This window comes from Mus caroli, unplaced genomic scaffold, assembly GCF_978045245.1.
Source record: "Mus caroli unplaced genomic scaffold, Mus_caroli_1 scaffold_12, whole genome shotgun sequence".
Taxonomy (NCBI): Eukaryota; Metazoa; Chordata; class Mammalia; order Rodentia; family Muridae; genus Mus; species Mus caroli.
Genome location: NW_028227267.1, coordinates 67,760,982 through 67,905,160, shown reverse-complemented (window position 1 = coordinate 67,905,160; position 144,179 = coordinate 67,760,982).

Here is a 144,179-nt window from a genome sequence, read left to right as displayed (position 1 = left end):
ATCCAATGTATACTCCATTGCAGGATGTCCTAGTGCCCCAATCACAATGACAAATGGTCAAAGGAGTCCCTGCTCAAGGCTTCCTGCTCCTAATGAGAAAAGGGAGGGCTCAGTGGGCTAGGTCTAAAGTCACCAAGGGCCATCTCCCTCCCAACTGTCTGCCTGTCACAGCACCCCAAACCCACCAAGCCTTCCTGCTGCAGCCCAGAATTACCTGTGGCCAAACAGCAGCAAGAAAGGGGAACCTGGGATGCTGTGTGTGTGTGTGTGTTTGTGTGTGTGTGTGAGACAGAGAGACAGAGAGAGAGATACAGAGAGACAGAGACACAGACAGAGAAGCAGAGAGAGAAGCAGACAGAAAGAGAGACATGGAAAGAGAGAGTAAGTAAATAGCAAGGAAAAGAAAAAATTCATAAAAAAATTTCTATGTTCTGCACATTATAAAGAGGGGAAGTTGCATAAACATAGATTTATTACAATATCATGCACACATGTATATCTATACACACAGAGGCATGGTTTTCCTTGCTAATGTAGCTCTGGGGGCAGGAGAAAAATGCCTTCTTCCTCCTTAAGTCCCAGCTGATCACACTCCATTTCCTAGCTTCTATTCTCTAAAACCAGCACAATTGCCGTTTTTCTCTCAAGTCAAATGAAATCCATGTAATTGAAAATGACTTTCTAAGTAAGTACCAAGAAGGGAAACTCACGTGTACCCACATACACAGGACCTGGAGTTCAGCTGCCAAAGCCACCATGCTTTGTTTTGTTTGGGAGGGGCTTAGGGGACCTGGGGATGAGGTCTATTTTTTTCCCTGGAGGAAAATGTCCCTGTTTCCTCCCACTGTTTGCTTTGGCAAGAAAGAGAGAGAATTATCTGGATGGAGTCTCGGCAGGGAGCTGCCTTCTGTCTGCTTTGCATGCTGCGAGATGTGAATTGATATTGTACTGATAATTTGGGGGAGGGAGGGGTGTGTGTGGGGAGAGAGGAGCCTGCATTGTGAGCATCTGTGAAAACCACTTTGCTAAGAAATGATCTTTTTCCTGCACACAATGACAAGATGCTGCCCTCCGAATCTTCTCCTGGCAGTGGCATTGGTGCCAGAGTGAGCATAATTTCCCCTGTCTCCATTGAGGTAGTTATTTATACGATTCCACATTGGAGTCAAAGTCTTTTTCTTTTTCTTCTTCTTCTTTTTTTTTTTTTTTTTAAAAAAAAACTTTGCGGGCTGTGGCTTTTACAACAAAATAATTACTTTTGTGCCAAGTACTTAGGTAACAAGATAAACAAGAGGGAGCATAAACAGAATGTAAATATGGAACAAGCGTTTATAAGGGAAAGGCAGCAGAGGGGTGGGAAGATGCTACAGTGGCTTGCTACTTCTAGCAATGTGCCTCCCCCAAGGAGGCACTCACTCAAGTTTCTCTCTGTGCCTCCCCATGATAGTGTGATTTATTAGAGGAGGGGCTGATGTTACATAGCAGAGCCATGGGCATCACTGTCATATATTAGGAATAGTGAGTGGCAGAAGTTGGAGGTGTCCAGGAAACATTAACTCAGTCCATGCTGTACACAACTGCATACACTAAGGCCCTTGTGAGAGAAAGAATGCAATACTGTAGATGAACCCTGGAAGTTTTATGTCTGTGTCCCAGCCCTGGAACAAATCTCTAAGTGAACTTGAAGAAGTTACCTCTCCTCTTTGGATTTCTGTGTACTCATTTCTAAAGGTAGGGCAGAATGTGAGGAGATACTGCATATCTCACCTGTACATGATTTCCAGTAGTCATTAGTAAACAAGAGTAGAATTCACCAGTCTGGGCTGGAACAGAAGGGGAATGGGGTAGTCATTTATAAGTTTCCATCTTTTCCCAGCTAGGCAGTATTCATAAGATTACACCATCAGTGACATCCCTCAGCCATTAACAAAAGGTATGTTTTGGGGACTGGGCATTTATTTGAAGAGAGTCTTTCTAGATGTCATTGTGTTACTGGTATTGAGAAGAAACTATCCAGGTGGCTATCAAAGTTGAGCACCTGATTCTTAGTTGGTGGTGCTGTTTGGGGAGGTTGAGGAGGTGGAGCCTTGCTGGAGGAAGGATGTAACTGGTGGTGGCTTTGATGGTTTAAAGCCTTGTACCATTTCCAGTTTGCTCTCTCTGCTTTGTACCTGTTATTGAAGACATGAGCACTGGACTTTCTGTTCTGGCCACAATGCTTATTTGCTGCTGTGCCTTGTTCTGAAATTGTAAACCAAATAAACTCTCCCTGCTATAAGTTGTCTTGGTTGTGGTATTTTATCACAGCAACAACAACAACAACAAAAACCAAAGAATGCAACATATTTTTCTTTCTTTTTTTCTTTTTTTTTTTGAGTTTCCATTTTATTTATTATTTTTAATTTTTAATATTTTTATTACATATTTTCCTCAATTACATTTCCAATGCTATCCCAAAAGTCCCCCATAGCGCCCCCCACTTCCCTACCCACCCATTCCCATTCTTTTGGCCCTGGCATTCCCCTATATTGGGGCATATAAAGTTTGCAAGTCCAATGGGCCTCTCTTTCCATTGATGGCCGACTAGGTCATCTTTCGATACATATGCAGCTAGAGACAAGAGCTCCGGGGTTCTGGTTAGTACATCATGTTGTTCCAACAATAGGGTTGCAGATCCCTTTAGCTCCTTGGGTACTTTCTCTAGCTTCTCCATTGGGAGCCCTGTGATACATCCAATAGCTGACTGTGAACATCCACTCCTGTGTTTGCTGGCCCCAGCATCGTCTCACAAGAGACAGCTATATTTGGGTCCTTTCAGCAAAATCTTGCTAGTGTATGCAATGGTGTCAGCATTTAGAAGCTGCTTATGGGATGGATCCCTGGATACGGCAGTCTCTAAATGGTCCATCCTTTCATCACAGCTACGAACTTTGTCTCTGTAACTCCTTCCCTGGGTGTTTTGTTCCCAATTCTAAGAAGGTGCACAGTGTCCACACTTTGGTCTTCATTCTTCTTGAGTTTCATGCGTTTAGCAAATTGTATCTTATATCTTGGGTATCCTAAGTTTTGGGCTAATATCCACTTATCAGTGAATACATATTGTGTGAGTTCTTTTGTGATTGTGTTACTTCACTCAAGATGATGCCCTCCAGGTCCATCCATTTGGCTAGGAATTTCATAAATTCATTCTTTTTAATAGCTGAGTAGTACTCCATTGTGTAAATGTACCATAATTTCTGTATCCATTCCTCTGTTGAGGGACATCTGGGTTCTTTCCAGCTTCTGGCTATTATAAATAGGGCTGCTATGAACATAGTGGAGCATGTGTCCTTTTTACCGGTTGGGACATCTTCTGGATATATGCCCAGGAGAGGTATTGCTGGATCCTCCGGTAGTACTATGTCCAATTTTCTGAGGAACCGCCAGACTGATTTCCAGAGTGGTTGTACAAGCTTGCAATCCCACCAACAATGGAGGAGTGTTCCTCTTTCTCCACATCCTCGCCAGCATCTGCTGTCACCTGAATTTTTGATCTTAGCCATTCTGACTGGTGTGAGGTGGAATCTCAGGGTTGTTTTGATTTGCATTTCCCTGATGATTAAGGATGTTGAACATTTTTTCAGGTGCTTCTCTGCCATTCGGTATTCCTCAGGTGAGAATTCTTTGTTCAGTTCTGAGCCCCATTTTTTAATGGGGTTATTTGACTTTCTGGAGTCCACCTTCTTGAGTTCTTTATATATATTGGATATTAGTCCCTTATCTGATTTAGGATAGATGAAGATCCTTTCCCAATCTGATGGTGGTTTTTTTGTCTTATTGATGGTGTCTTTAGCCTTGCAGAAGCTTTGTAGTTTCATGAGGTCCCACTTGTCAATTCTCGATCTTACAGCACAAGCCATTACTGTTCTATTCAGGAATTTTTCCCCTGTGCCCATATCTTCAAGGCTTTTCCCCACTTTCTCCTCTATAAGTTTCAGTGTCTCTGGTTTTATGTGAAGTTCCTTGATCCACTTAGACTTGACCTTAGTACAAGGGGATAGGAATGGATCGATTCGCATTCTTCTACATGTTAACAACCAGTTGTGCCAGCACCATTTGTTGAAAATGCTGTCTTTCTTCCACTGGATGGTTTTAGCTCCCTTGTCGAAGATCAAGTGACTGTAGGTGTGTGGGTTCATTTCTGGGTCTTCAATTCTATTCCATTGGTCTATTTGTCTGTCACTATACCAGTACCATGCAGTTTTTATCACAATTGCTCTGTAGTAGAGCTTTAGGTCCGGCATGGTGATTCCACCAGAGGTTCTTTTATCCTTGAGAAGAGTTTTTGCTATCCTAGGTTTTTTGTTATTCCAGATGAATTTGCAGATTGCACTTTCTAATTCGTTGAAGAATTGATTTGGAATTTTGATGGGGATTGCATTGAATCTGTAGATTGCTTTTGGCAAGATAGCCATTTTTACAATGTTGATCCTGCCAATCCATGAGCATGGGAGATCTTTTCATCTTCTGAGAACTTCTATACTTTCTTTCTTCAGAGACTTGAAGTTTTTATTATACAGATCTTTCACTTCCTTAGTTAGAGTCATGCCAAGATATTTTATATTATTTGTGACTATTGAGAAGGGTGTTGTTTCCCTAATTTCTTTCTCAGCCTGTTTATTCTTTGTGTAGAGAAAGGCCATTGATTTGTTTGAGTTAATTTTATATCCAGCTACTTCACCGAAGCTGTTTATCAGGCTTAGGAGTTCTCTGGTGGAATTTTTAGGGTCACTTATATATACTATCATATCATCTGCAAAAAGTGATATTTTGACTTCATCTTTTCCAATTTGTATCCCTTTGATCTCCTTTTGTTGTCGAATTGCTCTGGCTAGGACTTCAAGTACAATGTTGAATAGGTATGGAGAAAGTAGACAGCCTTGTCTAGTCCCTGATTTTAGAGGGATTGCTTCAAGCTTCTCACCATTTACTTTGATGTTGGCTACTGGTTTGCTGTAGATTGCTTTTATCATGTTTAGGTATGGGCCTTGAATTCCTGATCTTTCCAAGACTTTTATCATGAATGGGTGTTGGATCTTGTCAAATGCTTTTTCCTCATCTAAGGAGATGACCATGTGGTTTTTGTCTTTGAGTTTGTTTATATACTGGATTACGTTGATGGATTTCCGTATATTGAACCATCCCTGCATCCCTGGGATGAAACCTACATGGTCAGGATGGATGATTGTTTTGATGTGTTCTTGGATTCAGTTAGCAAGAACTTTATTGAGGATTTTTGCATCAATATTCATAAGGGATATTGGTCTGAAGTTTTCTATCTTTGTTGGGTCTTTTTGTGGTTTAGGTATCAGAGTAATTGTGGCTTCATAGAATGAGTTGGGTAGAGTACCTTCTGTTTCTATTTTGTGGAATAGTTTGTGAAGAACTGGGATTAGATCTTCTTTGAAGGTCTGATAGAACTCTGCAGTAAACCCATCTGGTCCTGGGCTTTTTTTAGTTGGGAAACTATTAATGACTGCTTCTATTTCTTTGGGGGATATAGGGCTGTTTAGATCATTAACCTGATCTTGATTCAACTTTGGTACCTGGTATCTGTCTAGGAACTTCTCCATTTCATCCAGGTTCTCCAGTTTTGTTGAGTATAGCCTTTGGTAGAAGGATCTGATGGTGTTTTGGATGTCTTCAGGATCTGTTGTTATGTCTCCTTTTTCATTTCTGATTTTGTTAATTAGGATGCTTTCCCTGTGCCCTCTAGTGAGTCTGGCTAAGGGTTTATCTATCTTGTTGATTTTCTCAAAGAACCAGCTCCTTGATTGGTTGATTCTTTGAATAGTTCTTCTTGTTTCCACTTGGTTGATTTCGCCCCTGAGTTTGATTATTTCCTGCCGTCTACTCCTCTTGGGTGAATTTGCTTCCTTTTGTTCTAGTGCTTTTAGGTATGTTGTCAAGCTGCTAATGTGTGCTCTCTCTAGTTTCCTTTTGGAGGCACTCAGAGCTATGAGTTTTCCTCTTAGAAATGCTTTCATTGCGTCCAATAAGTTTGGGTATGTTGTGGCTTCATTTTCATTGAACTCTAAAAAGTCCTTAATTTCTTTCTTTATTCCTTCCTTGACCAAGGTATCATTGAGAAGAGTGTTGTTCAGTTTCCACGTGAATGTTGGCTTTCTATTATTTATTTTGTTATTGAAGATCAGCCTTAGTCCATGGTGATCTGATAGGATGCATGGGACAATTTCAATATTTTTGTATCTGTTGAGGCCTGTTTTATGACCAATTATGTGGTCAATTTTGGAGAAGGTACCATGAGGTGCTGATTAGAAGGTATATCCTTTTGTTTTAGGATAGAATGTTCTGTAGATATCTGCCAGATCCATTTGATTCATAATTTCTGTTAGTTTCTCTGTGTCCCTGTTTAGTTTCTGTTTCCATGATCTGTCCATTGGTGAAAGTGGTGTGTTGAAGTCTCCCACTATTATTGTATGAGGTGCAATGTGTGCTTTGAGATTTACTAAAGTTTCTTTAATGAATGTGGCTGCCTTTGTATTTGGAGCATAGATATTCAGGATTGATAGTTCCTCTTGGAGGATTTTACCTTTGATGAGTATGAAGTGTCCCTCCCTGTCTTTTTTAATGACTTTTGGTTGGAAGTCAATCTTATCAGATATTAGAATGGCTACTCCAGCTTGTTTCTTCATACCATTTGCTTGGAAAATTGTTTTCCAGCCTTTCATTCTGAGGTAGTGTCTATCTTTTTCTCTGAGATGAGTTTCCTGTAAGCAGCAAAATGTTGGGTCTTGTTTGTGTAGCCAGTTTGTTAGTCCATGTCTTTTTATCGGGGAGTTGAGTCCATTTATATTAAGAGATATTAAGGAAAAGTAATTGTTGTTTCCTGTTATTTTTGTTGTTAAAGTTGGCATTCTGTTCTTGTGGCTGTCTTCTTTTAGGTTTGTTGAGGGATTACCTTCTTGTTGTTTCTAGGGCATGGTTCCTGTCCTTGTATTGGTTTTTTTCTGTTATTATCCTTTGAAGGGCTGGATTCGTGAAGAGATAATGTGTGAATTTGGTTTTGTTGTGGAATACTTTGGTTTCTCCATCTATGTTAATTGAGAGTTTGGCTGGGTATAGTAGCCTGGGCTGGAATTTGTGTTCTTTTAGTGTCTGTATAACATCCGTCCAGGATCTTCTGGATTTTATAGTCTCTGGTGAAAAATCTGGTGTAATTCTGATAGGCTTGCCTTTATATGTTACTTGGCCTTTTTCTTTTACTGCTTTTAGTATTCTATCTTTATTTAGAGCATTTGTTGTTCTGATTATTATGTGTCAGGAGGTATTTCTTTTCTGGTCCAGTCTATTTGAAGTTCTGTATGCTTCTTGTATGTTCATGGGCATCTCTTTCTTTAGATTTGGGAAGTTTTCTTCTATAATTTTGTTGAAGATGTTTGCTGGTCCTTTGAGTTGAAAATCTTCATTCTCATCCACTCCTATTATCCGTAGGTTTGGTCTTCTCATTGTGTCCTGTATTTCTTGGATGTTTTGAGTTAGGATCTTTTTGCATTTTACATTTTCCTTGATTGTTGTGCCAATGTTCTCTATGGAATCTTCTGCACCTGAGATTCTCTCTTCCATCTCTTGTATTCTGTTGCTGATGCTGGTATCTATGGTTTCAGATTTCTCTCCTAGGGTTTCTATCTCCAGTGTTGCCTCATTTTGGGTTTTCTTTATTGTGTCTACTTCCCTTTTTAGGTCTAGTATGGTTTTGTTCGTTTCCATCATCTGTTTGGATGTGTTTTCCTGTTTTTCATTAAGGACTTCTACATGTTTGATTAGGTTATCCTGTTTTTCTTTAAGGATTTGAAACTCTTTGGCTGTGTTCTCCTGCAATTCTTTAAGGGATTTTTGTGCTTCCTCTTTACTGTCTTCTACCTGTTTACCAGTGTTCCTTTGTATTTCTTTAAGTGTGTTATTAAAGTCCTTCTTGAAGTCCTCTACCATCATCATGAGATATGCTTTTAGATCCGTGTCTAGCTTTTCCGGTGTGTTGGGGTGCCCTGGACTGGGCGAAGTGGGAGTGCTGGGTTCTGATGATGGTGAGTGGTCTTGGTTTCTGTTAGTAAGATTATTACATTTACCTTTCGCCATCTGGTAATCTCTGGGGTTAGTTGTTGTTGTTGTCACTGTTTAAAGATTGGAGCAGAAGCTGTGTTCCACTCACCAGCAGTCTCAAAATCCTGTGGCGGGGGTCGTGGGTAGCTGGCAGTACTCCAGTGCTGGTCCAGCCGGAAGAGGCCTGTGGTCCTACTCAGGCCGGTTTTCTGCTTCCCTAACTAATGCAGTCTCAGGTCCCGCGCAATTGGATTGGAGCAGAAGCTGTGCTCCACTCACCAGAAGTCTTAAGATCCTGTGGCAGGTGTTGTGGGTAGCTGGCGAGTGTCAGCCGACCCTGTGCCCTAGCTACCCCGGTGCTTTTCTGACCGGAAGAGGCTTGTGGCCCTATGTAGGTCGAGTTTCTCCCTCCCCAACCAAAGCAGTCTCAGGTCCCGCGTGATTGGACTGGAGCAGAAGCTGTGTTCCACTCACCAGCAGTCTCAAAATCCTGTGGCGGGGGTCGTGGGTAGCTGGCGGGTGTCAGCCGACCCTGCGCTCTAGCTACCCCGGTGCTGATCCGGCCGGATGAGGCCTGTGGCCCTACTCTGGCCGGTTTCTGCTTCCCTAACTAATGCAGTCTCAGGTCCCGCGCGCAATTGGATTGGAGCAGAAGCTGTGTTCCACTCACCAGAAGTCTTAAGATCCTGTGGCGGGTGTTGTGGGTAGCTGGTGAGTGTCAGCCGACCCTGCGCCCTTGCTACCCCGGTGCTTTTCTCGCAACATATTTTTCAACCACCTGAATAACATAATGTCCCTCAAGCCTGATATAATAGATCTCTGTGTTTGGGCTTTAAGATTTGTTGACTGGGTATGAAAGGGAAGATCCTGTCTCAACAAAGAAGGAACAATAACAAAATACTAGTTTAGCATTGGTAATAATGGTGGCTATCACAGCGTGAGTTCAGCAGCTACAACGTTACACCACACTTGCCCAGGAGCTTTCTTTCATAGCACTTCTTTTTCCAAGAGGCTCCTCCTACTGCACAAGTATCTGTCTTACAATTCTATTCTTCGTTATTTCCAAAAAGATCCTTGGACATAGAGAATTGCCTCTATACTTATATGTGGTTTGCACACACAGGCCAGCAGTAAGTCTAGCCCTCTCTATTGTAGCCCCCTTTTAAGTTTGACCTGGGATATAACCCTTCACTTTCCTGAACTTCAAATTTCCTACAGGTCAAGTGAAGTCACTTCACCTCCTAGACAGTGGGTTCCAACCAAAGACTTCACAATGATTTTAAAAACTAATATCACCCAAACAGCAGAACCTATCTGCACTAATAGTTGAAAGCACTGACACAAAAGAAGAATGAGGCAAACACACTTCATAGGGAGGTTTTTAGTATACAAGTGACCACATGTTTATACCAGACTGACAACCTATCTACAGGATAGAGAAGGCAGAGTCTTCAGGACTTTTTGACTAAAGGCTCAAGTAGTATGTCTATCCTGACCTTAGGAAGACTTCTCTACACAGGACAGGGATTCTAACACCCCTGCCTCCTCTGTGAATGCCAGCACCCTACACTCAGTCTTGGCAGAGATGATACTTCTGACTCTATGAAAGTGTCAGGTCCCCTGGAACTAGAGTGACAGACAGATGTGAGCTGCCATGTGGGTGCTGGGAATCGATCCCACATCCTTCAGAAAAGCAGCCAATGCTCCTAACCACTGAGGCGTCTCTACAGCCCGCCCCCCCATAAAGATTTCTGGGATCACACTCTACTCTGCCCCACCCTGAAGCCAGAGAAGAGCTGAGATTCTGGCTGCCTAAGCGAGATGTGGGATTCTCTGAGGACCTGGATCAAACTCCTCTTTTTCTTGCCCTTATTCCATTCTGTCTTCAATGTTCTCACACTTCCTTCATGCTCTTCACCCCTCTTCCCTATATCCCTCTTCTTCCAAACACTTTTTAAACCCTAGCCTATGGACCAGGTGGTTTTGTGCTCTTTCTTCTCAGAGATTCAAGTTTAGGACTGAATGTTTTAGAAGGGCTCTGTCCCCGGTAAGACTCAACAAAAATGGGACCTGTTACCAGTTCTTTTTGTTTGTTTGCTTGTTTGTTTGTTTGTTTTTAGATGAAGACTTTGTTTGTGAGTCTTAGATATTAGAACCATTTCAACTACTATTTACACTGAGATGGTACAGTGATTATTCCCTTAGAAAAAAGTTCACTGAAGTTGAATAATTAGCTGAATAGTAAGAGCCTCTGCTGGACCCTCACAAGGCCCTAGGTTCAAAGCCCAGTGCTCCCAAAAGTTAAAAAAAAAGTCTAATAAAACCATAGCTTAGATGCAAGAGTTGCTACAGAAAGTGGTGCTAGCCCCTCCTCTCCCCAGGAGCAAACAGCCACAGCTGGATCTGGGGTCATCAGAGGTTATGTGTTAAGGGGAACATGTCAGCACCCTGATCTTCCACACAGGGCTGTGTCTGTAAGACCTCTCAGCATATTTAGTGGCATTTAGTAAGCAATGAAGATCAGTTAGAGCAGTGTTCTATGAATTACAGTGTTTAATAATGTTCAAAACAGAATGCACATAACCTAAGTTTGACTCAATGCGAAAGAATGTAGCATGGGCATATTTGACCTGGAACAAAAAAGTGAGTCACCCACGTTGGAATGAGGCAGCCTGTGGCCTGCAGTAACAGGCCCTGTGGGCAGTCTGCAAACTGTCCAAAGTAGGGAGGTTGAAGCTCTGGTGTTTTTAGTCTGGCCTACCTTGGTGTGAGTCCAGTCTGGCCTTTATTGCAGCCTGAGAACACAGGTAAGCATTTTCCTCAATTTAATAAAGTAAGGATCATTTTACTGACCTTCTGTGATTTCTGGGCAAAAGATGGGCCAGTTCACACAGGAGCCTGGTGACAATTTTCAAATGCCACAGATATGTTGAAACTTTTAATTCTGCTCTCCCACCCAAACTATATGCCAAGGAAGTAAGTACTGGTAGCAGTCTTACCTGACAGTCCTCACCTAGAACTTGGCCACAGAGCCCAGATTTGCCTGGGAGAAGAGAGCAGATGACAGAATCCCCAGATACTTTCTGCCTGGCCTAGGTTCACACCACACAGTCACAGAGTCACACTGGATGGAATCTGGCTTGCAGCAGAAAGGCCATCTTTCTCTAGATCCGAATCTGTTCTTAGAAGAAGCTGGGGAGAACTGAGTGATGTCTTAGGAAGTTCCTTATGACTAAAACCATCCAAAGCCATAGTGCATCCACACCATGGCCTTGCAAGAGTAAAGGAATCACACAGGTAGCCTCTATTGATTTTCTTTAAAAAAATTACAGTACTTAGGCACATGGTCTTCCTGAGCCCAGAGTGGATCATGTGATTTCCTGTCTTAAGGGTGTCCATCACCCAGGACACCAAACCCAGACAACCGCAGAAGGTGGTATAGTGGTCAAACCCCTGACCTCTACCCACCTCTAAATGCAAGGGCCCAAAGGAGTGTCCTAAACTTTAATGACACATGCTAGAATGTGGCTAACACTGTTCCTTGCCACACCCTAGGGACATGGGCTTCCTTAGCCTCTCTGTCTCTGAATTTGCTCTGACTCATTTCCTCTTCCTTGTTGTTTTCTGTCACCAAGCAGATCTGTATCAGGTACCAGCATAGGTATCATGCTCACCCCAGCAGCCACCTTCAGAGCCAGGCTGTTCTGTCAACCAGGATCTTAATTATCTATAATTCTTTCTTATCTCATCTGCTAGGATGCTTACTCTGCCCGCTGAACTTCCTTGATCTGCCCTCCATGTCACTGTATTTTTCTTCTCTTCCATTTTGTTTCTCTGCTGTATTCTGGTTGTCTTTAGATATGTCTACGAGCATATGACTGAGTATAATACACTTTTGCTTCTGGTTATGGCTGCATTGTGTACAGGTGTATGGACATGTATGTTTACCCATGACTGCATGCACAGAGGTCAGAGGTTATTGTCAGATGTCTTCTTCTATCACTCTCCATCTTACTTTTCAACTCAGGGTCTCGCAATAAACCTGAGGCTCACTGATTCCGCTGGACTAGCCACCCAGTGAGCCTCTGAGGTCTGCCTGTCCCTGCGTCCCCCACCCTAGTGTTGGGGTTACAGATGCACAATACAGAGCCCAGCCTTGCATGCGTGCTACAGATCTGAACTCAGGTCCTCATGAATATATCGCAAGCTCTTTGCCAATGGAACCTTCTCTGTACTTATTAAGTAGGATTTTTTAAAGTTCCTAAACGTTTTGGTTCTTCTGTGAAACCTAGATAATTTCAATAGCCTGATGTTTCAGAGTGATGAATTCATACTTCTCGATACCCCTTGAAATGTGTCCCATAATAGGCCTTCTGCATCTGAGGATCCTGCACAGGTGGATTTAACCACGTATCAACTGTAATTATTTTTAGAAGTATGTATCTTTACTGAACGTATAGAGACTTTTTTTTCCATTGCTCCCTAAACCATGCAGTATAGCAATCATTTACACAGCATTTGTCTGTCTTGGGTATTTTAAGTCATTGAGGTGATTGAAAGCATATGGCAAGCTGTGCACAAGTGGTAGGCAAATCTCAGAATATCTTACATTAGGCACTCAAACATTGAGATTTGGGTATCACTGGGTCCTGCTAGCAACCCTTCATGGATACCACGGGACAACTACATTAGTTTACTAGGGTCACAGTGACAAAATGCCATAGCCCCAATGGCTTAAATAATAGGAATTAATTTTCTCCCAGTACCAGGGGTTAAGGATCTAAGATCAACACATCTTCATAATGATGATGTCTCTTTTTCTTGCTTATAGATGGCAGCTTTCTGACCGTGCCTTCACATTGTCTACCCACCATAGACAGGCCTCTCCATGCTGTCTCAATGCCTCCTGTGATTGTGTACCTGTTAAGACAGCCTTAAAACCCACCTGACAGGGCCCTTCCACCTTTATCACTCCCTGAAAGGCCCTTTCCTACAAAGAGTCACACTCTGAAGCTTCAACATGGTAATTTTGAGGGACACAATTCACAGTATGACACATGTTATATTTCCTATTTCAGTTTCTTACAACTATAACTATTTTTCTCTGCTTGTCTGACTCTATGGTTTATTTCTGCAGGCTCTTGCTTGTTGTCATGTGAAATGAGTGATTTTCAGTCAGGAGAATATGTTTTTTGGAACTTACATGTGGGGACTCTTGATGGCCCATATTTAGTGTGTACACCTCTGGAGAGAAGCTGCCTCGGTTCCTGACAGGCTCCCTGGGTACTTCTAACTCATGACCACTTGTAAACTAAGCCTTGAGTTTTGGTTTTTATAGTTCTTGGTGTGAAGATAGCCAAAAGAGACTGCAGTACATGAAAGGTGTATGAATTTCTGCCTTAGCTCATAAGAAGGAAGGTTTGTGGCCTCTGAAACTTTTCTCTGGAAAAAACAAAAAACCTGTCCAGGCTGTCCACCCAGATACAAAGGCAAGAATGTCCTTTCCCCAACATGCTGTCATTTCCGGGTAGCAGCTTTCTTCCCAGAAGGTTCTTCTCCCTTCCTCTACAAGTTTCCCAGAGATGCAGCACTGATTTATGACAAGCAAGAACAGAAATATGTTCTCTTCTCATAGTTCTGGGTCCCAGACACCTGACATCAAATTGACAAGGCTATGTTTTCTCGAGAATCACCTGTCCCTTCTATCTTCTGATGGCCCCACATCCTTGACTTATGGATCCCAGTCTCTGCTGCTATCTCCACATGACCTCCTTCTGCATGCCTCTCTGTGTTTCCTCTCTTTGTAGAGGAATATCAGTCTTTGGACATATCCTCTGCAGCAAATCCAGGATATTTATTCTTGATGCTGTTACCTAATTATATCTGTGAAGAGTATTTCTGAGATTCTATGTGGGACATAAAGTTTTAGAAGTGTTCATTGATCCACCATATATATACATACATACATACACACACACACACACACACATATATATATATGTATATATATATATGTATATATACACACACATACACACATATATATGTATATATATACACACATAAACATACACATAAACAAACACACACACACACACACACACACACACACACATATATATATATATATATATATATATATATATATATATACACACATATATGGAGCACCAACTTACCTATGTGACTGTCTTTCAATAATGGGATATTGCAGGTACAGGCAGAACCTTGAAGAAGTTCATGGGTATTTGTTCTTGTTGTTCTTGCCTTCTGCTATTACTGTAAGATGGACACAACACTGGTTCTAACTTAGTGCATAGCCAGGTCACTTTCAATTATGTCAGTAGGTCCCACTAAGATCAGCAGAACTGCCAGTATTCCATGCCAGAGGTAAGGACAATAAACCAGGACAGGATAGTGTTAAGTTGTGGTTGTCTCTTGTATCTCAGTGCTATGACTATAGATAAAATGCTGTGTACTAATAAGTAATAAAAATCCTCTGAGTAGGTATCCCTTTGAGGTCATGAAATGTCCCCTGACTGACTTCTCACAGGTCAGCATACCCATCTACAGTCTCTTCTCCCTCTGATTTTGCAGTGATCATTGAAATAATGTCATAGGGGACTGAATATACTTTTTGAGGAGAGGTGAGCTTCAGGGAAGGGAAGATCTATTTTAAGAAGGAGGAAGAGAAATGAGAGGAGAAAGAGCAGGAAGAAGAGAAAACTGAGGAGGAGGAGGAATAAAAAAGAGGAGGAAGAAGAGAAAGGGAGGAAGAAGAGGAGAAAAGAGGAGTTGAAGTCAAGTTAGTAGGGAGGTAAAGAGTTGAAGGAGAATCTTTAGGGAGTTGGAGGAAGGGAGAATGTGATCAAAACACACTGTCTGAGCCAGGTGTGGTGGCGCATGCCTTTTATCCCAGCACTAGGGAGGCAGAGGCAGGCGGATTTCTGAGTTCGAGGCCAGCCTAGTCTACAAAGTGAGTTCTAGGACAGCCAGGGCTACACAGAGAAACCCTGTCTCAAAAAACAAAACAAAACAACAACAACAAACAACAACAAACAACAACACACTGTCTGAAATTCTCAAAGAATAAATAAAATATTATTGTTTTAAAATATGCATCTAATAAGTTGATTTCCAGAGCCAAAATTCCAAGGCAGAAGTTTACATTAGCATAGTCAAGTTTCAGCAGTCATTAAATCACTAGAGTAATATAAGTTTTTTTTCCCAGATTCTTCATCATTTATTCCTATAAAATACATAGCTTGACATTGCAATGGGCCATATGGATATAAGACTGACCGTCTAGAGTATGAAACACACTGTATCCTTGGTAAAGTAAGAATATTATTTCGAGTAAAAATTTCTTCATGCTTTTTGTATGAATAAGTAGGAGCAGGAAAATTAGCTATATGCTTTGACTTCTCTTAAATAAAATTAAATACTGTCTTTTTTATAAAGCTAGGAAATTTAAACCCCACCAAAAGGAATGCAATGGTTAAATTAATTAAAATGGAATGAGGTCAAATGGGGAAAGAATTCAACAATTTTTTTAACCCAAAGAACGCTGTACAAAAAGATTCCCATTACATAGAATTATAGTAGTCATAATCAGGTCTGTTATCTTATTTTCATTTAGTAATATCTAAAGTATAGGTGAATATATCATATATTTATATGCCCATAAATATAATTCTAAGCAACCTTTTTTTTTATTATTGGGTATTTATTTCATTTACATTTCCAATACTATCCCAAAAGTCCCCCACACCCTCCCACACCCACTTCCTCACCCACCCACTCCCATTTCTTGGCCCTGGCGTTCCCCTGTACTGAGGCATATAAAGTCTGCATGAACAATGGGCCTCTCTTTCCACTGATGGCCGACCAGGCCATCTTCTGATACATATGCAGCTAGAGACACGAGCTCCAGGGGGGTACTGGTTAGTTCATAATGTTGTTCCACCTATAGGGTTGCAGATCCCCCCAGCTCCCTGGGTACTTCCTCCAGCTCCTCCATTGGGGGCCTTGTGATCCATCCAATAGCTGACTGCGAGCATCCACTTCTGTGTTTGCTAAGCCTGGGCATAGTCTCACAGGAGATAGCTATGTCAGGGTCCTACTCAGTTATTAAAAAGAATGAATTTATGAAATTCCTAGGCAAATGGATGGACCTGGAGGGCATCATCCTGAGTGAGGTAACTAAATCACAAAAGAACTCACATGATATGTACTCATTGACAAGTGGCTATTAGCCCAGAAACTTAGAATACCCAAGATATAAGATACAATTTTCGAAACACATGAAGCTCGGGAAGAATGAAGACCAAGGTGTGGATACTTTGCCCCTTCTTGGAATTGGGAGCAAGGCACCCATGGAAGGAGCTACAGAGACAGACTTTGGAGCTGAGATGAAAGGATGGACCATCTAGAGGCTACCATGCCTGGGGATCTATCCCATAATCAGCCTCCAAATGCTGACACCATTGCATACACTAGCAAGATTTTGCTGAGTAATATGTTTTAAAAATGTACCCTCATAAAGGTAACTGCCCCTGAAGTGGCACCTTCTAGTTCACCTTCATGTAGAGCCATATCAGTGATGGCTCATAATCAGAACAAACAAGTGAATCAAAGGGACAGTAACAGAAAGCTAGGCTCTAATGTGCTTGTCCTTCTTCAGATTGATTAGTTAGGAAGATGGGTGGTTGGTTGAGTTTCCTACGTCCACCTTAGAATGAGAAACTACTGTGGAGAATTTCCTGTCTTTGGTAGAACTGCTAATGCATCTCCTTGACTTTGGCTATCTCTTCTTCTTGACTTATAACTGTCCAGTATTCTTATGTCTCAGTAGAACTCTTAATAATCCTGCTAGATTTTGGCAATCTGTTCTTCTTGATTTATAACTGACAAGTTTTCTTCCAACCAACATGCTTTCTCTTCAGATATGTCCAGGATTCCAGTTGTTGGAACAATCATTAAACTGTCTTCATGATAAAGCTCTCTCTTTCCTTAAGTCCAACACTACCTCTTTATCAGTCCTTTGTAGACATGCCAGATTCTGCTCTGTAGAAAATCTCTACAACATCCTCACAAGATAGTTCCTCAAAAAATCAGAGGCTTGCTTTGTCTGAGGGTGTATGTGCAAATGTGTAAGTTGTGAGTTGGATGAGCAAACATGTCAAGAGGGAAGACACAGAGTGGGAAGCCTGGTGCAGGCTGCTCTGCTCTGTGGAGACTATGATTCTTTACAAAAGACTCCAACTGACAGGGCTACATTGGCACTCCAATATCAATATTTTGTGGTCAATGTTTCTCAATACTCATGACATTCTGGGCTCTTTGTAATGCTATCCCCTTAGAGCACTTTGGATATATTGTTTGTTATCCAACATCAACATGGCATATAAATTTGAATACAACCAAGACCAAAAATATGCTGGTGACTAAAGTGACATTGGCTTTTACTTCTTCTTTTTTCATATTTTAAAGATCTTCATCAATTCTTTGTGAATTTCATGGAATGTAGTTTAGACATGTGCACTCCCCTCCAATCTTCCCCTAGTCATCTTCCAAACTCTCCCATCCCTTCCCACTCAACTCTGACGCTTTGAGATTCCTCTATTTTTCTGCCTTTTATTCTTCATTGAGTTCAGTTGGCCAACTAGTCTTGGCTTTGGGGCTTGCTCTGATATGTGGTCAGCCTACCAGGGGGTCATATCATTAAAGAAAGCTGGCATTCCTTCTCCAACTAGCTATCAGATGCTGATAGCATCTCAGCTCACAGTAAGATTCTACATATAACTTCCCTCATTGGCTTTTAACCATCTCAACAACATCCTTTTGTCCAATGTTGAGCTTACAATCCACAAAAGACTTCAGATTGATTTTTTTTTCTTTTAAAAGCATGGGTCACATCCATCCTTCTAAATCTCATACTAGATACAGTCCATCCATTAATTGCTGATAAATTTGGCATGCAGACATCAGTCATCAGTGTCAGAGGCTGAGGACAGATGAGTGGTATGAATCCATCTGTCACATGCTGCTCCGTGCCCTGCTTTTAAGTTCCTGGGCAGATTGATAACCTTCTCTCAAGACTTTTGAAGATTACAAGGTAACAATGAGGGAGAAGGCAAAGCAACTCAGATTTGGATATGCTTCCTGCATCTCACAGATTGCACTCCTATCTGCAGCACCTTGCACAGATGAGTAATAAAAATTAATGGGATAAGTTTTATTTATTCTTTGACAGTTCTACATATGTAAGTTGTCTCTCTTGATAGTATCCATTCTCAACTCCCTTTTCTACTCCCCAGAAGCAGTGAGAACAAGCCTATACCTCTCTATGTCTTCCTTTGTTTGTTTATTTGTTTGTTTGTCTGTTTTTGGAACCCACTGACTCTAATTGGTGCTGCCTGTTGGGATGCTGACTGAGCTTGCTGTTGAGCTTGTGCTATTGAGTGGGTTCAGAGTGTAGTACCATGTCATGTGAGCAAACAGCATTCCATAGCATTCATTTTACCCTCTGGCTCTTACATTACATTTGTCCCTTCTTCCTAGATGTTCTCTGTGCCATGGAGGAGGGGGAGCCTCATTTAGGGGCAAGCACTCAAAGCCATTTATTTCCAGCCCTTTGACCATTAATGAGTCTCAGCACTAACTGCTGACCACTGTAAAGGGACGCTTACATGGCTGAGAACAGCACTAATCTATATGTATAAACATAAATATTTAGAAAGAAGCTTGACAACATGTCCACTTAGCAAAACGATGATAGTAGACTATTCTGGAGCTTATGAACTCCAGAGCCATGGGCCTTTGATCAGGTTCACAGTACTAGGCATGAATTTCCTCCTGTAGAGCAAGTCTGGCTCTATTTGGCTACCCTTATAACCTTCATATCACTATTATCAACTGGTACACTTTGCCCAACAGATCAGTGTTATAGTTACCAGGGTTTACCAGTGGGTAATAACATTGGTGACCTTCTTCCCTCTAGTAGCCTTTGTAGTACCTTCTGGAATAATGAAGCTAGTCTCTAGGGTGGAAATTATTAGATCAATTTCAGCTTGACATCTCTATGTTCTGTAACCAAAGTGAATTGTGTCTTCAGCATTAAGGCTGTATCATGTATACAGTTGTGGTAGGGAACAAGATGAATGACAATGTGGCATCGTTTGGGGCACTCTGGGATGTCCTTGACCAACAACCCATAGAGATGAATTACATGCTAGTATTGTATTTTAACTCTGACATAAGTAACTTCCTATCATTGTTCAGTGAATGAACTGTAAAAGCTGAGACTTAATCTCAGTATTTTTTCCTCTTAAATGTTAATCATTTTAAACTAAAAACCCAAACAAAAAGTTTCTAAACTCATTTTGTAAAATGTCAAGGCCAGGTTATCTCTGGAAAACCTGGAGTCCTTGTTCAATAAATGGCTAATATTCTGGCATGGAGTGGGAAGGACTCATGTGCCCTGATCACTACGAGAGGACTTATGGACAGTTTATGGCTTCTAAAGAGGAAAACTCAGTTTTCTCTTAGGATATATCCCCTGGTAGGTGTTGATTCTCCAGTGGATGTACTAACATTCCAAAATATATGAGCAGCACAAATTGAATCCAATGGGTTATTAAAAATAGAGACCATAAAGTTGGAGGGACTAGGGAGGTGAGATAGATGTAGAAGAAGTTACAGGGAGGAGCAGAGAACAGATATGATTAAAATACATCATATGAAATTCTCAATGTGTAATAGAATATTTTTTAAATAAGTAAGTAATGTCCCTAAGAATTGTGAGGTTATATAAGTTTCCTTGTGGGAGAATGAAATAACAACAAGAGCTAATGAATTTGAGAAAAGATAGTTTCCAAACTCCACAATGCATGTCCCATTGCTTGCCTATGAACTCTCTTAGGCTTATCGTGAGTACCAGTTTGTTTGTTTACTTTTTACATATTTATAATGTATTTTGGTTTTATTACCTTTCCACTATCCTTTCTTATCCCACTCTTATTCCCTGTGGACCCACACTACTTCTTCTTCTTCTTCTTCTTCTTCTTCTTCTTCTTCTTCTTCTTCTTCTTCTTCTTCTTCTTCTTCTTCTTCTTCTTCTTCTTCTTCTTCTTCTTCTTCGGTTTTTGGAGACAGGGCTTCTCTGTATAGCCCTGGCTGACCTGGAACTACTTTGTAGACCAGGCTGGCCTCGAACTCAGAAATCTGCCTGCCTCTGCCTCCTGAGTGCTGGGATTAAAGGCGTGTGCCACCACACCCAGCGGAACCCACACTTCTTATTCTTCTCTCTATATATTGCTATAGTTAGACTTACACCTATATCAGTCCTCCTGGTTCTAGAGGACCTAGCCAGATAACAGTGTGTACATATTGATACTTTGTTTATTACCCTTTCCTATCTAAGTAGTTCACAGCAAAGTGGAACATTTAATTTGGAATCCCATAGACCACCAAACATAATTCTATTATTTTGGAAATGAAGACACTGTAGGCCATGAAGTTCAGCATTTCTCCGAAGAATACTGTCTTGCATCTCTTCCATAAGGAAAACCACCCATTACATCACACAATGTTCTTTTAAATTCAAATGACAATGTGAAGCTTTCCAATCAGGTTATCAATGGGAATACCCTTTGCTTTTCTTAATGTCCCCTGAGATTGGAGACTTTGACCATAGAGTCTTCTGAAAGGTCTTATTTTAATGGAAGTAGCACCCCAGGCTTATTCTTAGTCCTAGCCTTTCTCTTACCTAGCCTGTGTGCAGTACTCCATGCAAGACAGAAATCAATAACCCCTTTATTAATTAAATGACACTTTATAAAAGCTCTCCTCCAGGGGCTCTGAGAAAGCCAGCTTTGGCTAGCTGTAAAGTTTTAGGTAATCATTTAAGAAAAAAAAATGTTATTCATCATCTTTATGGCAGATCACGGCCGACACATTCTCCCCAGGAGTTCAATCCATCAAGATCTTCAATGCAAGGACGGCTAACAAGGTCCCTGTCACTTTGGGTGAAATATACAGGTACCACCAGAAGCTCCAGAGTTCAACCAGGAGCAAAGTTGTAGCCAGCTCCTAGTCCTGCATTCTCCATGTGTGAAGTCTGCAAGAGTTTTCATGCTTGCTTGCTTTCATGGCAGAATAGTGAGGGAGAATAAAGGACTTGTTAGGTACCCTCGCTTTCGAAGGATGGATAGAGGGCAAGAAGTTAGATTCTATGTGTGAGTTATTCGGGAGTTCCAACAAGCCTGAAGTCACTTGGGAATGTCAAATTCTAACTTCAACGTTCTACATTTATACCACACCCAGTGATGACTGAATTCATGGTGTTCTGAAAATGGTGTAAATTGTGCCACCTTGCTTGTTCTTTTTCTCTCATGCTGTGTAAGTTAGATGGTGAGGGGTACATTGTCACTCTCATCTTGCAGACAAGGAAACTGAGTCACAGATGGCTTACCTGGGTTAAGAATTTAAGCTCACACCTAGCTCAGGCAGCATGCATCCATTTTCAATTATTATATACTTATGATTCACACCTTGATCTTCCTTGTTTCTTTTCACTGCATGGAGCAAATGGAGTTTGTACTAAGTTGTTTTGTAGTCATTTCTGCTTTCCAGGGTTGGGAACACCTCCCCTTAAGTATAATTGCCTGGAACAAGACAATGTTTCAGTAATGGAGTGGCCAGAAGATTCCACGTTCTAGTCCAGGGACGTATATGCAGTACTCCAAGAATGGCAGCAAACTTTCTTGCTTTTGAGTTCCACATTCCTGAGCACAGCACAATCCTTTCTCTGACTTCTGGAAACCAAGAAAGGGATTGGGTCATCATCTCAGCCACTAAATGGGAGCTGGGGACTGGGTAGATACTGTAGTTAGTAAAGTGCTTGCCAAACAAGCATAAGGATCTAAGTTCCAACCTCCAGAACCCATGATAAAAATTCAGGAACAATGATACATATTAATAATTCTAGACCAGGAGAGGTGGGAGCAGTGAACTCTTAGAGGCTAACCAGCCAGTCTTACCAAATTGATGAGCTCTAGGTTCAGGGAAAGATCATATCAAAATAAATGATTGATGATGGATAATTATGACAACAATGACCATAATAATGATAAATGTGGAAAAATTTTCTCAGTGACTGAGAAAGAAATCAAACAAACGTTGACCTTTGATCTCCATGCATACAATCACACATGTACATGTATATCAACACACAGATACCAACACAGGAGCAGGTATATGTGTGCACACCTGCATGCGCAAGCACGCGCACACACACACACACACACACAATATATATATATATATATATATATATAATATATTATATATATGTATATGTATACATATTATAATGAATAAAAGGGGTTTGAGGCAGATTTGAACTGAATCCAGGACATTCCCAGTGTTTCCTCTCCTTCCCTGACTCCCTCCATCCCCTCTGTTTCTGAATGTGTATGCCTGCAGTAAGTTGGTGGAACACATGCAGATTCAATTGGCATTTATTATGCTCATTGTGCTCAGTGCTTGTGCACGGATTGCTTTGTTTAATTCTAATTTCCTGAAGTGGATATTACTGTCTCTATTCTTCAGACAAAGGACAGAGACTCAGAGCAGCTAAGTGAGTTTACATTCAATGCTGCATGTGTTTTTCATTCTCCCCAGCATAAGTGCTGCAGAGCCCCATGTGATGTTGAGTATGCTCTCTTCTTGGATGAATGCATACCTTCTCCGTTGGACACAGCTCAAAGCCTCATGGCCCAATTCTCTTGCTACAAGGAACTCTACCATTGACTTGCTGAGCATAGATAGGACTCTGAGGCAGAATGGAATCTACTCACTGCTCCAGGGTGGTAAGAAAGGCTGATACCCTGCTCAAGAAGGGCTCTGGCATCTTTAGCTCCTGGCTACTAATCCAGAGACACAAAGATGGACTCGAATTGAGGATCAGTGGCCTCCTGATCTATTCTGCCTGATTTACCTGCTCCCTTGGGACTGAAAGCAGATGCCATGGAAATTGTCCCTGATAACTACAGGGGATAAGGGTTAAATTGTAAGAACATATGCTTTTTTGGAATGATGCTGAGCAGAAAGGGTGTATTCTTCTACAATGTTGCTTGGGAGGTGAGGAGGAGAGAAGAGAAGAAGGCTATGAAGAGAAAAGAAAAGCAAGGGCTTCAAGTAGCAATAGACCAGGGAAACTAAAGAAGAATGAGAACATGAAGAAGAAATTCTGGAGAAACACATTTTCCTTAGATTTGTATAGCCCCCCCCCCTAAACTCACCTCCCTGTTCCTGGAGATATCTTGTGTGACACCAATAAGAGATTCACAGAGGCCATTCAGTACCCATGCCCTTTTAATCTACCAAATACCTTTCTTCTCATTTAAGTGGGGAAGAGACTCCAAGAGAATATGTGATACACAGATGAAGGAAGGAAGAAAGGAAGGAAGGAAGGAAGGAAGATAGAGATAAGAAGATAGACAGAGATAGATAGATAGATAGATAGATAGATAGATAGATAGATAGATAGATAGATGATAGAGATAATAGCAGGCTGATGATAGGAATTATTCATGTCAATACATAAAACTAAGTTTAATGTAATGAAGATAATATTGCTGAGGAGTATTGACTACAAAACCTTGCTCCTAGAAACTACAGGAATACAGCCTAATAGAAAATATGTTGTGAAGTGAGCAAAGGAGAGATTTCAGAGCCCATCTATGGGAATAAGGCTACACAGGGAACAGACAGGTCTATGAGACAAAAATCAGCCACAGGTTCATATGGAAAGCAACCAATCCCTGACAGTGTACTATGCTGCCAAACTCCGAATTGTTATAGGTTAGAGGTACTGAATCTATTTTCTACTCATGATATTTTCTGTTTGTGATCTGTTTAACAGAATGTGAGTCTACTGTAAGCTGAAGTAACAGCGGGGCTGCAACTGACCTACAACTGAACTTCTAAATCCTCTTCTAGGCCAAGCATCAGGTTGTGCTAATGAGAGCCACAGACTGCTCTACAGGATGAAGTTTTGCTGGTCTGTCTGGCAGTATTGAGCCACTTCTACAGTGGAAGACCATCCTCATGAGAGCCTTGAATAGCATGTAACTGTATTGTTGACAAGACCAGCTTTGAAAAACAAATAAACAACAAATAGCTGGAATCATTAGTGTTTAGTTTCCTTGTCCTCATTAAACCAGCACAAGGAAAGTGTATCCCGTGTCACCTCTGACTTTCGACTTTGGATGTTGCGGCTATAAAAGGATGAAGGTTGGTAATTGGCTGTCTCTAAGGAAGTGTATGAAGGTCATGTTCTCATAGGAAAACTGCCTTCACTGCCATCATGGCAGGTAGCCCAGCCCCAGCAGTGACCCTTCTGGCCCGACATCCCTAGTCTCTAGTTGACGTAGGACCCCTCCTTTGCACAGCATATCCAGGGCTGTGCGTGCTGAGCTGAGAAAAATATCAGGGGAAACAGAGCCATTAGCTCCTCTGAAGAGCACTCTCTTGATCAAATACACTAACCGTGCTGTTTACTATGTAAACTTTGGACAGAGCAGCCTCACAAAGGGGCTTCGTAATAAGCACTCTTAATATTTATGTCTGATTTTGGAGGCTCCTCATTCTATCTTAAAGATCTCATCACACCCTAAATTGCTGTGACATTCTAAAAGAAGCCAAGAGCATTCCAACGCACTTAGGGGGTTGGATCGGTAAGGCTTACCTGTGCTTGGCCCAAAGCCTTCCTGACCTAGATCACACTATGGATGTAGGCCATGGAAGTGCCTACTGGCATCTACTATATACCTGTCTTTGGACTGGAGGCTGTGGAGCAGAGGGTGTACAAATGCTAGACATTGTGGGAGGTAGAGGTTACATCGTAAATGACTGCCGGGTGAGGAGACTCTCTTACCAGCTGAATTGCCTGAAAAAGGCTCTCCTACTTGTCAGCTCCCTGCAAAGTGGCGCAAAGAGCTCCAGGCTACAGCTTTAAGGGTTCTCCCCCATGTCAGGATTGGAATTTTTGGTGATATGCTCCCCCCATTGAGTTGGGCCTAATTCTATAAGCAATCCCTCACTCAGACTCCTATAAACATTTCCAATAAACTCATTGTTTGGCTAAGATGGACTTCAGCAGCATTGTTTATTTGATCTGTTGTTGGTGACTATTTGAGATGAAAAGTTTGTTTACATCTTTCTGGAAGTCACATAACTGTGTTTTCTGTGAGTAAAGGGCCACAGTGAATGAATTGCTCTCTCTGCATGAACCACACGCACGAAGGTGCCCAGAGTATTTCCAAGCCTTCACTAATCCAAAGTGGATTCTCTCCTCTTGCTATTGACCTGCTTCACTGGCCAGTGACTATGTGATATTGGGCAAGAAGCTTCCTTTCTCCAAATCTGGTTGCATAGCTACGCAAGAAGGCTCTCAAGCCAGATGGAAGTCATGACCATATTCAGTTACTTATTCTCACTGGCTGGATAATGACAAACCTAAGGTATCCATATTCATGGGTGTAGCAAGGAAGGTGGTAGAGATGTAAGTCAAGTGAAGCCCCATGATGGGCTTCTGAGACTCCAGAAACTTTCAGAGTGCAAGCTATAGTTTACGTGTGTACATCACATCCATCAGATTCAATGTGATCTAAAGTACTTCAGAACTATGTATACTCCAATCTATTAATATCCTCTGAGGTCTCTTCAACTCCTCTTATAACTCCCCAAGGTGAGCAATAAACAGAGATGCCCAGGTCTCTCTGAGTATTGTGGGCAGCATTGTGAGGTAGAGATATCATGGGACTCGCACCTTTGATGTGTGCCCACTTATGTAAGAATGAGGGATTGGCATTTAGAGTTAAATAGTGAAGAGTGATATCACACTTCACCCACCTTGATCCAGAAGTCTGTTTCCATTTTACAAAACTGACAGGACAATGCACGAAGACTCTGTGTCTTCAAACATTGTCCCATGCATACTAATTCTATTCATAAATAATACAGTAGCCATGTTCTATGATAAGAGTGCCTAAATATAGTACTTGTGTTGTATGGCTACTGTGTGGGAGCATCTACACCAAAGAATGCTTTGGGGATTCACATGTGATGGCGAATATAATTTCTCTGGTTCTATCTATGTACCAGCAATATTATTGTTGATGGTGAACATAGATATCAACTCTGTGCTTTGGTCTGTATCCTAAGGTATGTTTTCTTTCTGTATGGGGTTATAGTGACTGCAGGCTCATCCTTCAATTCCCTGAAAGTAAGAATTTCAGTGAAATTCTTTGTCCCAGGTCTTCACCAAGAGCAAATAGAGCAGTAGAAGATGGGATTCAGACAAGCATCTGGAGGCTCCAAGGACCCTGCAAGGATGGCAGACATGCCATTCAAAGAAGAATATTACAGGTCCAGCAGGATTGAGAGAGAGATCCAGGGTTGCTGCCTAACTTACTACTAGCAAAGAGGGGTTGGAGAGCAGTGGGTATCTGCTGATCATTTTTTGCTACAGGTTCCCTGGTGCCTTGATTACCTCTCAACAGGGAGGGGTAGACATAAAGAAAGCAAGAAGATAAGTGAATGGATAGCTGGACATGCTCCAAGAGGAGGCCTGACCCTCCCTCCACAAAGCAGAGCCTGCCAGTGCCTCTCCTTTCTCATTCTTTAATTAAAACTCCAGCCCTGTCAGGGAGGGGAATAGTTGCTGTTGGGCAGAGATGCTTAGAGAAGCTAGAAGGTCTCTCTTGGGTTCTCTGAATGAGAACTGGATGTCAAGGGACTGGGGATAAAGTGGAGTTTGGAATAAGGGGAGGTTGATGGATGGAGAGGATGAAAAAAAATCTATTAGCAATGTTGAGTCCCTTAGAGAATGGTTCTTGAAGAAGCCCGAGTAAACAGCTTCCTGATCCTCAAGATTTGTTAATTAAGCATTTGGAACAGGCTCTGGGGTAGGAAGGCAGACAATAGAATCAAGTTCTAAGAGTCTTCCAGGCTTCAAAGAGGGCAGGATATGTTAAGGGCACTGGCCTGCGTGAGGTATAATTCAGATTCTGAAAGAGAGACAGGGCCCTGTCTCCCATGTACTACAGAAGGTCTTGTTAATAGTAAGACCAGCTAGAGAGAGACAGAGACAGTAAGAAAATCTTATGAGCAAAAGCAAAAGCCTTTTAACAAATTGCGTTAAAGACAACAGAAATCACGCAACAAAGGGATCTCCTTACTGGCATGAACTGTACACAGTGTAAGCAAACAATTCATTGTTATTGCTTTGTGCTACCGTGATGCTGGCTTTTCTTTTAATTCATATCAGCACATAGTCTAGCCTAACTGAGATACACTGTTGTATCAGATTTGACAGAAGCATTCTCTGTTGATAGATGCTGTGCTCCTTAGCTTTGTCAACTTTGTACAAACTAAAATCACCTGGGAAGAGGGACTGAAAAAGGTGCCTTCATCAAATTGGCCTGTAGGAATTTTCTTGATTAATGATTGATGTGAATGTGTAAACTACGCTACCACCCGCCAGGATAGGTTAGCCATGTAAAAAAGCAAGCTGAGCAAGCCGTGAGGAACAAGCCAATAAGCAGTGTTCCTCCAAGGGTTTTGTTATACCATCTTCCTCCAGGTTCTTGACTTGATTTTCTGTCCCAATTTCCCTCAGTGATGGAAAGAGACCAGGGAATTATAAGATGAAATAAGCCCTTTCCTTCTCTAAGGTTGTTTTGGTCAGTGTTTTACCACAGCAACAGAGAAATAAACTAGATATCTATGTCACTTCTAGTATTTTCCAGCTTAAAAAAAATAAGGAACTCCCATAAATACTCCTTTGCATAGTTTTACACCTTGGTCTTCTTTAAGTACTGAGTAATAAATTATGGAAGGAAACATAGCAGGTTCAAAAGGGTTGCATGACTTTTCGAAGATTGCACCTGGGGATTGTGAGTATGGAAGAAGTGGGAGAAAGTAGAAAGAAACAAAACAAGACAAATTCATAAACAGTTCACATGAAACATTATGAATGAAATAATCATATTTATGCAAATCCATGAAAGTCTAAATATATATCTAGGTTTATACAATCACATTTTCATCTGAATATTACAAAATTTTAAAAACGTACCATTATTTAATTTTTTTAAGAAAATGAAGCCATTAGACCATTTAAGACTCTAATGCAAATGCAAATGCTAATTTAGGACTCTGAAATACTGGGGGATTATTAAGCACTTACTTATACTTCTGCTCAGGACAGACAGGGATTAGCTACAGCATGCAAAGGGAAGGAATGACGTCAGGGTACCCAGGATAGCCTGATGCTGATACAGTATGAGAAGAAGAGAGAGGAAGCTGGGATGCTGTTTAAGGATAGGCCAAGGGAGACACCTGAGTCAGATCAGAGCAGATTCCATACTGAAAGGTGGTGAGGTTCATGCACAGAACCACTGGGGTGGAACTGCTAGGCAAACAAATGCTTGTGTCATTATCTGGCTGAACATTATTTTATAAGGAGAAGGTATTTTTTTCTTCAGAATACCTCTAACAACTAGAACCATGGCTAAACTGAAATTATAAAAGCACAAGAAACATTTTGGTGGTTGAGGGAGAGAGAGAGAGAGAGAGAGAGAGAGAGAGAGAGAGAGAGAGAGAGAGAGAGAGAGAGAGAGAGAGAGATTCTACTTTAATCCTTTGGACTATAGGATGGAAAGCCCACCCCATACCCTGGATGAGTGCTGGCTGGATCCTAAGCAGTTCCAGGATATTCTCCCCTCCCTGCCTATAAGCACTAGTTTTCATTGGCCATACGGCTCACCAGCTACCTCTAGCTCAGCGTGCTGTTTCCGCTGTGTCTCTGAGACTATGTCGGCACTTACTATGAATGGGCTGTCACCTCTGCCTCTCTAGACAAAGCTTTGTAACTAGGTTTGCCACCAATCCTAACAATACAGATCATACATGTGCTGCTGGAAGTCTAGTTTCCACTTTCTGCAATTGCTGCCACTCCCTTCCTGACTGTATTTTCTCTAGGAAAAAAAATAGAAAAGAAAAGAAGTCCAGGCTTTGAGGTCCTCAGCATTATCTTCTTTTCACACCTGACTACACACCCAGGAGATCACATCTACTGGACTGGATATACTAACTTATTATAAAATATAAAGAACTTGCCAAGCATTCAAAATATAGTGAAATAGAGGATCTTAGAGGCTCACCTGTTCCAAGGTGTTAGGGTCTGATAACCCTTTAATGGATTATCTTTCCAAGCAGATGGGCATTATTACAGAGTACAGAGTAAATGTGTTGTTATGCACCATCTGATAAAACTGTGGACTCTGGCTTAATTTTCTGAACATGAATATATTTGATGTAAATATAGCATAGAAACCAAGTGGTTAAATATCAGGCTACTTGGGGTATGACAAGAATGGGTAGGATTCAGACTATTAAGAACTGAGCCATTTAACAAATGGGGATGGTTTTAACCAGAAACAATGGGTTATAAAATATGTAGCTGAAACATCGAGGGTTTTTATTGTATTTTGTTCCAAGAAACTCACTATTTGGTCAATTGAATGGCTAGAAATGTTTCTTCTTTCTTTTGTAGTCCATGTGAGTGCAAGGTGGTTGTGGCTGTTCTGTTTAATGTGCAAATATGGCAGTCATTATTAAATAAATTACAGGAATGATTTCACCTCTTCTTCCTCATGTATCTTTCCACCATCAATAGAAAAACAGTTGCAGAAGCTCTCTGTATTAACTCACATCAATGCACAATCACAACAAATATAACCCAGATTCCAAAGACAAAATGCGGTAGAGACTTACTTCTTGCTTATATCATAGTCTAATACAAGTCGAAGGCTGTTGAGAATGCTCTCCTTCATAAATGTTTTCAGGGACCCAGGCTCCTTCCATTTATTGCTTCCATCATCCTTCATGATCTCAGAATAATCTTCCTCTGCATGGGAAGCAAAAATGTTATGGAGCAGGAGAATTGGCATATCTCACATCTATTCGAATCCTACTTGAGAAATCCTGTTACAGGATCTCATATACAAAGGGCTGGGGTTATGTACCCTTAGTCATGGTTTCTGTCCCAGCACAAACATCATGACCAAGAAGCAAGTTGGGGAGGAAAGGGTTTATGGTTAGTCATGGTTTCTATCCCAGCCCAAACATCATGACCAAGAAGCAAGTTGGGGAGGAAAGGGTTTATTCAGCTTACACTTCCACATTGCTGTTCATTACCAAAGGAAGTCAGGACTGGAACTCAATAAGCAGGTCAGGAAGCAGGAGCTGATGCAGAGGCCATGGAAGGATGTTCCTTGCTGGCTTGCTTCCCCAAACATGTGCCACTATGTTCATAGCAGCCTTATTTATAATAGCCAGAAGCTGGAAAGAACCCAGATGCCCCTCAACAGAGGAATAGATACAAAAAATGTGGTACATTTACACAATGGAGTACTACTCAGCTATTAAAAAGAATGAATTTATGAAATTTCTAGGCAAATGGTTGGACCTGGAGGGCATTATTCTGAGTGAGGTAACCCAATCACAAAATAACTCAAATGATATGTACTCACTGATAAGTGGATATTAGCCCAAAAACTTAGAATACCCAAGATTTAAGTTACAATTTGCAAAACACATGAAACTCAAGAAGAACGAAGACCAAAGTGTGAACACTTTGCTCCTTCTTAGAATGGGGAACAAAACACCCATGGAAGGAGTTACAGAGACAAAGTTTGGAGCTGAGACAAAAGGATGGACCATCTAGAGACTGCCATATCCAGGGACCCATCTCATAATCAGCCTCCAAAAGCTGACACCATTGCATACACTAGCAAGATTGTGCTGATAGGACCCTGATATATCTGTCTCTAGTGAGACTATGCCAGGGCCCAGCAAACACATAATTGGATGCTCACAGTCAGCTATTGGATGGATCACAGGGCTCCCAATGGAGGAGCTAGAGAAAATACCCAAGGAGCTAAAGGTATCTGCAACCCTATAGGTGGAACAACATTATGAACTAACCAGTACCCTGGAGCTCTTGACTCTAGCTGCATATGTATCAAAAGATGGTCTAGTCGGCCATCACTGGAAAGAGAGGCCCATTGGACCTGCAAACTTTATATGCCCCAGTACAGGGGAACGCCAGGGCCAAAAAGTGGGAGTGGGTGGGTAGGGGGGTGGGGGAGGATATGGGGGACTTTTGGGATAGCATTGGAAATGTAAATGAGGAAAATACCTAATATAAATAAATAAATAAATAAATAAATAAATAAATAAAGCCAGTACCAGCCCAGGGATGGCACCACCCACAATGAGTCCCACCTTTGATCACTAATTGAAAAAAATGCCTTACATCTGGATCGAATGGAGGATATTCCCCAAGGGAGGCTCCTTTCTCTGTGGTAACTCCAGCTTTTTTATATACAAAAACCAGCCAGAACATGTACCCTAATTTTATGGCAGAGAAGAAGAGGAGAATGTGGCTCTTAGCAAGTATCTTCAGCCTCAGTGCCGTATCCCATCAGACTCCCTCTCATTTCCTATTGATCAGAGCTGGGTCACAAACTTACGAGTGTCACTTTCAAGAGGAGCAAGACCTATCATAATGAGTTGAATGAATTCTAAGGCGACTAGGAATAATCACCAGCTACTATTGGTGTCTTTCTTTAATCCCTGTATTTGACTCTGAATAAGCATGAGGTGAGTGACCTTTGAACCAATACAAGGGCTAACACACTGTGATGTCATAGCCAGAATTATGTGCTTTTTGCTCAATGAAGAGGATAACAGAATACCATTTTTGTAATTATATTTTGTCACATTATATAAGATTAAATTAGTCTCTTTTTCATAACCATAATGCCATACCTAATGTATGCACATTAAAGAAAGAGATTTATTAAAATTACATTTGGAAGCTAAATGTCCATGCCTTATGGCAAAGTCACTGGCTCTTGCAATTTCTCTACGGGTGCATACACCGCAGTGAATCATATCATCTTGGGAACACAGTTGAGGGGGATGGGTCACATAGTGATCTAGGAAGCAGAGAACAATTCAGGGGTCAGCCTCTTTTATAACAACTCATCCTGGACAAAAACATCTTATTCAGACCTTCAAGTCTGTACCAGCCTCTTCCAGGAACAATGTCCTCAACTTTTCCTTCCCACTAGACTTTGCTTCTTCAAATTTTCCAACTACCTTGTAACACACCCACAGTAAGAACCACCTTCCCAGCATGTGACACACACACACACACACACACACACACACACACACACTTTTTCTGAGACAGAGTCTCCTGTAGGCTACACAGAAATCATATCCAAACCATGGCTGACTCTGTCTCTGTAGATACTGACTTTGTGGCTTGATGATGGGATTTCCCACGTTGAATATGGCATGTAGACAGACTGTTCCAGTACCTTGTAGTGGGAAACCGAAGACTATTGTATACATTTGTAGAAATGAATTCTGTACACAGCAACCTCTTTAGGACAAGGGTTTGAGACACAGAGTAGAAGACCCAGGTAGGCTGTGCCTGAACTCATGCCCCGCAGAAATGCTAACTAAATGAGGAAAGGCATTGTGCATCCATTGACCACAACTATAGCTTGGGTTAGTCATGACTGCCCACTGGAAGAGAAAGATAGTCAATGCATTTGATTCATAGGAGAATAAACACCCAATTAAGATCAAGCTCTTTCAGGAAAGCTTATGAATGCCTAACTGTTGGTACATAAATAGTGATTGATACGGACTGCCTTCTGCCCATCCCCCAAATGCATTTCAGGGGGTAGGGGCTGTTTATTGGCAAAGCCTTAGGTTATAATAGTGTCAGGGGAAAACATAATAAAATGTTAGAGAAAAATATACATATAGAACAATATATGTACAAATATATGCATATATATATGAAAAACTAAATAAGTTTTATGTAAATTAGAATGGAATTTTAAATGACTAGTATAAGGCTGAGAGTGAAGTACAGTTGGTAGAGGGCTTTCCTAGCATGCATGGAGCCTTGGGTTGTTCTATTCTGAACATCTCATAAATCAAGCCATAAATCATAAACCAGAATTTAGGTGCTAGAGACAAAGGGATCAGCAGTGCTGATCTTGATTGTATCTTTGGTTACATAAGTTGGAGAACAGCTTGGGCTACAGGAGACTCTGTCTCAGAAAAAGTGTGTGTGTGTGTGTGTGTGTGTGTGTGTGTGTGTGAAGGCCCTTTAAGAAAGGCCCTAAGTATATACTATATAGGGCCTGAGGATCTGGGTTGCTGGGTAATAGAGATATGTAATAGATGGACGATATATAAAAATGTTTAGGAGAAACCTCAGATAATCTTTATAAAACAAGAAAAAGTGTTCAAGGTGTTGCCATGGATAGATAGTAGGAATGGTGAGGGAAGATAGAAAACAGAGTTTTATGGATTGGTTCACATAAGTCATCAGTTAGATACAAAGTAAATCCTGGGCTCCAGAGTGAGAGAAGCCACAGAATAGAACCAGGAAGACGAGGTGATGAGAAAACATCTGAATTAGTTATCAGTAGCAAGGGATACTCCTTCCAGGTGAGCAAGGACATCATCTATCCACACTGTCACCTATGCTGGGGCAAAAAGGTAGACACAGAAAAAGCAGAATGTGTACCTATACAGGGTCACTGACATCTACATTAGAGCAATTTTTTTTCCATTCAGTAACCTCCAAATTAAAAGTAGCTTTTTCCAGATCATATAGATATCTGCCTCATTACCAAGTGTTGACCAGATTGGTTGCATTTTCCTTCCCTTTGGGACAGTGTCAGTAATGATTAGTGCTATGGTCATTGACATGGTTTGGTGATGAAAATAACAGAGGGGGAAATTACACTGTAAACGGCACAGCCCTGCCAAGTGAAGCCAAATGAGCTGGCATATTCAAGGAAGAAGAGAATGTCGTGTAGCACAATGACACAGATACAAGCTAGACTTAAAGGACCTGCTGGATCTGTTCCTCTTCTGGGAGAGAGACTCAGTGGTGCCAAAATGATACCAACTGTACCATGAATTAATTTTATTAAACTGAATTGCTGTGATCCATAATTTATTTATATTTAATCTGTAAGTTCATTTTGCAGCAGCCATGAGAGCTGCTCACAACAGCATGCTTTTCCTTGTTTCTAAGCATGTAGCAGGAATCCAGTGCTGAATAGGATGCATGGTCAGTTCTGGCTACTGGGCTGCAAGTCTACAGAGATAGAGCCAGAGCATTTAAGTGTAGTGTGATTCCCTCTAGGGATGACCTGGACTCCAGTCACCTTTGAAATTAGGCTCAGCCTGTTCATGTGCCACTTAACAAAAGAATAAATTATGGAAGATAAGTGACAAGACATGATAGGCAATCATCATAGAGTGCTGGTCCAAACCTAAAGAATTCCATATCAAGTATCTGACATAAATTAGTGACGCAATCAAGAGGGAAAGTTTGGTGTGGGTGATAGGTAGTATAGGTAGTAAGAGCTTGCCTTGCAGGTGTTAGGACCTGAGTTTCATTCCACTCTTTCCCCAGTCTACAATTTAAGGCGTCCAGTGTGGTCTCCTTAAAATGAGACAGGACAAGGAAGTATGGGGGGTCGTCTCTGAAGCCTGCTGGCTGGCCAGCCTAGTCTACTCAGTGAGTTCCAAGAAGAGGCACTGTCCCAAGGTAGATAGCATCTGAGGAACAACATCCAAGGTTGTCTTCTGGCCTTCAGTACACACACACACACACTCACAAACTTGTGCACACGTGAATGTACAAATAAACAAAGAGGGCAGCTGAGATTGGGATATAAGTTGATGTTGAAAAATAGGATGTTCCTGTAGGGAGGTTACAAATTATTTTAAGGGAAATTTTTATATCAGGAATAAATTATAAAATAGTGATAACATGATAAAAAGGAATGGTAAGTAATTATGTAAACCACAGCCATAGTCATTTGCTATCAGATGTTATGTGCCATACCTAATTATATGTGCTATCATTGTATTCAACTGCCAGTGTGGTAGATATATTGATACGATTATAGTCACACATGAATGATAAATTAGTTTTGTATGATGTCACAAGTTGATAGGGACGTTTCAATTCATCATAATCTCATGAGACCACAGTCAGATACACACCCCATCATGGAAATACCCCATTGGGTATGTAGCTGTACCATTAAGAGGCTGCTTGGGTCTTCTGAACTCACAGGAATTATTTGAATGACAGCAAGTAGAAACTGAACCCAATTTCTCCCTTATACTTACTCCAGATTCTGTTTGGTCAAGAGGTAATACTGGTGGGAAATCACAGGGCAAGAGCAAATGAGATAAGAGGAGTAGGTACTATCCCACTCTTCTTGACCACCCTGGTTCTGGCTACTTCTACTTCTTGTCCTAGAAGTTGTAATTGCACCTCAAGCTTGGTGTTACACCAGGTTGGTGTCCTTAATCCCTGTGTCTCCCTCATAAAAGTACAACTATGGGGAGTATAAAATGTCCCTGAGATATTTCAGTTTGCTGTTATGCTTTCTATCTTGCTGGCACCTGACTGAGGTACTAATGGTGGCTTCTGAAGCAGGCCAGCTTCCAGCTGTTTTGTGCTATCACACAGTATGAGAAAAAGTCTGTCTTTGCCATCACTAAGAGTCTGGAATTTTTATTAGCATCTATTGTGAGAAATAAGAATGTTACTATCATTTAAGAAACTAAATATGACACATTAATATACAGTTTATCATTTTTGGGTCTCTTAATGCTGTTCAAAGGTATCCTTGGAAGGCATCCACAGTAAGGTGTTTCTGGAAAGACTCTTCCCGTCTCTCCTGCTGAGAAACCTTGAGTAAGATAAGGAATGAAGCCAGCCAGCCAGGAATGTTTGTGCTTCTGCCCTGGGTTACTTTCAGTGGAGCCTTTAAGCTTCTCTTTCTGTATCTATAAAAGACGGATCATAGAGCTAACTCAGGGGGGCTCTAAGGTTGAGACGTTGTACATAAAATGCTTAGCAGACAGCTTGACATTTAGTGTGTGTTCTACATACGAGAGCTTAGGTCGCCTCATTAATGCTAGCTATGGTTAAATTACTAACAATCACCCAAGGGATTAGAATGGAGGGAAAAGCATGGAGATAAAATGGTCAGGGGTGAGAATGAGCCAGAGTAGAACAGAGAAGGGTTACATATAATAACATTTACTTCTGGACCCATAGAATAGGAAGCCACTTGGAAAAGGTCTCTGAAGAAAGGCAACAATATAGGCAGAAATGGAAGCTGGGCCAAGACCTGTTCATATGGTTGGGTAGAGATTTAAACCATCTCTTAAGAGTGTCTGGGAGATGAAGTCAGAAAAGCTCCCCATTTGGCACTATCTTTTAAATATCTATCCACAGATAGGAACACTGTAATTATCCTAAAGGCAGAGCTGCTGCAAGGAACATGCCCTCGCTGAAATTTGATGTGAGTGACCCAGCTCCAAGAAGGTGTCAAGGGCATGCCAGCTCACTGGTTCTGCTAAGCATTGTGATGTTCACCTGCCAGGTGGGATATAACCCATGACATGGAGCAGCTGCTATGCAACAGCTTCAAATGTGTCAGCACATTCTCCTGGGCTTTAATCTCTCATCCAGCTTTCTCCCCTTGGAATGATGTCCTTAGGCATGGTGGTTCCTCTAGCCTGTTAGGGAAGAAGATGGTCACAGGTCATCCTCCTAAAAAACCTCTACCCCACCAACAAGGTCAAATCTTTTCGATATACTAAGGGAAAAGTTGGCACCCTGTAGATGTTTTTATTATTAACAGTGCTGGTAATAATAACAATAATGGTTTTATAGCACTTTTATCCAGAGTAAGCAGCCAGCGGGAAATAATGCATTCAATCAGCAAAAGTGTCTGTGCTCATTTTCCTTCAGAGCTCTGTTTCTTTCCTCCACACACAACCATACATCACACACACACTCACATGCATGCCTTGAACCATACACATCATCTGTATATTATATGCACATCAGTCGTCCCCAATGCACAACACATGTACTACATACCACACACATATTACACATATACACACATATGCCACATAGCATGCATACCTTATACCATTTCATACACACCACACACTATAAATATACACACTAAACACTATGCACCCAAATCACACCACATAGAGACACAAATGTCTGAAACATGCTCTGTAACCAAAACCTATCACATAGGTTGACACAAACCACATACATACATACTCCATGTATCTACCACATAGTGTGTCTTGCTTCAAGCTAACAGCTCATATTTCTTCTTTTTTTCTCATTAATGATTTTTTGAATCTTTATTAAATTATTTTATTTATTTACATTCCAGAAGTCCCCTTCCTGGTCCCCCTTCCCAGAGTTCTTCACCTGACCACCCCTCTCCCACCTCTGAGAGGGTGCTCCCAACACCACCATCACCTCACCCCCACCAGCATCCCTCTTCCCTGGAGTATCAAATTTCCATAAGATTCAGCACATCCTCTTCCACTGGGCCACACAAGGTAGTCCTCTTCTACACATGTGCGAGGGACATGAACCAGCCCATGTATGATCCTTTGTTTTTTTTTTTTTTTTTTTTTTTTTGTTGTTGTTATTGGCTTACTCTCTGGGAGCACTGAGGGCTCCAGATTAGTTGACACCGTTGTCTTTCCTATGGGGTTTGCAATCTCCTTCAGATCCTTCAGTCCTTCCTCTATCCCTCCTATATAGGTCTCTGTATCTGTTTTTGTCTCAGTCACTTGCAGATAGAGCCTCTCTGAGGACAGTCATGCTGGGCTCCTTTCTGCATGCACAATATAGCCTCAGTAATATTATGTCAGGATTTGGTGTGTAGGTGTGGGATATATCCCAAGTTGGGCTGGTCACTGGATGGCCTTACTTTCAGTCTCTGTTCCATTTTTGTCCCTGAATTTCCTTTAGACAAGAAAAGTTCTGAATTAAAAATTTTGAAGATGGATGAGTGGGCCCCTGCCTTAACTAGGGGCTATGTCTATCTACTAGAGGTGGTCTCTTCAGGTCCGATCTCCCCACTGTTGGACATTTTGGCTAATGTCATCCTCATCCCGGTAGCCTCTCACATCCCAACTCTCTGGGACTTTCCAGAGGTTTCCCTGACACCTAAACCCCACTGTTGTGTATTTCAATTCATTCTCCTGGCCCTCTGTTCTTCTCCTCTGTCTCACCCCATACCTCATCTTGCAGCCCTTTCCTCCTCCCATTCCCCTCTCCCACACTGGTCCCTTCCTCTCTCTGCATCTGGTGATTATTTTGTTCCCCCTTCTAAGTGGAATTGAAGCATCCACACTTGGATCTTCCTTCTTGTTAGGCTTCCTGCAGTTTTTGAACTGTGTCCTTGGTATTCTGAACTTTTTGGCTAATATCTATTTATTAGTGAATACATACTATGTATGTCATTTTGAGTCTGGGATACTTTACTCAGGATAATATTTTATAGTTTCATCCATTTGCCTGCTAAAGTTATGATTTTAAATCATCATTTTAAAAAGCTGAACAGTATTCCATTGTGTAAATGAACCACATTTTCTGTATCTATTCTTTAGTTGAGGGACATCTGGGTTGTTTCCAGCTTCTGGCTATTACAAATAAGCCTGCTATGAACATAGTGGAGAATATGTCCTTGTGGTATGGTGGAACATCTTTTGGGTATATGCCCAAGAGTGGTATAGCTGGGTCTTCAGGTAGATCTATTTCCAATTTCCGAGGAACCTCCAGATTGATTTCAAGAGTGGTTGTACCAGTGTGCAATACAACTAGAAATGGAGGAGTTTTCCTCTTTCTCCACATCCTCACCACTTGAGTTTTTGATCTTAGCCATTTTGATTGGTGTAAGGTGGTATCTCCAGGTGATTTTGATTTGCACTTCCCTGGTGTTTAAGGATGCCAAACATTTCTTTAAGTGCCTCTCAGCCATTCCAGATTCCTCTCTTGAGAATTCTGTTTACCTCTGTACCCCATTTTTAATTGGGTTATTTGATTTTTCTGGCATCTAACTTCCTGAGTTCTTTGTATATATTGAATATTAGCTCTTTATTGGATATAGAGTTAGTGAAGAACTTTTCCCAATTTGGGGGTTGCTGTTTTGTCCTATTAACAGTATCCTTTGCCTTACAGAAGCTTTTCAGTTTCATGAGGTCCCATTTGACCATTGTTGATCTTAGAGCTGGAGCCATTGGTGTTTTGTTCAGTAAATTTTCCCCTGTGCCAATGTATTCAATGTGTTCAACACTATTTCCTACTTTCTCTTCTATCAGATTCAATGTATCTGGTTTTATGTAGAAGGTCCTTGGTCCACTTGGACTTGAGCTTTGTACAAGGAGGTAATTATGAAACAATTTGCATTTTCTACATGCAGACTACCAGTTCGACCTGCACCATTTGTTGAAAATGCTATCTTTTTTTCAATGTATGGTTTTGGGTTCTTTGTCAAAGATCAAGTCATCATAGGTTTGTGGGTTTATTTCTGGATCTTCAGCTCTATCCTATTGATTGACCTCTCTGTCTCAGCACCAATAACATGCAGTTATCAGTATTACTTGAGGTCAGGGATGGTGATTCCTCAGAAGTTTTTATTGCTGTGAATTGTTCTCATTATCCTGTTTTTCTTTTTTTGTTTATTTGTTTTTGTTTTTCCATGTGAAGTTGAGAATTGATATTTCCCTGTCTGTGAAGAGCTGTGTAGGAATTTTGATGGGAATTGCATTGAATCTGTAGACTAGTTTTGGTAAGATGGCTATTTTTACTATGTTAAGCCTACCAATGAATCCATGAACATGGGAGATCTTTCCATCTTCTAAGGTCTTCTTTGATGATTTCCTTCTTCAGAGTCATGAAGTCCTTGTCATAGAAACTTTTTTTCATTTGTTTGGTTAGAGTTACACCTAGGTATTTTATATTATTTGAGACTGTTATAAAGAATGCTGTTTTCTATTTTTTTTTTTTTTTTTAGCCCATATGTCACTTGAAGGATACTGATTTGTTTGAGTTAATTTTATATCTAGTCACTTTGCTGAAGTTGTTTTATCAGTTGTTAAAATTCTCTGGTAGAATTTTGGGGGTTACTCATGTATATTATCATATCATCTGCAAATAGTGATAATGGCTTCTTCTTTTCCAATTTGTATCCTCTTGATATCCTTTTGTTGTCTTATTGCTCTAGCCTGAATTATGAGTACTATTAAATACATACGGAGAGAGTGGGCAGCCTTGTCCCTGATTTTAGTGGGACTGCTTCAAGTTTCTCTCCATTTACTTTGATATTGGCTGTTGGTTTGCTGTATATAGCTTTTATTATACTTAGGTATGGGCCTTGAATTCCCGATCTTTCCAAGACTTTTTTTTTCTTATAAAACAGTTTTTTAATTAGATATTTTCTTTATTTACATTTCAAATGCTATCCCGAAAGTCCCCTATACCCTCCCTGCCCTGCTCCCCTACCCACCCACTCCTACTTCTTGGCCATGGTGTTCCCCTGTACTTGGGCATATAAAGTTTACAATACCAAGGGGCCTCTCTTTCCAATGATGGCTGACTAGGCCATCTTCTGCTACATATGCAACTAGAGACACGAGCTCTGGGGGTACTGGTTAGTTAATATTGTTGTTCCACCTATAGGGTTGCAGACCCCTTCAGCTCCTTGGGTGCTTTCTCTAGCTTCTCCATTGGGAGCTCTGTGTTCAATCCTATAGATAACTGTGAACATCCACTTTCCAAGACTTTCAACATGAAGGGGTGTTGGACTTGGTCAGAAACTTTTTCAGCATCTAATTAATGATCATTTGATTTTTTCTTTGAGTTTGTTTATATAGTGGATTACATTAATGGATTTTAGTATATTGAACCATCCCTACATCACTGGGATGAAGCCTACTTGATCCTGGTGAATGATGATTTTAATGTAATCTTGAATTCAGTTTTTGAGAATTTTATTGAGTATTTTTGCATCAATATTCATAAGTAAAATTGGTCTGAAGTTCTCTTTATTTGTTGGGTCTTTGTGTGGTTTAGGTATCAGAATGAATTAGGTAGTTTCCCTTCCATTTCTTTTTTGTCAAATAGTTTGAAGAAAATTGGTATTAGCTATTCTTTGAATGTCTGGTAGAATTCTGCACTAAAATTGTCTAGCCGTGGGCTTATTTTGGTTGGGAGGTTTTTAATGACTGCTTCTTTTTTCTTATGTGTTATGTAGCTGTTCAGATAGTTTAGCTGCTCATAATTTAACTTTGGTATGTGGTATCTATCTAGAAAATCATTCATTTCATCTAGATTTTCCAGTTTTGTTGAGTATAGGCTTTTGAAGTAAGACCTGATGATTTTTTGAATTTCCTCAGTTTCTGTTGTTACATCTCCCTTTTCATTTCTGATTTTGTTAATTTGGATACTGTCTCTGTGTTCTTTAGTTAGTTTGGCTAAGGGTTTGTCTATCCTGTTGATTTTTCTCAAAGAGTCAGCTTTTGGTTTTGTTGATGCTTTTGTTTCTGTTTGGTTGATTTCAGCCCTGAATATGATTCTTTTGGCTTTTAGAGTCTCTGTTGAGAAGTCTGGTGTAATTCTGATAGGTCTGCCTTTATATATTCTTACTTTGTTCTGTGCATTTAGTGTTTTCATTTTTATGTGACAGAAAGATTTTCTTTCCTGTTACCATCTATTTGGTGCTACGTAGGCTTAATGTACATTTATGGTCATCTCTTTCTTAATGTTGGGGAAGTTTGCTTCTATGATTTTGTTGAAGATATTTTCTGGTCCTTTGAGCTGGGAATCTTTGCTCCTTCTATATCTATGATTCTTAGGTTTGGTGCTTTCATTGTGTCGTTGATTTGCTGAATGTTTTAGGTTAGGAGTTTTTTATGTTTCATATTTTCTTTGACTGTTGTGTTAATAATTTCTATGGTATCTTCTATGCCTGAGATTCTCTCATCGATCTCTGTATTCTGTTGGTGATGCTTATCTGTAGCTGCTGATCTCTTTTCTAGGTTTTCCCTCTCCAAGTTTGCCTCTATTTGTTATTTCTTTATTGTTTCTACTTCCATTTTTAGGTCTTGTATTGCTTTGTTCAATTCTTTCACCTGTTTGTCGTGTTTTCCTGCATTTTATAAGGGATTTTTTCCTCTTTAAGGGCTTTTATCTGTTTGTCTGTGTTTTCCTGTATTTCTTTAGTGAATTATTTATATCCTCCTAAAAGGTCTCTATCTTCATGAGATGGGATTTTAGGTCACGCTCGTGATTTTCCAGTGTGTTGAGGTATCCAGGGCTTACTGTGGTGGGAGAACTGTTCTCATGGTGGCAAAATACATTAGCTTCTCTGGCTCATGTTTTTGCTCTTGCCTCTTGACATCTGGTTAGTGCTGGTGTTAACTGGCCAGGGTGTCTGTGCCTGGAGCCTGCCTTCTTAGAGGCAAGTAGAGATCTGTGACCTGGATTAGAGCAGGCCTCTGGGAGGCAGGCAGTATTGTCTTTGTTTAGAGGGAGCCCTCCTGTATCTCTGATTAGAGCAGTCCTCCTGTGTCCCAGGTTAGGGTAGTTCTTCTGGAAGATAGGCAGGCTGTGGGATGTGGGGGAAGACTGATGATCTGTCTGCAGAGAAGGTACAGACAGGAAGTGAGATGGGGGTTGCACAGAAAGGAGGAGTTCTACATCCACTAGGTTTTGTGGGGGGATCTTAGTTCAGGGGTTGTTTGAGTGGGGAATATTACCTATATCCCTGGATGCTGCAGATTTCCTGGGTGATCCACAGACTGTTGGGTGGGGAGAGGGGCAGCCATGAGTATCTATAAACTTTTTGGCAACCTATGAGATGGTTTTCATTTTCTTCATTCTTAGGGGGCCTCTAAGAGTCAAAGATAGCTCCAAACTTTGTCTCTGTAACTCCTTCCATGGGTGATTGTTTCCAATTCTAAGAAGGGGCGAAGTGTCCACACTTTGGTCTTCGTTCTTCTTCAGTTTCATGTGTTTTACAAATTGTCTCTTATATCTCGGGTATACTAAGTTTCTGGGTTAATATCCACTTATAAGTGAGTACATATCATTTGAGTTCTTTTGTGATTGGGTTACCTCACTCAGGATGATGCCCTCCAGGTCCAACCATTTGCCTAAGAATTTCATAAATTCATTCTTTTTAATAGCTGAGTAGTATTCCACCAGGGATCTATCCCATAATTAGCCTCCAAACGATGACACCATTGCATACACTAGCAAGCATTTGCTGAAAGGACCCTGATATAGCTGTCTCTTGTGAAACTAGGCCGGGGCCTAGCAAACACATAAGTGGATGCTCACAGTCAGCTATTGGATGGATCACAGGGCCCCCAATGGAGGAGCTAGAGAAAGTATCCAAGGAGCTAAAGAGGTCTGCAACCCTGTAGGTGCAACAACATTATGAACTAACCAGTATCCTGGAGCTCTTGACTCTAGCTGCTTATGTATCAAAAGATGGCCTAGTCAGCCATCACTAGAAAGAGAGGCCCATTGGACATGCAAACTTTATATGCCCCAGTACAGGGGAACGCCAGGGCCAAAATGTGGGAATGGGTGGGTAGGGGAGTGTGGGGGGGTATGGGGGACTTTTGGGATAGCATTGGAAATGAAATTGAGGAAAATACATAATAAAAAATATTAAAAAAGAGATAAAGACAATTACTTCAATGATTAGAACACAATAATGTTCTGACACTAGAGATCCAGTGACATCTCATTTAACCTGGAACAGAAGGCAAGCCAACTACATTCAAGGAGACAGAAGATAAGATACCAACTTCCAAGAGGCTGAGGCCAGGAAAGAAGAGCCAGTAGGGCACATCTAGGTTGGATCAGGAATCCAGACAAGGCAGGCAAGTATAAGATATTGTGCTGTAAACAAGAATCTACATGGTCTAAGCTATGCTCACATTCATCCCCTAACAATACACTTGGTATCATAAGAGATTCTCTGGCACATATGAATATAATACCCACTTCTAACAAGTCACTCAGAAACCTGGAATGACCATTTCGACCAAACTACATGTATTCCCTGATCCAAACAGTGAAGTAAATTTCTCTTCCAATTACAGCTGTCTTGTGTAGATAGTTTCTATTAAAATGTATTTCTCCAAATATCTGCTATAAGAATAAGGGGAACAAATTATTCTTTTTTTTTGTTTTGTTTTGTTTTGTTTTGGAATGGCATAGTAAAAAAAAAATCCACAAAGGGATTTTTTTAATTTTTAATATTTTTATTACATATTTTCCTCAATTACATTTCCAATGCTATCCCAAAAGTCCCCCATAGTGCCCCCCACTTCCCTACCCACCCATTCCCATTCTTTTGGCCCTGGTATTCCCCTATATTGGGGCATATAAAGTTTGCAAATCCAATGGGCCTCTCTTTCCATTGATGGCTGACTAGGTCATTTTTCGATACATATGCAGCTAGAGACAAGAGCTCCGGGGTTCTGGTTAGTACATCATGTTGTTCCAACAATAGGGTTGCAGATCCCTTTAGCTCCTGGGTACTTTCTCTAGCTTCTCCATTGGGAGCCCTGTGATACATCCAATAGCTGACTGTGAACATCCACTCCTGTGTTTGCTAGGCCCCGGCATCTTCTCACAAGAGACAGCTATATTTGGGTCCTTTCAGCAAAATCTTGCTAGTGTATGCAATGGTGTCAGCGTTTAGAAGCTGATTATGGGATGGATCCCTGGATACGGCAGTCTCTAAATGGTCCATCCTTTCATCACAGCTATGAACTTTGTCTCTGTAACTCCTTCCCTGGGTGTTTTGTTCCCAATTCTGAGAAGGGGCACAGTGTCCACACTTTGATCTTCATTCTTCTTGAGTTTCATGCGTTTAGCAAATTGTATCTTATATCTTGGGTATCCTAAGTTTTGGGCTAATATCCACTTATCAGTGAATACATATTGTGTGAGTTCTTTTGTGATTGTGTTACTTCACTCAAGATGATGCCCTCCAGGTCCATCCGTTTGGCTAGGAATTTCATAAATTCATTCTTTGTTATAGCTGAGTAGTACACCATTGTGTAAATGTACCATAATTACTGTATCCATTCCTCTGTTGAGGGACATCTGGGTTCTTTCCAGCTTCTGGCTATTATAAATAGGGCTGCTATGAACATAGTGGAGCATGTGTCCTTTTTACCGGTTGGGACATCTTCTGGATATATGCCCAGGAGAGGTATTGCTGGATCCTCCAGTAGTACTATGTCCAATTTTCTGAGGAGCCGCCAGACTGATTTCCAGAGTGGTTGTACAAGCTTGCAATCCCACCAACAATGGAGGAGTGTTCCTCTTTCTCCACATCCTCGCCAGCATCTGCTGTCACCTGAATTTTTGATCTTAGTCATACTGACTGGTGTGAGGTGGAATCTCAGGGTTGTTTTGATTTGCATTTCCCTGATGATTAAGGATGTTGAACATTTTTTCAGGTGCTTCTCTGCCATTCGGTATTCCTCAGGTGAGAATTCTTTGTTCAGTTCTGAGCCCCATTTTTTAATGGGGTTATTTGACTTTCTGGAGTCCACCTTCTTGAGTTCTTTATATATATTGGATATTAGTCCCTTATCTGATTTAGGATAGGTGAAGATCCTTTCCCAATCTGTTGGTGTTTTTTTTGTCTTATTGATGGTGTCTTTAGCCTTGCAGAAGCTTTGTAGTTTCATGAGGTCCCACTTGTCAATTCTCGATCTTACAGCACAAGCCATTACTGTTCTATTCAGGAATTTTTCCCCTGTGCCCATATCTTCAAGGCTTTTCCCCACTTTCTCCTCTATAAGTTTCAGTGTCTCTGGTTTTATGTGAAGTTCCTTGATCCACTTAGACTTGACCTTAGTACAAGGAGATAGGAATGGATCGATTCGCATTCTTCTACATGTTAACAACCAGTTGTGCCAGCACCATTTGTTGAAAATGCTGTCTTTCTTCCACTGGATGTTTTTAGCTCCCTTGTCGAAGATCAAGTGACTGTAGGTGTGTGGGTTCATTTCTGGGTCTTCAATTCTATTCCATTGGTCTATTTGTCTGTCACTATACCAGTACCATGCAGTTTTTATCACAATTGCTCTGTAGTAGAGCTTTAGGTCCGGCATGGTGATTCCACCAGAGGTTCTTTTATCCTTGAGAAGGATATTCTGGTTTTAGGATCACGTGTAGTAAAGGAAAACTATGTTCCTTGGGTAATCTTTTAGGGGAAAACTCTATTTTATATATTATGCCTATGAGTAATCAGGTACACATATGATTAAAGCCAGATACACCATGAGCAAGTCTGTGCCCTGGGAGTGAAACTTATTTAATTCATCTGTCAACCAAAATAGAGATCCGCCCAATGATAACTCTTAGTGGCCGTACTCATCAGTCTTAATCCCTATAACAAAATCTTTTAGGAATTACTTTGGGACCATTGCATACTTTCTTATTCCTGCTGCCCACTGTACAGAGGGACACATATTTCTAATTTGTATTGTTGCTTTGCTTCTGAATAAAGTTTCCTTGCTACTTTGTGATCTGTGTGTACTTCTTCAGTTTCATGATAAAGAAATCAAGAATCCAGAGATAACTAATCAAGTCAACAACCACAAGAAGCAGCTGAAAGTACAGGAGAACTTCTACAGCTAGACTGAAGAGAACCTGAGGTAGACAGAGGCAGGAAAACTCGGACTGGCTGAGGCATGTGGGGGAGCTAACAACTGAACTCATTCTAATGATACTAGGAATGTGTTTTCTTCTTAGCATGAAATTAGATTCACAAGCATCATGACATCTCTGGATACGGTGATCCAGAGTTGAGGATTTTCCTCTATTCCAAGATGTATATCCTGAAGTTCACAATGTTTGTGCCTGTGTCTAGAGGGGTATTCTTTGAAAGTGATGTTCCATTTATCAGTAAGGAGTTTGGTTTCTTGCACCAGAGCAATATAAGTGCCTTTGCTGTACAACATGGCTCCCCGCCCCCCACCCCATTCACAGGTGCAATGTCCTGTTCAAAAGCTTCTAGTTCTAAAATATTCTCCATGAGTCACTCACCTAGCTCATGTCAATGAACTGATTAATTGAATGGAACTCCTTTGGTGTCTAATGAGCACCTCAAAACTGTAGATAATGTTTCAGACACAGCATCACCCTCATCCACCTAAATAACTAAGGCTAGGGACAAAATCTAGCATGAAGATCTTAGATCAAAACACTGCACAAAAGGCAGTTGCTGAGGCCCCTCCTATACCACGTTTAACCTCTTTACCCATCACATCTATGGTCTAAGCATTTCAATCTGCCAGATTCTCCCCTCTGCACATTCTCTCCAACACCCCAGATATATTCCCAAATGTGGGATTTAGACCAGGATCTACATCCTGTATACTAGTCCAATTTCCTGGTTTTACCTGAAATCACTCCACTTAAGACATATCTAATCTTTAAACCCTACCTGACTCTCAATCTGCTCTGCTGACATAACCTCCTCTGTCCATATCAGATACATAACAAAAGAAGTTTGTATACCCAGAGCTCACTGTAAAAATACAACCAATAAAAAATATCAAGGCAATACTCCCCCAAAATCTATCAGCCCTGTGGAAATTTTTGATAGTGAAAATTACCTAGATGAACCCCAGGACACAGAATTTAAAAGAACAATAATAAATTTCAGTGACGATTTCAAGGACTTTAAAGAAGATACAAAGAAACAATACAATGATATTGGAGACAAAGATATTAAATAAAATAAAGCCCAAGTGATACCCTCTAAAACCCTACAAATATTAGGCTGATGGAAACAAGGAAGAAAATCTAGGATTTGAAAACAAAATTCAATAAAGAGGGAGAAACAGTGAAGAAGACTCAAGCTGAAACTGAGATGAGATTGGAAAACCCAATAATTCAACTAGAAAATTCAAAGAAAAGCCTTAGAAATAGAAAGAATCAAGCAGGATATAGAATATTATGACTGGAAAATAAAGTGGACAATCTAGATGGAACGGGCAGAGTATCATTTAAAAAAACACACACAGAAAAGGAACATATAAGAAACATGGAACATGATAAAAGTTCAAAAGCTTCAACTCATGGGTATAGATGAGGAAGAAGAACCCCAGGTCAGTTTCACAGACAAGAATCTCAACAAGATCCTAGAGGAAAACTTCCCCCAAATTAGGAAATACAGCATATACACATACATATAAACATACAGAACAAAAATACAGAACAGCAGAAAGCAAAAATCTCCATGATATATTGTAGTTCAAGCATGAGCTATACAAAACAAAGAAAGTGTATTAAAAACTATGAGAGAGAGAGAGAGACAGAGAGACAGAGAGAGAGAGAGACAGAGAGAGAGAGAGACAGAGACAGAGAGACAGAGACAGAAATAGAGATATCCAGGTCACATAAAAAGGAAGAACCATAAGAATAACACCTGATTTCTCAGTGGAATCTTTGAAAGCAAATGTTGCAGGCCTTAGAGCAACACATTCTAAGTCTTAAAAGACTCTAATGCTAACCTAGACTGATATACCCAGAAAAACTATCCACAATATTGGAAGGATAAGGAAAACTTCCCATGATCTTAATAGTTTAAAAATGTATATCTGAAAAAAATCCTAAAGAAAATACAAGAAGCAGTATTTGGGATGAAGAGATAAATGAGAAAGGCCAACAGACAATAGAGGGATATGAAGCCATAATTACTAAATCATAAAGTACTGAGAATACAAAGAGCAGCACTCAAGATCAATAATAAAATGACCACAATCAAAGCGCACACACACACACACACTCAATTACTCTAAATGCAAATGGCCTCAGTTATACAATCAAAAGATTCAAGCTGAATGCACGCACTAACTAACCAAAATAAAGAAAGGATACAATTTAACAGGCTCTGAAATGAACAAGGAAATATTACAACAGATGCCTAAGAAATTTAGAATCTTCTGAAGGAATGCTTTTAAAACCTGTATCCCATTAAGTTGGAAAATGTGAAAGAAATGGAGAGATTTCTAAGTTCAGTCCAACCACCAAAATTAAACCAAAAAGAAAGTTAACAACTGTAACAGACCAGTACTGAGGACACTGAAATAGAAATCAAAAGCTTAAAAATAAGTCAGAGCCATGTGGATTTACAGCAGAATTCTACCATACTTTCAATGATCTACACTCATTTTTTTTTTTTTTTGAGTTTTTCAAGACAGGGTTTCTCTGGGTAACCCTGGCTGTCCTGGAACTCATTCTGTAGACCAGGCTGGCCTTGAACTCAGAAATTCACCTGCCTCTGCCTCCCAAATGCTGGGATTAAAGGCATGTGCCACCACTGCCTGGCTCAATCATTCTTAATCTACTCAAAAGAATATAAACACAAAGTGTATTCCAAAACTTCTCCTATGAAGCTAATATCACTCAAATATCCAAAACATGTAAAGACAGCAATAAAAGAAAACTATAGGTCAGTATGCTCAAAGGACATAGGTTGGAAAATCCTCAATAAAATATTTTCAAACTGAATACAGACTTACATAGAAAAGATTATCTAGTGTGACCAAGTTGGTTTTCTCCTTGAGATGTAGAATGGTTCAGTATGTGCAAGTTAATACATGGAATAAATCACACAAATGAACCTTATACAAATATTATATCATCAACTTAATAGGTTCATGGGCTGGTTGGTTATTTATCAACTTAACACAACCTAGAGTTGTCTGAAAGAAAGGTGAAAGAAAGGAACTTCAATTGAGAAATGTTTGCCTCCTTAGAGTCCAACTCTATGGCATTTTCTTAATTAGTGAGTTTATGTTCTCTGTCTCTCTCTGTCTCTCTCTGTCTCTCTCTGTCTCTCTCTGTCTGTCTGTCTGTCTCTCTCTCTCTCTCTCTCTCTCTCTCTCTCTCTCTCTCTCTCACACACACACACACACACACACACACACACACACACACACACATTGTGGTGGATAGAATAGGTATGGTCCCTATATGCTCATTTGTTTGAATGCTTGGCTCATAGGGAGTGGCACTATTAGAGATGTAGCCATGTTGGAGTAGGTATGGCCTTGTTGGAAAAAATGTGTCACTATGGGGGTGAATTTTGAGGTCTCATAAATACACCCAAGCTACACCTAGTATGGAAGAAAGCATCCTCCTTTCTGCCTTCGGATCAAGATGGAGAACTCTCATATTCTCTACCACCATGTCTGCCTGCATGCTTCCATGCTTTCTACCATGATGATAATGGACTAAACCTCTGAAGCTGTAAGCCAGCCTCAATTAAGTGTTTGCCTTTATAAGAGTTGCCTTGGTCATGGTATCTCATCATAGCAATGTAATCTCTAACTGAGACACATATGTGTGTGTGAGAGAGAGCACATGTGTGCACATAGGTAAAAAAAAATTTTTTTTTAAAAAGAATGAATTTGAAGGAGAGTGATCAGTAAGTTGTACATAGGTTTACTGGAAAGAGAGGGAAGGGATAAATGATGTAATAAAAATCTCAACCTCCCCCCCCCAAAAATAAGTACTTTAAAAAGTTATAGATTCTTTCCCAATCTGTTGGTGGCCTTTTTGTCTATTGACGGTGTCTTTTGCCTTACAGAAGCTTTGCAATTTTCTGAGGTCCGGAGCAACGAAAGTACCCAAGGACCTAAAGGGGTCTGCAACCCTATAGGTGGAACAAGAATATGAACTAACCAGTTCTTCCACACAGATTGTGTTTCTAGCTGCATATGTATCAGAAGATGGCCTAGTCAGCCATCATTGGAAAGAGAGGACCATCGGTCTTGCAAACTTTATATGCCTCAGTACAGGGGAACGCCAGGGCCAAGAAGTGGGAGTGGGGGGGGCCTTGGGGGGACTTTTGGGATAGCATTGGAAATGTAAATGAAGAAAATACCTAATTAAAAAAAATTTTAAAAGTTATAGCTTAAAAAGAAGGTGGTTGCTGATATACAGAGAAACTGCCTGTCAGAGAAGGGATCAATGAGATACAGCTTATCTCACACTGGTAGACACTGACTGTGGAGAAGTTCCACGAAATGTGGTCTTAAACACTCAGTGAGTTTTGGTTCAGTTCTCATTACCACCTTCTGCACACTCATGAGTAAAGAATCTATATCTCTCATTCATGAAAATAAAGATCTTTACACTCCTCTCTGTAAGTGCTTTGTTCTTGGCACAATGGCAATTAGATAAGTTTATGTGAATAGACCTGCATAGCCCAAAACTGATTGCCCGGGGTTCTACATAATCACAAGGGAAGATGCTACATAACATTTTCTCTTACAGTATATATCATTTGGTTTTGTATGTATCCACTACTCTCTTCTAAATTGAATCATGTTATGTATATTTTTATAGCTCAAAAGTATATTGCAATGGTCATTTATGTTGACAGATGGAGCACCTGCTAATTCATTTCCACTTACTTGTCATTGCCACAGTTTATTTATGCATTCTTCCATTGGTAGAATATTTTATACCCAAATCTTTGTCATGGCAAATATTTATGTTGTAAACATGCCTGCAGATGTGCAAGAGTATTTTCTCTGCAGAATAACGGGTTGGTCGGATATTGGATATTCACATCTTGAGCTTTGCCACAAAACTAAATGTTTTTCCAGATTTCTCCACCTATTTACACTCTCATGGAAGACACTAAATCCCCCCTGCCCTGCTGAGATCAGGAATCTTAGAACCTCCAAACCTCCTTTTGTCATTTTAGCTCACAAAGGATGTGTGTTAAAAAGGACAGTTTCCTTTTGAAAAATTTTAAATGCTTTTTAAAATTAGCTTGGAGGGCAATAATTTTCCATGTGAAGTTTGAATACATATTTTATATCTTTGACTTTCCTCCCTGGTTCCTTTCCTGTTTCTGCTTCAGCTTCTTCTTTCTGCAAATGTACTCTTTCAACCCATTTCCCTGATGACTACTATCATTAAGAATCTTGATCATAATTTTTGCTATATTAATTTTCTTTTATGTTAAATGTCTCTCCATGTTCTTTATGTATTCTGAATACTTACTCTTTTCTGTCTGTAAAGCAAATATATTTTCATAGTGTTCAACCATTTCATATTGAAGAAGACCTAATGAACATCTGTGGAATGCATTTGAGAAGCATAGCTCAGATAAAGAAACACAATGACGATTCAGGTAGAATTACTGCAGTGGGTATACTTCAGGAACGTTGCAGATGTGTTATGTTCACTAGAGCAGTCGAGAATTGTCTTATGCTTGTGGTGGGCACAGGAACAGCAGTGTAGTCACAGTAAATGAAGAAGTCAGAAGTTCTTTGATGCAATGCAGAAGTTCATCATGTTAATCATTTTCATAATTACATTTCAAATGTTATCCTGTCTCCTAGTTTCCCGTCCAAAAATCCCCTATCCTCTCCCCCCTCCCCCTGCTCTCCAACTCACCCACTCCCATTTCTAGTCCTGGCATTCCCCTATACTGGGGCATAGAGCCTTCATAGACCAAGGACCTCTCCTCCCATTGATGAATGACTAGGTCATCCTCTGCTACATATATAGCTAGAGCCACAGGTTCATCCTGTAGTTTTTGTTTGTTTGTTTTTGTTTTTTTGTTGTTTTTATTTATTTATTTATTTTTTGATTGGTGGTATAGTTCTAAGGAGCGAGGGGGTACTGGTTAGTTCATATTGATGTTCCTCTTATGAGGCTTCAGACCTCTTCAGCTCCCTAGGTATTTCTCTGGCTCCTTCATTGGGGACCTTGTGGTCCATCCAATGGATGACTGTGAGCATCCACTTCTGTATGTGCCAGGCATTGGCAGAGCCTCACAGGAGACAGCTATATCAGACTCCTGTCAGCAGGCTCTTGTTGGCATCTGCCTAGAGACTGGGTTTAGTGGTTGTTTATGGAGTGGATTCCCAAGTAGGGCAGTCTCTGCTCTGCTCTGAACTTTGTCTCTATAACTCCTTCCATGGATATTTTGTTCCCCATTCTAAGAAGGAATGAAGTATCACCATTTTGGTCTCCTTCTTGCGTTTCATGAATTTTGTAAATTTTATCTTGGGTATTCTGAGTTTCTGGGCTAATATCCACTTATCAGTGAGTGCACATCATGTCTGTTCTTTTGTGATTATTTCCTCCAGATCCATCCATTTGCCTAAGAATTTCATAAACTCATTGTTTTTAGTAGCTGAGTAGTCCTCCATTGTGTAAATGTACCACATTTTCTGTATCCATTCCTCTGTTGAGGGACATCTGGGTTCTTTCCAGCTTCTGGCTATTATAAATAAGGCTGCTATGAACATAGTGGAGCATGTGTCCTTATTACAATTTGAAACATCTTCTGAGTATATGCCTAGTAGTGGTATTGCTGGATCTTCCGGTAGTACTATGTCCAGTTTTCTGAGGAACCACGAAACTGATTTCTAGAGTGGTTGTACTAGCTTGCAATCCCACCAGCAATGGAGGAGTGTTCCTCTTTCTCCACATTCTCACCAGAATCTGCTGTCACCTGAATTTTTGATCTTAGCCATTTTGACTGGTGTAAGGTGGAATCTCAGGGTTGTTTTGATTTGTATTTCCCTGATGATTAAGGATGTTGTACATTTTTTCAAGTGCTTCTCAGCCCTTCAGTATTCCTCAGTTGAGAATTCTTTGTTTAACTCTGTATCCCATTCTTTAATGGGGTTATTTGAATTTCTGGAGTCCAGCTTCTTGAGCTCTTTGTATGTATTGGATATTGGTCCACTATCAGATTTAGGATTGGTAAAAATCTTTTCCTAATCTGTTGGTGGCCTTTTTGTCTTATTGACAGTGTATTTTGCCTTACAGAAGCTTTCCAAATTTCCCAATCTGTTGGTGGCCTTTTTGTCTTATTGACAGTGTATTTTGTCTTACAGAAGCTTTACAATTTTATGAGGTCCCATTTGTTGATTCTTGATCTAATAGCACAGGCCATTGCGGTTCTGTTCAAGGAATTATTTTTTCCCTGTGCCCATATCTTCGAGGCTTTCTCCCACTTTCTCCTCTATGAGTTTCAGTGTCTTTGGTTTTATGTGGAACTCTTTGATCCACTTAGACTTGAGCTTTGTATAAGGAGATAAGAATGATCAATTCCCATTCTTCTACATGATAACAGCCAGTTGTGCCAGCACCATTTGTTGAAAATGCTCTTTTTTCCACTGGATGGTTTTAGCTCCCTTGTCAAAGATCAAGTGACCATAGGTGTGTGGGTTCATTTCTGGGTCTTCAATTCTATTCCATTGATCTACCTGTCTGTTGCTGTACCAATACCATGCAGTTTTTGTTTGTTTTTTTTTAAATCACAATTGCTCTGTATTACAGCTTGAGGTCAGGCATGGTGATTCCCCCAGAGGTTCTTTTATTGTTAAGAATAGTTTTTGCTATCCTAGGTTTTTGGTTATTCAAGTTGAATTTGTAAATTGCTCTTTCTAACTCAATGAAAAATTGAGTTGGAATTTTGATGGGGGTTGCATTGAATCTGTAGATTGCTTTAGGCAAGATAACCAATTTTACTATATTAATCCTGCCAATCCATGAACATGGGAGATCTTTCCATTCTTTGAGATCTTCTTTGTTTCTTTCTTCAGAGACTTGAAATTCTTATCATCTTTCACTTCCTTAGTTAGAGTCACGCCAAGGTATTTTATATTATTTGTGACTATTGTGAAGGGTGTTGTTTCCCTAATTTCTTTCTCAGCCTGTTTATCCTTTGTGTAGAGAAAGGCCACTGATTTGTTTGAGTTAATTTTATATCCAGCCGCTTCACTGAAGCTGTTTATCAGGTTTAGGAATTCTCTGGTGGAATTTTTAGGGTCACTTATATATACTATCATATCATCTGCAAATACTGACATTTTGACTTCTTCCTTTCCAATTTGTATATCTTTGATCTCCTTTGTTGTCCAATTGCTCTGGCTTAGACTTCAATGTTGAATGGGTAGGGAGAAAGTGGGCAGCCTTGTCTAGTCCCTGATTTTAGTGGGATAGCTTCATGTTTCTCTCTATTTAGTTTGATGCTGGCTACTGGTTAGCTGTATATTGTTTTTATTATGTTTAGGTATGGGCCTTGAATTCCTGATCTTTCCAAGACTTTTATCATGAATGGGTGCTGGATTTTGTCAAATGATTTCTCAACATCTAAGGAGATGATCATGTGCTTTTTGTCTTTGGTTTGTTTGTATAGTAGATTACGTTGATAGATTTTGGTAGATTAAATCGTCCCTGCATCCCTGGGATGAAGCCTACTTGATCATGATGGATGATCATTTTGATGTGTTCGTGGATTCAGTTTGCAAGAATTTGTTGAGTATTTTGCATCGATATTCATAACGGAAATTAGTCTGAAGTTCTTTTTCTTTTTTGGGTCTTTGTGTGGTTTAGGTACCAGAGTAATTGTGGCTTCATAGAATTAATTGGGTAGACCTTCATAGAATTAATTGGGTAATTCTGTTTCTATTTTGTGAAATAGTTTGAGGAGAATTGGAATTAGGTCTTATTTGAAGGTCTGACAGAACTCTGCACTAAACCCATCTAGTACTGAGCTTTTTTTTTTTTTTTTAGGTGGGAGACTATTAACGACTACTTCTATTTCTTTAGGAAATATGGGGCTGTTTAGATCATTAATCTTATCCTGATTTAACTTTGATACCTGGCATTTGTCTAGAAAATTATCCATTTCATCCAAGTTTTCCAATTTGGTTGATTATAGCCTTTTGTTGTAGGATCTGATGATGCTTTGGATTTCCTCCAGTTCTGTTGTTATGTCTCCCTTTTCATTTCTGATGTTGTTAATTAGGATAGTGTCCCTGTGCCCTCTAGTTAGTCTGGCTTATCTATCTAGTTAATTTTCTCAGAAAACCAGCTCCTGGTTTGGTTGATTCTTTACATAGTTCTTTTTGTTTCTACTTGGTTGATTTCAACCCTAAGTTTGATTATTTCCTGATGTCTACTCCTATTTGGTGAATTTGCTTCCTTTTGTTCTAGAGCTTTTAGGTGTGCTGTCAAGCTGCTAGTTTGTGCTCTCTCTAGTTTCTTTTTGGTGGCACTCAGAGCTATGAATTGTCCTCTTATGATGGCTTTCATTGTGCCCCATAAGTTTGGGTATGTTGTGGCTTCATTTTCATTAAACTCTAAAACATCTTTAATTTCTTTCTTTATTTCGTCCTTGACCAAGTTATCATTGAGTAGAGTGTGGTTCAGCTTCCACTTCATTGTTGGCTTTCTATTATTTATGTTGTTATTGAAGATCAGCCTTAGTCCGTGGTGATCTGATAGGATGCATGGGATATTTTCAATATTTTTATATATGTTGAGGCCTGTTTTGTGACCAAAAATGTGGTCAATTTTGGAGAAGGTATAATGAGGTGCTGAGAAGAAGGTATATCCTTTTGTTTAAGTTAAAATATTCTGTAGATATCTGTTAAATCCATTTCTTTCATAACTTCTGTTAGTTTCACTGTGTCTCTGTTTAGTTTCTTTTTCCAGGATCTGTCCATTGATGAGAGTAGGGTGTTAATGTCTTCCACTATTATTAAGTGAGGTGCAATGTGTGCTTTGAGCTTTAAGTTTCTATAATGAATGTGGTTGCCCTTGCATTTGGAGCATAGATATTCAGAATTGAGAGTTCATCTTGGAAGATTTTACCTTTGATGAGTATGAAGTGCCCCTCCTTGTCTTTTCTGAGTCCTCTGGGGAATGTGGGACTGTCTGCCCAAGGTGGCCCGGAGCTAACACCGACCAGAAGGAGGGGCACCATTCTTATTCAACCACACAGCCATAATGTTAGTTTTCCATTGGTAGTTCAATCCCTAGGACTGAAAAGGATACTTCTTATGGACATCGGAGGGAGTTTCCAGGGTTAGTTTCCAAAAGTAGTATCCTTTGAACAAATTCCAAGGCACAAGACTGCTCACAAGAGCCTGTGTTGTACTTAACATCAGTATCCCTAGAAAGACTTCTACAAGTGTATGATGAAAAGCTTCTTTCTAGGATATTACCCAAGGAAATCTCTACTTATATCCCTGAATGTGTACATACCAAAGAATGATACTAACCAAGCTTTGAAGGCAAGTTACTAGATAGTCATCAAGAGCCCATTCTAATCCCCAGAAAACCCAAACACCACTGTTGTCTACCTATGAAGGAAGACTTTCTGCAGATCAGAGAGTAAAATGATGAAATCTTGTAGAACATTGTATCTAATTTCACTTTTATGGCCTGAGTAACATTGTGTGGAGGCCTCAAATTCAACTCCCATGAAACTCTGTTTAGATCTGGCCTGCTCCACTTATTCCTGTTGAACTGTGGAGCTAGAGGGCCCAAGGCAGGGCAGCTTGTCAAAAGCTACCAAAGATAGTCTTGGCTTCATGGTTTACATCTCCAGACTCCCCATTCAGTTTCTATTTCTAGGAACTAATTTCATTTTCTTCATGCATGTGTTTAAAATACGATAAATTCCAGGACTTTCAAGAATGTTGTAAGAATTGGCAGTCTTACCTTACTTACTTTATCATATTGATAGAAACAAAATTGATTATTAATTTTGTTTATTGTGGTATCAGTAGCACTTAGAACACTGGGTTTTTTATTTGAGTTGATAAATGTGTGTGTGAACATGCATGTGCATGCATGCATGTGTCTGTATGTGTGAGTGTGTGTGTGTGTGTGTGTGTGTGTGTGTACATGTATCTGGAGATTAGATAGGTAGGTAGGTAGATAGATAGATAGATAGATAGATAGATAGATAGATAGATAGATAGATAGATAGCACTCACCTAATCTACCATTTATTCCAATATAATTTTAAGTACAGTTACAGTTTAGGCATAAGCACCACATTACATACTGATCTTTAGAACAGATTCATCTTATACTCCTGAGACTTTACATTGTTGAATAATTATGCTGCCTCTGCCTCCCTCCACCTTGGACACAAGCAAGAGACCAGGGAAGTTGATTTCAAGGTCTCCATACCCAGGCCTTAAGTGTGTATGGATGTTACATTCTCCTAGATACAAACACCTTTGTATGCCACAAACTACCTCATTTGCTTTCACATAAGCTCAGATCAACAATCACACAATAAATTATTTCTCTGTGTTAGGCATGATAGTAGTAGCTGGGGAGCAGGCCTGGATTTTTGCATTGGAATATTTTTCATAAATAGGAGATTCCCACTGTTCTAGCTGGATGAGTGCACTGGCTTCTGAGAACTCCTGCCCTTTCTATGTTTTTGTCTTTTCTATTCTTTCTCTTCTGGAACACTTTCTTTACAACCTTTCCCAGCCTCCCTGCCCTCCCCCAATTGTCTTGGAAATTATATTTGAGTCCTACCATCTTTATAAATCTTAATCTCTATCGAGTGGTAAAGAAACTCTGTCCCCTTTCTGTCTTCCAATATAATAGGTTGTTGGTACTAATCGATGTAAGATTCAAGTCCTTACTTCTTAGGTGTTTTAATATTGTCAACTTCTTCCCTCTCCAATCTGCCACTAGATTTTAAGCTCCCTGAAGATGAGGACCAGATCTCATCCTTGCCTTATATCTGCCATGGCTCATTGCAAAAGTGCTGGCTACATGAAACTGCTCGATAAATATTGAATAATCCAAAAGTAGCTCAATAAACAACGATTGCTTAATTGATTAGCTCCATCAATAAATCTTGCTTTGAACAGAGTAGATCCAGGGAAGGTACTTAGAAGGCAATCTGGGTTGCAGTGCCTCTGAACAGGGGAAGCTCTCTTAATATAAGTTCGAGTCAGAGATGGCAGAAGGGTAAACCTGCTTCACTCCTGCAGGGTCTCAGAGCCTCTGAGACTACAGGGACTGGACTGAAATCCAAATTTTATGACTTTCATCTATTTAAACTTGGACAAGCTATTTGACCTCTCTAAGCTCCAGATGCTTCATCTGTAAGATTGGAAAATATCATCATAATACCTACCTCCCACAGTCAGTGAATATGCAGAGGGAATATGCACATAAGGCAGTTAGCACAGTGTCTGCCCCATTACAAATTCTCAACAAAAGCTAATTGGTATTCAACACTCACTGATCTCAAGGAGTGGGTTGAAAGAAACACTATGAGAGAACTTTAATGTGACACAGATAATGCCCTCTACTTTCCCATTTTATAGGCAGTGCACATTTTAATCTCCTAACATTCTTTGTGAGGTAGACAATGGTTGAAGCTTGATCAGGTTGAGTGAGCTAGAGGGTCAGCTGGAGAATATTGTTGCTTCTAATACAAGGTCACCTTTAAGGTTTGAATATAAAATGTCTCCCACAGGCTTGTGTTTTTGAACAATTTGTTCCCCATCTAGTGCTGGGGGCTTTTGGATATGGGGCCTAACTGGGAAAACTGGGGCCATTGGCATAGAGCTGAGTCTGCCCCCTCCTCAGCACTCCTGTCTTTCTTGATCTGCAGAGATAGAACAGCAGACTACTGCATGCTCTATGGCCACTGAACCACTTTAGCTACTGTTTCTTCTCCAGGGTAATGAAAGGTTTTTAAATTGGAAACCCTAATAAAACACTTCCTCTCTAAAGTTGCTTCAGTCGGGTACTCTGTCACAGAGTTGAGAAAAGCAACCAGTGCAGCCACTTTCCTCAGCTATAACTGGTTGTTAGAAGGGGTCTGGGGGGGAAAGCCTAGGCATTGGTTTATGTATCTCATCATTCCTCAAACATGCCTTACTGTTTACCAGGCACCATACCAGATACCCAGATTACAATGTTGAATAAGGCAGACAAGATTCTTCAGCTTAAAGTCTCACGGCTCAGCCAAAATATTTTCCAGGACCTTATGAAGTTCAAGTGTCACAGGGCTCCACTGCTGAGGATGGCTTCACAGGAAAATATTCCTATAGGAAGTAACAGGTAGGAAGGGACCTAATAGGTGAGATAGTAGTCATTGAATATTCCACAACGCTTGTGTTTTTGGAGATGATGGAGAAGATAGTCTCTATGGTTGAATCCGGGCCCTGTCCTATAGAACATTTTGATACTCAAATAATTTGTAAGCATCAAACCCTACTGGGGTAGGATTGGAGCCAGTTACTGAGAGTCTCACAGATAACATATGTTTTTGCAAAACTGACTCTAGTGAAAATAACTTCAGTCTTAGGTATGATTGTAATCTGGGCCAAGGGAATCAATGTATATATAACCCAATAAAACATAGTGTATTGGAAAAGAAGGCAGATGAAAAACATTGAACACTTAGTCTATGCTTATGGAGGAAAAGTAGTTCACCTGGAGAGCAGTGCCAAACAGGGCAATGTTTACAAGGAGTTCCTGGCTGGGACTCCATCCTAGGGCAGTAGAGGCAGTTTTCTAGCCATTCTGCAGTTGAGTCTGTGTTGGTCATGTCTTTCTTGCATCTATAAGAACCATGGGGCTGGAACTTAAATGCTTGGCTCAGCAGTTAAGAGAATTAACTGCTCTTCCAGAGGTCCTGAGTTCAATTCCCAGCAACCTCATGGTGGCTCACAATCATCTATAATGGAATTGATGCCCTCTTCTGGTTCTCATATACATAAAATAAATAAATCTTAAAACAAACAAGCAAACAAAAACCTCAAAGAAAGTGCTACCCTGTACTGAACCTTAAGCTTTCTGAACTTTGATGCTATGTGTCTGTGGTACCCAGGCCTCCTCCAAGTGATTCAAAGCTTGTGATACACTGGAGAGAGAGGCTGGGGTCCTCTCCACTCTCTAGGTTTCATCCACATGTAGTGACTATGAAAAATGCACACTCCAAATAACCAAGGTCCTTCCTGAAGTTTAATATGGTCTTTGTGATACTGAATTATTTGCTTAAGTTCTAAATAAAGATGTCTACTTAAAAGCAAGCAAGCAAGCAAACAAACAAAAAAGACCTTTGGATCTCTCCTGTTACAAAACCAGCTAGAGGACTGAACAAGGTTATGGGGTGTGCAGGTGCCAGTGTTTGTGTGTGTACATGTGTGTGCTTGCATGTGCATATGCACATACGTGTGTGTGTGTGTGTGTGTGTGTGTGTGTGTGTGTGTGTGTGTGTATGTGTGTGTGTGTGTGTGTGTGTGTGTAGCTATTACTAAAACAGGCTCCTCTATTCCCTTATCCCTTGCCACCTATAGCAGGTAGAAGAGCTGGTTCTGGGGTCATGAGAGTGGGAGAACTGTCCCTGTCTCTCACTGATAGCAGCAATCCAGAGAGTGGGCCCTGTATGTCACCTGGGAGCACAGTAGAGCTGACCTGATGGCATGGGTGAGGATGAGCTGGTCCTGAGGGCATGAGAGTGGGAGAACTAGCTCTGCCTCTTGCTAGCTATGGCATTGGATGGGCCCCTTGGGGAAGCAGGAGAGCTCACCCCAGTAGTGTTGGTGCAGGAGAGTTGGCTGACTTACCAGCTTAGATACCTCTCAGGCCCAGACCTAGGGCTTTGAGTTATTCCACTCCATCATCTACCCCTTGATGAACTGCTGGAGTGCATGAAGGGGTCAGGCCTACAGATCTAAAATTACAGGATCTCCAAGACACAGGGCATCAACAGGATCTCTGAGAGAGGTCCCAGTGAAATTCCAGTATTGATAGTATAGTAGAAGCCAGAGGCCTCATACCAGACCAAGGAATCATAGCAATGAACATTTGCAAGCAAAGAAGTTTGGACAAAAGGCTATACTATGGAACACAGTGATGCACTATAGTTTCCAATATGAGAGTTTTTTCTCTGCTGGTGGTGGTATGGTTAGAAGGGTGGAGGTCAGGTGGAAGGGGAGGGGAAGATGAGTGAGATTCAGGTGCATGATGTGAAAATCACAAAGAACCAATAAAAAGTCAGAGAAAGGAAGGAAGCAAGCAAGCAGGCAAGCAAGCAAGCAAGCAGGCGAGCAGGCAAGCAGTAGGCATAACTTTGGTGAAATGACAAGCAGGGTTTCACTAAATTCTTTCCCCCACAGGACCTCAACTGTGAGTTTCCATCTTAATTTTGTCACTTCCTGACTATCTTTGACCAGATGATAATCTGCAGTGTGAGGGCAGTAACAGCAGTTTTGCAGAGTCCTGTGCAGCAGACTCAGTGGAACTGCCTGCATGTGCAGTGGAAGCTCTCTGCTCTGTAAGGGTGGAAGAAAGCATCTAGAGTGGGTACACCATGCTGGCTACAAGCCTCTAGGTACTTATCAAGTTATTCACCACTCCTGAATTCATCACCCTCACTCTGCAGAGGAGGGAAATCACAACAGCATGTGACATGTCTTGTGCGAACCAAAGGGCCATAATAAGAAAACATAATAGAGCTGTTAAACTATAAAGTCATATTCAGATGCAAAGAACTGTCATTACTATTCTCCTGAGCTGGCATTGTACCCTCCTGAATACCTACAATCAAGGTGTTCACAGGCTCTGCCCATGCCCCACCAGGACCATTGAAGTGGGCTCCCCAAGGAGCAGAAGTATGAACCCCTCCCAAAGGAAGAAGGGAATCAAGGTACCTGAAGCAAGAGATGATGCTATTTCAGGCTGCACTAACTCAGTGAGACATGGCAGCCATGAGAAACTATAGAATATTAGAAAGGACTGGTGGGTAAAGCCTGGGATGGGTGATATGGAGAGCAGCATGGATATTCTAGAAGAACAAGATCCTGAGGCTGAAGAGAAGAGATGAGTCTTCTTGTGTAATATCCTCAGTAACATATGGATAAAAAAGATCTGAGTCAGGAAGAGTACTAAGGTCAAAAGAGCCCATTAAAGGGCCATGACCACAGTAGGCAATGGAGCTCAAACATACAGGCTGGACACTGTTGAATATGTCATCTAGCTTCATTGCCTGACAGAATTTTGACTTTTTCCTGACATTAACTACATGGCTTTCCCAGGCCATCGACAGATCTCATGCAAAGAGATTCAGAGTGCTGCGAAATGTAGGTAAATGTGTTATGGCAGGGCACTGTTAGCATTAGCTAGTCATGGCTTAGAGAAGTCAAGAGTGTTCCATGTGAACCAATGACCTTCATGACAATGAGCAAGGAGCAGAGAAACTGTTGTTCTATCGGAACCATGATCTTTCTATCATCTTTAAATAGAAATGGTAGTACATGTATATGAGTTGGAGTATTTGTAGTCAGAGCAAACATGGTAGTTAATATCTACAAACTCAACAATAAGGAGACTAGAGCAAAAAGATTGTCATGAGTTCTGAGCATGTCTGGACAGTGAAGTAAAACCTTGAACCAACCAAACAAAAGTATTAATAGTTGACCGGTGGCTTGAGCTGGGAGACCCAGAAGACACACTATGCAGGACCAAGGGGGAATGATTAAAAGATAAACATAGTCTAAACTCAAATTTTAGTCATTTTTAAATATCAACTGAAACACAGAAATAATAGCATTTAATATTATTTTATGGAAGAAAGAGTGCAATGTCAAAAAGTCCCCCATGGAATTCCCAACATAGTCCTATAAATGTTTTCAATATGCAAACTCCCAAACTTCATGCATGAATAAGACACAGGTTTATTTCTCTCACACATACCAAATCCAATTAGTAGTAAGGTTCTGCTTTCTTCCACCCATGGCTCTGAGGCACTCCTGGGTATCACATTCAAGCCAAAAAGAGGATGAAGCCTGGTAGGTTACACATAGAAGTCTCCCAGCCAGGTCTATAGCCACATATCCACTCAAGCCTATGGCTATATGACTAGACCTTGGCTTCCATCACATAGCCACACACCCAACTACAAGAGTCACTGGGAAATGTAGTCCTGCTATATTCCAGAGAGAAGAGGATGCATTCTGTGAGAAGCCAGCCATGTTTTGCACAAAGGGCAGAGCATTTGAAGCCAGAGCATATAATAGAAAGGGAGATGCAGAGTGGGGTGGAGATGTAGACATTAGGAAAGGTAAGATTAGACAGGAGGGATATTAATTATTTTCCTATTATACTGAACAAATACATGAAAAAGCAACTTAAGGGATGAAGGTTTTATTTTGGCTTCTAGTTTGAGGCAATTTAGTCCATCAGGGTCCAGAAGACATAAGGGCAGGAATGGTTTGGTCTGTGACAATGGGAAAGTACAGCAGGTCATTCATCTAGGGAACCCAAGAAGCAGAAAGAGATGAATAATGGTGATCAGATTTCTTTCCCTTTTTATTTAAATTCAGTTTAGGACCTCCATTCATGGGATGGCACAGCCCACATTCATGGCAGGTCTTATACCCTCTGTTAATTCTCTCTGGAAACACCCTCAGATACACCCAAAGGTGTGTTTCACTAATGCCTCAATGTATTCATTAATCCAACCAAGCTGAAAATCAAAACTAACCATCAAAGATAGATAGCCCCTTTCCTGGCCTGGTGGTCTTTGCTTAGTGCATTGTAACTGAGTTCAGCATTGATGGCCACGAGTGAACAACCATGGTGTCATTTATTCCTAACTGGATGACTTCTTCCCTGGCAAGTCACAGGCAACTGTTCATAGATCACAGTGGTACTTGAACTATCACCACATGGGTGTGGCTCCCTTTGTAGTAAATGATGGGGGGTTACAACCCTTATTAGGAACCAGAGACCTGGCAGAGCTGCTGAGACAGAGTGTTCCTGGCAAATTTGTAAAAAGCAATATACCAGGATATGGAGAAGAGAAAGGTGGCACGTTTATGATGTAGCGGTACTCTCTCCTAGATTCAATCTTGGCTGGACCATCCCTGGCTGGTTGTGGTGGCTATAGCCAACAGGCCATAGACAGCAATCTTCCCCAGTCTACTCTCAATTTGCCATCCCTTATAAACAACTGCTTCTACCTAGAAGAAAGCGACCCTGTGCCTGATGTAACTGATGAAGCAATTCCAAGAAGTGTTTGTTGATAGTGTTATGTGCACTGAGCTTGCTGCAGGCACACCCACTTTTCTATGTCACCGAAAGCTCCACTGATTTTCTCCTGGTAATTACCAGGATGGAGTCTTACTGTACAGATGAGGTAAAGGAAGCTGGGGAGGTTTACTAACCACTTCAAGCTCATCTGGCTGCTAGCAGGTAGTCCCACAGAGTCCATCTATCTCCAAGTCCCATGTTGTCTTTATAACATCACAGTAGGCCATGGGATAAGGAAAACAAGCAGTATCTGGGCTCAGAATTTCAGGAAGAGATCAGGGTGATAGATCAGTTATAAGACAACTTGGAATGTAAAGCTGAAGAAAGGCTGAAGGCCTGAGTTCAATTCTCTACATCCATATAAAAAGCTGGCCATGGTAGTACATGTTGAGAATGTTAGTGTGAAGAAGCAGAGACACACAAATCCCTGGGGCCAGTCAGTAGAGCCTAGTTGGTGAGCCCTATTTCCTATTGAAATACTTGGTCTTAACAGAGTAGATAGATCCTAAGGAATGACACTCAATGTGAAAATATGACTTATAGATGGACAGACACACAGAAACATAGAGAGAGAGAGAGAGGCAGAGAGAGACAGAGAGAGAGACAGACAGAGACAGAGACAGAGAGACAGACAGAGACAGAGAGACAGACAGAGACAGAGACAGAGACAGAGACAGAGAGACAGACAGAGACAGAGACAGAGACAGAGACAGAGACAGAGAGACAGAGACAGAGACAGAGACAGAGACAAAGCAGAGCATGTCAGGAAGTATCAGAGGCCTCAATCTGACCTTCTGAGGTCAGGAAAATACCTGTCAGCACACACAAAGTCCTACAGCAGACACTAGGAGTCTTGACTCTCAAGTTCCTGGGAGAAAGGAACGTCTATCAGAAATTTGTTCAAAGTAGTTTTCCCCTGTGGCAATTTTTACAAAGTCATTTGAGACATCAGAAATGACTTCTATACCCGTTACTGTAACTCCTGCTGCTTATCTCAGTTCCTAAAGATATAACAATATTCATTAATTCATTCATTGTTTTTATTCTTCCTCTCTTCATAGACTTACTGAGCTTATACTGGAAGCCATACATTACAGTAGGCTGTAGAGATACCAATGGATGTGACAAAGGCCCAGGTGCACTCCTCTTAGACTCCAATGAGGAAATCATATACCAACATAGTAATTAGAACTAATTAGCAGGTTATTTCCAATTGGGCAGCAAAGCAGCCAGAACTGGGTGCCAAACCTTACTCTGGCTTCAGGGAATCCCTCTGAAAAGATAGCATCTGAACTAGAAAATCCCAACTTCTGAGCTGCCCTTGGCCTTATGGGACTACTAGGAATTATGTTGCAGAAGACTGCCTGTCTGTGGATGATTTGTGAGATGGGACAGAAATACAGCCTCTTAGTTATCCCATTGGCACCTGGTTCTTCTTAAAAGACCACTGTCTTAGGGTTTTATTGCTGTGAACAGACACCATGACCAAGGCAACTCTTATAAGGACATTTAATTGGTGCTTGGTTACAGGTCCAGAAGTTCAGTCTGGTATCATCAAGGCAGGAGTGTGGCAGCTTACAGGCAGGCATGGTGCAGGAGGAACTGAGAGTTCTACATCTTCATCTGAAGGCAGCTAGAAGACTAGGTTCCAGGAAGCTAGGTTGAGGGTATTAAAGTCAATGCCTACCCTGGCACATCGACTCCATCAAGGCCATACCTCTTAATAGTACCACTCCCTGGGCCAAGCATTCACAAAACCATTACAATCGGCCTAAAAACTCTGCTTAGAAAGCCTTCTCTGCTTCTACATCTTTACAATTGTACTTGCTGAGAGCCACACTCTGCTAGAGAAGGGTTAGTCCTTCCAACTTTCCTCCTTAGGGTGAGGCTACCAGGCTGGAAAGGGTCTTACTCTCTGTGTAATGGCTAGTTCTAGGACCAATTTCACAGAGACCAACAGCTTGCAGAACCAACAGCTAGCTGCTCTGGGCTTGAGAATGCCAGCCAGATAGGCTGTCAAATGCTATCAAGTTAGTCTAGCAGACTGAGAGCTTCCCCAATGTCAAGGAGCATATCTATGGCTTGGAGATAACTCATGGGGGGTTCAGACTAACTGTAGAGATCATTTTGTGGGATAAGGTAAACAACAGAATCACATAAGGCCCAGGTCTGTCATGTCACAGGTGAGGACCAATGTGTTGCAGAAGGGTGTATCAGACCTGAATAGCACAGGCATTGTCATCATAGCCTGATTTGAATTCTGCCCAAAGGGTTCTAGTAGCAATAGTTTTGTCAAGAGGTCAAGCCCTTTGAATCTCAGTATCCTTATAACTATTAGATTTGATTCTTCAGGATTCCTGAGTGCATTAAATGATGTAGCACACATGGAAATGTCTATGCCCAAAGACTTGCTCATGCTTGCTTTCTTGCTCACAGCCTATCATGTGTTTGACAGGGCTTTAATCATGTGAGTTGAACACAGCAGTCTGTAAGGACATGACTGATCTCAGGGAATAAGATAGGAAGCTATAGCTAGGCATACAGAGTCAGGGTTTGTCTCATCTCTCATTCTAGAATAAACGTAAAATTCCAGGCATTCAATATTCCAGAGAAAGTAGGCTTTCCACAGGCAATTCATCTTACCATAGAATCCCCAGTTCACATCTAGTTCCCACTACAGTTTGATTTTATTGCCTCCTAAACAGATGCTCCGGAGTTTAGAATCACTTAGAAACATCTTCAAATGTCCAATCTCCAGACCACACATCAGAGTCATCAAATCAAAATCACTAATGGTCACATACACATGTCAGAATTTTGAAGCTTCCCAGGTGAATTTGCAATTTCATCTCTTGCTTTTTGAGCTATTCCTATCAGCATAGGTTAGTATGCATCATTGCAAATGTGGGGTAGCTTGATCATTGTACACTCCAAATTCAGCAGGTGCTATTTAGTGATGCAATATTTTCTGGCCCATCCATTATCATAACTTTTCAATACTTACATTTGCACTGTTACAATCCCCCATTCAAGCAAGTCTTTCACGCATGCACTTATCTACTTACAAAAATAGATGGAGTGTGTGTGAGCAATTGGAAGTGAGTTGTTGGGCCCCGAGCTAGAATCAGAGCATTTGAGTGCTTCCCCACAGGACTCCTTACTACCAACAAGCATCCTCCTTCTGTCTTTATAGTTGAAAGTCAAGTACTCATTCTAAGAAGAACAAAGGGTTCTTCCTCACGTAGTGTCAAGTTCCTGCCCACCAAGGATATGCTTATGAGTCTTTTTCCTTCTGTTGTAGGATACAAGCTTAATTTATTTACACAGATAACTGTCAATTCTCAGACCTCAGAAGTACTTTGTACTAGGAACCTTTGTATATTTAGGCAAACAGTAACACCAAGCATAAGCTTTTATGAGCCAGGGTTGCTGACATGGAGATTCCTGTTCCTTGACCCTGGTGGCCACAGAGGAGTCCTTTCTAACCAAGTTTGGTTCCCCAAAGAGCAGGGTTGCCTATTCCTCAAGTGATACTATCAAAGTCCACTGCTCATCTGTTGGATATGCACAGGGTGGAGAAAAGGATGGAGGAAAAGTAATAAATTGAGTAGGGAAATGAAAGGGAAGTTACAGGAAGAAGCAAGGCAGAGAGGGACACACACACACACCTCACACACCACACACACACACACACACACACATATACACGCAACCCTAAAGCACATAAAAAACAGACATTTTTTTCTCTCCCTCTTCAGGTAGGGAGGATCAAAGGGGGCATTTAGGATCACTTACACTGTTATCTTGGACCAGGCTGCCCCAGGTTCCCTCTTTACCCACTTAAGAACACCTAAGAGTTACCCCAGTGAAGGTTTTATTCAAGCTACCTAAAACAGGTTTCTCCATGGTAACACTCTATGAAATAAAGCACTGTTATCCTCAGCCCTTTTGAGAACATGGGAGATTTTTGCGGCTGCTCGCCCAGAAAGGCTTCAACAATCACCAAATAGTCAGCCTCTGGGATCATAACCTTCATTAACAATGTTAGCATTTTATTGTAGTGTTGTACTTCCCTAGCTCAGCTATTCTAACATGGGTTCTATGAAGCTTTAATTGGCCATCTGGAACATACAGCTTATAGAAGTACTTGTCAGGTCTACTTTAGAAACACAATCTTAGGTAAAATTCACTCCAAGGTCACCCAATGATAGGACTCTACCTAAAGATGAAGTTTCATACTCCCAAGTTCACTACACTTCCATCATCATCATCATCATCATCATTGTCATTGTCATTTTCTCTCTCTGTCTCTCTCTGTCTCTCTCTGTCTCTCTCTGTCTCTCTCTGTCTCTCTCTCTGTCTCTCTCTCTCTGTCTCTCTGTCTCTCTCTCTGTCTCTCTCTCTGTCTCTCTCTCTCTCTCTCTCTCTCTCTCTCTCTCTCTCTCTCTCAGCTCTATGAACAAGTATCACCTACAAATCTACTCACTTGTCACCCAGGGAGGAATCTTCCTTCACTGAATTACGAGCCTGGATGTCTGGGTGTCAAAATAGAGTAAATGTGGTGGCAACTGCACTGAATCTCTTGAGGGGGTTGGGGGGTTGTGCTGGGATCAACGGAGAGAGCAGAGCTGAGCTGCCAAATTCTGCTTCAACAATGGCAAGTCCATGGGGAATTTCTGTAGAATTAGATATATTGCTGGACGTGAATAATTAAGGATTCTGATGTGGTCAGGTAGATTAATGTCCCTCTGAAAGCTCTGGATCAATGTTGGGAAAAATAAAAGACATGCATAATTTAAAAAAACCATCAGAAACTTTGCTTGACATGATGACATTACTGATTTTTTTATGATCTTCTCAAATATACTCTATAACTGTTATTAATTTAGTATCGTTAATAGCTCATCTTTCAAATGTCAGGCAAAAACCAAAGCTGAAAAGTAGAACTGCTTATGCCTAGCAAAGTCCAGGAGGTGGAGAAGGAAGCTCCCATGACATGAAGCCCTTGAATGCTTTCTGGAACCTCCCAGCCTAGGTCTCTGTTAGTGCATAGACACTTTCTTGCGTTGCTTAACATAAACTAAAGTGGCCATTTGTGGCCCATTTCCTAGACAAATATTGCCCTGGAGTTGGCTTGACTTCTTGTATGGTCAAGTGACTGGGGTACATGGAAGAAATAATTAGATGCTCCAATGGGTCCTAAAAACACCAAGATCTCCCAATAATGCCCAATATCCACAAGTTCATGAAACAGTTAACTAACCTGTGATGCAGGCCACTTGGAAAATACAGATGCCTCTGAAAAAGAAAATATATTCAGCATCAGCATTCAATGTTGATGGATTGCTTACTAGGTAGCTGGTCGTATACTAAGTAGCTTACAAACGTTTCTCATTCGATTCTCACTACAACCATAAGTCTCAAAAACTTAGACTTCAGAGATCAGAAGCAATCTATATAAGGATACACAGAAGTTAATAAAAGCAGAAGCAATAACTCAAGCCAGGTCAGACTGCAGCTTATTGGCTTATTATGTGTCTATCCTTTGGGTAGGGTCCTTTTATGTTATGTTAACCTAGATGAGCTGTTTCTCTGCACAGAAAGCACTTGGTTCATCTAGAATAAGTGTGTGGAGGAATGAATCAGTTAGAAGTGCAAGAAACAGCCTATACCCTTTCTATGGCAATAGTCCCTATGTCCTGTAAAATTCTGCAGCATTCACCATATTCTTCAAATGCCATAGTAGGAAGGAGACCACCCTCACACCAACCAAATGGTTCTACATACCCTCACTGCCTGCAAAGAAGATCAGTCTCAGGAGTAACTATGGACAATAAAGCTGAAAGTTTAGATTATTCTAATGACAGCGAGTGATCAAATACAATTTTTTAAAGTCCAGATATTCCAGTAGAGACTGGATTTCCCTCATAGTGCCCAGGTCAGTGGGCTTAAAATCAGCAGCTGTGGAGTTCAGAGCTCTTTCTCCTTCTCTCTCTCTCCCTCCTTCCCCACTAACCCTGCCTCGATTTGTTTGTGCATCATAAAGTGCAGTTGTGTGACTTTTCCTGGTACCATGGGAAAATGTAAATAAGTGTTTACTTACCACAAATAGTACAGAGCCAATGACTTGGGGAAGTTATACCCCAAGAGGCTTCCTAAACAACTTGCCAGCAGCTCCACTGATCAGAGGTTCTCCTCTCCCTAGTAGTTGTTGCTTTTTCCATAACCTTGGAGGGAAGCCCTTAGTGTCTTGTAAAGGCTCTGGAGTTGTATGAGACTTGACTAGCATTGTTTCCCAAAGGACCCTTTAGTGTGGTGCCCTCTTGGGGACAAACCCAAAGGTAGTCTTTAAAAGAAGAAAGAGACTATACTACATAGAACCAAAATACAAATATATGTATTTACTCATCTGAAATGCTCAGAAAAACTTGTCTGATGGATCAAATGATTCCTTAATACAAATGAGTCAACTGAGCTACCCACGTTAATACAGGCTGAGTAAGCTAAGCCCACTGAGGCTAGATTGCTCAGCTGCCTGGGAAGGTGGTTGGCTGTCTCTTCAACACACACACACACACACACACACACACTTACACACACACATACAGAGTCTCCTACTATTAAATTAACCAGCTATTAAATCCTCAGTCCAATAATAAATCAATAATTAATAGCCAAGGCACTTGGTTCCATTTCCTGTATTGCATTTGCCAGTGATACAGAATGGACAGCCGTGTTCTTTTTTTCCAGACATTGAATTGCTTACTCCCACCCTCTTGAGTATGAATATGTTCCTACCTCATTTGCATCTGATTATTAGTGCATTGAAGCTACAGTCACGTATATCCTCTTTATATTCACTGGAAAATTAAATTACAAAAGTTTTTCTACGTTGCAATTTATGTTCAGGCGATTGTTTTTTTGTATTCTGGCAAATATTACGGTCTCCAGAACTTAATGAATTCATGAGCATTGATTCCCAGGGGGGCATGGCATGCATACTATATTAGAAAACTGAGACGCTCAGCCTGATGTCAAAATGTTTTACTTTCTCCCACCCGAGCCTTCCATACACTTGGGAAATCGTGCGGATGCCAAGCAGCTGATGTCTGTAGGCAGCTGTCGATATTGCCTACAGAAGTGGGATGTTTGAGGGGTGCCCACAGAAAGCTATGTCTTTCAATGTATCGAGTGATGGATGCTGCAGGATCTAGGTATTTTTTATGCAATCTATTACTTTAAAGGCAAGTCATTGCTCAGTGTCAGTCTTTACTCCTGGCCATTCCCCAGTTCCCGAAAGCCAGAACTACTACCTCTACCAGTAATCAGAAGTCAGAAACTTGCAGCCTACTAATTACCGTCTGTAGTTCTAGCTTTTTTATTTTTACACTAAAATTTAAATATTTGGAAATTTCATAAAACAAGGTCTATATTTCTATATCCTTTTAAAAATATGGAGATATTTTGTCACTGAGAGGTTGTCCAGTATGTTAGAAATTTAGGGCTGTTAAGTAATAGCAATTAGGCCTCTTTAAATATTTTTGTTTCTCAGTCTAGATGATAGATTTTTGTCACCTCTTCCTGACACAGAGCACCTACAGCCCTTAAAATCTACCCAGTAGTGAGAGTATTTAACAGATTTCCAAGATACCTTAGAATTCATCTGATTTTTTTTTTCTAATAAAGGCACTTTTGGTGAGCTCCTTGGTATCCACAGGATGGGAACTGATTGGCAACAGTATCAACCATGTGACTGGAAGGTCACAACTTTGAGTTTTGCTACCTAACCTCTCTAGGCAGGGGAGGAGGCAGGTTGCAAGTTGCACTCATCACAGTAGTTGATATTTTTTGTCACATGCTTACAGAAAAAGCTTTAACAAGAGCCCCAGATAGCAGGAACCAAGGACTTCTAGATAGCAGAACACAGGGTGATTCCTAAACAGTGGAGCGCCTCAGGGTGTAGACGGTTGTGTCTCTTCTGTTTGTGTCTTTATTATCTGCTGCTCATCTCTACACAGGGTAATATTTCCTCAAATGGATAAATGCAATTGCCTTAGCCCTTTTGGCCATTCTAAAAAATAAATCACAAGTTTTGTGAACCCCAAACTTATAACTTCTCAATGTGAAATATGAGCCATAATCTTAGACTTGTGACCAACAGCTGAAATAGGAATGGACTCAACAGACTGAGTCCTTACTTTCTGGGTCCTGACTTTGTCAGAACTGGGTTAAATTATAGCATCCCTGGAAAAGTGCCTAGCGAAAGAAAATAGTACCCATTAACTTCTAGCTCCCAAATTGAAGCATTGTGTGGACATTGAACATTGATGTAGGCAACACAGACTTATTTTTCTACTCTCTTGAACTTAGTAATACCCATTGATTAATTTAACCAGAACCTTTGAACTCAAAAACCTTACATACATCAGAATCACTCTTGAATTTACATCATCTATCTAATCTCTTTGTCTTATAAATACTCACTGAGTATTTATCCTTCTATCCTTATTCCTCCTGGACAATGCCAAGAAAAAAAATGATGTGTGGCAGAAATTCAGTGATTAAGAGAAAGGCGGTACCCTGGGGTTGGAAGAAAACACCAGGCTCAATGTAGAAAGCCAATGTGCCTTGGCATGGAAGCTTTCACAGATGGGTTCCAGAGTTCTGACTTCTTAGATCTCGCTATAAGGTTTGCTCTAGTACCAGATATCCCTTTGAGCTCATAAAACTGTGTTCGTGCATAAATATTTGCTATCAAGTCTCTACTGCCCACAGGGCCCACTTATGAGTAAAAGTATTTTTCTGCTGGCTATGGACTTCAGAGAAGGTTCTGGTTTAGGAGAGTTTGGAACCACCAAGAACAGTGTGATGACCCTCATGACCTCACCTTTAGCATGACATCGGTGGATGGTCTTGATGGGTGTGTGCTTATACCTGGAAGTACAAGGTTATAGTTCCATTTGCAGGGTGGATAGTCTATGCCCAAAGTTGGTAGAGAGCAGGTGTCCTGGCAGAATAGGTAATCTGACTCAGAAAAGAAAATGAGCTTCTAGGATGAGTCAGCTTTATGCTGTGATCTTCTTCCACCTCTCCACTCACACTTCATAGCCTACCCCACTTCCTTCCAGAGAAGGCTGGGTGAAGCAGAGAGTCCTCAGAGGATATTTTGAGAAAGAAATCTGCCAGGGCATAATTTTTTACTTGTCTCAGCCTAGTGCATTGTAGGAAAGTGTCCGTGCTGCGAGTGGGTGCCTCTGCCTCCTCCAGTCTAGCACCATCTTGACAGAAGCAGTTATTCCAGAGACAAACCCGGAGAATACTCAGCAGTGTTGGGTATGACTTCTGTGTGGTGGGAGTAAGAATCCAACCTGAGGTTATGTGAATATAAATTGTGCTTGTATCTGCAGCTCCATCCTATCAGATGATGACTAACTGCTTTCACCTAGGAAAGCAAATCCTGCTTCACGATTCCAGTGAATCCTGGTCAGGAATAGACTGTGAAGAGGTGACTGTCTCCTAATGTCATATTCTATTTGTAATGCCACATTCTTTTTTTGCTCTTGGTATTTTGCAAAGAGCTCCCATCACTTACCTCTGTCTCTGGTCTAGAAGACAACTCTCTCTCTCTCTCCAGTCTCTTCATTACCATTTACTTCTTCATGTTTTCTAACACCTGATATGATCAATAGTTCCACCAACCCCCCTATCCCATCTCCTCCCTCCCCTACCCACCCACCTACTCCCACCTCCCACCCTAGCATTCTCCTACACTGGTGCATCAAGCCTTCCCAGGACCAAGGGCCTCTCCTCCCTTTGATGTCTGACAAGTCTATCCTCTGCTACATAGCAGCTGGAGCCATAGGTCTCTCAATGGGTATTCTGGTTGGTGGTTTAGTCTCTGGGAGCTCTGGGGGATCTAGTTGATTGATATTGCTGTTCTTCCTATGGGTTGCAAACCCCTTCATCTCCTTTAGTCCTTTCTCTAACTCTTCCATTTGGGACTCTGTGCTCATTCCAATGGTTGGCTGTGAGCATTCCCCTCTGTATTTATCAGGCACTAGCTTCTCTGGAGACAGATATATCAAGCTCTTGTCACCAAGCACTTCTTGGCAACTGTAATAATGGTCTGGGTTTGGTGTCTGATCCTGGGATGGATCCCCAGGTGGAGCAGTATCTATATGACCTTTCCTTCAGTCTCTGCTCTATATTTTTTCTCTGTATTTCCTCCCTTGAGTATTTTGTTTCCTTTTATAAGAAGGACTGAAGCATCCACACTTCGATCTTCCTTCTTCTTGAGCTTCATGTGGTCTGTGAATTGTACCTTGGGTATTCCAAGCTTTGGGTTAATATCTACTTATCAGTGAGTGTATACCATGTGTGTTCTTCTGTGATTTGGTTACCTCATTCAGGATGACATTTTCTAATTCCATCCATTTGCTAAGAATTTCGTGAATTCATTGTTTTTAATAGCTGAGTAGTACTCTATTGTGTAAATGTACCACATTTTCTGTATTCCTCTATTGAAGGACATCTGGGCTCTTTCCAGATTCTGGCTATAATAAATAAGGCTGCTATGAACACAGGCAGAGGAACTAGTTATAGACAATAAAATAGGAAAAAAAACTTTTGACATGTGCTTACACAGTTGTCCATATATGAATATGGACAACTGAATATGAATATGAACTAAATATGAATATGAATATATGAATCTATTATTCATCTTCTGAATAGATTTGGCTCAAGAATCCTTCACAGGAACCAAAATATCATGAGTGTTTGATATGTTAATATCAAATGCCATAGTAGTTGCATATAGCTTATATACATCCCCCTATATACTCTAGGTCTTATATACTTATAGATGACTTATAGTAAACAACCCAAGATAAATGCTGTGAAAATGATTGTAATACTATATTGCTTAAGGAATAATGACTTAAAATAGGCACATTAATATATGCAGTCCTCACTGTACATAATCCATGGCATACAACCCATTTATAACAAAGGGCTGAGTATATGTATACATATAAGTGTTTGTGTGCACCTGTATTTATTCAATAGATTAGTCGGTGGTCACATTTCCATTGACTTAATGATTATTTCTTCTCCATGGCAAAAATGGATATGAGATTCCTAGGGTTGTAGTATACATGATTGGCTTTCAAAGAAAGCCACATGGAATAGATGGTGGGGCAGAATGGCTGACAGGACACAGCTGTTTGGCAATGCTTCTACAAGTGTTCTAGGGTTGTCTCAGCCCTAACCTTTCATTAGATTACCTGCATTATAAGATAATAGTCTGGGGGGACAAGGGAGATCATTCATCAGTTAAAAGTACTTGCCATTCTTTCAGGGGACCTGAGCTTGGATCTTAGAGCCCACGGCAGGCAGCTCACTACCTTTACTTACTCCAGCTCTAGGGCATTCAATACTGCCTTCTAGCTACTACAGATACCTACACACACACACACACACACACACACACACACACACACACACACATAATAAAAGTATCTTTAAAATTAGCTATTGGCTTTAGTTTTCTGTTAGTTTTCTAATGTTTGTAGGTAGATCTAATGCTAAGGAATGTATAAATTATATCCACTTTTACAGTGAGTTTCTAAAAACATTGTCTCATACTGAATTGCACAATAAATTCTCTCCCTTACAATTCATATATGGGAGATCTAATCTCTTATGACTAAAAATGTAGCCATTTTGAGCTATCTTCCCAGTCTGGGGATGAAAGGGAAGCCCCACCACTGCCTTGCCCAGATCTACTAATGTTTACCTTCAATTATATCTGTCCCTGTGTGCCTATGTGGAGGTGTGTGCATGAGAATGCTTTTTCCATATGTCAAAAAAGATATCGGTTCCCCTAGAACTGGACTCATAAGTGGTTATAAACTGCATGTTATGTGTGCTGGGAACTAATTCAGGCCCTCTGTAAGAGCATTCTGAACTTCTTAGCCACCCCAGCTGCAGTTTTGGTGCTTTAACACCCACCCAATCTGTAGCTTATGGCATCCCTGACAAACTACCAGAGAAACATGTTTCCTCCTAGTTGTAGTACACTGAGAACAGTATCTGACTCTTAAGTCTCTCACTATCCTTGAGAGATGAGCACACTGATAAGTTGCCTGTTTGGTCCCCATTGTTGTACAATGAGCATAGTAGGCTGTTTGCTTCCCATTAACATGAGGAACACAAGCCTATGGTGTCTTTTCCCCCATGATTGGACAGTATGCACAGTACTGGGCTGTCTCTTTCCTCCTCATTGTCAGATAATGTGCACAATAACAGGTTATCAGTTTCCTTGCCATAGAGAAGCACATTTCACTGCATTGCTTTCTATTGAGTTTTCTACAATGGAGTTTTCAAATGTGAGTTCAGCGTGATTATGGAGGCTGTTCAGATGAGAAGAATCCCCTGGCTTTCAATGAAAATGCCCTTGAGTTCTAGGCAACAAGATGTTATCATTGAAGAGAGAACTAACAATAATCCTGAGCCTGACATAGTGTTACTGTGTGACATAATTAAGCTCATGTGAACTCCCTGGTGTTGCTGGTGGCTTGAACTGTTTGGTGGAAAGGCTTAGAAGCGGGGCCACCTGCATTCCCATCACTAAAGGAACCAGTTTTTAATGGGGTAAGGGTTAAGCATCTGCATTTTGTCAGATCCTATGATGGTTATTAAGAGTACCGTAGTCCAAGAGCTAAGGGGAGGCTCACAGTCAGCTATTGGATGGATCACAGGGCCCCCAATGGAGGAGCTAGAGAAAGTACCCAAGGAGCTAAAGGGGTCTGCAACCCTATAGGTGGAACAACAATATGAACTAACCAGTACCCCCTGGAGCTCGTGTCTCTAGATGCATATGTATCAGAAGATGGTCTAGTCGGCCATCAGTGGAAAGAGAGGCCCATTGGTCTTGCAAATTTTATATGCCTCAGTACAGGGGAATGCCAGGGCCAAGAAGTGGGAGTGGGTGGGTAGGGGAGTGTGGGGGGGGAGGGTATGGGGGACTTTTGGGATAGCATTGGAAATGTAAATGAAGAAAATACCTAATAATAATAATAATAAACAAAAAACAAACAAAAAATGAAAGAGAGGGGAAAAGGTAGAGATTTCCCCAATCGTAGAAGTTTTATTACATTACATAATTGAGTCATCATCCAAAGATACTAATAAAGTTTATATGTAAAACTTATAGGTAAGGATTATAACTGAGTAATAGTTCACTCAGAATGTGAGGAAGTGGAGACTGTATAGTATCCATTCCATAGAGAGACACACTGAGACTAGATAGCAGAAAGAGCATATATGAGGCTAGAGAGATGGTTCAGTGTTAAAGGGCACTTGTTGTGGAAGCATGAGGACTTGAGTTCAAATCACCAGCACCCACGCGAAAAGCCAGGTATGATCGAACATGCCTGTCACCATAGCACTGGGGAGCAGAAACTGAATGAAAATCTCAGTTCTCTGATAGTCAGACTAATGGCAGATAAACAGCAAGCATGTAGGTTCTGTAAGAATTCTCACCTGAAGGAAATAAGGCATGAGCAACATGAGATGACACCCACATCCTGGTCTAGCTTCCACATGCATGCACAGCATACGTGTATAACACACAAAGACATGGACACACAGTGTATATATATATATTGTTATGATTTTTGTGGATTTTAAGGTACCAGGGGACCCCAGAAGCCAACACCACTTGGAATCCCTGGGAGGGTATATGGGACTGTCTATTCCCACAGTTTCTCCACTATGCAATATCTATAAGTGGATGGAGAATCAAACCCAGAAAAACTCATAAAAATAGTCCTTTGAGGAGGTTCTTGGTTAAAGAAAATCTAGATGATACAAGAAGTAACTAATTTCTCTCTTCCATTTAGATATTTAGCATCTACTTCCAAAGAAGGGCCTCTGTTTTTTAATCATGGAGAAGACCAGCAAGAAGGTTGCAATGATTGGAATTGATAGGGAGTGTATCCCATGATACACCATGTGTTTCTTTTCTATACAGGGTAGGAGCCTTGTAAGAATCAATTGAAAAGTGTCACCTCTATACAAACCAGCCCCACACCACTTGTGAACTTCGTGGATCCTAGGAATATGTATTCTTCCTTCACATATAAACACAGCAGTAAAATGGAACCCGGGACATGATGAGGAAGCCTTGAGCAGAAAAGCCACTGTGCTGACACTCTGGCATCGAGGTGAATTAGACCCAGCACTATGAAAGAGATAAATCTATCTTTTTTCTCTCTTTGACTCTTGCTGTGCCTGAAGCTGCTTATAAAGTGCCCACAACATCAAAGAGTGAAATAAATAGTGAGGTGGGATTGTTATGTTCAATAATCTCTGAGAAGAAAATGAGGGAACAATAATTAGGCCAAAATAAACTTAGAGACTATCACATGCAGACCATAAGATCTGTACTGTTGCAATCAACAGTTTGAAAATGTGACCCTCAGCATTACAATAGCCCAAACAAGAATGTGGTAAAACACATGGTTACAGAAAACAATGTGTATATAATAGGAGAAAGCAATTTTCAAAGAATGCTGGTTTTAAGAGGAAAAGCAGAGCTCAGCTTTTCCTGATGATGAAGCCGACAGGAATTCCTCCCATGGGTCTTCTAGAAGAAGACAGGGTGTTGTAAAGGAAGCATTCTTGGCAATATCCCTACGGTGACATTTGTGGGACTATTAATCTAAGCCTCTGACTGGCTCAGTGCCAAAGCACACTATATATAGAAAAGGCAAAGTGGTCTGGAAAGAAGTGGTTTTCAGGGATGTTCTTTAAAAAAGGTAACATTTAAGGTTCACAGAGTAGACTCTTTAATTTAGTGGGTAGGAGCCCTGTAAGAATCGACTGAAAAGTGTCACCTCTATAGGCACACTAAGGACTCTAGAGATGGCTCAGATGGTAGTGAGTTTGTCTTTGAAAGCATATAGACTTGAATTTTCTACCTTAGAGCATGGTTTGGTTTGGGTTTTGCTTTTGCTCAATTTTATTTTGTTTTTGTTGTTTTGTTTTTCTTTATACAAGTTTATCTGGGTGTGGTGGCATGTACTTATAATCCAACTGCCAGAGAAATGGAGACAGGCAAATCATTAGGGCTTGCTGGCTAACCAGCCTAGTCTATTTGGCAGGTTTCAGACCAGTGAGAGACTCTAATGCAGGAAAAAGTAAGGAAAGAGGTTAATGATACCCTTAGAATGCCTCTAAGTCTGTCCTTTGCACCACCTCTCCCCTAGTTTAACATAAAATAAATTAAAAGAAATATGCCTATACATTTATAATTACAGGTTTCTGGGCAATTAATGACCCTAACAATGACTTACAGGTCATAAGAAAAGAGGCACTGCTGTTTGTCTTTTCTGAAGAAGACATGAACAAGTATCTACACACTCAGATAGAGAAATAATGCCAGATTAAATAAGAATTATATCAAAGTCCAACTTGATAAACAAATTATTTTATTGAGGTTATTATAGGATTACAGATTAAGGATTACTTATAGCAACTTACTCAAAAGCAGATGCATTGCCATGAAACCCATCCCAGATGAATCTTTAGAGCTTCTTGGCTTGAAGAGATCTCATGTTGTGAGAGAGTCTCTTCTTCCAGCTGTCTTTACCTGAGTGTATAACCTTAGGAAAGGGAACCTGATGAATCTCACAAAGTTTCAGGAACTTCCTGAAACTTGTAAGTTATTTATGACCTGAACCTTATTTTATTCATGTTCTGTGTCTTGCACAGCCTTCCTCCAGGTTGTAATGTTTCATTTTCGAGGAAAATGACCTATATTAGATACCATAGATGAGAATGGTTTGCTTCTGTGGTTAGGGTGATGATTCCAGGAAGCCATCAAAAATGCTGCTGAACTGATAGATTAGGTCCTGGATTTCCTGTTATTAGTTTGTAAGTCCTTTACATTGTTTTCCTTTGGAAGCCTGGCTAACTAGTTAGAAAAAAAAAACAGAATAATATATAGAGAATCTCTATAGAATATACTTATCTTTCTTTATTCTTCCCACTAAGGGCAATGACTGTCCGTGTACAAATGCAATAAGAAAACCAGAAAGAATCTAGAGAATGCCTCGGTTGACAAGTGATTACTGTGGAAGCATGAAGACCTATGTTTGCATCCATAATACCCATGTAAAAGCCAGGTACAGCAGTGTGCACCTATAATCCCATGTCTGGGGTAAAGGAGACAGAGGATATATGTGCCTAGCTTGCCAGCTAGTTTAGCCTAGCCAGTGAGCTCCAGGTACAATTAGAGACCCTATCTCAAAGTAATAAAATGGGGAAATACCTGAAAAAGACATTCAATGTAAACTTCTGGCCTCCATACATACACAAATACTTATGCACATGTACCTCTCTAAACACATGTGCACATGCATGAAAATGTGTGTGCATGCAAGTATTCTTGAGCCAGTGTCAAAAAGGAACACTGTAGATAAATCTTAAATAAAATTCTGAAATTTTTTTGATTAATTTACAAAGTAGAAAAGTAAAACAGAGACCTAAAAATACAGTAAGAGTTAGAAAAAAATTAAATTATACAAAGAAGAGTTAACATACAAATAATTACAATAATGCAAAGATTTAAACATATAAAAAGAAGGCAGAAGTTGGCAACAAGTACTAAATTACTTTCCAAACATGCTCTATTTATAAAAATCTCAAATATGAGACATCCAGCACCCTCCAAACCAGAGGACAGTGATCTGCCCTGCAGGGAGCGCCATCTTGGCTCCGGGACTCCGCCGATCTTAGTCTGCAGAGGTGAAAGTGAGGACCACAGAGGCAGACAGCTTCTGGGACAGGCGGGAGCCACAGAGTCGCTGAGGCAGCACCCTTTTGGTGCAGCAGACATCCAGCACCCTCCCAGCTGGAGGACAGTGATCTGCCCTGCAGGGAGCGCCATCTTGGCTCCAGGGCTCCGCCGAACTTAGTCTGCAGAGGTGAGAGTGAGGACCACAGAGGCAGACAGCTTCTGGGACAGGCGGGAGCCACAGAGCCGCTGAGGCAGCACCCTTTTGGGGCCGCAGACATCCGGCACCCTCCCAGCCGGAGGACAGTGATCTGCCCTGCAGGGAATGCCATCTTGGCTCCAGGACTCCACCGAACTTAGTCTGCAGAGGTGAGAGTGAGGACCACAGAGGCAGACAGCTTCTGGGACAGGCGGGAGCCACAGAGCCACTGAGGCAGCACCCTTTTGGCGCTGCAGACATCCAGCACCCTCCCAGCTGGAAGACTGTATTCTGCCCTGCACAGGAGCCCTCTGCCTCAGGAGCAGGGAGCACACCTTGGATCCAGGACTCCACTGAACTTAGGAAGTTAGTCTGAACAGCTGAGAGTGTGCACCACAGAAGCTAACAGCTTCTGTGACCTGCCAAAGCAACACAGCATCTGGGAAAGGTCCTGTTTTCGGCCTTCTTCTTCGGCCAGGAAAAGGTCCAAACGCCAGATATCTGTACACCTTCCCTTTAAGAGGAAAGCTTGTCAGCAGGGAGTGCTCTAACCACTGAAACTCAGAGGAGAGAGCCTGTCTCCCAGGTCTGCTGACAGACAATACTCAGAATCACCAGAAGTACAACCTCTGAACAGAGACAACTATAACAACTCCAGAGATTACAAGATGGCGAGAGGTAAACGTAAGAATCTTACTAACAGAAACCAAGACCACTCACCATCATCAGGACCCAGCACTCCCACTTCGCCCAGTCCAGGGCACCCCAATGCACCTGAAAAGCTAGACCTGGATTTAAAAGCATATCTCATGATGATGATAGAGGACATCAAGAAGGACTTTAAAGAACTACAGGAGAACATGGCTAAAGAGTTACAAGTCCTTAAAGAAAAACAGGAAAACACAACCAAACTGGTAGAAGTCCTTAAAGAGAAACAGGAAAACACATCCAATCAGATGATGGAAATGAACAAAACCATACTAGACCTAAAAAGGGAAGTAGACACAATAAAGAAAACCCAAAATGAGGCAACATTGGAGATAGAAACCCTAGGAAAGAAATCTGGGACCATAGATGCGAGCATCAGCAACAGAATACAAGAGATGGAAGAGAGAATCTCAGGTGCAGAAGATTGCATAGAGAACATCTGCACAACAATCAAGGAAAATGGAAAATGCAAAAAGATCCTAACTCAAAACATCCAGGAAATACAGGACACAATGAGAAGACCAAACCTACGGATAATAGGAGTGGATGAGAATGAAGATTTTCAACTCAAAGGACCAGTAAACATCTTCAACAAAATTATAGAAGAAAATTTCCCAAATCTAAAGAAAGAGATGCCCATGAACATACAAGAAGCCTACAGAACTCCAAATAGGCTGGACCAGAAAAGAAATACCTCCCGACACATAATAATCAGAACAACAAATGCACTAAATAAAGATAGAATACTAAAAGCACTAAGAGAAAAAGGCCAAGTAACATATAAAGGCAAACCTATCAGAATTACACCAGATTTTTCACCAGAGACTATGAAAGCCAGAAGATCCTGGACAGATGTTATACAGACACTAAAAGAACACAAATTCCAGCCCAGGCTACTATACCCAGCAAAACTCTCAATTAACATAGATGGAGAAACCAAAGTATTCCACGACAAAACCAAATTCACACATTATCTCTCCACGAATCCAGCCCTTCAAAGGATAATAACAGGGAAAAACCAATACTAGGACAGGAACCACGCCCTAGAAACAACAAGAAGGTAATCCCTCAACAAACCTAAAAGAAGACAGCCACAAGAACAGAATGCCAACTTTAACAACAAAAATAACAGGAAACAACAATTACTTTTCCTTAATATCTCTTAATATCAATGGTCTCAACTCCCCAATAAAAAGACATAGACTAACAAACTGGCTACACAAACAAGACCCAACATTTTGCTGCTTACAGGAAACTCATCTCAGAGAAAAAGATAGACACTACCTCAGAATGAAAGGCTGGAAAACAATTTTCCAAGCAAATGGTATGAAGAAACAAGCTGGAGTAGCCATTCTAATATCTGGTAAGATTGACTTCCAATCCAAAGTCATCAAAAAAGACAGGGAGGGGCACTTCATACTCATCAAAGGTAAAATCCTCGAAGAGGAACTATCAATCCTGAATATCTATGCTCCAAATACAAAGGCAGCCTCATTCATTAAAGAAACTTTAGTAAATCTCAAAGTACACATTGCACCTCATACAATAATAGTGGGAGACTTCAACACACCACTTTCACCAATGGACAGATCATGGAAACAGAAACTAAACAGGGACACAATGAAACTAACAGAAGTTATGGATCGAATGGATCTGGCAGATATCTACAGAACATTTTACCCTAAAACAAAAGGATATACCTTCTTCTCAGCACCTCATGGTACCTTCTCCAAAATTGACCACGTAATTGGGCACAAAACAGGACTCAACAGATACAAAAATATTGAAATTGTCCCATGCATCCTATCAGATCACCATGGACTAAGGCTGATCTTCAATAACAAAATAAATAATAGAAAGCCAACATTCACCTGGAAACTGAACAACACTCTTCTCAATGATACCTTGGTCAAGGAAGGAATAAACAAAGAAATTAAGGAATTTTTAGAGTTCAATGAAAATGAAGCCACAACATACCCAAACTTATGGGACGCAATGAAAGCATTTCTAAGAGGAAAACTCATAGCTCTGAGTGCCTCCAAAAAGAAACTAGAAAGAGCACACATTAGCAGCTTGACAACACACCTAAAAGCACTAGAACAAAAGGAAGCAAATTCACCCAAAAGGAGTAGACGGCAGGAAATAATCAAACTCAGGGGCGAAATCAATCAAGTGGAAACAAGAAGAACTATTCAAAGAATCAACCAATCAAGGAGCTGGTTCTTTGAGAAAATCAACAAGATAGATAAACCCTTAGCCAGACTCACTAGAGGGCACAGGGAAAGCATTCTAATTAACAAAATCAGAAATGAAAAAGGAGACATAACAACAGATCCTGAAGACATCCAAAACACCATCAGATCCTTCTACCAAAGGCTATACTCAACAAAACTGGAGAACCTGGATGAAATGGAGAAGTTCCTAGACAGGTACCAGGTACCAAAGTTGAACCAAGATCAGGTTAATGATCTAAACAGCCCTATATCCCCCAAAGAAATAGAAGCAGTCATTAATAGTCTCCCAACCAAAAAAAGCCCAGGACCAGATGGGTTTAGTGCAGAGTTCTATCAGACCTTCAAAGAAGATCTAATCCCAGTTCTTCACAAACTATTCCACAAAATAGAAACAGAAGGTACTCTACCCAACTCATTCTATGAAGCCACAATTACTCTGATACCTAAACCACAAAAAGACCCAACAAAGATAGAAAACTTCAGACCAATATCCTTTATGAATATTGATGCAAAAATCCTCAATAAAGTTCTTGCTAACCGAATCCAAGAACACATCAAAACAATCATCCATCCTGACCAAGTAGGTTTCATCCCAGGGATGCAGGGATGGTTCAATATACGGAAATCCATCAACGTAATCCAGTATATAAACAAACTCAAAGACAAAAACCACATGGTCATCTCGTTAGATGCGGAAAAAGCATTTGACAAGATCCAACACCCATTCATGATAAAAGTCTTGGAAAGATCAGGAATTCAAGGCCCATACCTAAACATGATAAAAGCAATCTACAGCAAACTAGTAGCCAACATCAAAGTAAATGGTGAGAAGCTTGAAGCAATCCCTCTAAAATCAGGGACTAGACAAGGCTGTCCACTTTCTCCATACCTATTCAACATTGTACTTGAAGTCCTAGCCAGAGCAATTCGACAACAAAAGGAGATCAAAGGGATACATTTGGAAAAGATGAAGTCAAAATATCACTTTTTGCAGATGATATGATAGTATATATAAGTGACCCTAAAAATTCCACCAGAGAACTCCTAAGCCTGATAAACAGCTTCGGTGAAGTAGCTGGATATAAAATTAACTCAAACAAATCAATGGCCTTTCTCTACACAAAGAGTAAACAGGCTGAGAAAGAAATTAGGGAAAAAACACCCTTCTCAATAGTCACAAATAATATAAAATATCTTGGCGTGACTCTAACTAAGGAAGTGAAAGATCTGTATAATAAAAACTTCAAGTCTCTGAAGAAAGAAATTCTAGAAGATCTCAGAAGATGGAAAGATCTCCCATGCTCATGGATTGGCAGGATCAATATTTTAAAAATGGCTATCTTACCAAAAGCAATCTACAGATTCAATGCAATCCCCATCAAAATTCCAACTCAATTCTTCAACGAATTAGAAAGTGTAATCTGCAAATTCATCTGGAATAACAAAAAACCTAGGATAGCAAAAACTCGTCTCAAGGATAAAAGAACCTCTGGTGGAATCACCATGCTGGACCTAAAGCTTTACTACAGAGCAATTGTGATAAAAACGGCGTGGTACTGGTATAGTGACAGACAAATAGACCAATGGAATAGAATTGAAGACCCAGATATGAACCCACACACCTACGGTCACTTGATCTTCGAAAAGGGAGCTAAAACCATCCAGTGGAAGAAAGACAGCATTTTCAACAAATGGTGCTGGCACAACTGGTTGTTTTCATGTAGAAGAATGCGAATCAATCCATTCCTATCTCCTTGTACTAAGGTCAAGTCTAAGTGGATCAAGGAACTTCACATAAAACCAGAGACACTGAAACTTATAGAGGAGAAAGTGGGGAAAAGCCTTGAAGATATGGGCACAGGGGAAAAATTCTTGAATAGAACAGCAATGGCTTGTGCTGTAAGATCGAGAATTGACAAGTGGGACCTCATGAAACTGCAAAGCTTCTGCAAGGGAAAAGACACCATCAATAAGACAAAAAACCACCAACAGATTGGGAAAGGATCTTTACCTATCCTAAATCAGATAGGGGACTAATATCCAATATACATAAGGAACTCAAGATGGTGGACTCCAGAAAGTCAAATAACCCCATTAAAAATGGGGCTCAGAAATGAACAAAGAATTCTCACCTGAAGAATACCAAATGGCAGAGAAGCACCTGAAAAAATGTTCAACATCCTTAATCATCAGGGAAATGCAAATCAAAACAACCCTGAGATTCCACCTCACACCAGTCAGAATGGCTAAGATCAAAAATTCAGGTGACAGCAGATGCTGGCGAGGATGTGGAGAAAGAGGAACACTCCTCCATTGTTGGTGGGATTGCAAGCTTGTACAACCACTCTGGAAATCAGTCTGGCGGTTCCTCAGAAAATTGGACATAGTACTACCAGAGGATCCAGCAATACCTCTCCTGGGCATATATCCAGAAGATGTCCCAACCGGTAAGAAGGACACATGCTCCACTATGTTCATAGCAGCCCTATTTATAATAGCCAGAAGCTGGAAAGAACCCAGATGTCCCTCAACAGAGGAATGGATACAGAAATTATGGTACATCTACACAATGGAGTACTACTCAGCTATTAAAAAGAATGAACTTATGAAATTCCTAGCCAAATGGATGGACCTGGAGGGCATCATCTTGAGTGAGGTAACACAATCACAAAGGAACTCACACAATATGTATTCACTGATAAGTGGACATTAGCCCAAAACTTAGGATATCCAAGATATAAGATACAATTTGCTAAACGCATGAAACTCAAGAAGAATGAAGACCAAAATGTGGACACTGTGCCCCTTCTTAGAATTGGGAACAAAACACCCATGGAAGGAGTTACAGAGACAAAGCTTGGAGCTGTGATGAAAGGATGGACCATCTAGAGACTGCCATATCCAGGGATCCATCCCATAATCAGCTTCTAAACGTGGACACCATTGCATACACTAGCAAGATTTTGCTGAAAGGACCCAAAGATAGCTTTCTCTTGTGAGACTATGCAACGGCCTAGCAAACACAGGAGTGGATGCTCACAGTCAGCTATTGGATGTATCACAGGGCTCCCAATCGAGAAGCTAGAGAAAGTACCGAAGGAGCTAAAGGGATCTGCAACCCTATAGTTGGAACAACATTATGAACTAACCAGTACCCCGGAGCTCTTGTCTCTAGCTGCATATGTATCGAAAGATGGCCTATTCGGCCATCACTGGAAAGAGAGGCCCATTGGACTTGCAAACTTTATTTGCCCCAATATAGGGGAATGCCAGGGCCAAAAGAATGGGAATGGGTGGGTAGGGAAGTGGGGGGCACTATGGGGGACTTTTGGGATAGCATTGGAAATGTAATTGAGGAAATTATATAATAAAAAATATTAAAAATTTAAAAAATTCTCAAATATAACTACACAGGTAAGTAGAATGTAAACGAATGGGGAAAATACATTCTGGCAACTTTAATGGAATGACAGAAGGGGTGGATATTAGCCTCCAGCTAGAATTCCAAGTAAGAGAAGTATCAGAGACAGGGAGAGACACTAGGAGATGAGAGGCCAGCCCTATAGATCTGTGCCCTGACTACAAAGCTTTAGAACATGGGAAACAAAAGCTTCTAGAAGACAAAAAGCAGAAATAAGCTGACCCACAATTACACTTTACAGCTTAAATATCCTTCTCTTAACAATTCATATAAAGACTGTTTTGTTTTGTTTTGTTTTTATTTTGTTTTGTTTTTTTGTTTTGTTTTGTTTTTTTTTTTTTTGCAAGGGAATAGAAGAATTATCATTAACCAAAGGAACTAAATCAGCGTGTGTGTAACATTCCACCCAATATCATTAGGACACGCATGCTCTTCCAGGTCTCATGAAGCGTAGACCAACATTCAGCTTTGACCAAACTACCTGAACTAAAGCTTAAGGAAAGAGGCCTATTTTGGCTCATGGCTTCTGATTTCAGCCTCCTGCCATTGGCTGTTTGGCTGTGTTGACACTGAGCCCATGGTGATGCAGAAGGTCAGGACAGCAAGAGCATAAGCTGGAGGATTGTATTTACTTCATGACAGACAGAGCAAAGAAGGGACTAGGAACAAGGTCTGACCTTCAAAGGCACACCACCAGCAACTCTCTTTGAGGCCTTGCCTTCTTAAGCTTCTAGAACCTTCCAAAAATAATATCAGCCTCTAAGGCCAAGTATTTAACACATGAGCCTTTGGGGCCCATTTCCCATTTAAACCATGACAAAAACTAAAAGAATTACAATCATAGATAATATGTGCCCTTGTCAAAATGGAATCAGACTGGAAATTGAGAGGAAGAAGATAATTAAAAGCTCTCCAGCACTTGGAATTGTAACAATACTCCACTAATACCCATGTTCCAAAGAGAAACTTTCAAGAGAAATTAAAAGTAACTAAATAGGATGAAGACAGAATATATCAGAATTTGTAGCACATGGATAAACCAATGGGGAAAATAAAGCTATAGCATTAAAAACACACATTAACAACGAAGGACAGTCTCAATTTAATCATCTTAAGTGCCTACTTGAACAACTCAGGGAGTAAAATGCGAAATAAATATAAAGTAAGACAACGGAGAAATAACAAACAGGAGAGATCAAAATTTAAAACAAAATGTGAGGATATCAATAAAATAACCATTGGATCCTTGGGGAAAATAAATAAAATTGGTAAAGGTATCTAGGTGGACAAATATAAAACTCAAAAATGTCAATATTAGGAAGTAAATATAAGCTACTACCACAGAGCCTGCAAACATTAGGAAGGAAGGAGAAAATGGTATACAAGTGGGGACACCAGCCAAGTAGGGACATCAGCTCAAGCACTTGAGTGAAAAAGACTAGGTCTGCAGAAAATATAAGTATTTTTATCCAATATGAAATTAGAGCCTTGAATATTCTATAACTATTACAGAAACTTAATTAAAGGTTTAAAAATTCCTAAAATGATACCAACGATGCTATTAGAAAGTATTACACAAACTATTTAAGAAAGAATAAATCCGTTTCACACAATCTGTTCCCAAAACTATAGGAGATAAAAGAGGATTGATTCATTGCTACCTTGAGCTCAAAAACCAAACAAACGGAGTATAAGGAAAAAAGTCAACACACAAGGAAGGTAGAAAGAGTAGAAAGAATATTGTTTAGATATACTGACCCCAATTCTCTAGGAAGATGTTAAAATAGAGTATTTAGTAGTGCATATAAATGAGCTATATATCATAACCAATGAGGTTCATTTAATCCAGTGACACAAGACTAGTTCGGTATGCAAATACCAACGCTTTGCCACACAGTTAAAAAAAAAAAAAACTCAGAAAATCAGGCGGGAAAAGCATTTTAACAAAATAACAGCCATCCATGGTCATGACCAAAATCTTATAAAATAACATGGCTATAAGGTCCCTCAGAGTCCCTAAGAATACCTAATCGTATATTGATCTGACAGACTGAATGCTTTCCCTTTACCATTGGGAATGCACAAACCAAAGACCTCTGTTATGGTCATCCATAGTCGGATTTGTTTCTTGATGCTCTCACTGATGTCATAAGACAAGAAAATGCAATAGAAGACTCACAAGTCAAAGAGAAAGACAGTTGTATATGTGGAGGGTGTGGTTATCCACAAATAAGGTATTCAAAATAAAACAGAGAACATCTATTCGAACTGATAAACAAACTCAGAAAGATCACAGTATTTAAAGTCAACACAATGTTTATTATGTTTACCTAAAATAGCAAATAGCCACACATAAAATTAAAATTATAGTATATATATATATATATATATATATAATCTGAGTTTAAAATTATCTACTGAAAACTACCAAATACCAAAAGGATAAATTTAAAACTCAAAATAAATGGTGATAACTTCATACATTCATGGATCAGAAGACTCCACAAAGTGAAAACAGTAATTCTCTGCAAAGTGATTCACATGTATAAGTTTTTATTAGAACCTCAGTGAAATTTTTATAACAATAGATGTGGTTATTCTAACATTTATATTTATGTTAAATTTAGAAATAGGGGTGAAATTAGTCAGTTTGAAGATATCAAATATTTGTAGAGACTTAGTTTTGAGATAATACTGAGGTAGAGATACGTACATAATATTGAAAAAATACATAATGCAGAAATAGGCTTATGTAGATAGAGCAACTAGGTTTTGACAAGGATACAAAACAATTTGATGGAGAAATAATTCACTTTTAAACACATTGTTGTAACAATAGAATTTCTGTATGCAAAAACTTATAATTTTATATTTATAAAAATTAACTTAAAATTTATCATTGACTTAAGCATATAACTTATGTGCATAGAAAAGTAGAAACCTGGACCATGAACAAACTGGAAATCCTTGGGTTTAAAACAAAGGCATGGTGTGTAAAAGCATAAGTTAATTAACAGGAATGTAGTGAAGTGGGAAAACTTGTACTATGTTAGACCTGCTAAACATAGGGAATATCTTTTATAGACTAGGCAAAAATATCTGCCACCTGCATCTCCAACAACAGTCTAATATAGAGATTATATACAGAACTAGGATTGGGATATAGCTCAAGAGCACAGTGCTTGCTTAATATGTTCAAGGCACTGGTTAAATCCCAGAATTTCAAAAAGTGGTAATAATAGTTGTAGTCATAATAATCTCATTAGAAAGCACTCAAGAGATATTTGAATAAGTAAGGTATCATCCACAAGGCAAATTATCACACAAAAAGTCGTTCAACATCATTAGCCAGTAGCAATGCACATTAAAGCTACAGTGAGATGTCACTATGGACCCCAATGGCTCAAGTAAAAAATAGAGATATTATCAAATGATGACACTTGGGCTCAGAAACTTCACACACACACACACACACACACACACACACACACACACACACAGAGTGCTGATAAGAATGGAAATTCAAAGGGACAGCCACTCAAGAAAAGAGTTTAGCAGGTTCTTCACATGAAACTGAATATATTACTACCATACTCCTAGACATTCATGGCAGAGAAATGAAAACTTTCATCTGTGCAAAAACTTGTAGATTAATGTTTATATCAACAGTCCTAAACTGAAAAAAAAAACCCATATGCATTCAGCAGATTAGATAAGTAAGCTGTGACATTTTTACCATATATAAAGCAAACAACCTAAATGAGTCACCAAAGGCTCATGCAAAATATAAATTAGCAAACTTAAAAGGTTACATACTCTTAGCCACCTATGGATATTTTTTTTCACATTTACTTGATTCCTTGTAAATTTTACATCATGCACACCAATTCCACTCAACTCCTTGTCCTCCACGTCTGTGCTCCAATCTTGCAACCTCTCCACCCTCTGCCAAAGAAAGAAAAAGATTCTTATGGTGGAAGCTGCAGTGTGTCACAGAGATACCCTTTTGCTCCAAAGGTTTTTTATGCAAATATTCATTGCAATGAGTCACTGGTTTGATTCCAGACCTCTGGCTTTTGCTATACTATCAATATTGGATCTTCCCCAAGACTCCTCTCCAACATCCTCTTGTTGCCCCATGTGGTGGAGATTCTGCATCTTTGATTCAACAAAGTCAGGTCCTCAGGCACTCCAGCAGTTCATAGATGGGGTAGATGCTCATAGTGGGCCAACTCAGAGCCCTGGATCTGGTCCTGGGTGATACCTGAGTTTGTCAGCTCACCAGCTTTCTTGCACCCATGCCACCAGGGCCAGCTTTCCAGCACTATCCCAGCAAGGGGGTGGAGGGATAGGTCTGATCTCCCAAATGATGCAGCCAGTGAGGGGTGGGGCCAGCTCTTCTGTTCCCACACCACCAGGGCTACTTCTACCTCTGGCCGGAATACAGATATGCTCTTAGTGCACAGCTTTAACCCCAAAAATTAAGGTAAAGATAGTTTGTGGAAAGAAGCAGTCATGTTTGAAAGTGGGGACTAATTGAGGGGCAAAGTCGCAAACCAAAGAATGAGCCAAAGATAGGATACACCCTACTTTCAATAGAACAGACAGGAAAGAGGGGCTACTTAAAAGTCAGGAGTGGAGGGCCATTCAGTTGAGTTCGGGTATTACATTGGAGTTCAATTGAGTTCAGTGCAGTGCAGTTTGGTATAGTTCAGTTGAATGCAGTTGAGGTCTGTTGAGTTGTGAAGTTCCGTTCAGTTGCATTCAGTTCATGCACTCAGTGCAGTCAGTCAAGTTCAGGTCATGAAATTCAGAGGCAGTTTTTCCAAGCAGATCCATTCAGTGAGAAGCCAAGAGAAGCCAGTCTGAATCTATCAATTTGGAGAGGAATTTGAGCCAGAACAGCTGAGTTGAACCAGCCAGCCAGAGTTCAGAAAGAACTAGAAAGGATGAGCTTAGTCAGTAGTAAGCCTCTGAGATGACAACTACTTCTGGTGAATAAAAGTTACTTTTGCAGACACCACTATGGCCTCAGGTGGTGATGCTGGCTAATCACATCAGGGTGTTCCTTATCACCCTTGAATCTGCAGTTTTGCCTCTTAATAGTGCACAAACTTCCATCTTTCTTTATCTCCCATCTCTCCACCATGTACATAGTGGTGTTTGCTCATACTGCATGATGGTGGGTTGGCTTCCCAGCATCGTTGCCTATGGAATAGTCTGTACTGTAGCTATAGAAATGGAGCAGAGGTCAGTGTTTGCCAGGGGGAGAACAGCATCATGAGGACATGATATTGTGACTCCTGGTAGAGAGCTATGCTGATTGTCTCAAGGTCAGTGTCCTGGGTAATAAATACTGGACTCTGCAGTTATGCAGAGTTTTATCATTTCAGGAAAATAGGCAGAGGGGAGAAGGAAAACTCTATTTTTTCCTCACAATATCATGTTCTTCAATAAAAACTGAAAATAATGATGTTTTCTTTTGACAAACAAAATATACAGATAATGTCCTTTGTTTGTGTCCAATGTGATAGTCACTGGAAGAACTAGCTTGTAGGGCATGAGCAAGGGTGCAAATCCTTTCTCTGACTGTAACGACAGAACATCTTAATTTGACTACTGATTTTATAGGTCAAGTGAAATATCAGAGGTAGATTATTGTTTGCTTGTAGCTTCACTCTTCTATGAGGAAAGATATAGATTAGAGAAATCACAGTTGGTAGATGGTGACCCAATGTACAAAGTGCTTTCTGACATATCAGACTTACTCAGTGGTGTTTTGAAAAACCCAGGGTGTCTATATGCATTGGCAGTCACAAAGCATGCATCAAAATCCCAATGTACCACCTGATGCAATAATGGCAACATATTATCAAGCCTCTATAAACCTGTATTTATGACGTAGAGAGAAGCGAGTGCTGTTCGCCTGTGGACAGTATTTTGGATTCTACATGTGAAGCTTTAGCATAAAACCTAGACTGATAATATTAAAAATTATATGAAATCATCATCATGATTGTCACTATTATCTCTGTCCTGGATTATAAATGACAGAGCTTCAGACCAGGATTTTCATTTCAATGTCTACATTTTGTATATTCAACATCCTTTTGAAAGATGTTCATTATGGTGAGGTGGGAGAAGGAAGAATGAGGACTCAGCCTTAGATAACTCAGCACCCATCAGCTTTCCCTGCTCACGTTAAACATGATCTCAGCAGTCAGCATTCTGCATAGCTTTCCCCATTCTTTTACCATAGATTATAGACTCTCCCTCCATATAGACAAATGAGCTTAATCATAAATAAGAGAATAGGTCCCATTTGTCGATTCTTGATCTTAGAGCATAAGCCACTGGTGTTCTGTCCAGGAACTTTCCCTGTGTGCCCATGTGTTTGAGACTTTTCCAATTCTCTTCTATTAGATTCAGTGTATCTGATTTTATATGAAAGTTCTGGATCCACTTGGACCTGAGCTTTGTGCAGGGAAATAAGAATGGATCAAAAAAAAAAAAAAAGAATGGATAAATTTACATTCTTTTACATGTTGATCACCAGTTGAACCATCACCATTTGTTAAAAAAATGCTATCTTTTTTTCCACTGGATGGTTTTAGCTCATAAAACTGCAAAACTTCGGTAAGGCAAAGGACACTTTCAATAGGACAAAATGGCAAACAGGAGATTGGGAAAAGATCTTTACCAGTCCTATATCCAATAGAGGGCTAATAGCCAATATATACAAAGAACTCAGTAAGGTAGACTCCAGAGAACCAAATAACTCTATTAAAAATGGGGAACAGAGCTAAACAGAGAATTCTCAACTGAGGAAACTCGAAGGGCTCAGAAACACCTAAAGAAATGTTCAACATCCTTAGTCATCAGGGAAATGCAAATCAAAACAACCCCGAGAGTCCACCTCACACAAGTCAGAAAAGTTAAGATCAAAAACTCAGGTGACAGCAGATGGTAGCAAGCATGTAGAGAAAGAGGAAAACTCCTCCATTGCTGGTGGGATTGCAAGCTGGCACAACCACTCTGGAAATCAGTTTGGTGGTTCCTCAGAAAATTAGGCATAGGACTACCTGAGAACCCAGCTATAGCACTCTTGAACATATACCCAGAAGATGTTCCAAAATGCAGTAAGGACACATGCTCCACTATGTTCATAGCAGCCCTATTTATAATAGCCAGAAGTTGGAAGCAACCCAGATGTTCTTCAACAGAGGAATGGATACAGAAATTGTGGTACATTTATACAATGGAGTACTACTGAGTCATTAAAAACAATGACTTCACGAAATTCTTAGGCAAATGGATGGAACTTGAGAATGTCATCCTGAGTGAGGTAACTCAGTCACAAAAGAACAAACACAGTATGTACTGATTGATAAGTGGGTATTAGCCCAAAAGTTTGGAATATCCAAGATTCAATTCACAGACTGTATGAAGCCTAAAGAAGGAAGACCAGAATGTGGATGCTTCAGGGCTTTTTAAAAGGGTGAACAAAATACTCACAGGAGGAAATATGGAGACAAAGTGTGGAGCAGAGATTGAAGGAAAGGCCATCCAGAGACTGCCCCACCTGGGGATTCATCCCATATACAACCACCAAATCTGGACATTATTGTGGATGCTGGGAAGTGCTTGCTAATAGGAGCCTGATATTGCTGTCTCCTGAGAGACTGCCAGAGACTGACAAATCCAGTGGAGGAAGCTCACAGCCAAACATTGGACTGAGCTCAGAGGTTCCTGGTGGAGGAGATGTAGAAAGGACTGAAGCCTTGGATCTGTCAGCACTTTATGCTCACAGCTCTTCAGTTTCAGCCCTCCTATTTGTAATGTCTGAATGTCAGAGCTGAAGAGGAACCCTGGCCCACACTTGCCACTGCAAATCCCATAGATCTATTTACCAAAGCTTCCTTCCTTGTCTTCCATAGAGAAACACAAACACTAGCTTCGGCAGCTTGTTCAGCTGCCACTGTATAGTGCTGTCCCAGAGAGATAACTCCCTCTGGGAGCAGAGACAGCTGGGCATTTGATGATAGGTGTATGCTGGGGCTGGCCTTCCTAATGTTTCTCGTGGGACCCACACTCACCCAAGTCTCAGAGGGGATTACCCTGCAGAGAGAGGCGGAGCACTGCTCCTGCTTAACTGAGCTCACAGGCTGGTGTTCTCTCCTCATATCTTCTAATTAATAGTCAGGATTAACAGCTGCTGCTGCTGGGCCTTAGCCATCTAATCACAGCCGCTCAGGCTTCTGGGTGCTCAGCATTCCCTGAGCCCCACAGCCCTCCCCCCACCAACCCTCTGGGAAATGCATTCAGAAAATTAAAACAGCAAAAAGAAGAAGAAATCCATCCTGCTCCCCAGCCCCAGAGACTGCTGGGGTTAGAACTGTGTCTGCTTTCTCCTCTGACATGAAAGCAGGTCTCATTTCTCCAGGGCTCCCCAGGGGTCCCCCGGGCTCCCGGGGTGGTGAAGTTTTCTTGAAACTGTTCTGCCAAAGACCAGAATTCTTGTCATGCTAACCCCCGAGGCAACACATATTTTAAAACAGCAGACCATCTATATAATAATAATAATAATAATAATAATAATAATAATAATAATAAATAATAAATAATAATAATAATAGAAACAAGAATCATAGAAAGCACTATTAATCTAATGGCTAACATTACTTGTGTATTTACTAGGTTCCAGTAATGATTCTATTTTACATGAAACCTATACATATCTCCATCATCTTTCCTATAGACATGGAACAAAAGGGGAGCGTGGAGAAAAGTTAAATCTCTTGACCAAAGCTACACTGCTGATTAGCTATAGTGCTGGAATTATAGCCCAAACATCCATGTGCATTTTACAGTATACTATGCCTATGAAGGAACAGAAGTTTGGAGCCCAGACACAATTGTCTTTCAATTTCAGGTTCCACACCCCAAACTCCAAAGCAACCCATGAGGAACATCTACAGATTCTATGGTTCATACTCATATTGCAAATTCTGGTGGAAAAAGTCTCTTCCAGGTGTATTAGCAGCTCCTAGAGCTGTATCATAGGGTCCTGGCATCAATTGAAGTGCTCCAGAGAGCCAGGGTGGAGGACATATGGGAAGCTGGCTCCCCATTAAAGACCATGCTGATGCCAGGCTTCCACAAGCATGAGAAGATGCCCCAGAACTACATCCTTGGTTCTGTATGTTTCCCTGGTTCTGTCCACTGAAACTTGTGGTCTGTTCTCAGTAAGAGTCTGACTCTTGAGTTGTACTTAATGGAATCTACCCCATTGTTTGATCTGTTTGCCTGCTCTCATTTCAGGCGTTTGTCTTCTTTCCAATATTTAAGGACCATTTATTTACCTTCTACTTCACATTCTGCTTAGAGCTGATGCTTAAAGGGTAAGTTAGGTCTTCAACCTCAATTAGTGCCCTTGTTGAAATCTCTAAGCATTCTTACCTAGCTTCTCTGAAGGTTCTCTGTCTCTCAGGGGCTCCTTCTGAGCCACTTATAGTTGAGGGTTTCTCATTTCTGATCTTGTACTTTTTCTTTTTTCCTATGAGAAATGATAACCCTATGGGGCCCTGCTCTCAACCCACACCAAATCCTAACAATGCTAAGCTTATAAACCTGGCTCTTTTGGGTCAACCTGATATACTAATTGGGGTTTAGGTACTGTCAATAATGAATCCATAAAATTGCTGAGAACAGTAGAAAAACACAGGATGAATTTGGTGTCAAATAGGAAAAGATTTAGAGCCAGCAAAGCCTCTTGCTACTTCTGTAAGATACTCTATAAAGGAGCTGAATTGATGCCTAACTCTCCATGGGTGCACCCTTGTGTAGTCCCTTTGTCTGGAATATAAGATAGTCCTACCAACTTGCTTTCATAAACAATTATAGTGAAAATGATAGGATGCCAGTTCCAAGACTATGCTATAAAAAAATGCTGTGCCCTATCATAGGCATTTTCTTTCCTTGTCTTTCACACCTCATATTAAACAGGCATATGGGGCAAAGAGCTGATTCCTTTAATAGCAGCCAGCCAACACCTTGTATGTATGAATGTGCATTACTATTGTAGTCAACCAGAAGATAATTGTAGCCCCAGAGGACCCTGACCACTGCCTGTGGGAGAGACTTTAAGACAATAACTCAGTAGTGGTGAGCCTAGGTGGCTTCTCCACAGATCCTTGTTATTGTGTACACAATAGTATTCTAGCTTGATTGTGGAGTGTCCTTCAGTGGCTTTCATGTTGAAGTTTGGCCTGCAGTGAAGAAGTATTCACAAGTGACCAGATCATGGATATCCTATCCTCACCAATGGAGCAATCCATTTATGTGTCCCTGAGTGAACTCTTGAGAAATGCTGGAAGGCTTAAAAGGTAAGGTCCAGGTGTGAGGAGTCAGTCACTGAAGACATGTCCTTGAAGGGATAGCTTGTTCTGGATGCTGCCCTTTCCTCTTTCTCTGTTTCTCAGCCACATTAGAGATTGATTGTTTTGCTCCTCAATAGTGTCCTGCCTACTCGGGGCCCAGAAACAACAGAGTCACATGGCCATTGGTTGAAATTACTAAATCTTTTTTTTTTCTTTTTTTATTATGTATTTTCTTCAATTACAGTTCCAATGCTATCCCAAAAGTCCCTCATACCCTCCCCCTGACTTCCCTACTCACCCATTCCCATTTTTTGGCCCTGGCGTTCTGCTGTACTGGGGCATATAAAGTTTGCATGTCCAATGGGCCTCTCTTTCTAGTGATGGCTGACTAGGCCATCTTTTGATACATATGCAGCTAGAGTCAAGAGCTCCGGGGTACTGGTTAGTTCATAATGTTGTTGAACCTACAGGGTTCTAGATCTCTTTAGCTCCTTCGGTACTTTCTCTAGCTCCTCCATTGGGGGCCCTGTGATCCACCCAATAGCTGACTGTGAGCATCCACTTCTGTGTTTGCTAGGCCCTGACATAGTCTCACAAGAGACAGCTATATCAGGGTCCTTTCAGCAAAATCTTGCTAGTGTATGCAATGGTGTCAGCGTTTGGAGGCTAATTATGGGATGGATCCCTGGATATGGCAGTCTCTAGATGGTCCATCTTTTGTCTCAGCTCCAAACTTTGTAACTCCTTCCATGGGTGATTGTTTCCAATTCTAAGAAGGGGCAAAGTGTCCACACTTTGGTCTTCATTCTTCTTCAGTTTCATGTGTTTTACAAATTGTCTCTTATATCTTGGGTATACTAAGTTCTGGGCTAATATACACTTACTAGTGAGTACATATCATTTGAGTTCTTTTGTGATTGTGTTACCTCACTCAGGATGATGCCCTCCAGGTCCAACCATTTGCCTAGGAATTTCATAAATTCATTCTTTTTAATAGCTGAGTAGTACTCCATTGTGTAAATGTACCACATTTTTTGTATCCATTCCTCTGTTGAGGGGCATCTGGGTTCTTTCCAGCTTCTGGCTATTATAAATAAGGCTGCTATGAACATAGTGGAGCATGTGTTCTTCTTATCGGTTGGGACATCTTCTGGATATATGCCCAGGAGAGGTATTGCTGGATCGTCCAGTAGTACTATGTCCAATTTTTTGAGGAACCAGACTGATTTCCAGAGTGGTTGTACAAGCTTGCAATTCCACCAACAATGGAGGAGTGTTCCTCTTTCTCCACATCCTCTCCAGCATCTGCTGTCACCTGAATTTTTGATCTTACCCATTCTGACTGGTGTGAGATGGAATCTCAGGGTTGTTTTGATTTGCATTTCTCTGATGATTAAGGATATTGAACATTTTTTCAGGTGTTTCTCAGTTTGTGAGTTCAGATCCACTTTGATTTTTGTTGACTTAAAGAATCTTGTAATCTTGATGCCCTCCATCTTCTTTGGTTCTTATCTATTTCTGCTTCCTCTTCTGCAGAGTTTCATGAGCCCTGGGGGTGGGGCGGGTGGGACTTTGATTTTCCACATTTTCCACATTCATAGGCTTTGACCTTCATGATCCATGCTTATACATCCATAATTGCAGCAAACTCTGATTTAAAAACATTTGAATAACAGAAAAGAGTAAAATAACAATACAATACAAATGTTGTATAAAATATAATATGCATTATGTAAGGTATAGCAAGTGGTCCAGAGATGATTTAAAACATACCAAAGTACTGTATAGGTTCTGTGAAAACGTTGCCATATGTCATCTGAGAGACTTTGGTATCCATAGCTATGAGTGTCTGTGAGTGGTACTGTAAAAATCCTCTGTGGTTACTGAGGGATGATGATAGTGAAAACCTCTGTGGTCTCATCACCCAGTTTTAACAATTTATCTAACTGTATCTACTCTTATTTTATCTCTGTCCTGAATGACCAAGTTGTTTAACCTTCATTGGCCTCAATTTCCTCTTCTCTAAAATAGTGTGCCTTAAAACAGGAGTGATTACCTATTATGCAAAGTGACTATTGCTCTGGCACATAGATGGAACAAGACCAGTGAATGCCTTCTCCTGCATTTTGTTCCCTTCACATCTAGGGAACAGGATTTTCACTGTGATTTATTCTAAATTAGAGCATTTTAGATGACAGCTTATCAGGTATGTCCTCAATGACAAAAGAGCAAGGTCCTGGCCCAGAGGTTTTTATCAGATTTTTTATATATGCATCATCATGGATATTACCATAGAAATGTCATTCTATCATTCTTTCATTCATTAGATAAAGGACATTTTCTAAATGTCTATTTTTCTAGACTGAATATTAGGATGACCAAGAAATATTTTCTCATGTTTAATAAATATAAACTCTCAGAATATAGCCATACTTTAGCATCCATTCTTGTATTTCCCCAATTGGTTATAGGGACGCTTACACACTACCCTATAGGGTTATTAATTAGGCACACTGAAAGAGACTTTTATTTTTTGGCACCCACAGATGGTATAGGAAAGCAGTAAAATCTACATTTGGACTTCTAGATTAAAAGTTTGGAGATAAACAAATAGACCTGTTTCAACAATTCTGTGCAGGATGAAGTGGGTCAAGTAGGTGGAATTTCAGTAAAGTGGTAGGGCTGAGAAGACAAGAAAAGTATATGTAGCAAGAATATGCACTCCATGGAGAAACTTGAGATAGGATAGTGATGTAGACAGAGGATGAGAGGAGGCACAGTAGGAGGGAGGGCTGCTAAAGCATGTATATAAACAGAGACAGAGATGAAAGAACAAGAATTACAGAATTGATGGGGATAGATTCAGATGTGTGAATGGGAGGAGTGGAGGAGAAAAAGGGAAAGAGAAAAGGAGAGAGGAAAAGACAGATGGGATAGACCAAGGTGAGGAATAAGGTACCCCCCCCCAAAAAAAAAAACCCTGTCCCTTTTCTGATGTATTTGAAATACAATGGGAAATACTGACATGCCCAGAGTTTAATATCTAAAGAAGTGTGCTGTGGGAGATTAATCGTTCTCTGAAAGTGAGTAAAGGGGTGTGGATGGGCACATCAAGAAATAGGCCCAACAGACAGAAAACATACGTCAATTCATTAAGTCTCATTCTTCCAGGTCAGAGAGTTATGAAAAGGGCAATGAGAAGTGTCTGATTCAGTGGACAAGGAAAAGGAAGACTTATGGACTGAGGGTTGTGTCCCTACAAAATTCACATGTTGAAATTGTAATTTCTAGTGAGACAGTATGTAGGGTTGAATCTTTGGGAATATCTTAAAGATTAAATTAGATGATGAGGATAATACCTTCACAAATGGAACTAGCACCCTTTTCAGAAGCACAAGCACTCTCCACTCTACTGTTTAAGGATGCAGCAGGGAATGGACAGTTTTACACCTGGAAAAGGGAGCCATCAGCTGGTCTTCAACTTCCACCTTCCAGAATGGGGAGATATATTTCTGGAGTTTGAAAGCAACTTGTCTATATTACCTGGTTATAACAGCTAGAACCATGAAAGAATAACTATGTGCATGTCCTATCTAAGACCATTCATAAGTGGGCATTGTTATGGTGGGTCGAGAACAGTAAAAAGGAGAATAATAGTATCATGGGCTGCATTTTTTTTTCTGTTTAACTTTGACAATTTTGCATGCTTATACAACGTATTATGAACACTTTATCCCTCTCACATCCCTACTGACCTTCTTCTTTCCAACTAGTCACCTCCAACTTCCATGCCACGGTATTTGCTTTGTTGTTCTTTTTGTGATGCACTAAGTTTGACCAGGGTTGCTTCATGAACATAGGTTGGACATTATTTGCTGAATAATGGGTAACTTAATACTGGTGTAGCACTGAAGAAAGAGACACACCCCAGTATTTATCAACTGACAATGGTTCCTCAGAGAAGGCTCCATTCCTAATGGAGTTCTGTACTGAGCAATTATGAGTTCATGACTACAACATCCATGTTATGTCCATGAAACAGCATTCCACAGCAATTTTCTCATCTTCCAGTTCTTACATTCTTTCTGTCCCCTCTTCCATGATGTTCCCTAAGCCATGGAAAGGGTGATAGGGTTTTGTTTTTTGTTGTTGTTGTTTTGTTTTGTTTGTCATTTAGAGCTGGTCAATTAATGTTCACATATTCTTAGTTCTTTGACTAGTTATGAATTTGTACATTAAACTTCACTCACTGCAAAGACAGGCTTCCCTGGGAAAAGAAAAGCACTAATGTACAGAATAAACATAAATAAAAATAAATATTTAAAAGGCAGTTTATCTCCATATCTATTTAGCAAAGCAATAGCAGTGGGTTCCCTATAACATTCCTAACCACAGGCTTTTGACTAGTTTACAGTAGCAGGTATGAATTTCCTCCTGTGAAACAGGACTTAAATTCAATCAGAAACTGGTTGTTTTCCCCCACAACAGCCATGCCAATAATGCACAAGTGAACATTTCTTGCCAAGAAGATTGATAGGATAACTCAAAGTCTTCATAGCTGAATAAGACAGTCAGTGATTTATCTCCCTCAGAAACTTGTATACCACCCTGTGGCATTCTGAAAGCTAGACATCAAACAGGAAGATTCTACTTCAATTTCACATGGAGTTTTCTATTGGACTGAATATTTCTTCCACATCTTGAGATTCTTATTTGAAACCCTTAATCCTTGGTGTGATGGTATCTGGAGTTGGGACCTTTGGGAAGGCATTGATACATGAAAAGAGAGCCCTTGGGAATGGGTTTGGTGTCCTTATAAAAGAGATCCAAAATATTACTTCACCTCTTTCATCAAGCAAAGATAGACATAGAAAGGAGGAGAAGGAGGAAGAGCGAGAAGGAGGTGGAGGAGGAGGAGGAGGAGGAAGAAGAAGAGGAGGAGGAGGAGGAGGAAGAGGAGGGTTAAAATAACAGCATACAGTTAAGAAATCAGCTAACAATTTGATCTTCTATTTCCATCTTCCAGAAGCATGAGAAGTAAATTTCCATTATTGAAGAATCTCAGACTTAGCATTTCTTGTAGCAGCCCTTAAGAGGACAAGACAGAAGTCATTCTGACTTAGAAATATAATTTCCACCTTTGGCTAATGAGTGAAATGTTTTGTTAATAGATACTGTACTATTTCAGATGGCTCTGAAAACTTGAAGGTTGGGTCAGATGAAAGATATAAGTCTCTAGGGGATTAATATTGGTGTATATTATTTAAAATCACTTCTGTCTCTTTCTCTGCTTCTTCATTATCTAGGAAGCTCTCTGCTATACATTTCTGCCCTTAAAATTGTACTATTCACTTTGCTTTTGCTACTTTTGGGGTCAAGGAATTGCCTCACAAACCACACAAACACTGATCTCAAGTCACATGGAGATAGTTTATTGAGCATATGACCCAGGATTGGTTGACCAGGGCCATAGTCCAGATTTCAGAACTGAATCATGACCTTGAGTTAAGATTCTACAGGGTTTTAAAGCCTAAAATCCACATATATTGGTGCCAAGTTATTTCACCAATCAGGACTTAGGGATAGGGAGATTTCCTTGGGATTTCCTGCTCCCATCAGTTAGGGTATTCAACTGTGGCAAGGGATTTGTCTTGTCTCATATTCCTATCCTAACTTGTCTACTGGGATGGGATTTGTCTAACACTCATGTCTTCTCTTGCCAACCAGGATGTCAGTTACCCATGTACATGTCACTTTCTGCCATGTAGGATGTCAGTTCCCAGGGAGGTCTTGGGAACTTAAACTTTATAGGACCACTACTCAAAATGGAAGTATTACTTCAAACAGCATCCTACATTGGTACAGGTGTCTCTTTTATGTTAGAGTCCATCCCAGGGGCAGCTTACAAAGGCAAATACCGTAAAAGCTCATACATATTCAGGAAGTTGTTGGTTGGGTGGTTGGTTCATGTCCAAGCTTATTGTGAATACCTATATAAACCAGTTCTACAGACTTCTATCATGGTTGGATATATTATGTTTTCAAGGACATAGAACATAACAGAATATGAAGTCAATATTGTCATTAGAAAGTTTTCTGGTGGCATCAGAAACATGTGAGAAAGTTTCCTTATAATGGCAGGCTAGCCAGATAACAAGTTGTTTTGGCCTTAACATTTTACCTAAGCCTTACCATCCCATATAGGCCTTAATATTTTAACAGCTACAATGAAATAATCTGACAAAAGCAATCCAACCCAGGCGGCATTCCAGTGAGTTGCATGAATTCACAAACAAACTCAACTCCATTCCACTGCACTCACTGCACTGATGCCCACCTGATGCAACTCCCAACTCGCTAAACTGCATTCCCTCTGCATTGCTCTTAAGTAGCTGTTCTCCTAAGATTTGAGCACATCCTATCCCTTACTCTTTCTATCAAAGAGTCTATCAAATCTTTCTCTGATTAATCATGTTGTCTAGCCCTCCCTCAGTTAGACATTATTGTGACTAAAGGTGTATATTAAAGGATTCCAGCCAGAGGAATTAAAAATATGTACTAAGAGCATGTATGTATTCCAAACAGGGGGATTAATGGAACGGGGCATGTCGGCATTCCAGCCAGGTCACACAGACCTAGATCTTTGGATGTGATCCCTTGCCAGCACAGCCATGTTTCTGGATTAAAATTCTTCTACAAGTGGGCATAGAGTAGGGGATGGTCTGGGAGGAGTTGTAATTAGGCACATGATCAAAATATAGTGTATGGATTTTTTAATAGAAAAACCAAAAAAGGAACCCAATATAGAAACAAACCTTCCCAAAGATTTGTTTTATGCTGATTCTAAAGTCCACCAAGTTGGTGAACAGTGCAAACCATTATAACACTGTCCTCATGCAAGCGACCAAGCAAACATAACCGGAACCCTCTGAAACTGTGGGTTAACATGAACTATCCCTCCTTTTAGTTGCTCCTGTCAGTGACATAGTTGCAGCAACACAAAAGTAAGCAATAGAACATGGCATGAGTTTAATGAGGAGTAGCTAACTACAACTCCTATTTAACCAGAAAGAGTTGAGGTGGAATATTCTCCAACGAAGAAGGATACTGTGACCGTTTCTGAGAACAACCCATCCCAGGTTAGGTTTTATGTGCCTTCAGATGCGGGGTACAAGCCTGAGTTGTGAAGTTCTGGAAGCTTGCTCCCGGGGGGGGGGGGGGGGCAGGACATCTCTCGAAGTGTCTTTCCCTCCTCCTTCTGGAACAGATGAGCCCAAGACGCTTTATAACTTCCAATCCTCTTTTTATGGAGCTCGGAACTTGTCGCCATCTGCTAGGCAGGGCTTTAATGCAGATCTGAGTTTGCTTTTATAGTTTCAATTAACCTAATAATAAAGCAGGGCAGGCGGGCTCCTGGAGAATCTTCCCTTCCCACCCACTTTCATGCAATTTACCCATCCGCCTCCCCTGAAATAAAAATGGCGATGGTCTCATCCAGCAGCTGGAACCCTGGGCCACATTAACCATGTCCTGCCTCTACAACTTAACATGTGGTGGAGCTGTAATTCTGATTGGGGAACCCTTTGGAGAAGACCCAATGCAGAGCCATGTGAACAGCATCAGTCCATGTGCTACTGAGGCAGAGAGTATTTTCCTAAATGCTGCATGACAGAAAACCATGATCCAGACACTAAGGCATGGTTCTGTTTCATATTTCACTTTTTTTTTTTTTACCTTCAATAAGGGGACTGTTGCAGAAACCTTACAGGACATTGCCAAGATGGGTCATCTTCTACCAAGTCCCTTTTGGCCTCTGTAGAAACAAGTAGCAGGCTAGGAGGTACAGTGGTGACCAGATATCCCAGTTTGCCTGGGCCCACGATGTTTCTAGGAATATACAACTTTCCTTTCTCATTTTGCTTACTATATTTTTCACATTTTTTTATTATATGTGAGTGTGCATACTTAGTGCACATACAATTTATGTATGTGTCAATATATGTACATATGTATGTCATAGTTCATGTGTGGAGCTCAGAATATAGTTTTGAAAGACAGCTCTGTCCTTCCATCATGTGGATTTAGGTACCACACTCAGGGCTTCAGGCTTGGTATCAAGCACCTTTGTCCTTAAGCCATCATGGTCGCTCCATATTCACAGGTGTGGAGGTAGCATAGGATCTCAGTTCCAAACTGCATTCTCTTCCTTGCTCATGGCTTGCTTGAGGATTTCACACAGATTTGAGTAGAAGAACTTCAGTGATATAATTGTTATAAGCATCTCCCTAATCCACAAGGTAAAATATCTTTAGAATCCTTTACCTTTGTGCAGCTTGCACAACAAGAACCATAATTAGTACTTAGGAAAAAACATCTGTAAGGCCGGGCTAGTTAAAGTCCCAGTTTTGACCAGGTCATTAAATCACACACACACACACACACACACACACACACACACACACACACACACACACACTATTTCAATTCAATACTCAACTCTAAAATAGAAATAAAATATTTACCTTAGTGAAAGCAAGAGATAATGCATTTAAAGTGGCTTATTTTTATAGGTAAATTATTAAATGGTGGCACCAGCTCATGATTGTTTTTAACCTTACAAGATTGCTGAGTGCATGTATAAAAATTACCTGGTATTTGGCCTTTGATGTTTATGCACTCTTTTCTTGGTTGTGTATGTCCCAGGATTTTCAGTGCTTGCTTGATTAGGTAGGTGTAATTCAGCCTTTTTAAAGTAAACAATGGCTTTTCATTATAATTTCCAAATTACCTTCTCTTGATGCACATATGAGATGTAACCTCTAGTTAAAGCATTTGCTTATTCGATCACTGTGTGAACTGTCACTGGGCTCTTTGTTCCCAATGCAGATTTTCCCCAGCGAGGCATCCCTCTACTTATTCAGAATATAGAAGTCTTTGGTTTTGAAGCTGGAATCATCTTTGGACTCAGAGATTTTCCTAGCCAGACAAAGACAGCACTGTCTGGATCTGGGGACAGAGATCAGCTTTAGGGTGAGTACATTCAGCTTTATAGGACACACAGCATTGAGGGCACACAGTATGGACAACCATGTGCTTTCTTTAAAACTAGAAGGAGGAGACTTCAGAGGTGTCTCAGCAAATAAACTGCTACATTTGCAAGTACAGAGCAGAGACCTGAGTGTGATTCTCAGAACAAATGTTTAAGTATTTTTTTTTTTAAAAAAAGAGAAAAGAATGGGTACAGTAGTACTTGCCTATAATCCCAGATCTAGCAAGGCAGAGATTGCTGGTTCCAAGTCAGCCTAGTAGATGGTACCTGTGGGACGAGACCTGAGGTTATCCCTTCCACACACACGTACACAAACCCTCTCACATCCACAAGTACTCTGAAACATGCACATTCATATACACACATATACCAAAAGTGAAAGAAAGAAAGAAAGAAAGAAAGAAAGAAAGAAAGAAAGAAAGAAAGAAAGAAAGAAAGAAAGAAAGATAGAGAGAGGGGGAGGAAGGAAGGAAGGAAGGAAGGAAGGAAGGAAGGAAGGAAGGAAGGAAGGAAGGAAGGAAGGAAGGGGGCTGGGGACATGGCAAAAGGAATGAGGAACTTTTACTGCTCTTCCAGGGGACATGAGTTCACTTTCTAGAGCCTTCATTGGGCAGCTTACATCCACCTATAACTCCTATAACTGCTTTGACAGCCATTTTTTTTTACTCTCTGGGCACCTGCACAAACATACACATAACCCTCAAGACAAACTCATATATAATAATTAAAAATGAAAAATTTAAAGCTCAGAAGAAATAAGCAAATAGATATAATCCAGCACATGTGTATTAATGGAGCAAAATAGTTCATGGAGGCCAGATGCCTGAATCCCCCCAGAAATGCAATATAGACCCAATTCACTGACAATGTGAGCTATATTGTGAATAACGATTCCTTAAAATGTCTAGTACCAGGCTTCTTGGAAATGTAGTAGGAATGGAGGCTGTGGGATGACTGGGAAGATGGATGTGTGGATGGATGGATGAATGAGCAAAAATAAATGAAGGTGCAAAGGGAAGTAAGTTATCAGTGCCAGGAGCAGGGTAGATTTAGTGCCCTACTAACTCTGTGTGGGAAGAGGTGACCTTGTGTTCTGTCTGGCCTTAGTTAAAAATGACCCCAAGGCTTTAACCAGTCTGAACTTCTGGCTAAAAAAAAAAAATCTCAATCTAAATTTGATATGAAACTCAAACAGTCATGTTTCATTTGTCCATTTAACCTAGTTGTGTAGATAATAGTCATTCTAAAGTCAAATAAGTGTCAGATCCACACCGGGACATCTGTCTCAAATGGCATGTTTCTAGGAGCATCGGCTGCTGTTAGGAAAGACCTCCTCCCAGCTTTCTTAATACTGCCCACCATTTCACATGCATTAAGGATAAGAACTAGCTTTGGTTTGAAGGGAAGAGTGAGGTAAATTTAAGGCAATGACTACACATAAATTAAAAGTGGCATGACTATGACTGTCATGTGTGTTCTGTTCTATGTTTTAAGATCTAAAAGACCTGAGAAACAAAAAGGCCCCTGATTCTTCAGCCATAAAAAGCACCAAACAGCATAGATATTATCAGCCTGATTTTTCGCTTTGCTTTATTTTATTTTATGGGGCTGGGGTGGTGCCCACAGGGGCCTTAAGAGGAAGACCAATTCCCTGGAGCAGGAGCTATAGGTAGTTAAGAGCTACCTCATATGGATGCTGCAAACTGAACGTAGGTCTTCTAGAACAGCAGGAATTCTTACCTGCTGAGCCATCTGTCCCAGCCAATCAGTATGACTTGCCTTTTGATGGGACATTTGATGTCTCTCTGCTGCACCCCAGAATCCTGACTCACATGTCCTTCACCCATACTTATCAGCAGCCACCTGAATCACTAAATGTGCAGGGACCAAGGTCTTTTCTGGATTAGCTTTCTTTATGCTTCCCCCTTCTCTCTCTAATCAAATCCCTATTTCCACTCTTTTATAGACCATATTTAATAACACATAGATGGCCAGAATGCTGTGGTGAATTATGACAGCATCCTTGGCAATCACCAAACACTGAAAGGGACACATTACAACTAATGAACAAATGGGCCAATTTGTACTAAAACACAATTGTAAATAAGCGACCTCAGAAGTGAGACAGGCAGGGGCTGTTTGTTCTCATTCCTTGTAAAAGGCAGAGACAAATTGGGTGCAAATCGAGATCCAATAGGTGCTGACAGTAACAGATTAAGATCTATGAAATTTGGGAATACTTTAATGAGTTGTGTTGAACAGGATGCAAGAGCTCAGTAGCCCTTCCTGTGCTTGAGTTTGTACCACGTCTCTCAGTAATGAGGTTCTGTGAATGAATGTTCAGTCATCCTGGTTGGAGCACCTACTGGATTAGAAGTAGGCAAATGTGGAGTTTTCCTGTTTCAACCTGTATCATATTTCTCCATGTGCCTGTACGGTGTTACTTACTGTGGGTGTTAAGTACAATTGTGTTTTTTGTCTTTAGGGATTGTGAGAAGGACAGATGTGCTATCAACTTGAACTTGTCAGTGGGTCTTCGACTTGGCTGCACTTTAGAATCACCTGGGGAGCTTTTAAAGAATAGAGATACCTCCTCCAACCAATTAAAACGGGACTCCAAGGAGTGACCCAGGCATCAGTCTATTTGAAAGCTTCTCAGGTGAGTCTGCTGTGCAGCCAGAGCTAGGGACTGCTGAACTAGATGATCTCTAAGGCTTCTTCCCGTTCACACTCTGTGATTCTAGAATTTGGTTTATAATTGCTTGAGATATGTCAGCTCTAATTCAGAGCCATCTTTACTTGAAGGGGAAATGTTCCCTGGCTAACAATGGAAAGATGCAGACAAGCTGGGTCCTGAGATGATGGACTCCATGTGTCGCAGAACCATTGTCCCTCAGGCAGGTTAAGAACTATCACCAAGATTGTAATATTTTCTCTTTAAAACATCTGTGATTTTATATCAGTGAAGTCACACATCATGTATTTGTTTGAGCTTGGTTTGAACAGTCAATATAATGTCCTCTAGGTCCAAGTTGATGCTATATGTATGGGTAGTTTCTTCATATGTATTTCATGGCAGAGACACAGGCAATTTATATAAACATCCATTCACTGCAAACTATAGAGATGTTTTCAGTTATTAACTATTAGGAACAAAGCCACTGTGCATATTTCTGCATGGGTTTTTCCATGAACATAAGTTTTGATTTGGCAGTATAAATGTCTAATTTGTATATTTAGCTTTGTAAGATGCCACAAAACTGACCAAACTAATTTCAGTTTACGTTTCTGGTTTCTCTTTATTATTGGCAGTATTTGGTATAATATAATAATGGCCATTTAAAAATGTTAATGCTAGCTACTCTGGTAGGTGTATAATGACAGCCGGGACTTCTAGTTAACACTTTCTATTGGCATTTAAAACATCTTTCATAATAATCTTTCAATTATTTTTAGTCTTCTTTTCTCTTTACTTTTGTTACAGGGTATAATCTATATTGTTGAATGTTTCATGTGTGCTTGTAAACAACTTACATCTTCTGTTGCTGGTCCATGCTCTATGTATTTGGGTTAGATTCTGCTAATTGGTTACATCATTTGTTTCTTTGTGGCATCTAGGAGTTTTAATAATTTCTGAAACTGGAGAGGTGAAGTCCTGCAAACATAATCACAGACTTCCTATTTCTCTTTTCTTCTCTCTCAGGTTTTGCTTCATATGGTATAAAGCTATGCTTTTTGGTGCACACACATCTAAGACACTTGTCTCTTCTTGGTGGAATGACACTTTTGTCATACAATATTTCTCTGTCTCCAGTAATTTTCTTGTCTTTATATGTCTCTCTAACTTATCAGTTTTATCATACTGTAATACACCTGTGTAACATATATTTCTATGGAATATTAACATTACTTTAAACAACACTTTTTAAATGAGATGTTATAGACATAAATGGAAGAGTGGGGAAGAGTAAAGTGGATAATATTATGAATTTTTAAGAAAGAGCAACTCTGTGTCTTGGTTTTGATGCTAATCTCATAGATCCAAATGTCTAGAATTAATTCACACTCCAAACAGTCTAAACCTAATCACACACACACACACACACACACACACACACACACACACACACACACCACGTGCATACAAAAGTATGCACAAAATGGTCAATTTTTAATACATTTAACTGGGGCCATCAGTGTTAATGTTGATATTCATTATCACTGGATGGAGGGTAGCTAGGATCTCTCTGCATTCTTTCTTACAGTTGCATATTCATCTAGAACTGTTAGAGTAAAATGCTAATTATGATTCTACCAGAGTCTACCTGCCTTTCTGTCTTCAAAATCTTCCAAAGCAAAGGGTTGTAAAAGTTGTGTGAAGTGTTTCAGAGGTTCCTCTTGGTGTTTTCTCACGCTGTTTGGTACTGTGTACCCTTTCTGAAGAGAGTTGAGCTAGGATTATATCATGGATAGTAGTCACTCAAGATAACAAAGGTGACCCTTCCTGCCAATGTCTGGCAGGTGTGTTAAGTATGAACATTACTTAAGATAATACAGGTAACATGTCTAGCCCAGAGGTTTTGACCCAGTGAGTATTCAGTAAAAATTGGCTGTGCTGTTTTCATTAATGTAACTGATAGCAGGATAGGCCAGCCACCCTTGTGCCCATGTTCTACTGAGCCTGTGTGCTGGCAATGGAATGTGGCAGATGTGATGGCTCAATTGTTCAATTACCTCACCAGGTCAGCCTCCACAGTGACCTGTGTCTGGCTTTATTCATGATTCCCTGTGTTTCTATTTAGCATTTCAAACATCTCCAGCTGACCCAAACTACAACAAAGCCAAAAAGGTCAGATGTTTGACCCAGATCACACAAAACCCAAAGCATCAGGTATGCATCCCAAGTCTCCAGCTCCTAACACAGACATCTAGTTCCATAGAGATCTTGACTGCCAGTCGGGGTGTTCTTAGGCCCCATGAACAAGAACATGGAGTGGCTCAATAGTCTGTCATCCAGCTGAGACTTATGAAGGCAAACAGCAAGCCTAGACTTTAGACAGAGACTATATCAGCCAGGGCTGTGTGCTTATGGGGATTCACTGGAAATGGGAGGCAGAGCAGACAAGGGGACTGAGCTCGCCTACCTCAGAGTCAGCTCTTACCAGGGATAAATGGCCAGAAAGGACATGTACCAAATTTGGGCCAACTTCTCTTTCAGGAGGCTCAGATGGGAATTAATCAGAGGGCCTTCCTGTTCAGTAGTGAACATCCAGTCTCAGTACCAGGCAAAGAGTCCACTGATCCCCCAGATTTCCCCCAGTGATGTATTGAAGTAGAGCAGAAAAGGCATTTCTTCCCTCCACTCTCTCCCTCCCCTGGACAAGAAAAAGCCATGGGCTTCCTGCCCATCAACAAGGAACTGTTTCCCAGGACAATCCAAGCTGCTGCCCCACCAGAAGAATAATTACATTCTGACCATTGCTTTGGGCATGCATGAAAGGCAGAATCAGTTCTGCATTAAAGGGAAATGAGTATTTGTTTTGAAATGTATTTAAAAGCTCTGGCTAGTTAATTATTTATGAACCAGCGGGTATCTCAGCTACCATGGAAACCTCTGGCTCTGAGATTCCTTCCTAGACCCCCAGTAACTACTCTGCAACAACACACATACTTGACACACAGATCATGCACACATAAATAGGCTCATAAACATATGCACCGACACATACATGTACATACGTGCTCCCACATAGACACACACAGATACAAATATATATGGACACATACATATACACACACATAGTCATATATATTCATATCAAAAATGTAACTATATGTCACTCAAAAGCATTCACAGTGAAACACATATGCATACATACATATACATGTATATACAAGCACATATATACACCTCCACACACACACACACATACACACATATATGCCAAAATTCCCCCATATACCTTTAGGAACACTCTGTCTCTCCATACATGGCTATTCCCCTCTGGAGTGCCCCGTCTCAAGAGGCTGTTCTGTCCTGCTTTGTTACTTTTGTTAAGTGCTCAAAAGCAGTCACAGAAGAGAAGACTCTTGAAACCTTTTCAACATGGCTGAGAAATTCTGTTCTTCCCAAGCCTCTCCAATTCTGTACAGGCTGTCTTTGCAGCTGGAGGAAGTATAGTACAGCTCCTATTCTAAACCATGGCCAAGTACTATGCCACCATGAACAGGCATGTCACTCATTCTGCTGTCCCTATTTGGGTCTAGAAGAAAGGACTGCACACTTTAGGGACTAGGATGATCATGATCACTGACTATGTATATGGCCTAGGCCTAATTCCTTAGCCTGTCTGAACCATAATTTCAGCATCCATCAAATGGAGAACCCAATAGCAATGGTAACACTTGGAATAGGTGTGGAGCTATATTCATTTGTGAATGATGATGGGGCCCTGGTTTGATAAGGATGAACACTTTCTTTGAAGCTACCCAAGGCAATTAACAGAGGTCCCCTTTTCTGCACTACTCTATCCTGCAGGACATTTCAGAACCAGAATACAGCCACACAGGACACATTTTGTTTCTGGCCCCATCATGTACCCTTTGTCATAAAGGATCCTGATGGGAGGAGACCCATGCTGGCAACGGAGCTGAAGCCTGTTAGCTGGGCAGTTGACTGGAATTTCCTTTCCAAGGAGCTTTCTGAGAGCTGGTGGAGCAGCGTCTCTCATCCACATCTGCACTGCTGTGCCACTGCACCACTGAACTATATAATTGCATATTTGTTCCTGTTGGGGCTTGAAATATTAGGGCCCAGTGTATAATTCCAGGGCTTCTGCACTGAAGATCCTACCATGTAACTACAAAATAAAAAGACAAATAATGTGGCCAGGACTGCAGTCCACACTGCCCTGGTTAATTAATGAGAAATTTTATTAGAAGCAGGCAGAAATCAGTGAACCTCTAGTGCCCAAGATATCTTAACATGATTCTTAAAGGGACAGGGATGCTTTGAAATAAATCCTGCAAGAGTTCTGTTTCGGGTGTCAGTTCACACACCTTGCTGCATGCATTTTTGATAATTTTGATGATCTATGATGGTAACAGGGAAACACAACCAACCCTGGCAAGACCGGAGCTTAGAATCTGAAGCCAGGGAAATGATAGAGTAGTGAGGTAGAATGCCTTCGGTGGCCAGGGACCTCTAGGGGAATACACATCTAGGTAAGGACAATCAGAGCATGCGGAAGAGGCAGCACACCAGCAGTAGGATGCTGTTAATAATTTCTCACCAGTCACTTAAGAGAAAGTACAGAGGAGAGAGCTCAGCATTTAAAGTAGTAGTCGGTAGGTGAAAGATAAGGCAAGCAGCCAAGAGTGTTGAACCCGAGACAAACACTGTGCCAGTCAAGGAGTGTCCTCTTTTACAGTCCCCAGAGGATCCACTACATGGCTTTTTTTGAGCCATGAAATGGAAACAGGCAGACAAAATTTGGCTGTGTCTTATCAAGAATATGTTCCAGTTCAGATATGGTGGCACACACCACACACCTGCAAGCATCCACACTGGGGAAGGCTTGGTCAGGAAGATCATGAGTTCTGGACCAGTCTTGTAGTAGCAAATTGTTAATGCACACTGCGCTCCCAGCAGGTGATCATGCTTCTACACACTCACACACACACACACACACACACACACACACACACACACACACACACACACACACATACACACAAACATATGCTCACACATGTCAACTTAATTTTGTTATGCCTTGAGTAGCTCAATGGTTGGGCACTTCCTAAATCTCCCCAAGGCTAGCAAACACTCCCTTCAGGTATTCCTGAGTTAACACTTTCTAAATCTATATTTTATCTTTGCAGCCATGCTGCCTTCTGTGCAGCCCTTCCATGGGGCCTCTTTCCCTTTGTGCCTACACTTCAGCCATCTCACCCTCCTCTCCTTCATGGCATGGTCAGTCCTATGCCCCTCTCATAATTCCTTCTTCCTCTCTCCTGTGTTTCTTTCCTAGGAATCTTTAAAGTCTCACCTCTTTAACCCTGCCCAGCCATTGGCCATTGGTTCTTTATTGATTCATCAAAAACCAACTGGGGATATGGACCCCTGGTGCCTAGACATACAGATTCTCATGTTATTTTGGGAGACAAATTAAGACAAAACCTTAGAACCAATCCCCAACACAGTCTGCATTGCATGGCAAGAAACCATCTCTGAAAAATAATTCTTCAGTGTATTTCTGGGTGGCAAGATCGGGTATTAGAAAAGGAAGCTCTAGCTAGGGGTAGGGTTAAGGTTCTTTAAGGCAAAACACCATGGCATTGAGATATGTTTGTTCATTTACTTCTTACCAAGGCATTGGTGCTACAGACCCAGCTGCCATCAGCCTAACAGTATCACTTTCTAGCACAGTGATTACAAAGCTTAAAGGTCTTCTGCATGCCAGGCAGGCAATAACACTGAGTACCCTCAGTTCCTTATGAATTTCGTCTGTGTCCCCGTTTTCCAAGAGCAGACCATATGCACAGAGGTGATGTTGGCTTCCAAAGGTCATAGAGAAGGGAAGAGGTGGTGCCATTCAAAGCAAGGTCAAATAATCTGGCTCTGAATCCAGAGAAGAGCATTTGCAATGTTCCAGTGGGGGATGTGAGATAGAAAGCATGGGCCTTGTGCTGACAGCTGTCTGTACACATGGGCAGTCTGCTTTGGACAGAAAGAAGTAAAACCTCTCCCTCTTTTTCCCCTCTCTTCTATTTCTGCCCACCACCTATTCCTTGCTCCTTCCTTTTTCTTCTACATTTTCATGTCTGTTTCACCATTTTATTCTACCTCACCCTCCCTGCCATCCATTCTCTCCTACCTCTTTTCTGTCTCCATCATTGTCTCTTTCTTCCTCTTGTTGTGCCTTTTGATGTCTCACAGTGCCCTGTCTCAGTATCTGTTTTTCTCCTCTGTCTCTCTCTTGATCCCTCTATATGTATCCCCACCTCTCTTTTTCTCATATCTCCCCTTCCATTTCTCTTTCTCTCTCAGAATCTCTTGACCTCTCCTTCTTTTTCCCCACCTTTGCTAGTAACAAGCAGGAAGGAGGGAGGAGCAAAAAAAAAAAAAAACAAAAAAAAAAAAAAAACAAAAAAAACAAATGGCAGAAAGGCAAACTGTATCATGCCGAGACATTTCCTGGTCTTACCTAGGGACTGCCAATGTTCATTCTCTAGTTCCCATTTACGCAGAGCTGCGTGCTAGCTAGCTCAGCTAAGTAAGTCCTCATAGGTACTGTCTGCGCATAGGAAAACCTGTAGGGAAATGAAAGAGGCACTTGAGTTTAAATCTTGCTGCCATGTCTGCCTTGGTTGAAAAGATATTGAACAAGACAATTTTGTTCTGAAGACAGTGAATTTAGAGCCAGGTAAATGAGGTGTCAAGAGACACTGGGTTGTATGGCATAAAGTCTTTGCTTCCTGGTCTCTCCAAAGAATCCCCTTGGTCTCAGCTTCCCTGTGGTTATTGGCCTAGCACACTCACATTGGGAGTGGAAGTGCAATACTCAGGGAATGGAGACTCCAGGGTAGCTGTTTTATAGCAAGGATGTTCCAATAAAATGGGAGTACAAAGGGCTGGGGTGCCTGTTCTGTGACAATCACATACTTCCTTTTCATTGACTGTTTAATGGAAGTGCTTGCAATTCCAGTTACCTGTGCATTCTGCCAGCTAGTGAAACACATGTCCAGAGCAAGTTCCTGGGCTCTCTGGCTTTCCTCTTAAGTAGTGTCAAGCCAATGGTGCTTATATTTTGATTTGGTGACGGTGTCTAGGATCTCAAGAGAATGAACTGACAGGTTGTCGCCAAGCACATCTTCTGAGGATTTCTGTCCTACCAAGGCATCTGCTCCCTGTTGACTGGAGAACTGAACTTGTTTTTTAGCCTGTTAGCACAAGACAGGCAAAGATCCCCCTTGGAATCTCCAAATGCCCTGTGAAGTACAAGCCATGAGCAAAATCTGGAAGCTGCCTTTAATACCGCAGTCATAAAGATGGATGAAGGGACATGAGTCCCCAAACTAAAGTCCCTAGCAAGAGCACCTGGAGAACATTGCAGGATGGTGTGGGATGGGGATACATCCAGGAGCTATCTCAGGGTCTCTCATCCCTTTCCTTTTATCACTGCCTAAGGCTCTTGGAAGCCTTGTTCAATGTTCCACCACATCCCAACTTATGAGGTGAACTCACTGTTCACTAGTAATAGAGCCTTCATGTCTAATGAGAGTCCTCATTCTTGACGTGGATTATGAGTAGAGGCCAAGTTCACTGTGGTCATTCTCTTACCATTTGGTCTGCTGAAACCAGATCCATTTCCGGCTGTTACCTCCATTGATGAAAACAATTGAAAGAGGTCTCTATCAATGCCCAAACAGATACCTAAATATGGCCCTTTATAGCCTGAATATAAGATATCCTTCACAGGTTTATGTGTTTGAATACTTGATAGTCAGTCTGAAGTGCTATTTTAAGAGGTTGTGGAAACTTGAGGAAATGGGACCTCACTGAAAGGAGTGGTTCCATGGAGGCTGGTCTTATGGGTTACAAATGAGCCAAGGCTCCAACCCAGTCTCTCTTCTTGCTATACCATGTTGATAATAAGAAGCCCTATGTCCCCATTGCCATGGAAATGAACTACCCTGCTAACATGCCTCAGAGGCCTATGTCCACTAAAATGTTGAACCAAAAGAAAGGCTTCTTCTCTTGTCACTTAGCTTGCCCATAACCCTTAGAGAGACTAGGAGGACCTTCTGAAAACATGGAAAGAAAACATTGCCACCTCAAGATGCCTTCGGGACCACCTGGACATGGTATATAGCAAAACGCCTCTGACATAGAAAGAGGCTCATGTGTGGAAATTTTCATAGCAAGAACTCAGAGAAGTCAAAACTTCATGTTGACTCGTGGACAAACTGTGTATGAATGGAGGCTTCGTGTCTGAACATACAGATCTGCATGAGAATGCAGACAAAATCCAGATCCCAGTCCCCTCTGCATTGCTTTCAAGGAATTAGTTCCCTTGGCACAATTTCCAGCTTGCAAACTTAATGCTCCTTTAACATTTCACCCCAAGCACTCCTTGATTTCTCAGGAATTGGCTTTCAATCTAGTGAGACTCAACTGAGAAAACAGGTCTGTTCCTAGTGCCTATGTACCTCCTGTGACCTTGTATGTAGAACAGAGCTGTGAATATTTACTTTGCAGAGCTAAGATGACACAAACGTGCTCTGGTATTTATAAACCATGGGAAGATTCATAATGAATAGATGTCTGGACCCTACATCTAGATCACACAGATCTTTCATAGAGGCATGAGATTTCTCAGTAAAATCTCATGGATATTAATACAGTAACCAGTGCCCAAGAAGGAGTACCAATTCTTGTGTAGCTTAGGTTCTGAAAGCTTGCTGGGTCAGACAGTTGGCATTTTTTAAAGACAGGAACTTCATACAATGAGCCAAATGTCCTCTATTCTAAGAATGGTCCAAGAAGATTCTTCTCCTCAGAGAGTTTCTCTTCTAAGAGGAGAAACAAATACATCATCTAGGAGGTGGTAGGGAGGACATATAAGGAATACCACAAGAAATAGTGTCACATGAGTTTTCTAGAAATAAAAAATACCATGGTAATTATTGCCGAGACCTGAAGATCCATAGCATTCATTTCCTTCAAAGGCAGCCCTACCCTTAATATATCGCTGCTTGCATCACTTAAGGGGTTGGCTCCTTCTCAGAAGCAGGTGACATCTTCCACAGAAAAGACTAGTACAAGTTACTAAACAGAAATCCAATTAAGCTACTGGGTGAGCAATGTAATTGTTCTGCTCAAAGCATATCCACTCTCTGAAATGTTAATTTTTAAAGAGGCGTTAGTTGTAGGCTTCCACATGCAGGGTTGGTATACCACAGCTTTTATGAGTAGCATGTATTATTCTTCCATATAACTTAAAGGTCTCTGGTTGTGGCCATTACACTTAAGAAAGTATTTGAATGTTGTTACAACATGCATGACTGGCAGGGGTTAGGCACTGGTGGTAGAGACTGCAAGCACATCTCCTTACCAGACAGCTCTGACTGCTCACACCTCAGCTGTCTCTACAGACAGTACAGACACGTGTGCAATGAGTACTTTGTAAATTATTTTGAAGGTCAGTTCAATAGGTGCCCAAGAGTTCTCCTGCCAGAGACCTTTGGAAAGTGGTATGTGCACTGGAAACATAAACACGTCGTACTGAGGCTCCTTATTCCTCATTGTTTCAAACACTTCCCATGCCCTCGACTGCTCATCTGAATCAGTGCTCTTCCTTGGAGCCTGGGGGAGCAATAGACATTATTAATGCCGTGTGTTAGCTAACTCCCCACTGCTGTGATAAATTAATCATTTGGGGTTTTTGTTGTTGTTGTTGTTGTTGTTGTTGTTGTTTTCAAGAATCCATATGCTTCAGTCCTTCATGACAGAGGGGTTAAGCCTGACTAAAGTAGCTCATATCATGACAGCCAAGAAGGAAGGAAGGAGCAAGAGAGGTAGAGTAGAAACATACACACGTGCACAATACACACACACAAAGAAAGAGAGACAAAGAAGAGAGACACAGAGAGAGAGAGAGAGAGAGAGAGAGAGAGAGAGAGAGAGAGAGAGAGAGAGAGAGAGAGAGAGAGACTGTGCTTTCAAGGCTTTCTCCACTACCTCTTCTATTCTATCTTGCCCCTGGCCCTTGGGCTACTACTGCCTTTCACATTCACTCCTCTCTGAAGATATCCATTCTCACAGGTACACTCAGGGCTATGCTTTACTGCTCTCTGAGGTACTTCACAATCCAATCCAGTTAACAATCAAGAGTCAGCCTCACATGCCTTTCTACAGAGGGAGAGGGTAGAAGACAGGCAGGAACCAATGAGGCGTTCCACCACAGATGTGGGGAGAGTGAAAGAACACTGAGACTCTAACTTATGTACAGCTATCATCACCACTTCCTAGTTGCCAGAGGGTCAAGGAGCCAGCAAGTAACATCATTTCCACCAAAGACCAAAGCCAGTGCCTCCCATGCTCCCAGGCGTCACCATGATCTGTAAAGAGAGAGCACAAGTGACCCAACTCCCCCAGCCCAGATTTCTTCCTCCAGCCTCAGCAGAGCAGTGTGTGATTATAAGAGCACAGGTCTACTTCCTCCACTAGGTCATCAAGGCATATTTTTAATGGAGTTACTCAATAAACATCCTTTGAATTGATGAGATGGATGAAAGGGATGCCCTGAGATAAACAGCCACCTGGGATTTAATCTGATTCTCCACTGAGTGCCAGTCCCAGGAACGTCACTGTAGTGAGAGTTTTGCTTTCTTAAAAACACCAGTTATGTTATGTGAATATGTTTTTGTTTTAATCCCATGTATGGAATATGGGGCTGCTTCTAATTGTTCACAGCCATGAACGATGATTGTCTCATCCTCAAGGAAGGGCATAATCTTTGCCAGCTGTAGATAGTTTAATTCTAATGATTCTGAAAAGGGTAAAAATGGTCAGAGCCCCTATAAGGGCCAGAAGTACAAGAAGAAGAAGCAGCAGAAGCAGAAGCAGAAGCAGAAGGAGGAAGAAGAAGAAGAAGAAGAAGAAGAAGAAGAAGAAGAAGAAGAAGAAGAAGAAGAAGAAGAAGAAGAAGAAGAAGAAGAAGGAGCAGGAGGAAGAGGAGGGGGAGGAGGGAGGGGGAAGAAGGAGAGGAGGAGGAAGAAGAAGAGAAAGAAGAAGAAGAAAGAGGAGGGGCGAGGAAAAAGATGGGAAGGAGGAGGAGAAGACTGCTATACACTGCCTCTTCTGGTTGTTGTAATGGTTTGTCAAGTGAATGTGAGCAAGGAGAGAAGTTGGAGATAACCTGAGGATGAAGATTCAACTGGCCTCAAGAAATAGGAGGTCCGTAATCAACAGGAAGTACTCTAAAAAGGCTGATGCCCTGTTTCCCCTCTAACCTTTCTTCTCCCCTACCTAGTGTTAGGAAATTGGAAGAAATTAGTATGGAATAGGGGTTGGAAGGGAGGTAAAGGTATAAGAACTCAATAAAATAATAATAATAATAATAATAATAATAATAATAATAATAATACACCAACACCAACACATCACTGTTTCTCCATTGTTCCTTTCTAATGTGTTTACCTTTTCCTTGACTTTGATATTGTTTTTGCTTCCATGAACCATTCTCTTCCCTCTTGCTCACCAAGAGGGCACTGTTAGAAGTCACCTATTAAAGCTACTCTTATCTACATATAGTGGGAAAGCATCTTCCTGTGTGTAGTTTACATTCATTAGTAATGAGAGTGTTGGACTTGAAAATGTCTTGGTCTTCTGGGGAGGCCCAATTTCAGCATTTTCATCTCTTATTCCTACTCCTCTGGCTTTGGAACTCCATGTTTTAAACATCCTTTCTTCAATTGATCTCCTGGAGTTTCTGGTCTATACCAGATGTTGTGCCAAATCCCAGCTATCAATCCACCAATTGTCCACCAATCAGCCAGCAAGACAATAGGATGCAGTTAGTGTTATGACACAACGACACATGCAAGCACTAGTTATGGACAGGAAGGTGTCTGGAAAGGCTTTTCCAGCCATTCCTGGGATGTCCCTGGAAGATTACATAGGAGAGACCTAAGTGTGGGAGGATAGCAGAGAGTGTCCAAGCAGAAGCGATAGCTGGCACAGCAGGCCTGACAGAACAGGGACTATATAAGGAAGATACATAGGCAGGTGTGGGTTGGGTGCATGGCAAGAGGTAACATTTAAAAGATAGTCACAGGTCTGATCATGAAGGTCCTTGAACATCATTATAAAGAGCCTGATTATTAACTTAAAGGGGGTGAGAATCTCTAAAGGATTTAAACAAGGGAGTAACACACATACACTTGCTTTCCAAGAAAGTCTTTTTTAACAGCAGGGATGGGAATCCTGGGTGGAGAGGTGAGAGGCAGCAGTGGCTGTGAAAATGATTTGCATGAACCTAATAATGGTGGTGAACCCTGAACAGAGGCAGGGAACGCAGATGCAGGGATCCAGCTGTAGGAACTTAAAGGGAATAATTAATAGGTCATGGTGAGAACCAGGCTTGAGGTGAAGAAGGAGAAATGAGAACTCTATCTGGGTTCCTAAAAGGAACAGTAACTGGGACAAAGGATCTTTAGTAAGCAGTGGGAAAGCTAGAGGTTTAAGTTCACACTTCATCTGGTTAAATCAGGAGTCCTTCCTGGCTAGGGGACTTTCTGCCACTTCCTATTTCCTGTCACTTAAGGCCACATCTTTAATTGTTATCCTTCTGTTAATGTTTAAATGTGGTTAGGATTCCATTTAAATATTCACTTATTGAAGAGATCTACCATTTTATTGAAGCCCCAGATCCTCCATTTCTGGGGAACCTTCTGGTGCCTAGCCCTCTACTAAGAATAGATCAATTACATTGTCATGAACAGGAAGAAGGCGGCCATCAGAAGGGTGAGAGATAAACTGGGTGGGAGAAACTAAACATTCACTTTTCTCCTGCACTTCAGGGGCATGTATCCTCAGCATGGAGAGAAGAATCGGGCTTCTCATCTATTTCATGTTCACACTTTTTTTTTATGTCTCCGTTTTGAAATTTGATGTTCAAAGGTTCACAGCTGTGGTGGGCAATCAGTCCAAATGAATGTGTGGTGGGCAGCAGAGCAACAGGAATGTGCTTCTCAGGGTCAGGTCTTTTTCTCCTTTTGAATTTTTTTGTGCCACATAGAAAGATCTAATAACACAGATAATTCAAATATGAATGGAAAACTAAATTCTTTCTTCTTCATAGGTGGGAATATAGATGCTTGAATGTTAAGTGTGTTAATAAGATCTGTTTTCCATAGCCATGGAGTAGGACTTAGAGGGTAGAGTATGCCAGCACCATTTACCTTTGTGGCCTTATAGGGACAGAGGGAGAGGAAACGGAAACAAGGGAAGGAAAAGGGAAAAGAGTCCAGAGAGTAAAGAACAGGATATGAGACCTGTGCTTTGATATAGCTTGTGGTGGCCTCCCAGAGAGCAAGAAGGAAGTATGAATAAACATTTATCCAAGCTCATTCTCCCAACAATACTGAGACAAGTTTGTTATTAGTGTGCTGCTGTTGCTGTTGTTGCTGCTGCTGCTGCTGAGGATGTTGATGATGATGATGTCAATGATTATCATGATGATGGTGGTAGTAATGATGATGAAGATGGATACAATGATTCAAGATACAGTATTCTTTTTCTCTTATTGTGTCTCCTAGAAGTGTTACTGTTTTGATTCCCAGATGCTTTACTCTATTTTCTGTAACCCCTTTGTCCATTTAATGTGGGTACCAAGTCATACTGCATGAAGTCTATGATCCCACTGATCTTTACCTGAGGGCCATGTGTCCTGCAGCATCACAGGGCAGATGGAACAGGGCCACATGGGTAACTCATTCAGAAACCAAACAAGCTCTCATGCTATTCTCAGCTGAGAGTCACTGCCATAAGCCATTTCCAGAGTATTCTTGGCCCACACAGGGCCCAATGGAATGAAAGCAAGCCAATTGTGGTAGAGAACAGGCTCTCAGGGAATCATGGGAACCTCTTGATGGTTCCTACTATTCCTAGGTACAGTTGGCAATCTGGGGTCAGAATCATGGGGGTTCCTCAGAGTATACAAACCACAAAACCCTTAAATTATAAGGTCACCACCATACTCTTCCTTCCCTTTTCCTCCCTGAGAAGTGTGGAAGGCACGTATGATTCATATTCCTAAACACATAACTAAAACATTGTTCATACCCCTTGATGGTCTTGGAGGCTCAGAGCCCCACTATGCCTAAGGCTGTTTTGCTTTTTCTTCAAAGAAAGAGAGGATTTAACTTAAAGATATAGTGAAGATTGTACTCAGGACAGGAGGATGAGGGTAAGGTAGCAGGAGATACCTAAAATGTGCTTTAATTAAAAATAAATCTGCTAAAAAATTTTCCTCATTCTGGCAAAATATAAAAAATATACAATTCACTAATCTGTAATTAAATGTAAACAAGTTAGCAATATTAAAAAATTAAAAACAGTAGTCTAGCTTTACGGGTGGATGGATTCCAAAACCCCAAGGAATGCCTAAAACCATCACTAATACCAAATCAAACAAATACATTTTTGCCCATGCACATTTAAGAGATTAACACAATAGATTTATAAAATAGGATGGTTATTATAATAAAAAGTTTTGTAAAACTATCCCTTTGTAAACATATCTTTCATGCTCAAAACCTCTTACTGTCCTTTCTCCTCTCTTCCAGAGAGTGCTTTGGTAGATTCAAATCACTGTTGTTTCTTCTCTTGTTCCTTGGCATCATTAAGTAAAATGAATGATGTAAGTGCTATGATGCTGAGTCAGTTAATGTGGTAATTGGGATGGTTACTAACAGACTAGCAGTTAAGGTGGCATGCACAGAGTAGATAATTCTTAAGAAGCACTAGGACAAAATTCTATCAATCATGGTAATAAAAATAATGTAATTTTAAAATTTGTACATATTTTTAAGGATTTTCAACATCTTTGGCTGTGATTGACAATGAGTAGCAGAGGAAACGTGCAGGAAAGGAGAGGGCTGCTCTGCCTTCCCATTACTTTCTTACTATCATTATTTTATATTAATAACTTTCTCATCCTCCCTCACTCTCTCTACCCATTAAACCATAACTCCCTAACCCCTTTCTCTCATGCCCTGGTAACTAACACCCTATATTTTACTTTTATGAATCTGACTGCTTTGGGTGCCACATATATGTGGAATCATAAAACAATTTTTGCCTTACTTTACTTAGTAAGAATCAGGTCATTTTCTTAGTGAGGAAATGTTCTCAATATGTCTAGATTATTTTACTTAGCATAATGCTTTCAAGGTCCATCCGTGTTATAGCATATATCTGAATTTCATGTATTTCTAAGTCTGAATAATATTCTATAATATACATGTGCCACATTTTATTACCCATTTTCCTGTTAATGGGAATTCAGGTTGCTTCTGTCTTTGGGCTATCATGAATAATTCTGCTATGAACAATTGGTGTGTAAGTACCTATGTGAGTTCTTGTTGTCAATTGCCTTTGCTGTATACTTAAGAAGGATGCCTGGACTATGAAAGAGTTGTATGTCTAACTTTTTAAAGAATCACTATAATGTCATCCACAGTGGCCATACCATTTTTCATTCACACCAAAGATGCACAAAGGTTCCACTTCTTCACATCTTCATTAACATTTGTTATTAGAAATTTCTACTATTAAAAAAAAATAAGCAGCCATTATAAATACAACCAACCATTCATGATGGTTATAGTTTCCAAGCTAGCTTCATTTTAGAAATGAACATAACAGGACTGAATGAAGTCAGCGACTTTCTAGAAATGCAGAATTATTGGATCAAGGACCTCCTTTTGACCTGACTAGCAAAGTCTCCTTGTATCTTGTATTATTCGGGGTTCTCTGGAATAACAGAACTTATAGAATCTCTCTCTCTCTCTCTCTCTCTCTCTCTCTCTCTCTCTCTCTCTCTCTCAGAATTTATTTGAATGACTTACAGGCTATGGCCTACTAATTCAAAACTGGGTGAATCCAGTAGTAGCTCATCCCCAATGAAGGATATGTCAACTGGTTTTCAGTATATGCTGGGATCCCAAAGAAATAGGCTATCAAATTCTTGTGAAATAATGGGCTTACTAGCAAGGTGAGAGCAAGTACACAAAAGAGCAAACACTTCCTTCTTCTATGTCTTTATATAGCACTGGGTCTCAACCTACGGGTCATGACACCTTTAGGGGTTAAATAACCCTTTCACAGGGGTTGCCTAAGACCATTGCAAAAAAATAGATATTTAGATACAAATCTTAGCAGCATTAAAATTACAGTTACAAAGGAGCAGTAAAAATAACTTTAAGGTTGGGGGTTACCACAGCATGAAGAACTGTATTAAAGGGTTGCAGCATTATGAAGGTTGAGAACCACAATTGTACAGGCTTCCAGAAAAAGCTGTGGCTCAAATTAGATCTAGATTAAGGGTAATTTTTTTATACCTCAAAGTTTTAGATTAAAAGTAGGTATTTCCAGTTCAAATTAAACAGGTGTGCCCTCCATTTTCGAGTTTTAGTTAATTCCAGATGTAATAAACCAAGAATAGTCATTATACTGCTTTCTGCTTAAGATTTGACTTGGGATTTAGAAGATTTGAAAAAATATTTGGATAGATATTATATATATATATATATATATATATATATATATATATATATATAAATGTCTGTGACTACAGTATGAATATAACCTAAATACCATGAATTCACTTTAAGCAAATCTTTCTTCTCAGAACAGCCACTGGCCAATGAAATTCAAGTTCTTTTCTCAGATAATCAACAATCTAAATATGATAAAGAGCAAGAAAGCCCACATAGACCTGGTGAATGCATTAGGCTTATGAGAGTTCCTCCCCCAGAAGACTGCTCCGCTCTCTATGACTGCTCCACTATCTACACACACACACACACACACACACACACACCATACACACAAGCTATGAGGCCCCAGAGGTGATGTGACCTACATAGTAGCAGACTCCTAAGAGTTACAAGATGGTGAAAGCATAGCCTCATGTCTTAAATAGCTGTTTGGAAATAGCACCCATTTTGTAATGCCCCTCTGACAGACATGTATCATCTCCTCTCATTCAGAGACAAGAACCTGCCACTCAGAGATGAGGCCCAGCATGTGGTGGCAAAGGAGCCAGGATCTGAGTTCTGCTACTGCTGATGTTGGAACCTAGGCTCTCTGACTCAGCTCTTCTCACCGTGGGGTGCCAGGAATCTGGGAGCAGCCAGCTGTGGCCAGGAGGCTAGTCATAGGTAAGCAGAGCCTGCTTTCTTCCTGCAACTTTTTCCTTCAGAGTTTGGAGAACAGACAAAATAAAAATCATATTTTTATATTAAAAATATATATTATGAAGGAGAATGCAAAATTCACACAAGAATATTTCAGCATAAAATACACAGCTTCAAAGAAATTTCATACTGACAGCTAGCTGCCTTAGGCAACTCTCTCAGCCCTCCAGAGGTATGTGCCCATCCCTTTGCTGTTGGAGCGCCTTCTGTGGATAGCTTGAATCTATATTGCCCTATACTGAAGCTTGAGAACTTGGCCATTGGAGACCTACCAGCTCTGGCTTTGAATTCTGGTTCTCATTTGCCAGCCAAGAGGATTTTTGAGATGTTTTCCTTTCCCTTCTCCCTCCTTTAAATTTAGGGAAATGATTTAATATCCTCTGGCCCTATTTTCCTTACATATATATATATATATATATATATATATATATATATATATATATATATAGAGAGAGAGAGAGAGAGAGAGAGAGAGAGGATTAAATCATATAATCATGTTATTACATATATATTATATATTGTTTATGACATGCAATAAATGATACTCTACTACATACAATAAGGATTTATTTTCTTATTTGCACAGTGAACCTACTTATTTATAAAATTGTAAGAAAAATATATATATTTTAATAGTTTCAAGAGTTAAATGAGAGATGTTGCCTACCAAGCACTCAACACAGTGCCTGGAAAGTCAGACAAACTAACAAATACTCCAAATGGGGCTATCCCATTCTTAACAAACCAACCTTGTTGCCATGGCACTATGCTACAAAGTTCAAGATGCAACATTGATCAGTTAGTGTGAACGTCACAGGTTATAACTCCCCATGCATTTCAGTTCTTTCCCAAGAAAGTATATACAGTATCCTGGGCTCTTTGAGATATAACATACAGTCAATTTGACATTTCTGAATATGTCTAAAAAGGTTGTTTTCACTCTTTGCAGAGGAGAAATAACCAGCAAAGTACACACGTAGTCAGTATCCTAACCACTGTTGCAGGTTTCTCAGAGTCCCTCTTCCTCCCAGGAGGCATATACATGACCTGACTCCTCATTACACATGAAACCTCTGTACTGCTGTATGTGGTATCTTACCCTTCTAAATCCATTTAAATCCTATTTCATGTATGGGATAGGATAGGATTTTTTACCTAAATTTGACCTAAAGAAAATGCAGTGCAATCTCTAAACCATGAATTCCTTCTCAAACTTCTCAGTAAAATAAAATCTTCGGTCCAAAGAAATACTTCTAATTTGCACAAGACATAATCATAAGTAGTCTCCAGACAGGAACAACCATCTACACTTCCTGCAGTGTGGACAGTGTTGGAAATTCTAACAGTGCTTCATAAGTAAACAGCCAGTGTTGGATTTAATCAGCCCGAGTCTGAGTCTTGATATGCTCAGTGTTGGGAGGAACCAAGGTAATAAAATAGGTCAGAGTCATGTGAGCTGTTATCATCGGACTGGACCCCCAAATCTTCAGAATAGTTTAAAGATGTAGAATCCAAATTCTTAGTGCATCTTCTCTTAGGAACAATCACTAGGAATAAGCTATAACTGATAATAATCTGTAATCATCATCTACAAATATAAGTGGCTAAGACCTGCCAATGATAATTCCTATACAGCACAGTGATTACTTAGAGTGACAGGCTTCTCTGCCCTCATTAAGTGTACCCTAGAAGTTGTTCCTATAATGTCTGAGAATCTGTCTAGGACTACTGTGGTACAGAGGATCAGCCTCAGGCTCACAGAGATCGCTGCTGGAAAGTCTCAGATCCTCAGAGGATTTCCTCCATATCCCTACATATATGGAGACACCTGTTCTGCCCAGTGCCCCTGACCAGCTCTGTCCACAGTAGAACTCTGAGTCCTCAAGTCATAGTGGTGGCACATGGCCTGAGGTCGTCAGCTAAACGGACACCCAAAGCTCCTAAGCAGAGCCATTCCGGCCCAGGTGAACGATAGCTCTATGGCTTCCAACTGTAGCTACTCCCTTCTTCCTTCCCTGAACATGAGGTATGTTGTTTGCTCTCATGGCTCTCCACACAGTGGATGTGAGGTCTTTTCTAGCCCTCAGCCCAGATACAATAACTGAGACGCACACAAGCAATCCTCCGAGGATCTAAAAGAGCAAGGCATTTCAAGAATTGTATTAAAAGCCTGAATACAGAACAAGCATGCAAATGGCAGGCTCCCTGGATTGCCATTTTGTATACCCTGCACACAGAACAAATGAACTGGCCTCAGCTAGCACACTCAGCTGCTTTTCATTTTGTTTATCCCTTTACAGCCCAGAAAGCGCATGCACATACACTGCCACCATTGATCTTTCTAAGAATTTTTGGGCTGAGGTCGGTGTTTTTTAGCCTATGTACACCGATCAAAGAATAGAAAAGAGCATCAAATTAATGAGGCTTAAGCTTCAGGTGCAGAGTAGCAAGCAGGGAGCTGCTTAGTCCAAAAGCTTGCTCGGAAATATTAGAAAGGAAGCATGGGATTTATTTCTTAGATTAGAACACAAGCAAGCACACAGTCATATGAACACACAGTATTTATATGTGTGCATGTGCAACTGCTGAGGGGTATTATGTTTGGGTATGTGTGTTCTGTGCCTATGTGTGTTTGTGTCAGTATATGTGTATTTATGGAGAATTCATGCATGTGTGCTTTTATATGTATGAGTGTACAAATGTGTGTCTATAGTACTGTGACTGGGTATATGTGCCTGTACATGATTTTACATATGTGGGGAGGTGTGTGTGTGTGTGTGTGTGTGTGTGTGTGTGTGTATAGCTGCAAACACAATGGACATTGAAGTCTAGCTGAAATGCTCTTTTAAAATTGCAAAGAATTCAAGGCTGAGAGTGGTTTCGTTGTCTCATATCATAACAAGGGCTCCTGGGCACTGTGCCACCCATCCATTGGCCAGAGGACAAGTAATGTTGGCATGGTTTACCTACCTTCTGGTGAAGGTGCCAGGGTCTATTTTTTCACTGACCATATTCTCTGTTTCTGTCTGAGAAAGAGGCCAGATGGAGAAGGTCAGCAGAGGGGCAGCCATCCCCTGGGCTCTCCTCCTCCAGTCTTTCAGCTCTCTGTGATCATCACAGCAAGGTGCTGTGCTTACCTTTAGTAAGGTAAGGCTGTATACTGGAAAGGAATGCTGAGAGTGGTGGGTAAATTGGAGGGGGTGGAGTCTAGGCCTTTCTTAAGAGGAAAAAAATGTTGGTTTCTATGAATAACAGGAGAGGAAGAAGTGGAGAAATAAAGAACATGGACTAGAAAGAAAAGGCTTTTGCCTTCTAGGTCTAGCCCAGTGTCTAGGCTGTATTAGGTACTCAATGAAGGACAGAAGGACAGGAAGTGAGCTGGAACCTAAAGAGAGGCATGAGAGACATAGAGAGGACCAGAACCTGAAGCAGAGGATGAATAAAAAAGGCCATGGGCTTCTCATGGATGCTCCTACAGCTGTGGCATGGTGACTGTCACAATTCCATTCTTTTCAACTCCTCCCCAAGAGTCTCAAGTCTCCTAGTCACAGATGGAAATAAAGAATCAGATGTCCAGATGAAGACCTATGAGATCTTCCTGTGGACAGGAGATATAGCATACAAGAGTGTGGTAGTCATTGGTTTATAGCCTAGTTTAGCCACTGTGTCAGGGTTCTAGAACCATGTGACTTATTCCCACACACTTAGGAGATTAAAATAGTCCAAGTTCATTAACCCAGGGTTTAGGAGGGTCAGAAGCATGGCTTAGGTTCCCCTGTTCAGGGATGTTATCTTCAAGGTGAGTTCTAGATCTGGGGTCTTCTCCCAACTCCTGAAGTCTTGATGGAATTTAGAAACTGGTTGTTAAAGGACTGACCTCAGCTCTTAGTGGTGGCTACCCATATCCTTGCCATGTGTCATTTCCCATAAATGACAACCCTCTTAGATGCTTCAGAGAACCTAAAAATCATGGCCACACAGTGACATCCATCACCTTTGCCATGTCCAGTTAGAAGCAAGTCAGGCTCTCCTGATCTCAAAGAGAGGAGCATGTATATCAAGGTGTGATTCCTTCCTTGTCTGGCTAAGGCGTGTCCCTGAAAAAGGGGATCTCCTTGCTCTCCACTTTCCTCTTCCTTATATAATAGCAATTTAGAGCAGTTAAATAAATTATCACCTGCAAAGCACTTAGAATAATGTCTGATTCGTAGTATACATTATTCATCTTTACTAAATGATTTTTTTAATTAATGGCTAAATTAATTTACAATTACATATCATGCATTAGTAGTTAGGAAGGTGGCTGACTGTCACAGGTTGACAGCCTAATGCCAAAGGCTGGGAGCCAGCACCCTAGTCTCCCTGTGCTGAGACCTTCCATATGTTTACTCTCTCACAAGAAAGCAGAAGAGATGAAGGTTACATATCTGGAGGAGAAGAAGTACCTACACTTCTGGAGAGAGAAAATGACAGAATTCCCTTGCTGTCTGCAAGTCTCACAGAGCAGGCCTTTCCTCTTTCACTCTGCCTCGCTTCTCTGGCTCTCGGGAGCCAGCCTCTTCTCTGCCCCCTTTTGCTTTCCCTCTGAGATGGGGTACAAGCAATCCAAAGATTCCCCTCTCGACCCCACTTTCTGTGAATGTGTAACAGCTCACCTCCTATCCATCTTCCTCTTTCAAAGGTAATTTATGCATAGCTTCCCTTATATTTGCAAAACATAAGAAACCCTTTAACCACAGAGACTGCTTTCTGTTTCTGAGGTGGGTTCTCTGGTTGCCATACTCACAGGCTAATATTTGAGCATGTTTGATTCAGTGTAGCTGACACAGAAACCACTTAGTCGTTTCTCCTACATCATCCTAAGTTAATGCTCCTGACAGCCTGCAGGAGGCTTTTCAGCAATTTTTCTATTTCAGCCTTTTTCCCCTCTGTCTCCTGCCACCCTCCCCCCACCTCCCCCGTCCTTTCCTATAAAATTTGCTTTCTGCTCAAAAGCTGATCAAACCTCTGCAATTTGTGTCCATCGCATCTTAAGACCAAATTGAAAGGCAAGTGGAGCCTCTGACTGGCAATGGGGCAGCCCAACCTTGCAGGAATGGATTCTATTTGTGCCTGATGTGGAGGGATTTAACTGTTCTGGAAAGATAAGAGATGCTCTGTTTGCTGAAGTCCCTTCATCAGAGCACCTATGCCTGGGGTGCTGCCAGACTGCCTGTGCAGCTTCCTGCCAGGACTAAGGTGGCCTCTGTGTCCTGCAGTATGCTTCACAAAGCCAGTGATTTCTACAGCCTCAGGCTCCAGTCTCAGATTTGATCCCTGAACCCAAGGGTAAGATGACAGCCTAAGCTAAAGAAGTGCATAGAGTCTTCTCTCCTCCTCCTCTTCCACTACCTCCTCCTCCTCCCCCTCTTCTTCTTCCCTGTCTTCTTCCTCTTTTCCTTCCTTCTCCTCCTCCCCATCTGTCCTTTTGTTTTTTCATTAGTTTGTCTCTGTATCTCTCTGTTTCCATATCTCTGACACTTTTATTGTACCTCTATCTTTCTGATTTTGCCTTTTTCAGTCTCTTTCTTTTACTGAAACACACCCTGACACACACTCACACACACACACACACACACACAAGAAAGCACATAAAGACTCAAGCATGCACAGGCTTGCATTGTCATACTCTCACACACATTCATGCAGATGCATACACACACACTCACACACACACACACACACACACAATCACATGAACATTCAAGCACACCCAGGCTTGCCACACACACACACTCACACATACACACACACACACACATAAACACTCAAGCACACACAGACTTGCATATTCATACTCTCACACACATTTACACACATGCACATGTATACACATACACACACATACGTCTTAGACTCTTGTTCTGGTGGGACTGATGTAACTTCTGCCTTCTTCCATCCCTTCCTCCTTTACCTTTGCATCTACCTCCTCCTACCCTTTCTCATTTCCCTGGACAGCAAACTGCCACCAGGATACATTTTCAATTGGACTGTGTCGGGGAGATTTTCAAACTGAATGTCAGGAAGTCATTCACCCCTAAAACAGTGAGAAAAATCAACTCAGCTTGACCCTCTCTCCCCACTCACACACACACTCTCTAGTATAGCCCTGCCCCCTCCCCCATAACCAACTCTGAGTACAGAGGATTCCCAGACCCCTCAGCACAGATGCTGCCTGGTCAAAGCCTAATACTTTCCATCTAGAGCTGGGTGGCCAGCAGGGGGCAAGCTGGCCTCACAACTGACAGGCCAGGAGGCAGTGACAGACAGCACAGGGGCAGGGAGTAACAGTGGCCACCCTTTGGTGGAGAATCGGATGCTTAAGGCTCAAACTTCTCCACAGCTGCTATTCTATTTCCTGGGCATTTCTAAGGCTCATGGCCAGCCAGGAAGAAGCCTGAGATGCTGCAGGGCAGTAAAGAAAGAAGCAGTCACCCCATCTGCCACTTCTGGAGAATAAACATCATAGGCATTACTACCACTTCATGGTTTGAAGATGAGCAAACTAAGTCTCAGGCTCACTAAGCAGGTTACATGGCAGAGAGCCTTTGCTCTAGAATGGTCTGCTACACAGAGACCCTTTGCAGACTCATGCCCTGCTCCTGCTTGTGGGTGACATTCCATAGCATTGTTCTCTCTCCTGATTTCTCTTCAGCTGGCTGTCTTCATCTCAAGTCTGGGGTATGAATTCAAGGAAGACTGGGGCGATCCACATTTTCACAGGGAACAAGGGAGTCTGTAAAAGGCTCAAGCCCTAAGTATTTAATGAAGGTTGGGAAACACTGTAATGAAGAGAGTGAAGAGTGGTCTTGGCCATAGCTCAGCCATTACTCAATGGTGTACCCACAGGCCAGTTGCCTGGCATTTCTGTGTCTTTACTGCCTTGACTAGAAGTAAAGAGATAATATATAGATGGCAATGTACTAATTAAGCATACTAGTTCCTTTTCTTGCTTTTGTGACAAGCTAACTAAATCAATTGAAGTGTTTATTTTAGCTCACAGTTTCAGGGTACAGTCTGTCTTAGTGGCTTCTGGTCACTTTGTGCACTCGACCAGAAAGCAGAGCAAAAAGAATGCTGGTTCTTGGATCATTTTTCTCCTTTGTACAAAGGCTGAGGCCTGGGCTCAAAACGGTACCAACTACATTTAGGTAGGTCTTCTCCCACTACTTTACTCAATCAAGAGACTCTCACAGAGACATGCTCAAAGGTTTTCTTCCAAGGTGATTCTCAATCCAGTCAGTTAAGAATGACAATCACGGCCGGGCGTGGTGGCGCACGCCTTTAATCCCAGCACTTGGGAGGCAGAGGCAGGCGGATTTCTGAGTTCGAGGCCAGCCTGGGCTACAGAGTGAGTTCCAGGACAGCCACGACAACACAGAGAAACCCTGTCTCGAAAAACCAAAAAAAAAAAAAAAAAAAAAAAAAAAGAATGACAATCACCTGGGAAACCATGAATCACTGTGTGTAGGTGGGGGTGACCTAAGGATTCTGTGTAGATTGTATATAGGGACACATGCATATGCACAGTTAGTGAGATCCTAAGAGGGGTGTATGAGCAGAGGAAGTCCAAGAACAGTTACACAGAATGGCCTGTTAGTCACGTCCATCTGTCATGATCTGAGATATAATTCCTTCTGTTCCCTCATATTGGAACTTAAAGGGCCATGGAAAGTATATAAGGACCTTGAACTCAGATCTAGGAATATTTAGGGCAAGATGCAGACAGGTCTGTAGTCTTAGACACTCACTAGCTCTTCTGAACCTCCTTGCTTCTTATCTGCTGGCAACATCTTGATTCAGATTTGTAGTGTTGAATATTCAAAAGAGACTCTGGAAAGATGAACTTACCTCTTCTTGGTTCTCTTTGCCTCACTGGAAGAGAATGTATCATTGTCACATCAACAGAATGCCATCCTAACTACTCAACAAGTCTTGACTAAGCCAAGGTTGCTGTCCAATAGCTAGAACATAGCTTCAGAATCATTTGTACACGTTCTAGCGTGCTAAAAATTGGCCCAGGTTGTTTCTAGGGTAAACTGAAGTGTTATACCTTATCCAAAATGGATGACAAGTTGAACAATCTTTTTTTAAAACAGCCTAGTTGACTATTAAGATATGTTCTTCGATCATATTACTTTAAAATAATGATAATCTCTGAAGCAAAGAAAATAAAATACTGAGAGGGTCTAACAGTGGAAGAAGTAGGCATGAAAAAGAGAAGACATTCCCGTTCTGAGTTGTGACAACCAAGATGTCAAGTGTCGATTATGCCTAAAAGCCTAAGATGTTTTCAGTTCTAGCTAACAATACTATACCCTTCACCCTGGAATATATCTTTTGTCACTGTCAGAAGCCTACTGATTGATATCCAAATAACCCACCAGGCACCTTCTTGCCTCTTCCTGTCTCCAGATTGGTGCTGCAGCATAGAGCTCATCCTTGTACAATGTATATCTTCTGAGCAGAGCAATTGACAAAGATGTGCCTAGGGACCAGACATCTAACAGGCAGGCTATAGTAAAAATCCAGACCCAGATGACTGGCTTTGTTTTATGCAGTTTTCATTAATGGAAATTAATTGGATATCATTTCATAATGGCTTGATTTTTCTCTCTTTGCAAATATTGCTGGAATATGAAGTTTGCTCAATGTGTATTTGGATCACTTGGGATTTAAAATTTAAATTTTTAATAGAGCTCCAAATCAGAGAGTACCCACCAGTTCAGGGAGTACGTGTTGATTGTACTATGAAGGTTCTATTGACTGATATTGAGCCAAAGAGATTGGAAGATCTGTAGACATAGCAAATCTCAGACAAGGCGGTAGGATTATGAAGGGTATGGTGTCAAGAGGCAGCAGTGGAGAGAAGCATTTATAGGACCAGTGGATTCTGAATAAGAATCCAAGTCAGGTGCCTATGATGAAGTTTCAAAGCTGGAGTGTGGAAAGATGAAGATGCAAATGTATCCTCACTATCAGCTCCAAAGATGGATGAAGAAGGCTTGATGGAGACCTGACCCTCAATCCATAGACTACTGAGGAAGAAAATGATCCAGGAAATGTCTTCAATCAAATTCTAAAGCATCTATAATCTAGTGGAGACTTAGAAAGCAGACATGAATTAGAGCAGAAGCCCAGAGAAATGCTGTGGCAAGATGCTGAATCAATATGCTGATGATTCCACACTACTCAATGATAACTTGGTCAAGGAAGAGATAAAGAGAGAAATTAAAGTCCTTTTAGAATTTAACGAAAATGAAGACACATCATGCCAAAACTTATGGAACACAATGAAAGCAGTGGTAAGAGGAAAACTCATAGCTCTAAGTGCCTCCAAAAAGAAACTGAAGAGAGCTTACACTAGCAACTTGACAGCACACCTGAAAGCTCTACAACAAAGAGAAGCATGTACACCCAAGAGGAGTAGACAGCAGGAAATAATCAAATTCAAGGATGAAATCAACCAAATAGAAACAAAAAGAACTATACAAAAAATCAACAAAACCAGGAGCTGGTTCTTCGAGAAAATCAACAAAGTTAGATAAGTCCTTAGCCAGACTAACCAGAGGGAACAGAGACAGTATCCAAATTAATAAAATCATAAATGAAAGGGGAGACATAACAACAAAATAGATCTTAAAATAATTATTCTATTTGTTGAATATTAACAGTTGAAAATATTAAAATCATGTTCTAAAAAAATGCTGTTGATCCTAAGGGTAGGATTATCCTGAATATAAACTGGGTGTTAAACTATAGGTGGCTTCCTGCAGTAACTTTGTAACCCTATCTCTAAAGACAAGAGAAGTAGGATCAATGGCATTGTATCAGAATAAAACCCAAAGAGTTTCCCATAAGTGTTTATTGTTACACATGGAGGTAGAATATAATATTCTCAGATTGTGTGCCACCCTGACACTGCCTAATGTTAGAGTTTCAAGAAAGTTTATCAAAGTTCCCAGCTCCATGATGCTCAACCATATAAAATATTACTAGAAGATAAAGATTTTCTCACCTCAAAGAAAGATTCCTCCAGGCTCAGAAACCCAGAGGAGCTGTAGGTAAATAGAGAATGATCTCTATCAGTCCCTTCTGATGTCAGCCAAGGCCAAGGAATCCATGGCAACAGAAATGCTGGGCTGGCAACGGCACTCAAAGGCACAACCGTGTTCTGGCTTCTCAAGGAGGTCCCAGGTCCACGCTAGGCTGTCTGGCTAACACAGTGATGACTTCCTAATGAAGGTGTTTACAAAGACAGTTGAGCTCAGATTGTAAGAGTGAACAATGACTAGGTAAGCAATACTCCTCCTCCCTAAGTCTGGTACCTGGACAATCGCAGTGTGGATTAATCAAGATCCAACAGCCCTTCTCCTAACCCAGCAGCCAAACTTCTCTGCAGATAGACATGGGCTCTAGACTTGGACTGGGCTTCGGTGGGGCAGTGGGCAATGAGAGGTATCCTGGTCCTCAGTTGAGCTAAAAGGCTTTGAAGACCCCCAGAGACCCTGAAAGACTGGTAGGAGCTTTGCCTATTCCTGGGTACCAAGCCCCTGTCCTGTATCAGCAGACCCCCATAGAGTTGTGGCCATTAGTCACTTAAGAACAATGCTCCAAGTCTTTCCACATGTACATGAGGCATCCCTAACATCTCAGACCGAGACAATAGGAAAAGAGCATGATGTGTGGTCACCTAAGTATAAATACAGAGAACTCCGTGCTAACAAGGTACCTAGAGGCTGGGAGGACATTGCCAATAAGACCCTTTCCCAGACATTCCTTGCTGCAAAAGGTATTTAATCTCAGGCTCACCCTGAAAAGGGGGTATAGTAGTTTTATGCATCCATTTCCCGCTATGACAATAAAGGGTTTGGAACCACAAACTTTCTCTTTTCATTGAGATCTGCCATGGGGAGCCATGGAGGCCTTTGCCTACAGACCCACTACCTAATCTCCCGTAGAAGGCCTCTCTGCACATCCAGCCACTACTGCCACCAAGCCTGCTGCCCATCAAGCCAAGGACTCTCCCCCCATAGGACTAGCCAGAGCTCCCCTTCCCATACCCCACCCCAGGCTAAATCTAGCCAGTGCCTCCCATACCCACATACACACACTGTGCTTAGCTCTGCTTTGACTCCCAGTGGTGCCTGGATATCCAAGAGCCTGAGAACCTTGTGACCCTAGCCTCATTGAAGGCCCCAGGGACCCCTGAGCCAGCCGGCTTTCCCACACCTCAGACTGATCTTTCTCACCCTCAAGCCTTGGCTCGCAGGTTCACTACAGTCCCAAACCTGCCTAGCACAGTATGAGATAAGCACAGTCAAACTCCCGGTGTTGCACTTCTCCAAGCTGCCATTCCCTGTGACTGAGCAGACATGGAACCCACAGCCCGACAATCCTACAACTCTACAACTGGCTCCCAACATGGAACAATCTAATACTGGATGCCTACAAACTATAAAATATGGAACTGTTCTGAATCTCACTATATTGCAATGGAGGTAACAAAACTTGTTTCAGTGAGTTTTAATGAAGATTAAGTTACTATAATGTTTACTATGTACTTGGTATGTTCCTATCCTAAATATAGGTATCTACAATCTGACTTACTATGAATTACTTCATTGAAAATAAGAATAAAAGTCGGGCATGGTGGCATACACCTTTAATCCCAGTAGAAACAGGTAAATATATGTGAGCTTGAGGACAACTAGGGCTATACAGAGAAACCATGTGTGTGTGTGTGTGTGTGTGTGTAATAACAATATCATTTCACTCACTTCGATTAAATTAAATGGGTTTCATCTTAATGGCATTAATTTCCTTTGCATGGCTAATGAATAAAAGAAAGAAGTTTGTGTAAGCCACAGTTTTAACTGTAAGTATAAGATTTGGCAGTCACATTGATTCTGTTGTGGTGAAGGATCTCTTGGTACTGTCCCATCACAGGGCATGACATCATAGTCTAATACTGTACAGAGAAAGACATCATAAGGTAAGATAGGAAGCCATAAACCACTCATTCTCAGGAGTGCTAACACACTGTCTGATATTAGTGCTCAAACATGAATCCCATCAAACAACAATGCATCTAAATACGATCCCAAACTCCCCACCTCTCAAAGACATCAGCGCCCATACACACTATGCTGGAGAATAGGGCCAGGACATAGAACTCTTTGATGGACATACCAACCCATATAATAGCTTTCTATAAAAAGTTGGTCTGGAAATCAGATTTGGACCAGCCAAACCGGACGATCTGCTTGACTTCTGTAGCCAAGAAGGTTAAAGTTTATATGCCAAGTTTGAGATCTCATGAGTTGAGGCTCCTTGCATTGAACACGGACTCAATCTGACATCCAGCCAAAAATGACTTTTGGTATCTGCCTCTGAATAAGTTTAGTCCCATATTCTTTGAAGCTCAGGGATCATTGTAATCGTTCTCCTTCCTCTTCATCATTCCATTTAATTCCCCAAATCTCAAGGTACATCTTTTCTCTGCCTGCAGATTTCCTCACTATCTAGCATCAGTTAAAGTTTGACCACACTGCACCTGACCAGATCCCAACTGAATATCTCCTCTTCTTCTTGATCCCACTTAAATTTTGTACTTAAGTCTCCATTGAGTTTGGATTCTTTTTAGCCATTTGTGGGCAAATATTTCCCAGATAAAAGTGACCTCTCTACCATCTTGTTCAGTCCAAATTTCTTGAGAACAAAACCTGCCAGGGAATCTGATTCATGTTATGTGATCAAGAGAGTTCAGCCTAGTCTATGTGCTTCCTAATGTGTAATGGAGCCATGGGACTAGAGGGGAGAAAATACTTTGTAGGTTCATTGGTAGAAGAACAGGGTCCTCGGAGGTCATATCAACCTCATTGCAGCCTGGAGGGGATTTGGGGAAACACTGCCTCATCTGGAGGTAGGAGACTAAAGAAGCTATATCCTCCTTTGGTCTTAGGCAATCAATGGAAAGGAGGCCTCCTTTTTAAGGAGTGTCTATGCTTCCCTTACCAGACTGATGTTCTGATTCCAGGCCTGCAACATGTCTCATTATTTACACTCATTTGTTTTCAAAAGGATATCTTTGGTATGCTCTTATCACTTTCTACTGAGGACAAAGCCAAGTCATGCGTGCTAGAAGAGTTTTGTAGCATCGAGCTAGCTGCATCCCAAGCCATTCCTTCGGCCCTCTATGGGCTCTCATCCATAACCTATTAATGACTTGCTTGTTCTTAGTTGCATTTCCAGAGAGCTTTCTTTTATAAACCCTTGAATTTGATGGATGAGGCCACTCTGTAGTATTGACTCTCTAAGTCACATTCCCAGTTGTGGGAATACATAAGAACATCCATGGAGGAGATTCAGCCTTTCTTCCTATCTCTATGATCTCCTCCAAGAGTCACATCGGCTGCTGGATTGAAAGAGTCATAAAAGATAGTTCACTGTCAAAATGGCAGAGCCTCATTTCTAATATGGACATAGGTTGCTCCATTCCCTCAATGTCCCAACAAGCAGCTGTGTGGGACACACCAGGACTAAATGAGATTAGGACCAAAGAGCTATGGAGGGATGAAGTATACAAAGAATGGGGAATTTCCATAGAGATGGTAAACCAGTTCCTGGGGAATGACCTGAACCTGCCAGGGCTTGACCAGCTTCTCTGTGGCCCTTCCCACAGGACTGGTGGTGTGTTATCTAGGATCACTAGAGACTCTGGTGAAACTAGAGGTTCATCTCCAGCCTGTCCTCCCTCTGCCTTACCCCTTTTTGCTCTTGGAGCTCATTTACTTTCATAGCCTCTCATTTCCCAGTGTTGGTTTAGTTTGAGGCCCAGACCCTGTTCAATATTTGTATCCCCAGCTCTGTTGTTTGCTCTCATTTCCATATGTTTAACATACATATTATCTGCCTCCCACCTAGTCCCATACATATTGCTTGCTCTTTCAACCTCAATCAGGTCCCAAGATACCTGAACAGTTCATACTCATCCTGTCAAGTTTGTCTGGGGAGTGCAGGAGACTAACTCACATCCACACCTATACCATACCTACATGTGACTCATATCCAGACATCACCCACACTCATGACATCTTATCCACACCCACACACAAACAGCCTCAAGTCTACTCAGAAGAGACAGGAGCTATCCATTTTGCTTTCCCTTACTCCGCAAGGTGTCCTTTCTTCCTTCGGGTGATGTGACATGAATGCTTCCCTAATTATACCATAAGCATGATACATCACAATGCACATATTATACCTAATACTTGTCTCACAGCCTACCAGCCTTTTCTGAATAGCTCACATTCACTTATAAGTTGGGCATCATGAGAGTATCCTATTGTATATTAAACACTCACCCAAGGAGAGATATAATTCAAGATCTGCAGTATAGTTTCTACTGAATGAGTATGATTTGTTTTGCATGATTGTGAAGTCAATATATCCAAATCTGAATCAAGGTAAGTGGGAGATTACCTGTAATATATCTCCTCTTAACCATAGCCATCACCTCATGCTGAACTTACTTTATACTCTGACTCTGTCTTGACCAACCTGCCTTCTTCACTGGTGTGAAGAGTCACTGACTTTCCAAGAAATCTTGGAGGTCATCTATTGTCATGGGCCCAATGCATTGAATTTATCCTCTAAATTCAGGAATAGTCAAACAGTGTCATCCCCCATGGAAGAAGCTCACAGTGAGTGTGCATAGCATAGACACCTCATTATAATGCCTTGTGACAAGTTTTAGATGGAGCCCTGAGGAGGCTACCAGTTAAGAGCATCCTAACTCAGCCAAGAGCATCTGCAAAGGCTCCCTTCAGTCCTTTAATAATTGACCACTCCAAGGTCAAGTAACTCCCTATCCCCCAGTCTCATTCTCTGTCTGTCTTAATTTTTGTTTTTAATTTTTAAAAGCTTTTTATTAGCATATGCTAATTACACATACTAATGGGTTTTACTATTATGACATTTTCATACGTGAGTGCATTTTTATCATGCATACCTTCTCTTCATAATTCATTCTTGTTCCTTTCACACTCCCACTTATTCCCTTCCTCTTTTCAATTGGTCCTCTTTCATGTCTTGTTTCTTTCTTTCTTTCTTTTGGTCACATGACTTTCATTAGAGTTGCATACATGGATGAAGGATTATCTGCACAAGTGTATCTTACTGCAACACCACTTAAGAAAATGTCTTTCCTTGCCAACATCCATAACTGCCTACAGGTCCTTACAGGAGAGCCTTGAGAGTGACAAGTCAGCCCCAGCCCACTTGATGATGGAATCTCCATCGGAGGTAACCATGGCATCTGCCTAATCTTGTGCAGGCTTTGTGCAGCTAATTACAGCTTCTGAGTGGTCAAGAACTCAACAGTTACAGAGCAACTAGGAGCTACCTGTCTCTGCTTCCATGTTTTCCCAGTTATAGACACAATAGGATCTAGCTCCATGATCTAATGTTCCCTTCCTTTATCCTCACAGCAACTTCTAAAAATAAACCATTTGCTTTATAACAGACTCTAGATTATCTCCATTAAGACAACCACTATGCCTCCTTAAAAATCCCCCAAATTGGGTCATCATGAATCCCCATTATCTCAAGAATTAAATCCACAGAGTTTAGCCTCAGCCTCATTTTATAATCAGGTCTTTTTATAATCTGGTCAGGGCATACCTCTTACTTCCTGATTTCTGCCCACCTAAACTGTCTCAACCATCTTGCCTTTCTGATGCTCAGACATGACAGTTCATTCAGGTCTCTGTGGCTATGGTACAAGTCTACTTAACTTAATGCTATTGCCCACTAAACAGTAAATTCTTTATGCTCAAAGCCAAGTTCAATGCTGAGGTATAAATAGATATTTCCTCTCCCCTCCAGAAGTACATTGTCTACAAGTTCATGATGTGGTGGAAACCATCCTCCAAGTGGATCCTCAGTTGAAGGCTATTTATGTCCTTGTCCAATCACATCCAAACTAAATAATGCTCACTACATATGTGCATAGTTTTGCACACCATCCAGTAATGAATACAATAGCTTTCTCCTACTTCACTAAAATGTAAATTTTTTTCAGGTTTCTCTTTCATGTCTGTAAGTACTTTTCAGAACTCTCTAATAGTAATTATTTTATTAAAACTCTAACAATCTAGTCTATAACACCCCTGTCTATTCAGCTATATAGCGTGAGAACCCACCCATCCCATCAAGACAGGGCTGAATACTTTTCAACAAGGCTTGTGTTCATGACCACTGTGTCTTCTACCCCCACCTTCATTAGCTACAGTGCTATGTATCTTGTTTGGCTTTTACAAAAGGCTTTTTCCTCTGCCATG